The sequence below is a fragment of the Oryx dammah genome, unplaced genomic scaffold, assembly GCF_014754425.2.
Source record: "Oryx dammah isolate SB20612 unplaced genomic scaffold, SCBI_Odam_1.1 HiC_scaffold_13, whole genome shotgun sequence".
In the NCBI taxonomy this organism is placed as follows: domain Eukaryota; kingdom Metazoa; phylum Chordata; class Mammalia; order Artiodactyla; family Bovidae; genus Oryx; species Oryx dammah.
Genome location: NW_024070197.1, coordinates 30,355,647 through 30,466,361, shown reverse-complemented (window position 1 = coordinate 30,466,361; position 110,715 = coordinate 30,355,647). Strand labels below are relative to the sequence as shown.

The 110,715-nt window shown below is 45.2% G+C and overlaps 2 protein-coding genes across 2 annotated transcripts; one reads left to right on the top strand and one right to left on the bottom strand.

The window, feature by feature from the left end:
- The first annotated feature begins 14,811 nt into the window (after positions 1-14,811).
- On the top strand, positions 14,812-23,597 carry CMTM3 (CKLF like MARVEL transmembrane domain containing 3). The gene is made up of 5 exons (XM_040253435.1): positions 14,812-15,118; positions 18,761-18,916; positions 19,887-19,982; positions 20,375-20,495; positions 22,448-23,597. Exons 1-5 carry the CDS (start codon positions 14,972-14,974, stop codon positions 22,474-22,476), a joined length of 549 nt encoding a protein of 182 aa, XP_040109369.1. The 5' UTR covers positions 14,812-14,971; the 3' UTR covers positions 22,477-23,597.
- A 580-nt stretch (positions 23,598-24,177) lies between these two features.
- CMTM4 (CKLF like MARVEL transmembrane domain containing 4) lies at positions 24,178-105,286 on the bottom strand. The gene is made up of 4 exons (XM_040253433.1): positions 104,858-105,286; positions 40,687-40,863; positions 32,766-32,864; positions 24,178-31,722 (listed from the first exon to the last, which is right to left on the bottom strand). The coding sequence occupies exons 1-4, from the start codon at positions 105,041-105,043 to the stop codon at positions 31,558-31,560; spliced, it is 627 nt and encodes a 208-aa protein (XP_040109367.1). The 5' UTR covers positions 105,044-105,286; the 3' UTR covers positions 24,178-31,557.
- Positions 105,287-110,715: the final 5,429 nt, after the last annotated feature.

The window sequence follows — 110,715 nt, the reverse complement described above, 5'->3', positions numbered from 1 at the left end:
GTACACCAGAAACTAACACAACATTGTCAATCAACTATACTCCCATAAAATTAAAAAAAAAAAAAAACAATGACTCAGGGATAACTTACCACCTAAACAGTTCAATACATTTGTTTTTTCAAAGCATTTGTAATGAGTGCTATCTGAATCAGGAAAAAGAATATATGAACGCAGAACTGTTAACAAGCAACTAGAAAATATAAAGAACCAGTTAGAGCTGAAGAGTAAAATAACTGAAATGGAAAACACACTAGAAGGAATTAACAGCATATAGGTGATACAGAAAAAAACACATAAGTGGCCTGGAAGGTAGAAAAATGGAAATCACCCAATAGAATAACAAAAATAAAATTTTTTTAAAGATGAGAATAAGGGACCTCTGGGATAAGATCAAGCACACTAATATTCACAGGAGGAGAAGATAAAAAAGGGTTAAAAAAAAAAAGATGAAATTATGGCTAAAAACTTCCCAAACCTGAAGAAACAGATATCCAGATTCAGGAATCACAGAGTTCCAACAAGATGAATTCCAAAGATACCCACAACCAAGATATGTCACAATTAAAATGGGAAAAGTTAAAGACAATTCTAAAGACGGCAAGAGAAAAATAAAGACTCACACACAAAGAAACCCACTCAAAAGGCTACCAGCTAATTTTTCTATAGAAACTTTGCAGGTCAAAAGGGAAGTGGCATGACATAGCTAAAGAGCTGAAAAGGAAAAAAACCTATAATCTAGGACTCTCTATCGAGCAAGATAACATTCAGAATTGAAATTAGAGCATCTTCTTACACCATATACAAAAATAAACTCAAAGAGGACTTACCTGGTATCCCAGTGGTTAAGAATTTGCCTTGCAATGCAGAGGACATGGGTTTGGTTCCTGGTCGGAGAACTAAGGTCCCACATGCCACAAAGAAACTAAGCCCAGACACTGCAACCACTGAGACTGCCTGCCTGCCTGCAAGGAAAGATCCTGAGTGATACAGTGAAGATGCTGCTTGCCACAGCTAAGACCTGATGCAGCCAAGTAAATATTTTAAACAATAGATAAACTCAAAATAGATTAAAGCCCTAAATGTAAGACTGGGAACCATAAAAGCAGAAGAAAACATGTGCAGAACACTCTGACATAAATCAGAGCAGTAATTTTTGTTTTTTGGATCTGCCGCCTAAAGCAAAGAAAACAAAAGCAAAACCAAGTAACTGGAACCTAAAGCTTTTGCACAACAAAGGAAACCATCAACAAAGTGAATAAACAACCTACTGAATGGGAGAAAATATTTGCAAATGATATGATCAATAAGAGGTTAATATTTAAAGATATAGAAACAGCTCATACAACTATCAAAAAAAAACCTGATTTAAAAATGGGAAAGACTAGAGATCTCTTTAAGAAAATTAGAGATGCCAAGAGAACATTTCATGCAAAGATGAGCACAATAAAGGGCAGAAATGCTATGAACCTAACAGAAGCAGAAGAGATTAAGAAGAGGTAGCAAGACTACACAGAAGAACTGTACCAAAAAAGATCTTAATGACCCAGATAACCACGATGGTGTGATCACTCACCTAGACTAGACATCCTGAAGTGCAAAATCAAGTGGGTCTTAGGAAGCATCACTACTTTGTTAGCATCACTACTAACAAAGCTAACCGAGGTGATGGAATTCCAACTGAGCTATTCCAAATCTTAAAAGATGATGCCGTGAAAGTGCTGTACTCAGTGTGCCAGTAAATATGGAAAACTCAGCAGTGGCTACAGGACTGGAAAAGGTCAGTTTTCATTTCAATCTCAAAGAAAGGCAATGCCAAAGAATGCTCAAACTACCGCACAATTGCACTCATCTCACATGCTAGCAAAGTAATGCTTGAAATTCTCCAAGCTAGGTTTCAACAAACAGTACCTGAACAGAGAACTTCCAGATGTTCAAGCTGGACTTAGAAAAGGCAGAGGAACCAGAGATCAAATTGCCAACGTCTGCTGGATCATAGAAAAAGCAAGAGAATTCCAGAAAAACATCTGCTTCATTGACTACACTAAAGCTTTTGACTGTGTGGATCACAACAAACTGTGGAAAATTCTTCAAGAGATGGTAATATCAGACCACCTGACCTGCCTCCTGAGAAATCTGTATTCAGGTCAGGAAGCAATAGTTAGAACCGGACATGTAACAATGAACTGGTTCCAAATTGGGAAAGGAGCATGTCAAGGCTGTATATTGTCACCCTGTTTATTTAACTTCTATGCAGAGTACTTCATGTGAAATGCCAGACTGGATGAAGCACAAGCTGGACTCAAGATTGCTGGGAGAAATATTGATAACTTCAAATATGCAGATACCACCACCCTTATGGCAGAAAGCGAAGAGGAACTAAAGAACCTCTTGATGAAAACGAAAGAAAGTGAAAAAGCTGGCTTAAAGCTCAACATTCAGAAAACTAAAATCATGGCATCTTGTCCCATCATTTCATGGCAAATAGATGAGGAAACAATGTAAATAGTGACAGACTTTATTTTGGGGGCTCCAAAATCACTGCAGATGATTACTGCAGCCATGCAATTAAAAGACGCTTGCTCCTTGGAAGAAAAGCTATGACCAACTAGACGGTATATTAAAAAGCAAAGACATTACTTTGCCAACAAAGGTCCATCTAGTCAAAGCTATGGTTTTTCCAGTAGTCATGTACAGATGTGAAAGCTGGATCATAAAAAAAAACAAAACTGAGTGCTGAAGAATTGATGGTTTTGAACTATGGTGTTGGAGAAGACTCTTGAGAATCCCTTGGACAGCAAGGAGATCAAACCAGTCAATCCTAAAGGAAATCAGTCATGAATATTCATTGGAAGGACTGATGCTGAAGCTGAAGCTCCAATACTTTGGAGCCTGATGGAAAGAATTGACTCATTGGAAAAGACCCTGATGCTGGGAAAGATTGAAAGCAGGAGGAGAAGGGGACAAGAGAGGATGAGATGATTGGATGGTACCACTGACTCAATGGACATGAGTTTGAGCAAGCTCTGAGAGTTGGTGATGGACAGGGAAGCCTGGCATGCTGCAGTCAATGGGGTCACATAGAGTTGGACACAACTGTGTGACTGAACTGAAAAGATCTAAGTAGACATTTATGTATACACACACACTCACAGACATACACACACACTCACATATGTATACACAATGGAATATTACTCAGCTATAAAAAGAATGAAATTTTGCTATTTGCAACAACATAGTGGATATCAGGGCTTCCTGGGTGGCTCAGACAGTAAAGAATCTGCCTGCAGTGCAGGAGACCTGCGTTTGATCCCTGGGGTGGGAAGATTCCCTGGAGGAGGGCATGGCAATCCACTCCAGTATTCTTGCCTGGAGAATCCCATGGACAGAAGAACCTGGCAGGCTACAGTGAATGGGGTTGCAAAGAGTCAGACAGCTATCCTTCAATAACAAAATTTAAAGAAAAACAAGCATCAGACAGGACTGAGTGACTAAGCTCACAGCACAGTGGATATTGTGCTTAGTAAAAGAAGTCAGAGAAAGACACTGTATGTTATCACTTATCAGTGTAATTGAAAAAGTAAACAGGACTTCCCTGGTGGTACAGTGGATAAGAATCCACCTGCCAACTCAGGGGACACAGGTTTGATCCCTAGTCCAGGAAGAGCCCCCATGCCGAGGAGCAACTAAGCATGTGTGCCACAACTGCTGAAGCCTGCACATTCCAAGGCCTTCAAGCCACAACTAGCCAGCCCGCGCGCCCTAGAGCCAGCAAGCGGCTGCTACCAGGTTCATGCACCTGGAGCCTGTGCTCCGAAACAGGAAAAGCCACCACCACGAGAAGCTCGTGTACCTCAACTAGAGAGTACCTCCTGCTGTCTGCAACTAGGGAAAGCCTGCAAAGCAGCGAAGACCGAGCACAGCTGAAGTACAACAATTAATTAATTTAAAAAGTTTAACAATAAATTTCAAAATGAATGAATGTAATAAAACAGACTCCCAATAGAGAAAACAAATTAATGGTTACCACTGGGGTAGAGGTAGGGGATTTGAGTTTATAAAATAAATAAGCTACAAGGATATACTTTACAACAAAAGGGATATAGCCAATATTTTATAATAATTTTAAATAGAGTATAATCTATAAAAATATTAATACATACACCTGAAACTAATATAATATTGTAAGTCAACTAGACTTCAATAAAAAAAAGAACAAGGAAAAATATAGTGAAAGAAATGGAACCCATAGTTTCCTCAGGAGGTGGAGAATGGAGATAGATTACGAAGGGGCAGAAAGGAGCTTTTGGGAGAATGAGAAAGCTTTATAGCTTAACTGGAGGAAGTGGATACACAGGTGTATACATCTGTCAAAGCATCCAACTATATACTGAAGATCTGTGTGTTTCATCACAGGTAAATTTTATCAAAAAGCATGAGCTAGGGACTTCCCTAGTGGTCCTGAGGCCAAGATTCCACACTCCCAATGCAAAGGGTCTGCATTTGATCCCTGGTCAGGGAGCTAGAGCCCATATGCCACAACCAAGACCCAGCTCAGCTAAATAAGTAAATATTATTTTAAAAGCATAAGGTAAATATGAATGTGCTCATAATCCAATGGAAAAGGTGGACCTTCCTAAACTTCTCTGTGTAGCCACTCCTCTCAACCCCTGGCAGTGGCTCTCGGAGCAAAGTTTTTCCACACCCAATCAGAGAAGGCGCAATACACTAGCAGCCCCTCGTCATGCTGAAAAGAGGACCCCAAGTCAGGGATGTGGTCACCAGAGATTGCAGGAAGATACCCCTTCAGAGCAAAACCACACCAGGTATCTGCTAGGAACAGCCTGGGAGTGCACATATCACCTATGGAACTAGTAGCAATGAAGATTCTGAAAAATCCTAAAACGAGTACATTCAGAATAAAAATGGGGACTTCCCTGGGAGTCCAGTGGCTAAGACTTGGAGCTCCCAATGCAGAGAGCCGGGGTTCGATCCCTAGTCAGGGAACTAGACTCCATATTCTGCAACTAAGATTTCGCATGCTGAAACTAAAGATCTTGCATGTTGCAACTAAGACCCAGCACTGCCAAATAAATATTAAAAAAAAAAAAAGAATAAAGATGGATGCTGTGTCCATAAAACAAAAACTGTAATGGGTATGAAAATCTGTTTTTTCCACCAAATATCTCAGCTGATAGAGTATTAATTTTTTGTACATTTTCCAAAGCATGTTAATGAATGTTTATTTAGTATTTATATACACAGAGAAGGGAATGGGTACCCCCTCCTGTATTCCTCCCTGGAGAATTCCATGGACAGAGGAGCCTGGTGGGCTACAGTCCATGGGAATGCAAAGCAGCAGACACAACTGAGTGACTAACACTTTCACTTTTCATACTCCCCCAAAAAACTTCAGCAATTCTCCTCCTAAGCATATGTTCAACAGAAAATATTTATTTACCAAAAAGGCATTGACTGGCCTAATAACACAATTCATAATAGCCCCAAACAAGAGACTAGCCGAAACACTAGTAACCTTAGAATGAGTAAGCTGTGGTCTAGTCACACGACGATTGCCGTAAAGCATCAACAGCTGCATGCAATAAGGATGAATCTCATGAAATGCTGGACAAAAGTTGCCAGATACAAAAAAGCACACACTGCATAATTCTATCAACATAAAATTCAATAACTGATGGAACTAATTTTTAATAAAAAGAGTGTAAAAAGGGCAACAAGCTAATAGTTTTCTGGGGGGTGGGAGAAACATTTTTAAATTAAATAGAAGGGTTGGATACAATAGAAAATCAGTGCTCTGAAAAAATTAAGCCCAGGAAATTTCCCAGAAAGTAAAGCAAAAAAGCCAAAGAGATTATTTTTGAAGAACTTAAGAGAGACAGGGAGGATAAATTCAAGAGGTTGAACAATCATCTAAAAGAGATACCAGAAGGTGTGAACAGGAAAAAAAAAAAGTGGGGGTGGGGGGGAGAACACAAAGAAACAATAGGAAACGTTGTATTAATAAAAAAGCTAGTCTTCCGATGTAAAGGGGCCACCTGGTGGTGAGCAAGTTTACTGGAGAAGGATCCTCACATCACATTTCTTGGTGAAATATGGGAACTCTAAAGCTAAAGATGCTGGCCACCTGATGTAAAGAATTAACTCATTGGAAAAAACCCTGATGCTGGGAAAGATTGAAGGCAGGATGAGAAGGGGATGACAGAGGATGAGATGGTTGGATGGCATCATTGATTCAATGGACATGAGTTTGAACAAGCTCTGGGAGTTGGTGCTGGACAGGGAAGCCTGGTATGCTACAGTCCATGGGGTTGCAAAGAGCTGGACACGACTGAGTGACTGAACTGAACTGACTGAAAGATAAAGAAAATCCTTCAAGTTTTGAATGAGAGAAACCGTAAGTCTCTTGTTACTGACAAGAGGAAAATAGGAAATATCAAAGTTCATCCTGAATATTAGAAAACAATGAAGCAGTAGCTTCAAAACTGGAGGGAATTAGCAATTCAGAAAGCAAATAAAAATCTCCATCCCCTTCAGCCCAGGTAATGACTTTAACATTACCACTGACAAACATTGGCTAAAAAAATTAATTAATTAATTAAAACATAGGACTTCCCTGGTGGTCCAGTGGTTGGGAATCCAACTGATGCAGGGGACACAGATTCCATCCCTGGTCCAGAAAGATTCCACATGCTGTGCACATGCTAAGCCCGTGCGCCACAACTACCGAGCCCATGAGCCTTGAAGCCCGTGCTCTGCGACAAGAGAAGCCACCTAATGAGAGGCTTGTGCAGCAACTGAAGTGTGGCCCCCACTCGCTGCAACTAGAGAAAGCCCATGCACAGCGATGAGCAACCACAAATAAATAAATTTTTAAAAAATAAAAGGATAATACAACAAAAATGTTTTTTTTTAATTCTAAGAGAAGTCTTTTGTCTAATCCTTTATTTGCTTATTAAAAAAAGCAAAAGAAGAAAATGAAAAAAGAACTGCACCTCAGCCTTAGACATATCAACTTGAAATCTATGGTAAAATACCCATAAAATTTACCATTAGTGACATCTAGTATGTTCACAGTGTTCTGTAACCATCAACACAGATCTAGTTGCAGAATGATTTCATCACTCTAAAAAGAAGCCCTGTACCCATTAAGGCATCATTCCCCATTCTTTCCTCTTCCCAACCCCTGGCAACCAGTAACTTCCTTTCTGTTTTTATGGATTTGACTACTTTGGGTATTTCGTGTAAATGGAGTCATACAATATGTGACCTTTTGGGTCTGGCTTCTCTCAGCCTGTTTTCAACTTTTGTCAATGCATAGTATGTATCAGTACTTTCTCCTTTTTAAAAAGGAATGTTTAAAATTTTTATTGAGGTAAAGTTTATGTAATATAAAATTAACCACTCCAAAGTGAACAATTCAGTGGCATTTGTTACATTCACATACTTGATGTATGAAGAACCATACAATGTCTCATGAAGCAAAAGGCAATCAACAGATAATAATTCTAAGAATAACACAAATGTTAGGAGGATTAGAGGGAGATTTAGAGAGAACATTATAACCATGCTATAATAATACATGAAATAAATGGAAAGTCTTAGAGAAGAAATAGAAGATTATTTTTTAAAAGAAGCAAGAGGAAATTTTAAAACTTATAACAATAATCAAACTATGTAACTCACTGAATGGGCTTAATAGAAGATTGGAGGAGATGACAGAAGAGTCAGTGAACTTGAAAAATGTTCAGTAGAAATAATTGTGTTTCACAAAAGGGAGTAAAAAGATAAAAAGAAGAGTGTCTCAGGGACTTTAGAGATAATTCCAAAAGGTCTAACATTTGTATAAATAGGAGAAGAGAAAGTGAAGAGCCTCTTGATGAAAGTGAAAGAGGAGAGTGAAAAGACTGGCTTAAAACCCAGCATTCAAAAAACTAAGATCATGGCATCCGGTCCCATCATTGCATGACAAACAGATGGAAAAACAATGGAAACAGTGACGGACTTTATTTTCTTAGGCTCCAAAATCATTGCAGATGGTGATTGCAGCCATGAAATTAAAAGACGCTTTACTCCTCGGAAGAAAAGCTATGACCAACTCAACTCAGTTCAGTTCAGTTCAGTTCAGTCACTTAGTCGTGTCTGACTCTTTGCGACCCCATGAATTGCAGCATGCCAGGCCTCCCTGTCTATCACCAACTCCTGGAGTTCACCCAAACTCTTGTCCATCGAGTCGGTGATGCCATCTACATCTAGACATCTCATCCTCTGTCGTCCCCTTCTCCTCCTGCCCCCAATCCCTCCCAGCATCAGGGTCTTTTCCAATGATTCAACTCTTTGCATTAGGTGGCCAAAGTATTGGAGTTTCATCTTCAAGATCAGTCCTTCCAACTAGACAGCATTTTAAAAAGTAGAGACATCACTTTGCCAACAAAGGTCCGTGCAGTCAAAGCTATGGTTTTTCCAGTAGTCATGTATGGATGTGAAAGTTGCATCATAAAAAAAGCTGAGCACCAAAGAATTGATGGTTTTGAACTATGGTGTTGGAGAAGACTCTTGAGAGTCCCTTGGACAGCAAGGAGATCAAACTAGTCAATCCTAAAGGAAATCAGTCCTGAATATTCATTGGAAGGACTGATTTGGAAGCTGAAGCTCCAATATTTTGGCCACCTGATGTGAAGAACTGACTCATTGGAAAAGACCCTGATGCTGGGAAAGATTGAAAGCAGGAGAAGGGGATGACAGAGGATGAGCTGGTTGGACGGTGTCACTGACTCGATGAACATGAGATTGAGCAAGTTCTGAGAGTTGGTGATAGACAGGGAGGCCTGGTGTGCTGCAGTCCATGGGGTCACAAAGAGTCAGTCATGACTGAGTGACCGAATTTAACTGAACTAAAGAGAAAGTGTGGTGGAAAAAAAATTGAAAAAGTGATGCCTGACAACTTCCCCAGATTGGCAAAAGATATAAATTTACAATTTCATGTTCAGTAAATTCCAAATAGAATAAAATTTTAAAATCCATGCCCAGATACATCATAACTTTTTTAAAACTAAAAATTAAGAAAAAAAATCTGGAAAGCAGCCAGAGGGAAATGATGCATTACTTTTAGGAAAAGAAGAATTTGAATGATTAAGGATTTCTCAACAGAGACCACGGAACTCAGAAGGAAGTGGCACATTTTTCAAGTGCTGAAAGAAATTAGCTGTCAGTCTAGAATACTATCCAGTGAAATCATCTTTCATCAAGGAAGGCAAAATAAAGACATTCTCAAAAAGAGTAAAACTGGACTTTCCCATTGGTGCAGTGGATAAGAATCTGCCTGCCAGTGCAGGGGACACAGGTTCCATCCTTGGTCTGGGAAGACTCCATCTGCTGCAGAGCAGCTAAGCCTGTGCATCACAACCACGGAGCCCTCACTTTCAAGGCCGCTGAGCTTCCACTATGTATATTATGTATACATATATCCCCTCCCTCTTGAGCTTCCCTCCCACCCTCACTGCCATCCCATCTTGTCTCATTATCCTAGCTCATCCAGCTCATCACAGAGCATCGAGCTGAGCTCCTTGTGCTATATAGCAGCTTCCCACGCAGTTCAGTTCAGATCAGTCGCTCAGTCGTGTCCGACTCTTTGCAACCCCATGAATCGCAGCACGCCAGGCCTCCTTGTCCATCACCAACTCCCGGAGTTCACTCAGAGTCGCGTCCATCGAGTCCGTGATGCCATCCAGCCATCTCATCCTCTGTTGTCCCCTTCTCCTCCTGCCCTCAATCCCTCCCAGCATCAGAGTCTTTTCCAATGAGTCAACCCCTCTCATGAGGTGGCCAAAGTACTGGAGTTTCAGCTTTAGCATCATTCCCTCCAAAGAAATCCCAGGACTGATCTCCTTCAGAATGGACTGGTTGGATCTCCTTGCAGTCCAAGGGACTCTCAAGAGTCTGCTCCAACACCACAGTTCAAAAGCATCAATTCTTCGGCTCTCAGCTTTCTTCACAGTCCAACTCTCACATCCATGCATGACCACAGGAAAAACCATAGCCTTGATTAGATGGACCATTGTTGGCAAAGTAATGTCTCTGCTTTTCAATATGCTGTCTAGGTTGGTCATAACTATCTGTTTTACACATGGTAGTGTATACACATCAACGCTACTCTCTCAAGACATCCCATCTTCTCCTCCCTCCCTGTCACTGGTCATGTCCACAAGTCCATTCTCTGCGTCTGTGTCTGTATTCAATATTCAGTCTTTTTAAAAACTCATGGAACATTTACAAAAATTGACTATTAGGACACAAATACTAACAAATTAAAAAAACCAGAACATATGGAACTATTCTCTGAATAAAATAAATAAAATTAGAAACTAACCGCAAAGTACAGTCCAAAATGTATCTAATTAAAAATACCTCTTAAAAGTTATTCTTGGATTAAAGAAAAACTTGAAATTGAAACAACCAGCTAGCTGGAAATGGATTGAAAACTAGAGCAATATTTTGGGGATGTATCTGAAGTTATTCTCAGAGAAAAAAAAATATGGCTTTAAATCTCTTCATCAAGCAAAATAAAGGATAACACAAAAAACAAAATGAAACAAAAATTAGAGGTCAATTCTATTTATGAAAAATAGGCCAAAATCCCAAGTAAAGTACTAATAAAGTGAATCCAGCAGCTTACCAAAAGAGCAAAAACACCATGACTAAGAAACGCACAGATGTAAAGATGGTGAGCACTAGGGAGCCTACTACTGCCATTCACTAAATTTATAGAGTCAGGGAGAAAAACAGCAGGTTCTAAAGGAAAAAAAAATCTGTGTGACAAAAAAGCCAAGTCAAAGACAATTGACAAACCAGGAAAAATACTCATAACTAACACTCAAGATTAATTTTCTGAATAGATACACTCTTAGATATCAATTTTTTAAACCAGTAATTAATAGAAAAATATGCAAAGAATGTGAAAAGTTGGTTCTCAGAAAAGGAAATGCAAGTGGCTCTTACACATGTAAAAAGCTCAAGTTTGATCCACTCATAACTAGAGGAATGCAAATGAAGACTGTCCCCAGAGACCTCGGTGGCTAAACACCATTCTCCACTAAAAAGCACTTTTAGCTTCTTAGAAGAACAGCTGATCCTAGGGCTGGGATGGGGGGAATATAAAATGAACCTGAGAGCGCCTTATAGTGTCAGGAAATAAGAACATGGATGGGACTTCCCTGGCAGTCCAGCGCTTAGGACTTCACACTTTCACTGCAGGGGGCACAAGTTAGATCCCTGGTGGGGGAACTAAGATCCACATGCTTCTCAACATGGCCAAAAGAAAAAGAGGAAGTAGGGGGGGAAATGGATGCAGCATGTTAGATACAGAGGCTCCCACCCGAAGGAGGTAGGTCCTAACGGCCGAAGATGGAACTATGTAACCAACAAAATTAAGCAGCATAGTATTCAATTATAACGAAGAATAAGTTAAGATAAATAAGGGAATGAGGAAATATTCCTTACACAAAGAATATAAAAGGAAAAGGGCCACCCCACTTCATTCCAAGGCTGACATTTCTTAGTGCATCCTGTGTGACGGGTTCTGGGAGGGGGCGGGCCATGCGGACAGGCCCCCCGGGGAGCTCAGAGCCTGCCGCGGGTGCACAGTGGTCACAGGTCACCTCACGCAAGGGCACCCACCTGTCTCTGCTCACCCTCTCCTGGGCCGTCTCAGGCACTCTACTCAGTCCCCCTATTTTCTTTTTCCTCAGAACCCCTTCAGTATGACAGATATAAATTACATGAAATCCTATGCGCCCATTTTAAGTGTACAGTTTGGTGTGTTTTGACAAATGTAAGTTCCTGTAAAACCATCACCCCCATCAAAATAAAGAACATTTCCAGCACCCCAGAAAGCTTCCTCATGCCCCCAGGTAACCACAGATCTGACTTTTGTCACCATAGGTTCATTTCACCTGTACTAAAATTTCACCAAAATGGATTCAAAAGTATCATCCCTTGGAGTCTGACTTTCTTAATTCAACACAATATTTGCAAAATGCATCCATGTTGCTGCATGTGTCAATCATTTATTTCTTTTTATTGCTGAGAAGTATGCCATTGCATAAACATCCCATGGTTAGTTTATCCCTTTACCTGCTGATGGACCATGGGTGATTTCCAGTGGGAGCTATTAAAAATAGGCCTACTATAAACATCCATCTATAAGCCTTTGTAGAGACGTAAGCTTTCACTTCTCTTGGGTAAATACCTAGGAGTAAAATGGCTGGGTCATATGGTAGATCTCTGTTTAACTTTTTTTTTTAAGTTTTTTATTTAATCGAAAAAAGTTAATTTACAATGTTTTTCTGCTGTACAGGAAAGTGATTCAGTTATACACACATATATATATTTTCCATGTTGGTTTCCATTATACTTTATTAAAGGATATTGAATATAGTTCTCTGTGCTATGCAGTTGGACCTTCTTGTTTATTTATTCTATATATAATAGTTTGCATCTACTAATCCCAACCTCCGAATCCATCTCTCCTCCACCACCTTGGCAACTACCAGCTTGTTCTCTATGTCTGAGTCTTTTGTGTTTCATAAATAAGTTCATTTCTTCTATATTTTAGACTCCACATATAAGTGATATCATAAGATATTTGTCCTTCTCTTTCTTACTTTGTTCAGTATGATAATTTGTGGGTCCATCCATGTTGCTACAAATGGCATTATTTCCTCCTTTTTATGGCTGAGTAGTATTCCACTGTATATACGTACCACATCTTCTATATCCATTCCTCTGTTTAACTTTTTAAGAAAACTGTCAAGCTGTCTTTCAAAGTGGGGGTAACAATTTCCACCCTTACCTGTGTCTGAGAGTTCCAGTTGGTTCCCATCCTCACCAGCACTTAAATAGCAGCATCCCCCTTTACAAAACCATTTTGATAGGAGTATAATACAATGTGATCTCATTGTGGCTTTAATTCACATTCTAAGATGTCTAATGATATCGAACATCTTTTCATGTGCTTCTTGGATGTTCATATACCTTTGTTGAATTGTCTGTTCCAATCTTTGGCCCATTCTTTAAACTGGATTGTCTTCTTCTTACTGAGTTAGTGTTGAATAGTGTTTAATTAACATAGATCAGAACCAGGTCATCCTTTTTTCTGATCTTCACCTGACCACCTCCCAGAGAATTTGGGGTAAAATCTAAACCCCAAGGCCTGGTCTTCTACAGTCTGGCTCCTCCTCTTGTCTGATTAGCTCTTAGCTCAGTCCTTTCTTCCACACAGGCTGCTTGGCTGCTCTTTGAACCAGCCACTCATTTATTACCAGGAATCATCTTACTCAGGATTCTCTGGACACCTTAAGTGTTTACCCACCCACCCTGCCCCCTCAAACAATATCTGGGGTTTCCCTGCCTCTTGGGCTTCTAGCACTGGTGTGGAATGAATAAATAAATGACCCAATGACTCTTAGCTAGCTGGGAAGGTCCGGAAGTCTCCTTTGAGACAGTGACAATGTGGTTATGATCACAGAAGAATAAAGAGGAGTTAATCAGATAACATTTCTCTTCCTCATTATCTGATTCCAGGCAGAGGGGTCAACATTTACAAAGATCCCCTTGCAAGAAGCAGCGTGGAAGAGATAATCAGCTCTACAGGTGGGAGAGACAGAGCAAAGGGCAGCAAGGGGCTGTTTTTACTCTATACCAAGACCCTAAGCAAGATGGGAAGCTATCAAGGTCTTTGCAGGTGAGGAGAATGGAAGCAACTGTGATGGATGACTTAAGCATCCCTCTGTGGGCCAAGAGAGGAAGCAGAGAGGCCCCCTAAAGGCACCCTCACAGGACTTCCCTGGTGGTCCAGCCGATAAGACTGCTTTCCAGTGCAGGGGGTGTGGGTTTAATCCCTGGGTGTGGAACTAAGATCCCACATGCCAAAAAAGTAAAAAAGAAAAGAAAAAGACACCCTCACAACAGTCCAGGAAGGAGAGAGAAGTTGTCTGAAGTCTAGTGGAGGCTGTGGTGGTTAAGACGTGGACATAGAAGAAAGCTTAAGGAGGTGAAGACAGGGGTGGGAGGGGGGGATCTGGCTCTTAGGGGTAGAAGGGCAACTGGCACTGCCCATTGCAGAGGCTCAGGCGTATTAAAAATGTCTTGGGCGGGATCTTGGTCACACTGAACTCCATGGAGACATGTGTGTGTGCTGTGTAGGGGCTGGGGCTCCGAGGTCTAAGTATGGGAGTCCTCCCAGGATGAAGATGCGTGTGTGGCGTGGGGGGCAGGGGGCGCTGCCGAATCCAGGGCTGGGGCAGCCAAAGAAGAAACTCCAGGAGGCTGGGCAGGCCAAAGAGGAGTGCGGTGGCCAGTGGAGAGAGAGAAGGAGTGGGGCAGGGAGCTGACCGTGGGGGTCAAAGCCGCAGGAAGACAGAGTTTTCTCGCTCTTTGAAGGCCTAAGTTCCTGGGTCCCCAGCACGCATGGGCAGGAAGTTAGACGGGAGACAGCGAAAGCCGACAATCTTCTGGGCAAGGAGGGCTGGTTTGAGAGCTCCGACGGAGTGTTGGGTGGCGGCAATAAGAAGGTCTCCGGCTGCCAGGACAGGGGTGAGGGGAGAAGGCGGGGGTCTGAGAAAGCCCCGGGCCAGCGCGGGCTGCAGGAGTGCAGGCAGCCGAGGTTCGAGGGGTAGGAGGAGCGGAGGAGGAGGAAGGCGGGCGGAAGAGGGGAGAGGGGAGAGGAGGGGGCAGGAGTCAGGGAGGAAGGCTGCAGGCGAGGAGGCGAGAAGAGCCCAGCAAGGGAGGAGGGGAGGGGCGGGGCGGGAGTGGGGGCGGAGCGGCGGGGATGCGCCCCCGCGCCCTGCGACTCTAGCCCCGCTCTCCTTCCGCACAGTCGGGGTTTCCGCTTCCCTCCCGGGCGCCGGGTGAGAGGGAGCGAGGCCGAGCCTCAGCATCGGCCGCCGCCGCCGCCATGTGGCCCCCAGACCCGGAGCCCGACCCGGACCCCGAGCCCGCCGGCCGGTCCCAGCCCAGCGCGGCCCTTCCCGGGCTCCGTGCCCTCCTGCCGGCGCGCGCCTTCCTCTGCTCGCTCAAAGGCCGCCTCCTGCTGGCGGAGACGGTGAGTGCGGCGCCCACGGCCCCCTCCAGGCGGAGCCCGGCCCCCAGCGGCCGCCCCCGCCTGCAGCCCCCGGGCGTGGGGCTGGGGGCGCCGCCGTCTGCACGCCCGGGGTCCCGCCCGCCGGCCTCGCTCGCAGCCCCCCGAGTTGGGCTGAGTTGGGCAAACTTCCCCTGTTTGGGGTGGGCTCGTTGAAGCTGAGCCGCGCGCTGGTCGCAGGCGACGCGGGGGCCGCAGGGGAGCCCGGGGAGGGGGCTCACCGACGCGGCGGCCGGACCCCGGGGAGCCCAGCCCGGCGCTGTGTGACCTCCGGCGCCTCCGCCCTCTCTGGGCTCCTGGGACGGGCTGCGTCCCCGCATCTTCAGGCCTCCCTCACGGGCACCCCGCTCCGCAAAACCTCCCGCCACGCCCCGGCCGGGCCCGGGAGGCATCGGCCCTTCGCGACCCAGGGTGGGCCCACGGCTCCTTGGCTCGCTTCCTCGGGCGCAGGGAGGACCGACCCGGCCTCGAGCTGCTGGGCGGAAGCCAGAGTCGAGTCCCGACAGCCGGGAGGGGCGACCCCCCGGGATTGGGTGAGGCCCGGGCCACAAGGTTGGGGGGCGCGCAGAAACCTACCCCCACCCAGACTGCGGAGGGGCGGCCGTGGGGATGACTTCATCCCCCTCTTCCCCGCCCTCGCTGGGATCCAGCCCCAGCCGTCCCACCCTCGCTGAGCTCCTTCCTTCTTCCCGCACCCCCCACCCACGCCCGTCAGCCCTTTGTCTTCGGGACACTCTGAAAATCCCTCGCACTGTCGGCCTGTGGGGTTGGGGGTTGGAGCTGGCCTCCGTGGAGGGGAGGGAAGGGAAGGAAGACGCCTAGCGGGGAGGCGGGATGAGACAGAAGCACTTGTTACTTGGATCTCCAGCAATTTGATAACCCCTGTCATTATTCCCACTTTGCAGACGGGAAAGCTGAGGCCCCAGCGTCTAGGGGATTTGACCCGGATGAGTTGCGGGTCAGGTGACAGCATGGTTGAGAACAGCAGGGATCAGAGGAAGGACTCTGTCCCCACCTCTCTTTTGGGCTCCCAGGGGACAGATGGCAGGCGTCGGTCCTACCACCTCCTCCTGCCTCTGGGGTCAGCTCAGAGGTCACAAAGCCAGCACTTGTCCAACTCCCCACATGAGGCACCCGGATCCTAGACTCAGCCTACACTGCTGGGAGTCATCCCTTGGTTGGCCACTTTGCAGACTGATAGGAGCCACATTTGTGGAGAGAAGCCTTGAGTCCAAGGCCCACTGAGGGGACCCCAAACACACCCGACTCAGGCCCTCCTCCTGGGTGGAAGATGGGTGGCCAGAGCGTAGAGGAGGCCCTTGGCAAAACTGGGCACCAAGATCTTAGGTCCAGGTGGATGAAGAGGGGAGGAAGGACGGATGAGGGATGGGCACTGAAGAAGCAAGTGGAGCCAGTTGAGGTCACTCTGCCTCCTCAGGTCACCTCTGGCTGCCCCCAGGCCCAAGCAAGTGGGAGGCTGACATGGGCAGGAAGGGGGAGGAAGCTGCCACCAGGGATCCGGGGAATGAGGAACAGAATCAAAAGGGGGATCCCCAGAATCAGGCTCTGAGGGTAGGGGAAAGGAAAATGAGGGCCACAGATAACAGCCTTTGGCACAGGAAGTAGAGGATAGGGTTGGGCCAGAGTCCCGTGGCCTTGTCTTCTTGGGAGGCTCCAGCAGCCTCTCAGCACATCTCTGTGCCTCAGTTTCTCATCTGTTCAAGCTGGGCTCAGCTACCTCCGTTGTCGTGTTCAGAGCAGACTCCCGTGCTCTGCAACTCATTTGTCTGAAGTCACCATGGTGCCCCCTGTGGGGCATCTGGGTGTCATCCCTCCCGACCCCCACCCCCCCACCGCCTGCTCTGAGCTACTCAGCTATGGACGTGCTCAAACCCAGCCAGAGTTCCGAAACCAGAACGGAAAAGGGCCAGCAACCACGGAGCAGGATTGCTTAAGAATTCCACATGTGGAGTCAGCCAGACCAGAGTTCAAATTCTGATGCCCTTTTATTAGCTGTATGACACTGAGCAAGCTACTTCATCTGTCTTAACCTCACTCTTCTCATCTGCAAAGTGGGCTGTGAACGGCACTGGGTGCACGGGTGGTGGTGAGGAGCTCTCACAAGCCTCGTCAGACCCTGGGCCCTGTGAACAGCCCCATCAAACCTGTCTGCCCTTCCCAGTGCACGGTCTGCGGAACTAACCGGGCCTTGGCATCTTCCCGCATCAGTTGCCAGTGCTGCATAAAACATCTCATTCTCAATCAGTTCCTCATGACACCTTGCCCCTCCTTCCACAAAGGCGGGACCTGTGATGCAGCAGGGCATGCAGTGGCAATGTCACCACTCCCTCTCCCTCTGGATGTTTCTTCCTTATTATGAAAATTTGAAAATATACAGCAAAAACATATGCCTACCAGTTATCCATTTGGTAACACTTTGCCTTATTTGCTATTTACTTTCTCTCAAATCTCTTTGCGACCTGGCTGACTCTTTGCAACCCATAGTCCATGGCATTCTCCAGGCCAGAATACTGGAGTGGGTAGCCGTTACCTTCTCCAGGGGATCTTCCCAACGTAGGTATCAAACCCCGATCTCCCACATTGTAGGCAAATTCTTTACCAGCTGAACCACAACGGAAGCCCAAGAATACTCTAGTGGGTAGCCTGTCCATCCCTTCTCCAGCAGATCTTCCTGACCCAGGAATCGAACTGGAGTCTCCTGCATTTCAGGTGGATTCTTGACCAACTGAGCTTTCAGGGAAGCCCCTCTCACGTATCTCTCTGTCCATCAATCCATTTTCTTAACTTTTTTATACTTTATTTTTGGTTGCACTGGGCTGGCTTTCTCTAGTTGTGGTGGGCGAGCAGAGGCTACTCTTCATTGTGGTGCCTGGGCTTCTTGCTGTGGTTTTGCTTGTTGCTGGAGCACAGGCTCTTGGTGAATGGGCTTCAGTAGTTGCAGCACACACAGGCTCAGTTGCTCCTTGACATGTGGAGTCTTCCTGGACCAGGGATCAAACCAGTGTGCCCTGCATTGGCAGGCAGATTCTTATCCACTGTACCACCAGGGGAGTCCAATCCGTTTTATTCTTGGTGCATCCAAAGTAAATTGCAGACATTGGTACATTTCAACTCTTGAATACTTCAGCAGGCATATTAACTAAAGTGCCAGATTTGTATCCTGTTTTTTCATGTAAATTCTTCACTCATTGAAAAGCACAGATACTGGGTTTGGGGTGTAATTTTCTGAAGCTGGCTCTTGCTTAGTTGACTGCCTGAGAGAGTGTAGGTTTGATTGTCCCCTGTGGAGCACCATCTGGGTTGGGTGGATTCTGCTACAGAGCCGCAGGGGTGGGTGGCAGGGAGGTAGCCTTCTGGGGTACTGGACGCTGTGAGAGGCTGGGGCTTCCTCATTGGGTCCTGGCAGGGAGCTAGCCTGAGTCTGGGTGCAGGGCCATGCCCAGAGGCACTGGGGGCAGCATCCTGTGAGTTCTAATCCTGCGGCTGCAGAACTGGGCAGGTCACTCCCTGCTGGAGCCACCTCTCTTCCTGCCTGCAGGGTGGGGCTGTGCACAGGCCCTGACCTCTCCCTCCTTCGCCTCCCAGGGTCTCTCGTTCATCATCTTCGTCTGCTATGTGGCGTCCTCAGCATCTGCCTTCCTTACGGCGCCCCTGCTGGAGTTCCTGCTGGCCCTCTGCTTCCTCTTTGCTGATGCCATGCAGCTGAATGACAAGTGGCAGGGCTTGTGCTGGCCCATGATGGTGAGGGCTGGGGCCCCAGGAGGAAGGGGTTGGCTGGCCCTCAGTCTCCCTTTCAAGTCACTGGAGGCTGTTTGTAGCTAGTTGGAACCTGTTGGGTGGGCCCGGCCTCAGATGATCCAGGCCTCACAATGCAGCAGCCAGGGGACCCAGAGCAGGTGGCCTGCCTCCTGGGCCTCCAGGGTCCGTCTATGAGGCTGTGAACCCAGATAGCATTCTCACCCTTGGCCATCAGGTGGCGCTGGTGCTCCCAGCTGGGCCTTTCGGAATGAGCCTCAAGCCGCAGGAATTCTAGCCATTTCCATATGGGGCAGGGCGGGTTAACTGAGGACTCGCAGGGCTCCCCCAGATCTCAGCCATCTGGCAACTCATTTTATCACCTGGGAGGGCCCAGAAACCCACCCTGGACTTTGCTGTATGAAATGAGTCAGAAGGAACAGCAAAGGTACACTTGAGACACTTGAACCCTGGTCTCCAGCTTTCTCCCCTGCCCCCATTTTAGGGATCAGCAGGTGCAAACTGTGCTACCTAAATGGACCTGCCACAAGCATGTGGCAGAGCAAGACCGGTGACCAGATCTCACTATTGGAGAGCCAGAGGGAGCGGGTGATAAGGGTTCCAACTTCTCCCTCCCCACCAGAGGGGCCAGGCCACAGGGTGGGCTGCAGCCTGGTCCATACCGTTGTCCACCTGTCAGAGAATGGCAGGCAGGAGGCACCTGGATGGGGCAGGGGTAGAGACTGGAGGAGGACCAGGGCGTGCAGGTGGGGCCTGGAAGGGGGAGTGCGTGGAGGCTGGTCTGGGGGCCCCGTCTATGTCCCGGATCTGACAGTGGGATTCCAGCCCTGTCCTTGGCACACACTGCCCTTCTGAGCCCCTCTCTCCTGCCTCAGCTCCCCATGGCCACCTTCCCATGCTGTGTGCCCCACAGCAGGGAGCTCACAGCCGTGTGACCGCACCCCTGTCTCCCCAGGACTTCCTCCGCTGTGTCACAGCGGCCCTCATCTACTTTGCCATCTCCATCACAGCCGTGGCCAAATACCCAGATGGGGCTTCCAAAGCAGCCGGGGTGAGTTGCTCCCCAACTTCTGGGAAGGGGGGGTGCCCCACTCATGTTTACCCCACTCCTAAGTGGGTACCCCTCCTAACTCCTTGGGCACAGTCTGCTTCTGCTGAGGTATCTTGGCCTTTCATCATGGTTCTCAGCAATGCCACAGTCCTCTGGTTGAAGACTGACTCTGCCCAGAATTTAGAAAGGCTGTTGGCCAAACCAAATGAACAGCTCGATTGCCTATCTGTCATTAACGGGAGGGGGGTCTGTGCCCGCCATTCTGAGCTGCTTATCCAAGCAGATGAAGACAAGCTATGGGCACAGGGCGGCAGCTGCCCGGGGCAGCCTTCCCCTTCCCAGGCTCCCTGCTCCTGCTGACACATGCCATCCACCCCACCTGCCTCCCACAGGTATTTGGCTTCTTTGCCACCATCGTGTTTGCCATTGACTTCTACCTGATCTTTAACGACGTGGCCAAATTCCTCAAACAAGAGGACTCCACACACGAGACCACAGCTAATAAGGCAGAAGGTGGGTGGCCACCCTGTGGGTTCCACCAAAGAACTGGGCTTGTCACCTGGGATGGTTGCTTCGGGGCCCCTGCCCTCCCTTGGGGGCTCTTGGCTAGTTTAAGGCTGGAGAAAGAGCATTTCCTCTCTCCCCGTGGGCAGGAAGTGTGTCCACAGCATGGTTCTAGTATCTCTTCATGTGGCACTGATGATAAAACTGCTCCCCTCCGGGAAACACACGGTTCTCTGGGGCTTTGGCCTCTCCAGGAAGGGCACGCTGAGGGCACGCCTGGCACCTCCTCGCCTCACGAGACCACTCCTAGGCGCTGTCCACTGGGCTGCAGAGCGGTCACCGGTCCCAGAGTAGCACCCCCGTCTCCAGTCGTGCCTGCCCCCCAGCTTAAAGACCAGCAAGCCAAGCTCTTATCCACAGCACCCAGGCAGATACAGGGCAGCTTGGGCTTGTTTTATCCAAGGATGGATATTTTTTATATCCAGGGAAAAGTGCCACAGACTTTCTGGCCTCCTCTAGCCATCCTTCGGCTCAGCATGGCTGTTGTGCCATTACCTGACCTAAAAAGAAAGGAAAAACCTGCAAGCTGGATGGCTGGTTTTTCCATCCGTGACAGCACCCATACCAACACGTCACATCCTTGGCGTGCATGTGTGCAGCACAGGGGGGGCCTTGAGGGACATGCCCAGAGGGACCAAGCCAGTCTGAAGCTTGTGATCTCTCAGGGCTTCCTCAGCCGCAGCCTGGGGCTTTCCTGCCCGGGGCGGCCATCAGAGGAGATAGAGGTCCCTGCCCAAAGGGGCGGGACCTGGAGGGGCAGTGGAGGCTCCCACACAGAAAGGCAGGGACGCCCAGGAGCTGACCTGGGATGGAGGGCCCAAGCTGTTTACCTGCCTGTTCCACTCCAGAACCCCAGGCAGGCTTTAAATGGACAGACAGATGTCAGCTCCCTGCAAGTGAGTAAATCGGATGTTTGGCTCAGCACAACTCTTCCCCCAAGCCTGCTGTCCCCGATCCCTCCCAGCCCTTCTGTCAGCATCTGTTGACCTAAACACCTGCTGAGGCTGCCGTGTGCTGGGCCCTAGGGATGTGCAGATGGGCAGGCTAACTACCTGCCCTCAGGGAGTGGAGAGGGCAGGAATCACACCCAGAGAGAGAGTGGTGGTGTACACGCAGGGCATGAACAGGGAGCAGGAGGAACCCGAGTTGACATCAACTATAACAGCAAAACGAGGGCTCACAGAGGTGGAGATGAAGCAGCCAAGGGAGCACGCATCCTACGGGCCAGCTCGGAGGCTGTGGAGGCGACCCGAGCTGGGTTTTGACAGATTTGTAGGAGTGTGCAGGCAAAGTAAATGGGGCAGGGGGAGTGAGGACAACAGACTGTAAAGGGCAGGTGCCCCTGTCCGGGTGAGGTGTTTCTGGAACAGGTGGCCATGCCCTGTGAGGATCAGCAGTGACCCAGGGCGGGACAGAGACAAGGCGGGCTTTTGCGGGGCTTCTTTCCACTAAGGGCCTGCTGTCCCCAGGCAGGTGACATTGAAATTCCTGGGGCAGGGGAGACTGAAATGGCTAAAAACAAGCTTCCTGCTTTTCCAGTATGTTTTAGTTTCTCAAACAGCCAGCCCCACTGCAGGCTGGGGGGCGGCGGGGGAGCGGTGGGCGGGGTGGGGGGGCTGTGGTGGGGTGCAGATACACAAGCCTGCCGCCTGCAGTGAGAACAGCCAGGCAGATTGGGAGGGCCTGGGGCCCCAGAGGAAGGGGCATCTGGGTTCCCTGCCTCCCTTCTGCTGCAGCCTAGAGGGTCCCAGGCACTCACAGTCCCCACACCAAGAAGACACCACCATCAGCTGTTGTGGCCTGAGCCCAGGGTTCCAGCTGACAGCGCCTCCTTGGAGTCGGCTCTCAGGTACCACTGGCCCCAGAACTCCTGCCAAGCGTCCTCTCTGCTTTCCTTTCAGAAGAGAATTCCGACTCTGACTCTGACTGAAGACCTGCCCTGCCCTGGCACCTGAGCCACGCGGGCCTCCGCTCCTGCAATTTTTGACCAGGCTGGCCAGAGTGTGGCCAGGGAAGCCTGTGGGGAGGGAGGCTGTGATTTCTCAAGCAGCAGTGGGAGCTGCTGACGGAACAGGCCTCCTTACAGCCCCAAGCAACATTCCTGAGCACTGCCCCCCACCCCATACACAATGGCAACCCTTGGCTTAGCACTGTCCAGCCTCTCTGCTGTGAGGGCATTGTGAATATTCCGCCCCTTCTCATTTCTACCCTAGGACCTTAAGCCCTTTAACCTCTCTGCCAAAAATAAGCACAGGGGACAGAGCAGATGGAGCCTTGTTTACCCCATCACAGGGGACCCTTCATGCTGTGGTGGGTGTGGGGGAGAGAAGCAAGACTGCCACAAGGCCAAGCCCTGGGCCCCAGTGGTTTCTGTCTGCGGCTGGGGCCCCTGCTCATGCCAGGCACTTTGTCAATAATGATCCTCCCAAAAATTCTTTTGTTCAAGGAGCACCAGTTCCCTCTTCATTCTTGAAGTAGGGAGAAAACTAGCCTCTACCCTGCGACCTAGGAGAGAGTAGGTCCCATTGCCCACCTCACACTTTTGGAGACCAGGACCATGACTTCAGGTGATGTGCCTATTCTGGGTGTACGACTGTTTCAAAGCAAAGCTCATAGACTAGCTTACCAGGTCCAAAAGATTGAGGGCTCCAAATAACAAGTGGCAGCAACAGCGCCCGGGGCAGCTGGGCAGGCCCAGCCCAACCCTCTCTTTCCTGGGGCCGTCAGCAGGTGAGCGGCTCCCAGGCCCTCAGGACAATGTACTTCTGGACACCTGACCCACATGAGGGGTGAGACGTGCCTTCTGTGTTCACCTAAGGACCTTATGCTGTGCATATATCTTCAATAGGATTTTGTTACTTTATGATTTTTTTTTTTTTAAACACAAAAGCAGCTTCTTCAATGGCATTTCCTGTGACCCAAGAGACCTTGTGAATGAGCCAGAGTTCTGGACCCATGTTTTGGGCATTTGTAGTCTTTTCTTCTTCTCTTGCATGTGAATCTCCTGTCCTGAAAAAAGCCATCATGGATTAAACCAGACTCACTTCCTGCTTGGAGTGTGTGTGTTTGATAATAACCTTATACACCAGAGCAACGCTGTCAGGTGAGATGCATCAGCACGGAGTGGTCCCACGCACCACATGGATCCTGCGTCTGCAGGCTACAGCAGCAATGCCCGCGCACTTGCTCCCGCCAGGCATCTTCGTGTGGGCTCTTTACTCCTCACATGGTCCTCTCGTAGTCCAGGAATCTGACGGAAGGTTCTGTGACTTGCTCAGGTCTCCACAAGAGGCCTGGGGTCTCAGCTTCTCACATCAAGGTAACAATCCCACAGTGAGTCAGTGTCTTGGCCCAGGTGATGGGAAAGATCAGGGCACTCTGCCCCAGCTTTTCGCATAATATGTAACGTGTTCTGAAAACACGTATGAAAGTAGAACCTGGAAAAGCCGATGGGCTGCTGGGAGTGGCTCCACCTTGCCACCCCTGGCCAAGCCACTGGTCAACAGCAATACCGAAGTGTCCTCACCCCCCACGGTGGCTGTTTGGCCCCCACCTCACAAGGCTGTTTCAGGATCCAGGCCACAGCCTTTGGAGGGGCGGGAGCAAGGCAGAGTGAAGAAAGAGACGATACTGTTTTTACACGTCCGTTTATTAAACAAGAACTCCTTCATGACAATTCAATATTTATTAGCGATTAGTGTTGAGAAAATTATTTCCCTCTACATACAAAAATACAGATTTGAACACTATGAAAACAATCAGGACAAGTACCGTGAAAAAATTGGTCCTTCAAAAGAAAGAAAGGGGGAAAACTGAGGGCAGTGTGAGGCCTTGTAGGCTGTCAGGAATAAACCAACAGGAGCGAAGGCTCTGGGGCTCCCAAACCACTCTGAATGGATAGTCAAATCTGGGGCTGGTGGGAGCTGAGTGGTGCCCACACCAGCCTCAGAAGCCAGGATGGGAGCTCAGACTGACCAATAGCATAAACTGAAGTTCACTGAACACACATCACCTCAGCTCACCCCACAGCTGCATCTACACTGTTAAAGGGAATAGACTTTTAAGAAGCAAAATGTAGTAGTTATTAAATTAACATTGCCGCTCCCCCAAGTACCACTGGGCCAAGTACCAGAGTAGTCACATGGGAATTATCAGCCATCTGACTCGTCTTCCTTTGTTAGAAAATAATGACACATTCTGTCTGACCCTTCAAAGCGGAAAAAAAAAAATTTCTTTTATGTTTCAATAAATCCATTCCTTCATTTTAAATGGACTCAGCTAGTTTCCTCAAGATTTCTCTTGACCAGACATAACTCAGTCCTGCAGGGGCGGGAAAGCAAAAGGTCATCTGTGTCTTCATCAAGCTCATCACAGCACAGAATCTAGTATGTTTGGGCCGGAAACCAGAAAGGGCCATCGAACCTATCCAGGGCCTCCACGAACCAGAGATCCCAGTGGAAGATGAACCGGAGACCAGCAGAGTCCCCACTCCCACTCCTGCCCCAGGACGTCTCACATGGGCAGAGGCAAGCTGGTGGCCAAGGAGGAGGATGGCCTGAGCGGATCTGGAAGACAGGCAGCAACCAGGAAAGGGCTTGTCACCATTTCAGACCCAAAGAAGGGGAAGTCAGAGCACCGAGAATGTTCTGTTCTGTTCTTATGGAACCAGTTTCCTCTTACCATTTGAGGTGAGCAGTGGCTGTTCAGAAGTAGCAAGTGGGTAAAAAAATGCCAAATGCAGTTATACTGATTAATAACTATTTCACAGAAATATACTCTTACTCTCAGACTGTTTAAGTAAGCGGGAACGAGATGTTGGGGAGAAAGCAGCAGAGAAGAGACAAGGGAAAGCTGAGGGGTTGGATTTCTTTTTTTTCTTTTTAAAAATACATAATGAAGTTTTACAGGGAAAATGACCGAACCTCAAAACTAGCGTTGCTGAAAGCAATATTAAAAGGACACAATCTAAAATCATGCTACAAAAATAGTGTTATCTTGTTGAACCAAATGTGCATCTTTTTCAATTCCATGATTGATGGGAGTGTTTATGTGACTGACACGGAAGGCACCAAGGTGAAGTGATTATTATTTGTCTTAGAATATCCAAAGACACAACTACCTACTTTGGGAAAAGGAAAAAGTACAGTCATACTTGTAATAAATAGCTAAGTGTTTTTGCCATGGGTTCCTGAACCCTTACAAATGTCAACATATACAAATAGTTTCGCCCCCTAGCATTCTCTTATTGCTTAAGAAAAGCATTGGTTTTATCCATATACGTCAGTTTCATCATGAGGCAGGGTTTGAAAACTCGTTTTTAAACAGGTTACAGAGTGACAGAGCTGGGAGTGGGTGAGGCCTTGGGCCTGGGCCAGTCCTATGGGGATGTGGGCGGTGCACAGGCGTCCCACCCTTGAGCTCCCCCAGGAGGCCTTGGACCAGTCAGTTTTCCCTCCAAGCCCCGAGTATCTGCCTTCCTCACATCTGCAGAGAGGAGAGCAAAGTCCTGAATCTTGGGAAGTCAATTCTAGAAAAGGCAGGAAAGCAAAATGGGCCACCGAGGGAAGCAGCCAGACGCAGCCCTGCCTGCCTAGGCACCAGGACCCATGCTGTCCTCGCTTCCTGACCGCTCCTTCAAATGGCTGTCCTGATAAAAGGGGCGCTTCCTACCAAGTTTCAGCAGCATCCTCCCAAGATGACTCAAATTGGATAGTTTCAGATTATTACTGAATCCCGTACAAACCCTTGTCAAATCAATTGTGTCACGCGTTCTCTCTTCTGAGGCGCAATGGTGAAAAACTCGGGCCTCACCCTAATCCTGCCAGCAAAGCTGATTAAGGTCATTTGAGACAAGGTCCTACTCTAAATGAAAGTTCTGATGTAGCTCAGTAGAGTCCAGGCTATTAACCCCTTCTTGAAGGCTCTCAGCCCTGTGTAGAATGCATCCCCAAAGAGACATGACACGCCAGGGTGTCCAGATAGCAAGTCACCCAGACTGAAGTCTTGGAATAAAAGCTAGACAACAAACTAACCCTGTGAAAAGGACACATGATTCAAGGATCCATAAACTAAACTTTAGGCAAATTGCCACTGATTTAGACTCAGTGGGCTGGTGGGTAATTTTTTTTAATGTTTATAGAATAATAAAAACAAGAAAGGAAAAAGTAAATCCCCAAGGCTGAGAAATTACATCCAAATGAAATGAGAATATAATCTAAACCAAAGAAGGGAGTTTCAAGCCTGTAAGTATATAAATGCCATTTACTGGTATGAAAAAAAAGCTAAACAAACATTAAACTTCGAGAAAAAAAATTCTTTAGATGTAACAGATATTGAGAGCAGAAACGGTTTCTAAATAAAAGAAATGTAAAGAGCCACAAAGATTTCCAATTACCTTCTCAACCAGACAGTTATGATTTCAGCTATATCTGCTGAGGGGAGAAGGAATGAAGATTTTACAAAAGAGCCAGGAAGGTTTACACAGCTCGAGGCAGGTGGTGTCGGGTCTGCGTCCTCTCTGAGGGGGCCCCAGATCAGAATCTGAGTCACCTGTCCACACCTGTGAGTTCCCAAACTCACACAAAGAGCCCAGCAGCACCCAGGCACGCTGGTCCCCACATTCAGCTCCCGCTCTCAAGTGGGTTCCAGAATACAAGACCTCGCTTTCCAAAGAAGGCAGGATGTAGTTAACCAAGCACAGCCGGGGTGGGTAACCATGTCCAGTGCTCTCGACAGGCCCTCCGCAGATGATTTGGGCCTCCTCCCCACTCTTCTCACCTCCCAGACCCGCCCCTACTCGCTCCCTCATCAGCTGTCACTGAGCTGGTCCTGGGAGTGGGTGCTGATGAAATAAGAGAGCCCCTAGGTTCTGCACACTTCCCCAGGAGCTGGAAATGCGTCTGGAGACCTCACTCGCTAATGGCAGTCACTAGAGCAGGAAGCCATTTTTTATGTGGTTGGGACAGTCAATTTAGAAGCAGCCCTCAGCTGAGTTGGTTTCGCCTTTTGCTATCTTCTTAGTGTCATGTTTTCCGGTAAACCACATGTGGAGAAAATGACTATCGGGCCTTGGCACAAAGACTTCGTGGTTGCTTTGTTTGGAACATGGGTGGCACACCGGGACCCACTTACATCGTCATTGCCTCCCAGAATCCCTGAAGTGGCCACGTGTTGTCTCCACACTCTGTTAGGGCATATTCTAAGAACAGCCCACAGAAAATCCTGCAGAGCCCGAGATTAGGGACTTGGTCCACCTCTTAAACACATGGAGAGGCGAGGGGTTCCTTCCCAAACAGCACAGGTGAGTCTATGAGAAAAGGTGAGCTTGGGCCACACACACATTCAAGGGTCATTTGCTGCAAGCAGGAATTCACATACATGTGCAGACCAGAGTTAGTGCTTCATCTCCTCAGAGGCTGCCTGTGGCTCAACCCAAGACTGAGTCACTCAGAAAGCCTCAAAGAAAGGCGAATGAAACTGCAAACTTTAAAAGACTAGGAATGTTTTCAACTGAGTCACAAAGCTCTCTCAAGAAGCCTCTGACATGGGGTGGGGTCAGAGGCACTCCATGCCTGCCCACAGGAAGGGAGCCTTTAGCTAAGGGACAGTGATGGTGCCCAAAGGGTAGGGGGTGACATCCACTTCCCAGAGCCAAGCCCCCAGAACCAGACTGGGTCCCAGCTTCCCTGCAGCCAGCCTGGGCTCTGTCCACGTTGGCACTTTGGTTCAAGCTGCCAAGGAAGACATGGATATTGGGACTGGGCAGGCGTCAGTATTCTTGCCTTTCTGTGGGCAAAGGTAGTCTCTCTTGAATGACTTGCTGCAGAGTGAAAATCTGTTTCTTTTACCTCAAATAGAACTTCTGCTATGAGGTTTTAATCTGTAACTGCTTGTGCCTTCCCCGGCTTTATATAGAGCTGACAAGTATCTTTAGGCTCTCGTGACTGGAATCTCTCTGTATGAAAGGGGTAAGGCACCCCACCCCCCTGCCGTGCCTTCAGCAATGTGAAGGGAGGGTAGAGGAGAATCAGAGAAAAGAAAAAATACCACATCAACCAGATCGATGCCAGGATAAACTTTCTCTGAAGACGTCAGTGTTTGCATCCATCTAAAACCACCAGAGGTTCCACCAAATGCTTGAGGGTTTCAACCATCCAGTCTCCAGGAACAAATTCAAACGTATACAAGTTGGGCATCAACTGTGAATGCCAATATCATCCCACCAGAAAATTAAAAAACACTAAGATTGCCTCAGTCTTAAAAATTCCCCAAACCAAACTGACACTGGTCCATATTACAACTCTTAAATGCAAAAATAAGCTTATTTCAATTTGCAAAAAAGAAAAAAAAAAAGCCCTTTTAAGCCTCCCCAAATCTAGATTGTCTTGTTCGTACACAGAAACAACATAAAGAAAATGCGAGTATCTTTCCATTCACACTAGACAACCATATTCCTTCCTTCCTTCTCACCACGTGACAAGACTTATGACTCTACAGTACGCCAATAAGTACATCTGGTCACTTTTGGCTATACTGGGAGCTAATTAAATATAAAGAAATATATTTACAAAAACCATGGGAGAGCCTCATGGCACAAGGGACTTTAAATAGTTACAGGGACATAAATAATTCCAAGATTCCAACACTAACATGTAAATTAATTCTTAAGTGGCCTATGGCACAAGGTGTCATCGCTTTTTATCATCTGTCAGCGTGTACAACTTCAGTGGGCTTCAGAACTGTTCCTTGCAGCTGACAATACATCCTCAGGATACCAACAGACTCCTTTCAGCCAGATGATAAACCGGTTTTATTGAAGTGACTTGGAAAAATTTGGGCAACAACCCACGCCTGAAGAGTCTTCTTTTTTCCAATCTCACTTCAAAGGCAGCTTTTTATTGAGGCTAAGTAACATGAATCCCAGAAGGAGATTCCTGATAAAGTTCAGGGTGGTCCTTCCAAGTGGGCCCCATCTGATGCAAGGCTGAGTCTTTGTAACCCTGTTTTTAAATGGAACTCTCAGAGGGCAATAAGCCCCATTTTGATGAAGCATATACACTCTACAAATGCAAAATAAATATATAAAATGAACTGATAAAATCCAGATGTCATAATCTCCTCAAAAGTCACTACACATAATAGGTATGAGGTTTGTGAAGCCTGGTTTGTACTGCCTCACAACATCCATGGGAAGAGGGCTCAGTCAGACCCGCCGTGACCAGGCCTGGCTGCCCTAGGTGGGGACAGTGGGAGGTCAGTTACCCCCAGACAAGCTGGGTCTCCGACCAGACCAGGGGCTTGAACAGGTGGCCTGGGTCACAGCCCCAGAAGGGAACTTCAGCAGAACTTGAGTTGTACAGGATGTTCAGTTCAGGGAGCCCTAACCCCAACCCTTCAGAGTTGGCACAGTACCGTCTCCTGCGGGGTCCCTAGCCAAGCAGTGCTACCTGACGAAGACACCCATGCAGGAAATCGTACGCTGCTCCACTCTGCAGAAGGCAATGCCAGCCTGTGCAGGGCTGGACATTTCTCACACGGGCTCTGCTCCCCGAGACCCCCTGTCTCATGACACTGCCCGCTGCTGAAGCTGCAAGCGCTCACTAGCACAAGATCCTGGGGACTCTCCTAGTTAATGCAAAACGTTCCCACCAGCAGTGAGCGTTCTTTTCCTTAGTGAGGGTGAAATACAAAATATTAGAGCTAGAGTGAAGTTTGTAAACATTAAGGACAGTTCAAAGAGTGAAAACCCGACATGTAAAAACAAATTTTCCGTAAGAGAAACAATTAGTCTCCAACAGAAAAGAACCTACAGCATTGCAGGGGCCTGTGTAACTTAGTCACCACAATAATCTTCACTTTATCGAGAACTCATACAAAACCTTACGTAACTAGAACGTTCCCCGACAGCCTCCAAGTCGACGTTCATAGTTAAGACCCTGAGGTACAGGGTCGTCGCCCTCCGAAACATCAGTGAAAAGGGCAGTCATGGTGCAGATTCAAGTAGTTTTCAAATCCTAGACGGAGCCACTCAGAATTCACTCTCGAACTCTTCTCAGGTGTTTGAAAATCAGTGCATACCCTTGAAACAGAGGTGTGTCCCCACCTCTGGTCCGTGAGGCCAGCAAATGGGCAAGGGTCCGGGCCGGTGAGACAACCTGTATTTCTCCTGTGGCTTTTATCTGGGAAGGTAAGATGACAGAAAATCTGCAGTCTGGCCTTGGCGTATTCAGGGAAGCTAGGAAACTGGAAAACAAGATGGTCCTCGTATTCTTGGAGGAGCCTCTGGATTCAGGAAGATGATTCCAGGGATGTCTCAGCAGGGTAGGAGACAGATGGTGACCTCCTGATGGGCAGCAGTGCCCTGGAGTCCAGCCAAGAGGGTGCCAGCCTCCCCCAGAGCCAGCAAAGCACCCAGCGGGCACACCCACCGCCGAGATCCTTGGTGTCACAGCTGGCTGTCCATGCTCCTGCTGGGGTCCCGGTGCCCCCAGGCATGGAAACAATGGGGAGAGGGGCATCCTGGCAGCGAGACTAAAGCGCATCCAGGGCTTCTATGCGGGTTGCCCAGAAAGCAGTGCTGACCCACCGCTCCAACCATAAAGTTTCACTCCCTGTATTTGTTTTTTCCCCTCCAACAGCCCCCATTTAATCCAAAGTCCTGACTCATCATGAATACATATGAGGGGGTGGCTCAGAGTCAGCTTTGAAGCCTGTGCTCAGGGACAGTGAAGGGGACACGGTGGCCCGCACGGACAGTGGCTCCCACGGTCACCAAACCGGGGGTGGGAGGGAGCGCCAGGACCTTCCCACTGCCTCTGTGAAAGGCTGGGCATGGGGTCCCCTGCCTCCTGCACCCATCAGGGCTGCCGTGAAAACCCTTGCCCAGAATGAACTGTTACCAAGGAGGACAAAATTCAACTTAGTCACATGATAATCTGATGTGATGAGGGAAAGAAAAACTTGATTGAAAATACGGGCATGAGGACCAGAGGGAAGAAGACTCAGTGCGCCCTCACGTGTCCAGGCGCTGGATCTCGGGCCGGCTGTCCACGTCTCTGGACTCAGTACGGGCGCGGATGTAGTCGTTGGCACTCTGCTGCCGGAGGCTGACCCTCCACTTCTGCACGGCCAGGAAAGTGTTCACTGCATAGGCCGCTGTTGCCAAGAAGCCGAATATCTACAAGACACAAGCCGGGTTAGTCCGCAGGGCCCCTGGGCAGCTTACAGTGAGCGAGGTGCATTAGCCTCTCCTGGCTACAACCCCGACACCCAGACCCCACTAAATGTCCAGCTGTCAGACCCTGGCCAAGTTCATAGTCATGTAACCCACAAAAAGGCAGCCTCAGGACCCTTCCAAGTATTCTGGATCTACAAGGGAAAAAGATCACAGAAGGGTCTCTTTCACAGACCTTCATGACACTGGTCCCTGGGAGAAATACCATGTAGACAAAACACCATGTAGATGAAAAATCAGGGTCTCAAGTGTGGCCCCAAATCGAGCCACAAGGCCCAGCATTCCATATCTTAGTCCCCCAGCCCCACTGCCTTTCCTGTGGGCAGCTCTGGGTGGGCAGCTTGAGAGTCGGAAGTGGTGGTGTTTTAACGATTAGATAATGACTAATGAACCTACTGAGTGATACCTTGGAGAGCTCATAGTTTAGTATTCTCAATAAACCTTTTAACCATCCTCTCAGTTATAAAAGTGCTGCATATTCTTTGTAAATACCGAACAATAAAGAAAGGCAGAGCACAGAGAGAGACAGTCTTACCTTACCTGGTCCCATCCTCTGCCCCACCCCTCACTGTGCTGACTGCCATGTGGTGTCCAGACTGCATCTTCATGAACACCCCACACTGGCAGGGAAGGCCCTTAAAAGCAACAGCCCTTTTAGACATCCAGGCCTCTGCTGGACAGAGACTGAAGCAGAGGTGCTTAAGCCAGAGCGTGCATCTGAGAGCTTGCTAAAACACACTGCCAATTCGGCAGCCCCGGGGAAGGCTGAGAACGCCATCTCCAACAAACTCCCGGGTGATGCTGCCGTTCCAGGGACCACACTTTAAGAACCACAGCACTGAAGGGACCGGGGCCTCCGCTGGCCCAGTGACATCATTAGCAGAGAGGCTAAAGGAGAAGCAGTAAGACACAGGCCCAGGGGACAGAGCAGCAAGGCACAGAAAGTGCATGAACCAGCCTTGTTTTGACCATTTGCGTTCACTTACCACGGCAGCAATTTCTGCTCCGGTTTTATGGTTTAAAGCAGCCAGTACGATCGAAGCAATAAAGAAAAAGAAAGTGCTGAGTCCAGTGTTGACCAAATCCTAAAGAATAAGATAGAGTCACTTGAAAAGGATCATTGCGGGTTTTGTCTGAAAAAATCACTGAAGAACTTGACATAAAAAGCACAATGCCCAGCCTCTCTGATGGCTCCTTATTTTTATTTTGGTGCCCCAGGGGTATTGATTGCATAGAGGAAGGCAAAGCAGATGCTATTAATCCTATTTAATTAAATAGTTAATGATGCTGCTTGATAAACCACCACAGAAAAATCCACATTTTAACCAAACACATCCTGTTACCATTTCTTTCTTTCTTCTTTTTTGACCTTGCCTCAAGGGATGTGGGATCATTTTCCCTGACCAGGTATTGAACCCACGCCCCCTAGAGGAAGCTCAGAGCCTTAACCACTGGACCACCAAGGAAGGCACCATGTTAAATGACCGTTTCTTAATGACCTATTATAGAAACCAAACTGCTAACCCACAAGGACACACTCACTAATTACCAGGTAGAGTTCTACTGTCTTCTTTTCAAAACACGTTCAAATCCTCTTATGGACAAGAATAGACTTAAACTGGTGAAGCCCCTTCATGCGTTTGTGACATATGAAGAGTGCTGCTTCCAGAGCTGGAGCACACACTTAGCCAGGCCGCACACTCCTCTTCCTCGTGCATGGTCTTCCAAGTCTCCATGATGCTAAAGCCTAGAGGATTTTCCCCTAAGCTCCTTGCAAAGCAAATCAGGTTACAAATCCAATGCTTCAAAGATTTAGCTCCTGTCTTAGTTGGCTAGGGGAATACAGCACAGTGATTCATATAAACACCCAGACGAGGGGCCTAACCACCCACAACTGTGGACCGGTCACTTTCCCTCTCGTGTCATATGTGGACACAGTCCCCCACCCCTCCAGAGTTGTTTCAAGGACTGGGTGGAACAGCGTACATGAAAAACCAAGCATGTGCCTAGCCCACACTTAGGGTTCCCTGCATGTTTATTGTTACTTCTGATATTTCCACTTGTGCATTAAGCCCCCACAGCCTGGGTCATACCAAAGCGCCTCTATGCTCTCTACAGGGAAAGAGAAACCAGGCAAAACCCTACAATGCTTAGGTGCCAGCTTGACTGTATCATCATCACCAGGTGGGTCCTGCCGGCTGGCCTGGCTTTGGGGGCCATCTCCTCCTTAAAGATGGCAAAATTCACCTCCTAACAGTCCTGAGCCCTGCAGCGTCTCCTGCCACACTCCTGGCCAGCGCCTCTGCTTCTGCCCCCGCTCATGGACAGCAGTGAAGTACAACTACAAACTCTACCCAGAGAGGTCTATCAGCAGGGCAGTTTTCAGTGGTGACCAGCGTGAAGCCAGGACAAATGTTTCACAAAGTTAAACCTGGATGTGTTTAGTTACACACAACTCTGGGTAAGGAGCTTCAGGGATAAAGACAACTATAGTTTCTAAACCAAAGGCTACTCAGAAACAGGAGGAAATGTTTTATGATAAAATGCTGAGATTTTGAAGAGGTTCATGTGTCTACAGCTACACCACCTGGAACATGCCCAATCTCCTCTGAAGACGTGCATGCTATTTGTCTATGAATTCCACATTTGGAAATCTTCTTAAACAGCATACTTCTTAAATCATCTTAAATAGCATACTAGTTGCAAAAAGGCCTAAGCATAAGGATGTTCATCATGTTATTCAAAATAGCAAAAAACTGAAGATAAAATACTTAAGAATCAAAGACTTGTTAAGTAAAATGGTATTTCCAATTGGAACAATATGCAGTCATTAAAACTAATGATATAGTTATATTTAACATGGAAGATACCCAAGATAGTTCAAATGGGAAAGCTTGACTTTAATGGTTCCATTTTTTGGCATTCACGTATCACAACATACATCTACTTGTGAAAGACAGTCTAGGGAATTCTAGAGTATTACACCCCTGTATTAAGTGGTTACCACTGCACGGCTGCTATCACATATGATTTTAATAACAGCTTTATTGAGATATAATTCACCACAATTTACTTTTTGAACATTTTTAGCACTTCCAAAACAAACCTCATACTCATTAGCAGTTAACTCTTCATCCTTTCCCTTAATCCTAGGAAACTACCAATTAGTTTTCTGTCTTTAAGGATTTGCCTATCCTGGACATTTCATATAAATAAGAAACTTCTTTAAAAGAAAAAAAGTCCAGGGACTTCCCTGGTGGTCCAGTGGTTAACAACCCACCTCCCAATGCAGGGGATTCGGGTTCAATCCTTGGTGTAGGACCTCACATCCATATGCTGTGGGGCAACTCAGCCCATGCACCACAACTGCTGAGCCTGCGCCACAACTAGAGAACGTCCTCACACTGCCACGGAGACCCAGTGCAACCAAAAATTTAAAAAAAATCCAACTTTCAGCTGTTCTTGAAAGATCGTTCTTAAAAGTCCCGTGAAGTAACACACTGGCTGGGACTTAGTAGGAGAGTGTCTGGGTCTCATGGACCGCTGGCCCACCTCTTCACTTGCCCATTTCCATCACATACCCAACCCCACAGGGCCCTGAGCCCACGATCCTGCTCCAGTCCCAGAGAGTGGACCACCCTACAGTGCGCCCCACCCCTCCATACTCTGTGCCCAGCAAGCGCCTATTCATCCCTGAGGCTCAACTGGAATCTGGCATTTCCTCTGAACTTCCCCAACTGACCTGCTCCAGGCCTCCTCCGCTGAGGAATCCACTGTGTTCTCCCAGACCTCACACAAGACCGCATCACACACAGCACACAGAAGAGCAGCTAGCGTCTACCCTGTGCTTGCTTTCAGCTCCCAAAGCCTGGCCCCAGACAGGTGCTCACCACCACTGCTTAATAACCAGGCTCTGCGCCTGGCTGAAGTCAGTTCTACACATGAGTAAGAGAGGAGGTTTACAACCATTCAGCCCACACTGTGCCCTGAGAGCCCCGGTACCATGAGACTGGCCATAGTACTGATGCCAGAGTGATAAAGACAGAGGAGAGGGACAAGGTAGGTCACTGAACAGCTGATCCCACTAAGGGATTGTAAGTAAAAAAAATATGGGAGACCCCTGTAAGTTAACAGTCACTTAAGAAAACAGGTTTGCTTAACTACAAAACCAAACAGGCTTCCTGAGCACCAAAACCGTGCAGCACAAGCATGAGACGCGCCCCAAGATAGTCAAACAATGGCACATGAGACCCACATCCTGCCTGGGAGCTCAGCAGGTTATGACCCCTAGGACATGCTCTCTGCACACCTAAAAGGGCAGTAATTTATGGAAAGGCGACATTTCAAAGTAAAGACCCTCATTGTGCTGAGACCTGAAATAACATTTCCACAGTCCCATGACCATCTTGGCTTAATTAGGTAGGGACAAAAAAACTCCCCCTCTCAACCTGGAGGAGGAGCTGATGATGGAGGCATGACATCTACTAAAAAAAAAAAAAATGAGGAAAAAGAAGTGGTCTTTTTCCCCTCCCCACTTTTCCTTTGATTATAAACCTGTAGCCCTCTCACCCAGCTGTTTTTCACCCTCACAAGCATCGTGTTCTAATAAATCACTTCTTATCTATCACTTTGCCTCTCGCTAAATTCTTTTTGCACTGAGACATAAAGGACGGGAACTCTTCTGTGGAATGGTTTAGTCACTAAGTCGTGTCCAACTCCTGCAATCCCATGGACTGTAGCCCACCAGGCTCCTCTGTCCACGGGATTCTCCAGCCAAGAATACTGGAGCAGGTTGCCATTTCCTTCTCCAGGGGATCTTCTCGACCCAGGGATCGAACCCAGGTCTCCTGCACTACAGGCAGATTCTTTACTTTCTGAGCTACCAGTGAAGCCCCTTTGGAGCCCCCTGAATTATGGGGCAGCTACCATCTATAGAGAGCCTACTGTGCCAGTCATACAACTCCCAGTGTGTCACTGAGTCCTAACCTAATTAGGATCCAAGACACCTCTAATAAAGGGCCTTGAGGAAGCTGAGTTCTAGAAAAGATGAGTTTGGCATAATGAAAAATATATATTTGGTCTTTGTCCCAGATTCCTTAACATTTCCTGAGTGCCCTTAGTTGCCCTTTAACCTGTGGAGTCTGCATTAACTCCAGGAATTAGTGTCAGAACTAAATTGAATTGCTGAATACCCAAGAGAATCCCATGGACAGAAGAGCTTGGTGGGCTACTATCCATGGGGTTGAAAGTCAGACACGACTGAGCGACTAAGCACAGCACAGTTGGTCTTGGAGAATTACTCAGTGCGGAAAAACTACACAGATTTGGTGTAGGGGAAAAAAAAAAAAACCTATATATTTGGTGTCAAAAGTGGTGTCAGAAAACCCCACACAATGAGTCACAGCAGAGCCTCAGGACTCTGCAGGTGGCCCCTCTGGGTGACTCCAGACTGCTCTCAACTCACCACAGCACCCAGCCTGGGTTCTCAGGGCAGGAAACACCTGTCCTGACCTGAGGACAGCAGACACCACAAAGGCCATCGAAGAAGGAACACAAAGAGGAAGAAGAAAAACAGACTGTAGTGTCATCAGAGGCAAGAGGAGAGAGCAGGGCAGGAGAGAGACAGGGCGTACTCCAGGGCTGAAACAATTGGTGGGGGGGCAGCGGGACTGGGAAGTAAGCAGAGGATCCAGGAGCACAGCGATCCCCCAGTGATCCTGATCAGAGGATTTTCATGGACGGAGTGTCGGAGGAGTGGATGGTAGAGGGGAAAAGGTAGTCCCCATGTTTGCAAGAGACACAGGGGAGGCTTATAGGGTGTTGACACTGTCCTAACTCTTGACCCAGGGGTCTGGCTACCTAGTCTTTATCATTCTTCACTAAACTGTACTTTGACTTCTACAGATTTCTCTGAATATGCTGTATTTGACAATAAAAGCTGAGAAGAGAGATCAGGAAGTAGGGAAGTAGAGCAGACATGTGCAGCCCTCCTCTACAAGTCTGACTGAGCTTCCAGGGCTGGAGGGCTCTGACTGCCAGCTATGGGGAGTGGGAGACCCTGGTCGTCAGTGGTAGGAAAAGGATGGAAGGACGGAGGGACAGGGTGGGAGAGGAGGCCAGGGGCACCACCCAGTCATCTGCCCCAGCCAACACCATCCTAAAGAAAAGGAGGGATGTTAACTTTCCAGTGAAAAAGATGCATTTTGATACAACCCCCAACATATGGTTGCCAACCAGCGGAAAGACTTTCACAGTTAAAACAGAAAAACTAGGTATTTAAGAAAGCTCACCAGGGACTTCCCTGGTGGTCCAGAGGCTAAGACTCCATGCTCTCAATGCAAGGGGTCCAGGTTCAATCCTTGGTCAGGGAACTAAATCCCACATGCAGCAACTAAGACCTGGAGCAGCCAAATAAATAAATACATGAAAATAAATTAAAAAAAAAAAAAAAGAAAGAAAGCTCACCAAATAGGTATTTCTGGAGATAAAGTCCTGAACAAATTAATTAGAACCTATAGTCTTTTTTGTTGTTATGGTGATCTGGGATCAGGGGTCCTTTTAAAATTAACTGTTTATTTATTTATTTATTTATTATTTTGGCCACACCACACTGCTTGTGGGATCTTAGTTTCTCAACCAGGGATTGAACCCGGGCCCACAGCAGTGAAAGTGCAGAGTCCTAACCAGTGGACTGCCAGGGAATTCCTGGCAATTCTTTCTTTCAAAAAAAAAAAAAGGAAGGTATACAGCAGAGTGATTCAGTATTTTTGCAGATTCTACTCCCTTAGAAGTTATTATAAGAAAATGGCTATAATTCCCTATGTTATACAACTGAGTGAGGTATGAAGTCTTCTAACAAATTTATGGCTGTCAAATAAGTAGATGAGGCAGAATTCAGGGTGTGAAGTCAAAGCTGGTGAAGTCTACAGGAGAATGACGTGGCTGACAGACACCAGTGGCCTCTGACTCACAGTTAAGTTACTATTTCTCATACTGGCAGCAGTGCCCACTGGTTTGGAGCCTTTGTACACACTTGTCTCATTTCATTCTTAAAACAACTCTGCAAGAAAAATGCTACTATCTCCACTTGGGGGCTCTAAGTGACTTGCCCAGGGTCAAATACAGCTCTTAAGAGCCACCTTGGACTTGAATACAGACAAGGTGGCCTAACTCAAAGCCCCTGGGTCTTAACCATCTTAGTAGCTGCTTCTTTGTCAAACAGGATCTCTGGTGTGGTTTTATTCACAGCCCAGCCCAGCGCCTCCCTCAGAGGTATTTATTTTGGCCTTAGACACTCTAGCAGAGTGTCTAAGAAGGCAATGGCACCCCACTCCAATACTCTTGCCTGGAAAATCCCATGGGTGGAGAAGCCTGGTAGGCTGTAGTCCATGAGGTCGATAAGAGTCGCGCACGACTGAGCGACTTCACTTTCATTTTTACTTTCATGCGTTGGAGAAGGAAATGGCAACCAACTCCAGTGTTCCTGCCTGGAGAATCCCAGGGATGGGGGAGCCTCGTGGGCTGCCATCTATGGGGTTGCGCAGAGTTGGACACGACTGAAGTGACTTAGCAGCAGCTGCAGAGGTAGACACTCTAGGGGTCTGGGTTTCCAATGTACCTTACCCCATGACGATGACCTTGCCCCCATGGAGCCTGCATGCTGGTTGGGGGAGGTTTGCGAGGTACTCTTGCATTGCCTGTTCGTTACAGTCAATTTAGATCACAACACTGGAAGCATTTTCTTTAACATAGACTTTATCTTAAAAAGAGCTGAGACACTAAAACCTGTCACCAGAAACTGTGATGAAATGCCTCCAGTAAATCTTGAGGTTTTAGAGCTTATTTCTTCCTTTTCAACGTCAGGATGAAACCAACTTTTCAATGGACAACTTTTCTAGCCCAGTTCTCCTTTTATTTTTCTTCCTAAAAGGGTCTGAATGATGCAGACTGCACTCTGTCAGGAAGATGGTCACCTCTTGGTTCCCCCACTGGAACACCAGGGAGTGGCCCCGCCAGGCAAGGCGACCAGCCAGGCTGCTTCCTCCCGGGCTCCAGCACTCCAGGCCATGCTTTTCAGTGCTGCGTGCGCCTGGCCAGCAGGAGAGGAGCCCATGTGAGCGCAAACAGGCTCAGAGCCCCTCCCCGACAACCCAAGGCAGCTGATAGGGCCTTCCTGTGTCTCCCTGACTGGCTCTCTTTGAAATACTACACGTGCTTATTTGCAAAGAAATATCAAGACAACAAAGTGCTGTTAAGTTCACTCTTCTGCTTGGCACAGCAGGGACAAGTCACACAAGTCCAGGAAAGGGGGCCTGGGAGTGACCAGCCTTGAGCTTCCCGTGCCGATCAGAGAGTAAGGGCCATCAGAGTTAAGAGCCCCAAACCATGGAGAGCAAAGGACACATTTCCTCAAGACTCACTGATCAACCCAGCAAACCCTCTGGGACCTCTGCTCTGAATTTAATAGTAATAATATTTCCTAGGTTTCACAAGTTAATGGCAATTTCATTCATATTTTCAGCTCTTCCCGAATCAGTACTTTTGTAAACGGCTTTCAGGTCCAGTGTGAAAATATGCAAATGTATTCATTCCATGCTCTCTTTCCCATATTCTATAAATATCAACATTACCAATTGTCTCAAAGGATCCCCAAATTGAAATGACATCTTTAAAGAAGTCAGAATAATCGTTATGTTTCTGTCATTAGTGAAGGTCCCATTAATTCTGCAGTCATGCTATTCAACCCAGGATGGAAATTTAAAATTTCACAGTTGTATTACAAGGAAATACTTATGTATCAAAATGAACCAGTCCCAAACATGCCATGGAATGGTTCCTCATTTTCCTGGGAGCCGTGGAGCACTCGACTCGATCCTTTCCTAGTCAGAGAACATGACATTTACTCACTGTCAGATTCCAGTTGATCTGGGGAATTCTCACGTGAAGGTTGAGACTGAACAGAATCAGCAAGACTCCGGTCACCACAAACGCACTGCAGCTCACAAACTCAAAAAAGTAGAGGCCTTCACACGGGGAGCATTCCATGATGGTCTCTATGCAGATGAATGCGATCAGGGCCAAGATCTGGGAAGAAAATTGCAAACACACATGTACGTGTATGGTTAGCACACATCTGTGGACACACATGCCTGTCGCCTTTAAATAAAACTCAAACGCCACCACCACACAACAACCACGGAGTTTTCCCCTGGGGACGGCAGTATCACAGACAGGAAGGTGACCTGATCCAATTCTTATGTAAGAATAGGTACAGGGGCCTTAATGAAAGGATCAAATTCCACATGTGAACAACCATGCCACCACAGGACGCCGGCACCAGGCTGGCGCGTGCAGCCCCCGTGAGGAAGCAGAGAGGAGTAGGCTCACAGCGCTTTCAGTTCTGCCTCTGCCACCGGTAAGCGGAAACCGCCTCCGCGCGTTTCTCACTTACAGTCTCGATCAGGGTGATGTCAAACATTAACAGGGCCGGGTCCTGGTGGTGTCCACGTTAAGATATTTGCAACTACCCTTCTGGTTCAGCTGATATCACACAGGCTGACTGAGACTTATATGAGGTCTGACTATGAGGCTGACTGAGACAGCTTTAGAAGGACTTGTATAACCCCTCCATTTAGAAGTCCTACCCAAAAATAAGGCCCACCTAATTAAATCATTAGGTGTGAAAGGAGAAATCGGCAGCAGAGGATGAGATGGTTGTATAGCATCACCAACTCAATGGACATGAGTTTCAGCAAACTCTGGGAGACAGTGAGGGAGGGAGGCCTGGCATGCTGTAGTCCATGGGGTCACAAAGAGTTGGACATGACCTGGTGCCTGAACAACAACTACAATTAATTTATGAGCCGTGCTTTTTAAAATGTTTATCATTGGAGGGACTTCCCTGGCGGTCCAGCAGTTAAGAATCCACCTTGCAATGCTGGGGACGAGGGTTCAATCCTTGGTTGGGGAACTAAGATCCCATTTGCTGCAGAGCAGTTAAGCCTGAGCAGCACAACTAGAGTCGAGGTGCCCGAATGAGAATCCATGTGATGCAACTAAGACCGTCTGTGCCACAACTAAGACTCAGCACCACTAAATGATGAATGATTCTACCTTGCAATGTGGGGGATGCAAGCTCATCCCCTGGTTGGGGAACTAAGATCCCACGTGCCTTGGGGCAACTAAGCCCAAGCGCCACAACTTGAGAGCCCAAATGCTGCAACGAAAGATCTTGTATGTTGCCACAGAGATCCTGCAGCCCCCAGCTAAGACCTGATGCGGCCAAATATTTTCAAGTTTATCATTGGATTTGATCATGAAGAGACAGCCTGGAAAGTTTATAAAAATATTTAAAATCTACCAACATTAGAAACACTTTCTTTCTGAAAGATCAAAGTAACACTCTCTAGCAATATGTCCTAAGAGATCAGAGATCATGAAGGCAAATAGATGTCAATGAAAATCACAGGTGAACTTTTACAGTGAGATTTCAGGAACAGGAGGAGGCCCAGAGACTGAGTTTAATGGCCCTGTGATCATGGAAAAGTCAGGTGGTCTTACACCTAAAACCAGATCAGTCTTGGGCTCCTGGCCTGTACCCTACTTCTGTAACCCAGATCCTCACCACCTACCACCTGTCAAGCCTATGCCAGAGCTTCCAGGCTGACCTCCACCTCCAAGGTGGAGGAAGAACGGGCAGGCACTCTGTGGTCCCAGGTCTGTCCTCAAGACCAGCAACATCAGCATCACCAGAGAGCTTGTTATAGATGAAAACGCAGACTCTCTGCCTCCCCTCCTTGACCCCCAGAGTCAGAATCTGCTTTTTGACAAGATCCCTAGATGACTGAAACATGGGGAAAACAGAAGGCCCAGGCTATTCTGGGGCCCTTCTTTTCCTCCAAGGGTCCCACTTGTGCCTTGATCAGCTCACCTCCTCCCCCTGCGCTCCCTGATGTCGCTTCTCCCGGCCACACATGACTGATCCCCCCCTCCCCCAGGAAAGCTTGGTCTGCGGTTGCATCCCATCTTTTATACTTGCCACTACGCATCTCTCTGCCTCCTGAGCTCTTGGATGGCAGGGGCCAGTCCACCTCCCTTCACTCCCAAGGCACCAAGCACACGAACCTGCACAAAGCAAGTAAATGGGGGCTCAGGGAACCTCTACAAACCCACTCCAACAATTCCTGACAGACTTGTCAGTCTCCACATGAAAGGAAGGGAGACTCTCCTTTTTCCATGCCTTTTTTAACAATATGTAGTCTTTCCATATTTTCACGTCAGTTCAGTTCATTTCAGTTCAATCGCGTCCGACTCTTTGCAACCCCATGAATTGCAGCACGCCAGCCTCCCTGTCCATCACCAACTCCCAGAGTTCACTCAGACTCATGTCCATTGAGTCAGTGATGCCATCCAGCCATCTTATCCTCTGTCATCCCCTTCTCCTCCTGCCCCCAATCCCTCCCAGCATCAGAGTCTTTTCCAATGAGTCAACTCGTCGCATGAGGTGGCCAAAGTATTGGAGTTTCAGCTTTAGCATCATTCCTTCCAAAGAAATCCCAGGGCTGATCTCCTTTAGGATGGACTGGTTGGATCTCCTTGCAGTCCAAGGGACTCTCAAGAGTCTTCTCCAACACCATAGTTCAAAAGCATCAATTCTTCGGCACTCAGCTTTCTTCACAGTCAACACGTTACAATTACAGGCCTTTTAAGCACACACCTTCTGCTCCCAATGGCTCTCCTAACTCTCTACAGAACCAGACACTTTAATTCTCCATCTAAATTACATGCCTGACTTGCAATCAATTCACAAAGAAATAGTTTATATAAGGGAAACTCCAGAAAAAAAAAAATTTTTTTAACCCCTGTAATTGGATCTAGTAATCTTAGGCAAGAAATAATACACTCTTGATGAGTTACAAATGTTTCTGGTATGCTAACTTCAACCATATTTGTGTGGGAAGGTAACACCTACATTCTTACATTTTAAAATAAAAATGGTTTCAAGAATATGCAAATCAGATAGGCCATTCAACACAGGAGTGCACAGAACAGACAAAATTCCCTGTTCTTTAGCTCATATGCTAATGAAGAGGTTTTTTAAATTAAATTTTAAAATGTATCATATTAGACAGTGATAAGTACAAAGGAGAAAAATCAAAGCAGGGAAGGAAGATGAAATGTAACTAGGACAAGGGTGTTGGAAATTTTAGGCAGAGTGACCATGGAAGGCCTCTATGAGAAGGTTCTAGATTTACTACAAAGTTCACTTTAGTTTATTATAAAGTTATTAAAGGATACAATTGAAGAGTCAGATAAAGAGATACACAAGGCAAACTCCAGAAGGGTCTCAATTACAGGAACCTCTGTCTGTCTGGAATTTGAAGTGCACCCACCCCCAGCACTTGGATGTGCTCTGGCTCACCAACGTGGAAGATCAATCCTGTTCAAGAGTTTTTATAGAGTTTAATCTGGAGTCCCCTTCCCTTTCCAGAAGTTGGAGGGTAAGGTTAAAAGTTCCAAATCTCTTATCACCTGGTTGCTTCCCTTGGCAATCAGCCCCCATCCTTAGGAGCTTTCCAAAAATCATCTCATTTAACACAAACTCAGGTGTGGCTGAAAGAGATTTGTTGTAAATATAAAAAATATAGATATCAAACACCTCTTATCACTTAGGAAGTTCCATGAGTTTTAAGAGCTCTGTGCCAGAAATGGAATGAAGACCAAATACATATTTCATTATTCCAAATCACAGTCTCACAAGAGTTAGTGAAGAGGAGCTAAAAAGCCTCTTGATGAAAGTGAAAGAGGAGAGTGAAAAAGTTGGCCTAAAGCTCAACATTCAGAAAATGAAGATCATGGCATCCGGTCCCATCGCTTCATGGGAAATAGATGGGGAAACAGTGGAAACAGTGTCAGACTTTATTTTGGGGGGCTCCAGAATCACTGCAGATGGTGACTGCAGCCATGAAATTAAAAGATGCTTACTCCTTGGAAGAAAAGTTATGACCAACCTAGATAGCATATTCAAAAGCAGAGACATTACTTTGCTGACAAAGGTCCATCTAGTCAAGGTTATGGTTTTTCCTGTGGTCATGTATGGATGTGAGAGTTGGACTGTGAAGAAAGCTGAGCGCCGAAGAATTGATGCTTTTGAACTGTGGTGTTGGAGAAGACTCTTTAGAGTCCCTTGGAGTGCAAGGAGATCCACCCAGTCCATTCTGAAGGAGATCAACCCTGGGATATTTTTGGAAGGAATGATGCTAAAGCTGAAACTCCAGTACTTTGGTCACCTCATGAGAAGAGTTGACTCATTGGCAGACTCTGATGATGGGAGGGATTGGGGACAGGAGGAGAAGGGGACGACCGAGGATGAGATGGCTGGATGGCATCACGGACTCGATGGACGTGAGTCTGAGTGAACTCCGGGAGATGCTGATGAACAGGGAAGTCTGGCGTGCTGCAATTCATGGAGTTGCAGAGTCGGACAGGACTGAGCGACTGAACTCAACTCAACACAACTATAGACATACAGTAATACCCACTGATAGGTGTTTAGGTGGTCTGTAACACTCTAACATAAACTGTACACTGTTTTAAAAAATTTGGCTGTGTTGGGTCTCAGTTGTGACTTGTCCACCTTCTCTTGTGGTGCTGGGGCTTCGCTGCTGGCTCAGACGGTAAAGAATCCACCTGTAACGCAGAAGACCGGGCTTTGATCCCTGAGTTGGGAAGACGCCCTGGAGGAGGGCATGGCAACCCATTCGAGTACTCTTGCCTGCAGAGTCCCCACGGACAAAGGAGCCTGGCGGGCTACAGTCCGCAGGGTCGACAGAGCCGAACTGAAGGGACTAAGCAGCAGCAGCAGGCACGTGGGGTCTCAGTTCCCCGAGCAGGGACCTCATCGTTTATCCATTCTATATATAACAGTTTGTATCTGCTAATCCCACACTCCCAATCCGTACCTCTCCCATCCCCTCTCCCCCTTGTCTGTTTCTGTTTTATACGTTGATAAGTTCATTTGTGCTATATTTTAGATGCCACGTGTGTCAAAGAGTGTTCTGCCTATGTTTTCTTCTGGGAGTTTTATGGTCTTACATTCAGGTCTTCAATCCAATTTTTAAATTTTTGTATATGGTGTTAGAGAATGTTCTATTTTCATTCTTTTACACAGAGCCATCCAGTTTTCCCAGCACCACTTACTGAAAAGACTATCTTTTCTCTATTGTATATTCTTGCCCCCTTTCTCATAAACGAACTGACCATAAATTCTAGTAAGGAGAATACTTTTTTTTTTTGCCTGTCTTTTGATACAGCAAATGTCAAATTTCCTCCAGCACAGTCAAATCTAACAATCATTCTTGAAGTAAAACCTATCTAATAGCCAATAAGAAAACAGAGACTCAGGTAGTCCAGTGGTTAGGACTCCACACTTCCACTGCAAGAGACATGGGTTTGATTCCTGGTTGGGGAACTAAGATCCTGTATGCTGTGTGGCAGGGCCAAAAAGAAAGAAAACAGGGACTCAAAGTTACACTGGAAGCCAACAACTTCGAAGCACCTACAGAATCAAAAGTAATTCAACTTATAACAATTCCGCAGTAAACAAAGATGCAGGTAAGACTGTACAGAGATGTTAAAAAAGATGTAAATAAGGAAGAGCCATTGCATTTGCTCACCAGGAGATCACAGGTGCACCCTTGAAGAGAGTCCGTTCTGTGTAGCACCTACAAACTACGCAGGAGTAAATATTTGCTTGAAAGGTATTGATATTAAAAGGTTGTCAGTGCTCTGTAACAACCTGAAGGGTTGGGATGGGGAGGGGGTTCTGGAGGGAGGGGCACATATTACGGCAATGGCCAATTCATGTTGATGTATGGCAAAAAACCATCACAATATTGTAAAGTAATTGGCCTCCAATTAAAATAAATTAAAAAGCAAAAAAGGTTGTCAAATTTCCACAACTATGGCTAATTATGACTGGCAACATCAAAAAGCATGGATGGGGGCAAACAGCTGGCTGATTAAGATGACATAAAACTTTTAAAAAATTCATAACCCCCTGTTACTACTGGTGGGAGTGAAAACCATCAGGACCCTTCTGGAGCACTGCGCTAACAACAGTATGGTTCACAGTACAGCCTGTTCTCTGACTTCCGGGCTCACAGAAGGGTTGGAGATCAGGGCTGAGTTTTTCCCAGGGCGAATTTATTTTGAGGATGATGAAGCTTGTGCCTCAACTTCCCATCCATTACAATGCCTTTTGCCAGTGGTGATGGAGTAACACTGGGCGTTTTGGGGAGTCGGTTAATTGGAAGCTGAGTGAAAGAGACAGAATTTGGGTCTAGCGGTCGCTTCCACGTACAGCCACTGTAGTCTTCCCTCTGTAGCAATGGCCTCCAGATATGCGCTGATCTGACATCATGATGAAGAAACAGGCCTTAAAATTCACAAGATCAACATGCCCTTCCATGCCAAACTAGAAGTGTCTGAGTGGTGAACGAAGAAAGGGTTTGAAATCACAAGGGGCCAGAAGCTACAATTTTTTAGCAGGAGAACTCTTCAGATCATCAAATGTGTGAAACAGTCATCAGTGGACAATTCTCTTTTCATCGGTGCCTAAATGGAAGTTATTTCCCAACAGGGATATTCCCCATAAGGCACAGTATCCAATTATAAACACACTGTACCTTTCCTCCCATTTTGGTGGGAATCACATGAAATAGAACTTATGAGAATTCTGGGATTCATAGGGCAGAAACCTGCAGCAGTACTATAAAGGGAAAATACCTATGTGTGGGAGATTAATATAATTTATGTAGCCAGTGTATCAGATCACATCATAAAGTATCTGACAAAGTCTGACAGTCCCAAATAAAATGGCACACAAAGTTGCCTCCAACGCATAGCAACAGCCTGAAGAGACAAATGTTCCAATGACAGCCTCCTACACACACCCATCAATAAGCTGATGTATGCAGTATAAGAGCATATTGATTGTGTAATGACACCACCTGACACAAGGGACTGGGCAAACTAAAACTGAATTGGCCGGTGTGTACTATGTCCCTCAGTCATGTCCAACTCTTTGCCACCCCATGGACTACAACACACCAGGCTCTCTGTCCATGGGATCCTCCAGGCAAGAATACTGGAGTGGGTTCTCCAGGGGATCTTCCCAACCCAGGGATCGAACCTGCGTCTCTTGCATCTCCTGCCTTGGCAGGTGAATTCTTTACCACTAGTGCCACCTGGGAAGCCCCAGATTGCTCTGATGCCCTCCTAAACTTCAGATCAATTTTTGTGCACTTTTTCAAAATTAATTGATCATACTAACATTCAAATACCATCTATCTTAACGGCTGCTAAGTCACTTCGGTCGTGTCTGACTCTGTGCAACCCCATAGACGGCAGCCCACCAGGCTCCGCTGTCCCTGGGAATCTCCAGGCAAGAACACTGGAATGGGTTGCCATTTCCTTCTCCAATGCATGAAAGTGAAAAGTGAAAGTGAAGTCGCTCAGTCATGTCCGACTCTTAGTGACCCCATGGACTACAGCCCACCAGGCTCCTCTGTCCATGGGATTTTCCAGGCAAGAGTACTGGAGTGAGGTACCATTGCCTTCTCCGTATCTTAGTGGAGGCCAAAAAAAAAAAAAAACAAGGAAAATACTTCTAAAATTTGTCATTTTGTGTGCTTCTCATTCTTAAATACTATTGTACCTAGTTTTATATTGTTAATTCTAAACCTTTTTCCTTAAGAGTGGGTCTCCAAAATTATATGAGTCTCAAGCCTCTCAAAACCTGGCTCTGCTCCTGAGTTTGGACAAAGAAAGGTGAGGGGACGAGACACCTGTTACCTCTGGCTTCCTTCAGGAACTGTGAGCCACTTCATGATGCTCCTCCTCCAGCTGGCCAGTAGTGTTTCTGGTGGGGGTGGCCTCTGAGTGAGGCTGATGGGCAGCCAGCTTCCCACTGACCTGAGATGAGCACATGACATGGGGGAGAAGGAAACCTCCCTGGGCCTAAGCCATGGAGATTTTAGGTCTGTTTGTTACTATGGCATACTCAAGCTCATACTGACTAAAAAGGGCACCTTGGCGTAGAGTTAAACCTGCACAACAGGTCTTGGGTATTTACTACAATGAAAATTTTTACAGGATAGATACATTACTACACCACTCACTGTTGAAGATACCAGATTCAAATGGTTTTACAATTCAATTCTTTTTTTTTTTTTTGGCTGTACAGCTTGTAGGATCTTAGTTCCCTGACCAGGGATGGAACCCAGGCCCCTGCATTGGAAGCTCAGAGTCCTAATCGCTGAACCACCAAGGAATTTCCTACAAATCAATTCATAACAGACTGTTAAGGTAAAGATATTGACTATATTATTTAAATTTTTTCAAAACAAAGAAAAGTATAAAACATTTGGAATTTCAGGGATCCATCTATGTGGCATATTGAGTGCAGCACTTTCACAGCATCATCTTTCAGGATTTGAAACAGCTCAACTGGAATTCCATCACCTCCACTAGCTTTGTTCGTAGTGATGCTTTCTAAGGCCCACTTGACTTCACATTCCAAGATGTCTGGCTCTAGATTAGTGATCACATCATCGTGATTATCTGGGTCGTGAAGATCCTTTTTGTACAGTTCTTCCATGTATTCTTGCCACCTCTTCTTAATATCTTCTGCTTCTATTAGGCCCCTACCATTTCTGTCCTTTATCAAGCCCATCTTTGCATGAAATGTTCCCTTGGTATCTCTAATTTTCTTGAAGAGATCTCTAGTCTTTCCCATTCTGTTGTTTTCCTCTATTTCTTTGCAATGGTCGCTGAAGAAGGCTTTCTTATCTCTCCTTGCTATTCTTTGGAACTCTGCATTCAGATGCTTATATCTTTCCTTTCTCCTTTGCTTTTTGCCTCTCTTCTTTTCACAGCTATTTGTAAGGCCTCCCCAGACAGCCATTTTGCTTTTTTGCATTTCTTTTCCATGGAGATGGTCTTGATCCCTGTCTCCTGTACAATGTCATGAACCTCCGTCCATAGTTCATCAGGCACTCTATCTATCAGATCTAGACCCTTAAATATATTTCTCACTTCCACTTAATAATCATAAGGGATTTGATTTAGGTCATACCTGAATGGTCTAGTGGTTTTCCCTACTTTCTTCAATTTAAGTCTGAATTTGGCAATAAGGAGTTCATGATCTGAGCCAGAGTCAGCTCCTGGTCTTGTTTTTGTTGACTGTATAGAGCTTCTCCATCTTTGGCTGCAAAGAATAGAATCAATCTGATTTCAGTGTTGACCATCTGGTGATGTCCATGTGTAGAGTCTTCTCTTGTGTTGTTGGAAGAGGGTGTAAAACTCAGCAGTGGCCACAGGACTGGAAAAGGTCAGTTTTCATTCCAATTCCAAAGAAAGGCAATGCCAAAGATGCTCAAACTACCGCACAATTGCACTCATCTCACATGCTAGTAAAGTAATGCTCAAAATTCTCCAAGCCAGGCTTCAGCAGTACGTGAACCGTGAACTCCCTGATGTTCAAGCTGGTTTTAGAAAAGGCAGAGGAACCAGAGATCAAATTGCCAACATCCTCTGGATCATGGAAAAAGCAAGAGAGTTCCAGAAAAACATCTATTTCTGCTTTATTGACTATGCCAAAGCCTTTGACTGTGTGGATCACAATCAACTGTGGAAAATTCTCGAAGAGTTGGGAATACCAGACCACCTAACCTGCTTCTTGAGAAATCTGTATGCAGGTCAGGAAGCAACAGTTAGAACTGGACATGGAACAACAGACTGGTTCCAAATAGGAAAAGGAGTACGTCAAGGCTGTATATTGTCACCCCGCTTATTTAACTTTTATGCAGAGTACATCATGAGAAATGCTGGACTGGAAGAAACACAAGCTGGAATCAAGATTGCCGGGAGAAATATCAATAACCTCAGATATGCAGATGACACCACCCTTATGGCAGAAAGTGAAGAGGAGCTAAAAAGCCTCTTGATGAAAGTGAAAGAGGAGAGCGAAAAACTTGGCTTAAAGCTCAACATTCAGAAAACGAAGATCATGGCATCTGGTCCCATCACTTCGTGGGAAATAGATGGGAAAACAGTAGAAACAGCATCAGACTTTATTTTGGGGGGCTCCAAAATCACTGCAGATGGTGACTGCAGCCATTAAACTAAAAGACGCTTACTCCTTGGAAGAAAAGTTATGACCAACCTAGATAGCATATTCAAAAGCAAAGACATTACTTTGCCGACTAAGGTCCATCTAGTCAAGGCTATGGTTTTTCCTGTGGTCATGTACGGATGTGAGAGTTGGACTGTGAAGAAGGCTGAGCGCCAAAGAATTGTTGCTTTTGAACTGTGGTGTTGGAGAAGACTCTTGAGAGTCCCTTGAACTGCAAGGAGATCCAAGCAGTCCATTCTGAAGGAGATCAGCCCTGGGTGTTCTTTGGAAGGAACGATGCTAAAGCTGAAGCTCCAGTACTTTGGCCACCTCATGTGAAGAGTTGACTCATTGGAAAAGACTCTGATGCTGGGAGGGATTGGGGGCAGGAGGAGAAGGGGACGGCCCAGGACGAGATGGCTGGATGGCATCACGGACTCGATGGACGTGAGTCTGAGTGAGCTCCAGGAGATGGTGATGGACAGGGAGGCCTGGCATGCTGCGATTCATGGGGCCGCAAAGAGTCGGACACGACTGAGCGACTGAACTAAACTTATCTTTGTGGCAGGATTGTGGATTTTTTTTTAAATTTAGGCTTCTTTTACTTTCCAAAATTTCTACAATAAGTATGTGTGGTTTTATTTTTAAAATTAAATAATTTTATGTGTAAACACTTTGGGGAAACATCCATATTTATTATGAGCTACGTTTTATTGACTTATAAGAATCATTTATTTGTTTTGAAACTAGTCATGAATATTTTAAAATGATATTATACACTTGAAGGGAAAATGAAAGTCACCCTCCAAAATCCACATCAGTCCCATTTCTTTATCAGAAAAGTTCATCCTCTGCAAGGCCTAACATATGATATGCTTATGTATATATATGTGTACATGCATGTATATATATGTGTGTGTGTATATATATATATATATATACACACACACATCTGAATCTTATACTTTGTCGTACACCTGAAACCAACATAATATTGCTTGTTTCATTAAAAAAATAAAGGAAAAAGGAAGCCTGGGCTACCCAGGTGGCGCTAGTGGTAAAGAACCCGCCTGCCAATGCTGGAGACAAAAGAGATGCAGGTTTGATCCTTGGGTCAGGAAGATCCCCTGGAGGAGGGCATAGCAACCCACTCCAGTTTTCTTGCCTGGAGAATCTTCATGACAGAGGAGCCTGACAGGCCACAGTCCACAGGGTCGCAAAGAGTGGGACACGACGGAAGCAACTTAGCATGTACACACACACACACACACACACACACACACACATACACACACACGCTCTCACCAATGGGATGGCAAGGACCCCCCACACACCTAAGAGAACAGTACCTGTGCATCTATGAAAGTATCTTGCAAGATTAGACAAAATCCTAACCTTCCATGATCACCAGTTTATCAAAGGATTTCATGAAGCTTATTTAAAAATATACCTACAAGCAAAAGTCACAGCTTTTAAAAACAATTTTCAGGAGTCTTAAAAACCACCAGGTGTAAAAATGACTCTCCAGATGCGAAGATGTCTGGAATAACGTTAATCTGCATGGCTCCTATGTAGTCACACACTTCTTCCCCGATCCTGACAGCTCAGTGGCACCTAGGGGCTTGCTGTGCTGAGAGTCTCTGTTCCAACCCAGCCACCACACCCCAAAATACACAGACAGGTAACTAACCAGGTACCAGGGGCTTGGTGCAGGGTTGGGGGTGTGGGTTGAGGATCACTGAGAGTTTGGGGACCAGCAGGAGGCTCTAGAAGGTTTTCTGGAGAGCAGCAGAGTCAGTGAATGCTTGTGTCTGGTGGTGCCTCGCTTCCACACTGAATTCCTTAGCTGGGGGTGAGGTGGCGTGTAGGCACAGAACCTAGCCCCTCACCCAGGTACTTTTATTTTAGTGCTTCCTAAACTCTTCTGTTCAAGGAACAGAACACCTCTTTTTATTTTTATTTTTTGGCCACACTGTGTAGCTTGTGGGATCTTAGTTCCCAGGTATCTTAGTTCTTCGACCAGGAATGGAACCTGTGCCCTCAACAGTGAAAATGTGGAGTCCTAACCAGACCACCAGAGAATTCCCCAGAACACCTGTTAATAGTCTCCTGGTCCAACACTCCAGGAAGCATAGTTTGCAAATCATCAGTCTGGTTTATGCATTGGGAAAATATTTCTGTTGGGCTTTTTTTAAAAAAAATTATTTTAAGTTTGAAAACAACTACTGCAGGCTGACTCTTCCAGTTACAGAGCAGCAGTCCTGAATTCACAGAGTGCTTGGCTGTGGCTCCCACGGCCGCCCAGCCTTGGGTTTTCTCACGCTAAGCTCCATGCTGTTTCCATCATAATGACATCCCTCCTGGTCTTGGGGTCCTCGGAACACATGAGCATGTTAACCTTTCTGAAAAGCCTCACAGTCAAAAACCTGTTTGCCTTCATCTGACACATGGACTACATGACCTGAACAAAAAATGGTTTTATTTCTCAGGATGCCTATTAACACTACATAGCAGTGTGTGGAGGGAAATGAGTTTGGGAAACACAAAAAGGGTGTGCTGGTCAGTATGCAGCTTTGTTAGGTCACACACAATTTAAATGCACAGAGTAAAACAGTGTCAGACTTTATTTCTGGGGGCTCCAAAATCACTGCAGATGGTGACTGCAGCCATGAAACTAAAAGACGCTTACTCCTTGGAAGAAAAGTTATGACCAACCTAGATAGCATATTCAGAAGCAGAGACGTTACTTTGCCAACAAAGGCCCGTCTAGTCAAGGCTATGATTTTTCCAGTGGTCATGTATGGATGTGAGAGTTGGACTGTGAAGAAACCTGAGCGCTGAAGAATTGATGCTTTTGAACTGTGGTGTTGGAGAAGACTCTTGAAAGTCCCTTGGACTGCAAGGAGATCCAACTAGTCCATTCTAAAGGAGATCAGCCCTGGGTGTTCTTTGGAAGGAATGATGCTAAAGCTGAAGCTCCAGTACTTTGGCCACCTCATGCGAAGAGTTGAATGGAAAAGACTCTGATGCTGGGAGGGATTGGGGGCAGGAGGAGAAGGGGATGACAGAGGATGAGATGGCTGGATGGCATCACCGACTTGAAGCACATGAGTTTGAGTGAACTCCGGGAGTTGGTGATGGACAAGGAGGCCTGGCGTGCCTCCCTAGGATTGCAAAGACCCGGACACGACTGAGCGACTGAACTGAACTGAATCTACCTAGAGGGACAGGGTGGTGAGGGTGGTGGGAGGGGGGTTCAGAATGAAGGGGACACATGCATGCCTGTCACTGAATCACGTTGATGTATGGTAAAAATCATCACAATATTGTAAAGTAATGATCCTCCAATTAAATAAATGCACAGAGTAAAACACAGAAGCTCATTTACTCATCAGGGTAGCAACAACCAAGGACATGTTAACTGATACACACACACACACACACACACACACACACACACACACACGAGCAGGGTTCAAAGTACCTTCAGAATCAGACCAAGCTCTAATCAACTCTGGCACATTCAAAATTAAAATATCTCTCTTCCCACCCGTGGGGCTACCCAGGTGGTTCAGTGGTAAAGAATCAGCCTGCAGTGCAGATGTGGGTTCATTCCCTGGATTGGGAAGATCCCCTGGAGAAGGGAATGGCAACCCACTTCAGTGTTCTTGCCTGGGAAATCCCATGGACAGAGGAGCCTGATGGGTTACAGTCCATGGGGTGGCCAAAGGGTCAGACATGACTTAATGACTAAATAACAACAACAACTTCCCACCAGTACTGAAAACAATATCTGAAAGATGAGCACGTTTGGCATTTAGTCACAGAGATCCAACAGGTGAGTTGTTAAAATGTCACCGCACTTCAAGAAGTAGTTCCATTCTAACCACTCTCAGCGGATGCTCAGTTGGGGTCCCTGAGACTAGAACTGCAGAAAAGGCATAGCAGGTCTTTCCCTTCCATCCTTCTGAGTCTGGAGACCAGGGAATTTAAGCTGTTCTATAGCGGGCCAAACGAGAGATCACCCTAAAGCATAAGCAAGCTCTCAGGTCAGCAGCCATGCGGCATAGTATGCAAAGGGTCTCAACAAGCTAGCTGTGCAGTAGCAGTGCTTCAGAAAGACAATGGCTTGCATTTAGGCAGCATCAATAATGTAATGAGGATGTTCTCAGGCCTCATGCTGGGCACAGTCCATTTGTCATCTCTCTTTTTTTAAAAATATTTATTTGGCTGTGCCAGTCTTTAGTTTCGGCATAGGCAGTAGTTGTTCCCTGCCCAGGGATTGAACCTGGGCCCCCTGCATGGGAGTTCGAAGTCTTAGCCACTGGACCACTAGGGAAGCCCCGTTTGTCATCTCTGATACTCATGCCTCCCCATGAAGCCAGCGAGTACCCAGAAGCTCTGTCCCAGGGCCCAGAGCTGGTCTCTCCACATACCTCACTCTTCTACCCCAGATGCCTAATGGTGGACTTATCCAGGGTCCAGAACCTCCCTACACCCTAGGCCATGGGAAAAGGCATCCATGCATAATTCTTTTTCAAGGAACACAGTAGGAGACACTATGAGCCAGAGTCAAGAGAGTCTCTGACAAAACACACAGCTTGATTACTCAAAGGGATCTAACGACAGCAACATCTCCATTTTTCTAAGAAAAATAATCCCTGAGTTGCTCCACTCAAGGGAGGTCATCCATCCCATGAGTTAAAATATAACCCTCCTTCCCCTGAGACAATAGAGCCACAAGCAAACACATTTTGGTTCTGAAAGAAAGGAGCTAATTACAGGTGTAAATTATTTAACCTGCAATCAGTACTTTTCCCCCATGATCTCTGGTTCCATTATTTTTCTCCAGCTAAACAATGTCCAAGCTACAGACCTGAGAGATGCAGAAATTAAAAGGAAACTACCTGCTTGGGAAAGGCAGGGACGCCCCCAGGAGCTAAAGGCACCCAGCCTGGCAGGGAACACGAATTGGGCAGTAGTTAAGCAAGGGAGCCAAGGGGGCCAAGGCACGTAAGTTTCTGACTGTTGAGCAGAAAGGGAGAGATGAAGACAAAGCAGGGAGGCTGCTGAGGACTCAAGGCAGTCAGGAGAAAAGCAGGGGCTGGGAGGCCAGCTCTACCAGGCACGCTCCAGGCTGTGCTTGCTTCGAACCTCTGAGGGCTTTGTTTTCAGAGGACAGAAGGGTTCAGGCTGCTGCTGCTCCAGAAAGCTGTCTGTTGGTTGGCCTGAGGCTGGCCCATGTCACAAGGCCGACTCCAGCCAGTACTCTGACCTGTTGTTCAAACTGGGTTCTACTGTGTAAGTAAGTTTGCTATTTTGGAATCCTAAATCCATATATAAGTTAAGAGCCAAACTCAGCAGACTGCATTTCCATTTCTTTTTCTGGCAAGACTCTTACCTTTACCATAAATTATTATACTTGAAACAGCGTGAGCTCTAGGGCACACATACTAAATCCACACATTATTTGTTGGCAATGGCTGGCCACAGTCTGTCAGTCTCAGACCAATTAAAACAGTCTTCTTTGGGGACATTCAGTGACTGAGAGCACACAAACAATATTATCCAATGAAGTGCAAAAACATTTCCTTGTTTTTTTTTTTTTTTTTAAAAGTCTAGAAAACCTTATGTGGTTGATGATATAATTGCACATGATTTCAGAAAACCACAGGATGGTCAGCATCTTTCCTGCCAAAAGAATGCCCAAAACATTTTACTGCAAAAGCCACCCTGCCCCCAAAGCTGCGTTTTCAGACCATGTGAATCAGTAATGGAGCGAAAACGATGCGCGTGTACAGGACACAGGAAACAAGCCCTTCAAACCATACACATCTGAAGATGTTCAGAGGCTACTGGCGTCTGGGCTTTCTCTGTCCCCTTCCCTTCTAGTGTCCTAGCTTCATGAGCGGAGCTGAAATCCCGGAAAGCAGTGTCACATCACCAACGTGAATCAAAAAAGCAAAACCTCCCGCCACCCCCAACTTTTCCTTCCTCTCCCTGCTTTAATTCCTGAGCACCTCCTGCCCCAACATCTCTGACAAACTACCTCAACAGACGTGAAGAACAGGACAGCTTTTCTCAGTGAATGAGAAAGCAGGAGGCCATGAGCAATTTTTTGCTAAAGATTAATTGAGGCCAAAATAGAGATGTAAATGGTGTGCCTGAAGAAGTATGGACAGAGGTCCATAATATTGTACATGAGATTTTGAACAAAACCATCCCCCCAAAACAGAAAAGCAAGAAGGCAAAGTGGCTATCTTAGGAGGTTTTACAAACAGCTGAAGAAAGAAGAGAAGCAAAAGGCGAGGGAAAAAGGGAAAGGTCCACCCAACTAAGCTCTGAGTTCCAAAGAACAGCAAAGAGAGACAAGAAGGCCTTCAATGAACAATGCATAAAAACAGAGGAAAACCACAAAAGGGGAAAGACTAGAGATCTCTTCAGGAAAACTGGAAATGTCAAGGAAACGCTTCACCCAAAGATGAGCACAATAAAAGACAGAAATGAAAGAGACCTAGTAGATTGAAGAGATCAAGAAAAGATGGAAAGAATACATGAAAGAACTGTACAAAAAAAGATCTTAATGAACCAGATAACCATGATGGTGTGGTCAGTCACCCAGAACCAGACATTCTGGAGGATGAAGTCAATGGGCCTTAGAAAGCACTGCTGTCAATAAAGCCAGGGGATGCAATGAAACTCCAGTAGAGCTATTCAAATCCCTAAAAGATGATGCTATCAAAGTGTTGCACTCAATATGTCAGCAAATCTGGAAGACCCAGCAGTGGCCACAGGACTGGAAAAGGCCAACCCTCAACCCAGTTCCCAAGAAGGGTAGTAGTAAAGAATGCGCTAACCATTGGACAATTTCACTCATTTCCCATGCTAGTAAGGTCAGGCTTAAAATCTTGCATGCTAGGCTTCAGCATGGGCTTCCCTGGTGGCTCAGACAATAAAGAATCTGCCTCCAATGTGGGAGACCTGCTGGGTTCAATCCCTGGGTTGGGAAGATCCCCTGGAGGAAGACATGGCAACCCACTCCAGTATTCTTGTATGGAGAATCCCCATAGACAGAGGAGCCTGGCAGGCTGCAGTTCATGGGGATCACAGAGAGTCGGACATGACTGAGCAACTGAACGACAATAGAGAACTGCATATTCTAAGAGGCCAGGAAGAAGTCCCCCTGGAAAAGCCCAGCACAGCCCTAACAGCCCCCAGCACTGCAGCAGCAGCATCCAGCTGAGGAAGGGTCCCAAAGGAGAGAAACCTCCTTAAGTGGCCACACCCCAGGGCCTTGTGCATATATTCAGGGACTTAGACATTCAGGTACCTCCCCTTGCACCTTAGCACACAGATCCAGGCACTGGATTACAAATTCAGCACAGTCTTGGTATACTGGTGTCCTCAACACTGAAGGCAATAAGGACAGTGCCCTCCAGAATGTGTGACCCTGTGGCCCTCCTCAAAAATCCAACATTTGCTGGGTCTTCCCTGATGGTCCAGTGGTTAAGAATCTGCCTGCCAGAAACCCACACAAAAGTGTAAAGCAATTTTCCACCAAATAAAAAATAAATAAAAATTTAAAAATAAATAAAAGATTTAAAAAATGAAGAAGAAGAATCCGCCAGCCAATGCAGGAGACACCACTAGTTCGATCACTGTCCGGGAAGATCCCACATGCCGCAGGGCGACTGAGCCTGTGCGCCACCACTGCTGAAGCCCACAAACTCCAGAGCCCTCAGTCTCAACTGCTGAGCCCATGTGCTTGTAGCCTGCGCTCTGCAACAAGAGAAACCACTGCAAAAAAAAGAAAAAGAGAGGAAGAAGTAACCGCAGTGAGAAGACCAAGCCTGCGTGCAGCAACAGAGACCAGCGCAGACAAAAATAAATAGATAATAAATACATACAATTTTTTAAAAATTCAAGATTTGCTGAGTCCTTCTACCACAGGTCACATGCTATGCTGGGCAGTGTCACAAGATTCTCTCCTTTTACTTAACCTGCACCTGTTCCTGGGAGGAACGTGGTTGGTTTGTTTGTTTTTAATTGAGACGTAATTCACTCACATCATAAAAATCATCCACTTCCAGTGTACACAGAATTCAGTGGTTTTTAGCACATTCAGTGTCTTGTACCCATCATCATTATGTAATTGCAGGATGTCTTCATCACGTCAAGAGGAACATCACTTCCAAGCCCCACCCTATTGATGAGGAAAATGAGAGCAATGGTAAGCAACCCAACCAGGATCAGCAAGTCTCTGGCAGAGCTATGGCGAAACCTGGTCCCTGAACGCCTCACAGCACTTGCCGCCGCTGATCACCCTCCCATCCACCCTTGGCTTCCGGTCCTTCCTTCCCATCCTACGGCCCTGCAAACAGTGGGTGCTCCCTAGGGCAGTTCCCTCTGCTGCTTTCTCACCAGACATGTGTACCCAACAGATTTCCCTGACCCTGACTCCCACTCCCAAATCTGCTTCTCTAGTCCGAGCTCCCATCTAAGCCCCAGATGCAGGCTGCACCTAAATGTCCCCAGTCACCCACAAATGTGAACACAAAACTCCCTCCCTGATGCAACTAATGGCATCGCCAGCCGTAAGCAACAGTCACTCGGCATAGTAATTACAGAGTTGGGGCTCTAGGGTCTCATGAACCTGAGTTCTAACTTCAGCTCTGCCACTTACTAAAAATAGCTCGGTGCCCTGGGCACACTGCTTCTCTTCTCTGGGCCTCTGTGGCTGCTGAGGATTAAACACTGTAAGACACTTAGCCGCACACCCAGCACACAGTAGTGTAAAGTACAATAAACAGTAGCCCTTGTCCTGACTATGCGGAAGGTCCAGCAGAACTCACACACAATCCAGTCTTCATCAAGCTGACTCCAGTGGGGAAACGTGTCCAGGTTGCAACATTTGTCAGAATTTCCTTGTGAAGGACAAATGATAGTCCATCATACGTGTATACCACACTCTGTTTATCCATTCCTCTTTGATGGACATTTGAGTTGCTTTTATCTTTTGGCTATTGTGAATAACACTGCTATGAATGCGGCTGTAGAAACATCCCGTTTGAATCCCTGCTTTCAATTCTTTTGCGTTCTACTCAGGAGTAGAACTGCCAGCTGTTGTTCAGTTGCTCAGTCGTGCCCGACTCTGCGACCCCATGGACTGCAGCACACCAGGCTTCCCTGTCCTTCGCTACCTCCAGGAGTTTGCTCAAACTCATGTCCACTGAGTCAGTGATGCCATCCAACCATCTCATCCTCGGTTGCCTCCTTCTCCTCCTGCCCTCAAGGCAAGAATACTGAAGTGGTTTGCCATTCTCTTTTCTAGGGGAAATGCTGGATCATATGGTAATTCTACTTGTAATTTTTGGGAGTTAAAAACTTAAGCATAAGAGAAAAAGAAACGAAAGTATAAAAATCAAAGTAGTTAAGTAAAACCCCTTAAATCGCAATAGAAAATATTACTATGAAATTGTTTCTTTTTAAAAATAGCTGTATCCATTGAAAAGGGCTAGAAACAATAACTCAATAATGATAAGCACCTCAAGTGTCCAGAACAAGGTTCTGAATATTATTTCCCACTAACAGGAATGGAAACTTCTTGGAGAAATGACTGATTCCAGGCCTGAAGCAGGACATACACAAGATGAGCATGTCAGAAAGCAAGGATGCTCTAAAGACTACTGGGACTAAGGATACAAGTCACCTTGAAGGGGCTCCCAGTGGCCAAGAGGACGATATAAGCATCAAAATATTGATTCATTAGTTTATGTATTTCATTAAAACAACACCCAAATCTTGGTTTCTAAATACCATTCTTTTTCACTGAAAGGAACCAGGGTTTCTTGGAGCTGAGGTAGAAGAGTTTGAGATGAGTCTTTAAACCTTGTGTTAGAGAGTGAAGTGAACGTGTCTAAAGGGCACTAGAGCCAGTTCAAAGGGGCTTTCATTGGCCAAACCCAGGACAATCTGATCAAAATAAATAATGACAGCTAAGTATTAAAACCCACTGATAACATATGAACTCATGAGTCTACACTGATGTAAACAAACAGGGAAGAAGGGAAAACTCTTCCTTAAGATTGAAAATCCTGCTAATAAACACAGAAGGAATGATGGATTCATAAAATTTCCATTACTGGCAACTGTCATAAATAATACTTGGTTCAAGCAAGAATCATCAGTGGATATTAAAAATACTGAGTGAAAGCTGGAGAAGTTATAGCATATTTACAGTCTAAAAGTATCTGCCCCACAAAAACAGTTACTAATGACATAGAAAAAAAAACAACTTCACAGCAGAGAAGTGTGGCACACATCACTTTAACAAAGCTAACATCATCGGGAATGGAACAAATCAGTATCCCTTGCCTCTGAGGTGATGCGCTGGAAAGAATGCATCATCATTTCTGGGGCATTTCTGACGATACCACACAACAACCAGAATCGAGACAGCAGACATCAGACAAACCCAAACTGAGGGACTTTCTACAAAACAACTAGCCTGTATCCTTGCAAAACATCAATGTCATGAAACACAAAGGCTGATACTCCACACTCAAGGAGACTGAAGAGACATGACGAGTGAATGCGACATCAATCCAGGACATTCTTGTACCATAAAGATCAGTTTTGAGACAATCAGGGAATACAGCTCCAGTGTACAGGTTAGCAAGTATATCAGCGTTAACTCTCAGACTTCCATCGTTGTACTGAGGTTACATAAAAAGTGATCTTGTCTTTGAGGATTCTGAAGTATTTCAGGACAAAGAGGCATCAAGTCTGCAACATATCCTCAAAAGATTTAAAATATTATAAAAATACACAGATACACATGTGTACATATATACATATAAACAGAGGGAAATAGAAAGGATAAAGCAAAAATGTAAAAATTTAACATTTGGAGAATCTAGGTGAGAGTATGTATGATTTTATACTCTTGCAATCCTTATGTAATACTGAAATTATTTCAAAATAAAGTCTTTTTAGATGACCACAAAATATTGAAATATATTAAATACATAAAAATTCACAAGTTCCCTGGTGGCTTAGACAGTAGAGAATCTGCCTGCAATGCGGGAGACCCAGGAAGATCCCCTGGAAGAGGGAACGGCAACTCACTCCAGTATTCTTGCCTGGAGAATACCAAGGACAGAGGAGCCTGGCAGGCTACAGTCCATCAGGCTGCAAAGAGTCAGACATGACTAAAAAACTAACACCATATCACAAGTTTGTATGGACATTACAAGGAGGAAGAACCCATTGTTCAACTGTGGAAGTTGCTAAAGCATCAGCTTGTTATTAGAATACCAATAAGTAAAGGAAAAAAATCAAGCATGTACCCTGCCTTTCCTATATAAACTGTATTTCAGGGTAATCAAATGGATGATGAGGGCAAGTTCCTTACAGAATCCCAGCTAACAAAGGCAGAAGGACTGATAGATTTAGAGAATCACCATTGTGTAATGGACCGAGGCCAGAGTTTCTCAATCCACCTAAAAACTAGATGGTTTTAACTTTGCTGGACTCAACCAAAAACCTTCTTTTTCTGAACGTTCACTTATGAAAGTCATTCTTCTAACTCCAATTTGAGTCAGTCTCCACTAAAGCTTTCTCTGGCTCTTTCTTCTGCCAAACCAGTCTTCTCTCTCTCTCTGATTTCCTGTAGCATTTGGTCTATGCTAGTGGTTCACATCCTTGGTTCATCGTTTCAAAATTCTGATGCCCACACTATACCTCCCCTGCACTCCAGGTTTTCATGAACTCAGCAGTGCTGACACTGTGGGCCAGGTCGCCTGCTGCAGGGATGCTCCTGTGCACTGCAGATGTCTAGCAGCATTGCTGCCCTCTACCCTCTAGATGCCAATACTTACTCCAGTTGTTGCAGGAAGGGGGACCCCAGTGGTGACAACCAAAAGCTGTCTCCAGATACTGTCAAATGTTCAAATGGTTCTCATGGACTGGTTCAAAATTGGGAAAGGAGTATGTCAAGGCTGTATACTGTCGCCCTGCTTATTTAACATATGCAGAGTACATCATGTGAAATGCTGGTGTGGATGAAGTACAAAACTGGAATCAAGATTGCAGGGAGAAATAGCAATAACCTCAGATATGCAGGTGACACCGCCCTAATGGCAGAAAAGGAAGAGGAACTAAATAGCCTCTTGATGATGGTGAAAGAGGAGAGTGAAAAAGCTGGCTTAAAACTCAACATTCAAAAACCTAAGATCATGGCATCTGGTCCCATCACTTCATGGCAAATAGATATGGAAACATTGGAAACAGTGACAGACTATTTTCTTGGGCTCCAAAATCATTGTGGGCAGTGACTGCAGCCATGAATTAAAAGATGCTTGCTCCTTGAAAGAAAAGCTGTGACCAACCTAGACAGTGTATTAAAAAGCATAGACATCACTTTGAAGACATAGGTCCGTATAGTCAAAGCTATGGTTTCTCCAGTACTCATGTATGGATATGAGAGGTGGACCATAAAGAAAGCTGAGAGCCAAAGAATTGATGCTTTGAAATGTGGTGCTAGAGAAAACTCTTGAAAGTCCCTTGGACAGCAAGGAGATCAAGCCAGTCAATCTTAAGGGGAATCAACCCTGAATATTCATTGGACGGACAGATGCTGAAGCTGAAGCTCCAATACTTCAGCCACCTGATGGGAAGAGCCAACTCACTGGAAAAGACCCTGATGCTGGGAAAGACTGAAGGCAGGAGGAGAAGGGAACAACAGAGGATGAGATGGTTGGATGGCATCAAAGATTCAATGGGCATGAGTCTGAGCAAACTCCAGGCAACAGTGAAGGACAGGGAATCCTAGCTGCAGTCCATGGGTTTGCAAAGAGTTGGACACGACTGAGCGAACTACAACAACAAATTGTCAAATGTCCGCTGGGGGATGGGGGCAAAACCTTTTCCCACCTCCAGTGGGAACCAGTGATATAGTTCGTGATTATTAAAGGCTGTTAAGCCACTAGGTAAAAGGTTGATGAGGAATTTTAAACAGATAGATCAAATTCAGAACACCTGTATCTGAAACTGAGTCCTCCTAAAACTGAGTTTCCCTGCAGAGTTTATGATTAACTTCTGTATCCAAAACTTTATTCCCTTTCTTGTCTCCCTCATGTTCCCCCCAAGCACTGAGGAGTATCAGAAAAAGAGAGGGACTGAAACCGAGAAGAATCATGAAGGACCCTGCTGGGTACAAAAACCCCTCTCTGCCCCTGGTCCTTGTTTGTAGAAAAGCTTTAGTCTCCCAAGGCTTCTAAGCAGCAGACTCAGTAGTTACTAATTAGAGAAGAGAAGGGACACGGGAACAAAGGAAGTTAAGCAAGAAAAGTAATGATGGCTTAAACAATAGTTCAGCGATAAAGCAGAGCCCTGGTCCTCCACAAAGGACATACAAAATGATCTCACCCCCATTTTTGAGTCGAGCTGCAGAAACTGTGACCCATACCCAGGGGGAGGATGGCGACTATCTGCTACCCACAAGCATGAGGCCCCTATGCCGGTTAAAACCGGAAGGCTGACGAGGGAGGAGCTACCCCATGCCCGAGGTCAGGGACGGCGGCCCAGAGGAGCAACCCCACGTCCAAGGAGCGGTGGCTGCGGAGACGCAGCAGGGCCGAGAGGAGCCACTCCACGTTCAAGGGCAGGAGGGGCGACGGTGAGGAGATACGCCTCGTCCAAGGTAAGGAGCAGCAGCTGCGCTTTGCTGGAGCAGCTGTGAAGAGATACCCCACGTCCAAGGTAAGAGAAACCCAAGACGGTAAGTGTTGCGAGGGGGCATCAGAGGGCAGACACACTGAAACCATAATCACAGAAAACTAGTCAATCTAATCACATGGACCACAGCCTGGTCTAACTCAATGAAACTAAGCCATGCCCTGTGGGGCCACCCAAAATGGGCGGGTCATAGTGGAGAGGTCTGACAGAATGTGGTCCACTGGAGAAGGGAATGGCAAACCACTTTAGTATTCTTGCCTTGAGAACCGCATGAACAGTATGAAAAGGCAAAATGATAGGATACCGAAAGAGGAACCCCCAGGTCGGTAGGTGCCCAATATGCCGCTGGAGATCAGTGGAGAAATAACTTCAGAAAGAATGAAGGGATGGAGCCAAAGCAAAAACAATACCCAGTTGTGGATGTGACTGGTGATAGAAGCAACATCTGATGCTGTAAAGAGCAATATTGCATAGGAACCTGGAACGTTAGGTCCATGAATCAAGGCAAATTGGAAGTGGTCAAATAGGAGATGGCAAGAGTGAATGTCGACATTCTAGGAATCAGAGAACTAAAATGGACTGGAATGGGTGACTTTAACTCAGATGACCATTATATCTACTACTGCAGGCAGGAATCCCTTAGAAAAAAATGGAGTAGCCATCATGGTCAACAAAAGAGTCCGAAATGCAGTACTTGGATGCAATCTCAAAAACGACAGAATGATCTCTGTTCGTTTCCAAGGCAAACCATTCAATATCACAGTTATCCAAGTCTATGCCCCAACCAGTAACTCTGAAGAAGCTGAAGTTGAATGGTTCTATGAAGACCTACAAGACCTTTTAGAACTAACACCCCCAAAAGATGTCCTTTTCAATATAGGGGACTGGAATGCAAAAGTTGGAAGTCAAGAAACACCTGGAGTAACAGGCAAATTTGGCCTTGGAATACAAAATGAAGCAGGGCAAAGGCTAATAGAGTTTTGCCAAGAGAATGCACTGGTCATAGCAAACGCCTCCTTCCAACAACACAAGAGAAGACTCTACACATGGACATCACCAGATGGTCAACACCGAAATCAGATTGATTCTATTCTTTGCAGCCAAAGATGGAGAAGTTCTATACAGTCAACAAAAACAAGACCGGGACCTGACTGTGGCTCAGATCATGAACTCCTTATTACCAAATTCAGACTTAAATTGAAGAAAGTAGGGAAAACCACTAGACCATTCAGGTATAACCTAAATCAAATCCCTTATGATTACACAATGGAAGTGAGAAATAGATTTAAGGGACTAGATCTGATAGATAGTGCCTGATGAACTATGGACGGAGGTTCTTGACATTGTACAGGACACAAGGGATCAAGACCATCCCCATGGAAAAGAAATGCAAAAAAGCTGTCTGGAGAGGCCTTACAAATAGCTGTGAAAAGAAGAGAAGCAAAAAGCAAAGGAGAAAGGAAAGATATAAGCATCTGAATGCAGAGTTCCAAAGAATAGCAAGGAGAGATAAGAAAGCCTTCCTCAGCGATCAATGCAAAGAAATAGAGGAAAACAACAGAATGGGAAAGACTAGAGATCTCTTCAAGAAAATTAGAGATACCAAGGGAACAATTCATGCAAAGATGGGCTCAATAAAGGACAGAAATGGTAGGGGCCTAACAGAAGCAGAAGATATTAAGAAGAGGTGGCAAGAATACACAGAAGAACTGTACAAAAAAGAGCTTCACGACCAAGATAATCACGATGGTGTGATCACTCACCTAGAGCCAGACATCCTGGAATGTGAAGTCAAGTGGGCCTTAAGAAGCATCACTATGAACAGAGCTAGTGGAGGTGATGAAATGAATTCCAGTTGAGCTATTTCAAATCCAGGAAGATGATGCTCTGAAAGTGCTGCACTCAATATGCCGGCAAATTTGGAAAACTCAGCAGTGGCCTCAGGACTGGAAAAGGTCAATTTTCATTCCAATTCCAAAGAAAGGCAATGCAAAAGAATGCTCAAACTACCACACAATTGCACTCATCTCACATGCTAGTAAAGTAATGCTCAAAATTCTCCAAGCCAGGCTTCAGCAATATGTGAACTGTGAACTTCCTGATGTTCAAGCTGGTTTTAGAAAAGGCAGAGGAACCAGAGATTAAATTGCCAACATCTGCTGGATCATGGAAAAAGCAAGAGAGTTCCAGAAAAACATCTATTTCTGCTTTATTGACTATGCCAAAGCCTTTGACTGTGTGGATCACAATAAACTGTGGAAAATTCTCAAAGAGTTGGGAATACCAGACCACCTAATCTGCCTCTTAAACCTATATGCAGGTCAGGAAGCAACAGTTAGAACTGGACATGGAACAACAGACTGGTTCCAAACAGGAAAAGGAGTATGTCAAGGCTGTATATTGTCACCCCGCTTATTTAACTTTTATGCAGAGTACATCATGAGAAATGCTGGGCTGGAAGAAGCACAAGCTGGAATCAAGATTGCTAGGAGAAATATCAATAAGCTCAGATATGCAGATGACACCACCCTTATGGCAGAAAGTGAAGAGGAACTAAAAAGCTTCTTGATGAAAGGGAAAGAGGAGAGTGAAAAAGTTGGCTTAAAGCTCAACATTCAGAAAACGCAGATCATGGCATCCGGTCCCAACACTTCATGGGAAATAGATGGGGAAACAGTGGAAACAGTGTCAGACTTTATTTTGGGGGGCTCCAAAATCACTGCAGATGGTGACTGCAGCCACGAAAATGAAAGACGCCTACTCCTTGGAAGGAAAGTTATAACCAGCCTAGATAGCATATTCAAAAGCAGAGACATTACTTTGCCAACAAAGGTCCGTCTAGTCAAGGCTATGGTTTTTCCAGTGGTCATGTATGGATGTGAAAGTTGGACTGTGAAGAAAGCTGAGCGCCAAAGAATTGATGCTTTTGAACTGTGGTGTTGGAGAAGACTCCTGAGAGTTCCTTGGATTACAAGGAGATCCAACCAGTCCATTCTAAAGGAGATCAGTCCTGGGTATTCTTTGGAAGGACTGATGCTAAAGCTGAAACTCCAATACTTTGGCCACCTCATGCGAAGAGTTGACTCATTGGAAAAGACTCTGATGCTGGGAGGGATTGGTGGCTGGAGGAGAAGGGGACAACAGAGGATGAGATGGCTGGATGGCATCACCAACTCGATGGACAAGAGTTTGGAAGGCCTGGTGTGCTGCAGTTCATGGGGTTGTAAAGAGCTAGACATGACTGAGCGACTGAACCGAACTGAACTGAAGGGAAGATGAGGAAATCAAACCAGTCAATTCTTAAGGAAATCAGTCCTGAATATTCATTGGAAGGACTGATGCTGAAGCCAAAGCTCCAACTGACCACCTGAAGCAAAGAACTGACTCACTGGAAAAGACCCTAATGCTGGGAAAGATTGAAGGCAGGAGAAGAAGGGGATGACAGAGGATGAGATGGTTGGATGGCATCACTGACTGATGGACATGAGTTTGAGGAAGCTCCAGGAGTTGGTGATAGACAGGGAAGCCTGGCGTGCTGCAGTCCATGGTGTCGCAAAGAGTCAGACATGACTGAGCAACTGGACTGAACTGAAGGGGAAGATGGTGTTGACCTTTTCTGACACTTGAGATTTCAATCAACTAATGCTTGGACTCTGCCCACCATCCAAACCCCTTCATGAATTTGCATGAACTCTTAGCTTAAAACTTCCCCAATTATGCTATTCAAGAGAAACACTGTTTTGGAAAGGATCCCCAGTGTTCTCCTTATTTGCTGCATATAACAATAAACCCTTTCTTCCTCTGATCTTTGGCTTGGTTGTGTCTTTTGGCTTGACACCCAGCAAGAGGTGAACCCAAGTTTCCAGGTAACACTAATGTTGCCTTTTAAAACGCTTCCCTGAAAGCCACTGGGGAGTTCAGATCTTTTGAGCACAAGCTGCCTGTTCTCCTTGCTTGGCATCCTACAACAAACTCTGTGTGTTCCTTCACCACAACCTAGTGTCAGTAGACTGGCTTTGCTTGGTATTGGTTCTGGCTGTAAAGCTTGTGGGATCTTAGCTCCCTGACCAGGGATTGAGCCCCCTAAATTGGAAGGGTGGAGTCTTAGCCACTGGACCACCAGGGAAGTCCCTTGGTGTTGGTTCAGATGCCAAGCAGGACCCTGTGAGGCTCCTGGGCATGGAGGCCTTACTGTCCCCCATTTCTACTCCAGCCTCCATGACCTTTCCCCAAAGGGCAGCTGCTAATCAAGGGAGGAACAGCCAAGAAACCACCTGAAGCAAGATTAAAGAGACCAGAGAAGCTCATCAAGATGAGGGGACTTGACCACCTGAGACCCTGCACACACCCTAATCTTGTCAGCACCTCCACCCTTTTGAAGCTGTGCTGAAGAAAGAAGAATGCAAGACTATTAACTGCCTTGATCCTTATCACATACCTGCCTGACTATATAACCTCTCAGCTATTCTCCAGGGAAGGGAACATAGTTCCTGAGGCACTAGCCTACTGTGTTTCCTCTTTGCCTGGCAAAGAAATAAAGCCACTCCTTCCTTCTCCCTAGCTCTGTCTCCATATTTCTGTTCGGCATTGGTGCACAGAGAGCCAAGATTTTTGGCAGCAGTTCTGTAACACACTCACCAATCCATGTCTTGTCTCTACAAAGTAAGGCAATGAGACTACTACTGCCTTCTGATGTGGATGCAATAAGATGCAACAGCAGCATCTATAAAGCTTCTTTCAGGACCCCTCTCCCAAAAGTCAAACCTGTAAATTTAACCAGCTTCCAGGAAACAGAAGAGTTAGAGGAACTTGTTAAAATTACACTACGAGGCGGCCATCAGCCAACTCTAAAGTGTGGGAAATTCTGCACAACAAATTAGCATATCACATCAACAAATACATGGCATAAAAGGAGAGGGGAGCTGGTACAGAAGAACAGAGACTTAAAAACCACAGCAAACCGAAGCAATGTGTGGATCTTGTTTAGATCCTAATTCATTCAAACCAAAAAGGCATTTTTGAGATCACGGGAGAAAAATGAACACATACTGGATATTAAATAATTGAGGAATTATTTAGATGTGATCACTGTGAATGTATCATTTGGGGGAAAATGTCTTTAATTGCTGTTGTTCAGTTGCTAAGCCATGTCTGACTCTTTGTGACCCCAAGGACTGCAGCACACCAGGCTTCCCTGTCCTTCACTATCTCCTGGAGTTTGCTCAAACTTCTGTTCATTGAATTGGTTATGCCATCCAACCATCTCATCCTCTATTTGCCCTCTTCTTTTGCCTTCGATTTTTTCCAGCATCAGGGTGTTTTCCAATGAGTTGGCTCTTCACATCAGTTGGCCAAAGTATTAAAGCTTCAGCATCAGTTCTTCCAATGAATATTCAGGGTTGACTTCCTTTAGGATTGACTGGTTTGGTCTCGTTTAACTGTTAGGGTTGAATACTAATAAGCATTTACAGCAGAAATGCTACGGTACCTGAGACTTGTTTTGAAATAATGCTAATGTGCTGTGCTCAGTTGTGTCTGACTCTCTGTGACCCCACAGACTGTAGCCCACCAGCTCCTCTGTCCATGAGATTTTCTCCCTGCAAGAATACTGGAATGTGTTACTATTTCCTCCTCTAGGGAATCTTCACAACCCAGGGATAAAACCCAAGTCTCCTGCATTGGCAGGCGAATTCTTTACCACTGAGCCACCAGGGAAGCCCTGAAAGGTATATTAGCTAATGGTTAGTTTTATGTGTCAACTTGAGTGAGTCACAGGTGCCCGGATTAAACACTGTTCCTAGGCATGTCTGTGAGGATGATTCCAGGTGAGATTAGCATTTCAATTGTAAACTCAGTAAAGCAGACTGCTTCCCCTCAAGTGGCTGAGCTTTGCCCAATCTCTTGAGGGTCTATATAGAATAAAAGGCAAAGGGGAGATCTGTCTCTTTTTCCAGGCTCTCTGTTGAGCTGGCATGTCTCATCACATCTTTTCCTGTCCTTGAATTAGTTATCAGCTCCCCTGGTTCTCAGGCCTTCAGCTTCAGAGTAAATTACACCACTGACTTTCTTAGGTCTTAAGCTTCAGTTGATTAAGGGACTTTCTCAGCCTCCATAATCTCATGAACCAACTCCTCAATAATAAATCTTTCATATCCTATTGTTCTGTTTCTCTGGAGAACCCTGATTAACACAATTAGTAAACATTTGAAAGTTTCCATAATAAAAAGCTAAATTTAAAAAGAATATTGAAGGACTATATCCAGAATATACAGATGACTATCAAATCTTTGTAAGAAAACAATCCATGAGAGTTCCCTGGTGGTCTAGTGGTTAGCATTTGGTGCTTTCATTTCATGGCCTGGGTTCAATCCCTGGTTGAAGAACTGAGATCTCACAAGTCACACAGCATGGCCAAAAAATAAATAAAATTAAAACGGAAGGAAGAAAGGAAGAAAAAAACCAAACCCAATTAAAAAGTAGGAAGAAGATATGAACAGACACTTCATGAAAGAAGATGACATTATGGCAAATAAGCACAAGAAAAGATCCTTAACTTCACCAGCCATTAAGGAAATACAAATTAAAATCACAGTGATATGCCACTTCACACTCACTACCATGGCTATAATTTTTAAAAGTTTTAAGACACTAAAAAGAGTGATGGCAAGGATGCAAAGCAACTGGAACTCTCATACACTACTGGTGAGAATGCAAAATGGTACGGCCACTCTGAAAACAGCTTGGCAGTTTTTTATAAAGTTAAACATACACTTGTCATATGGTGCAGTAATCCCACCCCTAGGTATCTGCCCTAGAGAAATGGAAATTATAATCCTATACCTCAATGTAAATGTTGATGTGCTTAGTTGCTCAGTTGGGCCCAACTCTTTGTCACCCCATGGACTGTAGCCTGCCAGGCTCCACCATCCATGGGAATTCTCCAGGCAAGAATACTGGAGTAAGTTGCCATCCCACCCTCTAGAGGATCTTCCCAACCCAGGGCTCAAACCCAGGGTTTCTGCATTGCAGGCAGTCTTTACTGTCTGAGCCACCAGGGATAGCACCTCCATTTATAATTACCCACAAATCGGATACAATCCAAAATGTCCTCCAATGAGCAAATGGATAAGCAAACAGTGTATGTCCATAAAATGGAATACTACTCAGCAGTAAAAAGCATCAAACCATAGATACACGTAGCAACATGGAAGAATATCTCAAATATATGGTGCTAAGTGAAAAAAGCCAGGCTCAAAAAGCTATACCCTGGAAAAGGCAAAACTTACATGGATGCAAACACGATCACTGGTTGCCAAGGGCTGGATCGAAGAAGGGAGGGACTGACAACAAAATTGCAGCATGTGACAATTTGAGGGGTGATAAAAGCATTCTGAACTACGCGGTGATGGACACATGACCATATGTTTGTCTAACTCACAGAACTGTACACTATGAAAAGTGAGTTCATTGTATGTAAACTAAAATAAAGAAAAACAGAAAAAAGAAAATGCTGTTAAGGCTGTTGGTAAACAGAGGCATATATAAAATAGTAGTGTTATAAAGCCATTTATAGTTAGTGTGGGTGTGTTTATGCATGTGTATGTACACACCCATATTTACACGTTAGCAAATACACAGGCAAAAGTATCACATGTGCAACATAAATAATGCTCATCTCTGATTAGCAAAATTCTAAGAAACTTGCTTTTTTCTTTTAACTTACTGCTGTTTCCTGATTTTTTTCCCCTAAAATAAATTAGTACTATTTGTATGCTTTCTTTTAAAAGTAATTTTAAAATCAACAGATAAAAAGAAAAATGCAAGCTCCTCTGGGAAGCTTTCCCCAGATCCCTTCACAAATTAACCTTTCACCTTTCAGGCTTCCCCTCCACCTCCTCTGAACGCTTGATCGCAGGCTGCCCTGCAGCCTCCATCTCTCTGAGAATGAGGAGCCTTAGTCTCCTCTGCTGAGCCAAGTGAGGAAGTGCCTCCTCACCCTCCTTACTACTCCTGTGTTTACCCCAGTTTACCCCAGAGGGCACCTGCCTCAGGACTCATGTGTATCTAGTTTCCTGCTTTAATCCACAAGCGGCCCCCAACAGGCACTCACTAAAGTGACTCACCAAGCAACTGGGAGTGAATAGGCATCTAATAAATGACCAGTAAAGCACATCTACAGGTAACTGGATACTATCCAAAGGGTGATAATTAATGTTTGACATCAACTCACAATATGGGCTCAGGTGAAGGGCCTCTGAAATGACCCATGCCCACTTCAGTTTCTAGAAATTTTTTGGGCGAGAACATACAAAGCTGGCTTATCACTTACCATATTTGTGGATAAGACGGGCTTGTTAATACTTAAAATCAAGTTTCAAAATCATTGCAACAGTGGATGAGACCTGGAATACACTGAAAGATCAAAGAGCCAACTGAGAGAGACCTGATAAAACAAGTCTTGATAAAACAGAACAGCAGAGAGCAAACTTGATAGAAGCAGCCAGGTAAAAACAGACCTGGTGACCTGAGGTGACGTCAGTCATGCTGAAGCTAAATGTCTGTCGGTAAAAGATGAAGTTACAAGACAAAATTCTGGTGGCAGGGTTGAGCTGAGTGATCATAAATCTTTCTCATCTAGGACCCTCCATTTTCACAGCCACAGGCTGAAGTCTGTGTGTTAGTTTGAAAAGACATTAAGTCCAAATCTTATTAAAATGGTCGTGTTAATGATTCCATTCACATCAGGAATATTCAGAGTGATGTTTTAAATATTTCCTTACTTAAAAAACAAATAACAATATAAACAAACCAGAATATGACAGCATTCTAACTTCTCCCTAGCCTAAGCAGACCAAGGTCCCAGCAGCCTGCAAACCAATAATCTCTCTGCTGAATAAAAACATAACAGAAAGCATCCAAATGTCACAACTTCAGAATTTCAGTTCCAGTTAAGGGAGCAGGTACACTCTCCCCTGAATGCTGCTATCATGTCTGCAAACAATGCATAGAGCAGCTATTTCAGGACTCTGAAAAATAAACAGTAGCAGGTAAATAGGAGGAGGAAGACCAGAACCCAAAAGTTCCACTGAGCGAGCAGGCAGTTTCCTATTTTTCCTCCAAGATTCCCCAGCTAAGACTCAAAGTAGCCTCAAATTCAGGAAAGGGAGCCAGGTGTGGACGAAGAGAGCTCTAGGACAATCCTTCCTATTCTGGTTGGGGACATGGGCAAGGGGATTCTTAATACTATAAACACTGGGAGAAATCCTGGTTTTGTTTCATTTTGTTTTTTATTGAAGGATAATTGCTTTGCAATATTGCGTTGGTTTCTGCTGTACATCGCCACGAATCAGCCACAGGTACACATCTGCTCTCTCCTTCCTGACCCCCCATTATCTCCCTCCCCATCTCAGCCCTCTCTGGTTTCACAGAACACGGGGCTCAGCTCCCTGTGCCACACAGCAAATCCCCTCCTGGTGTCCATTTCCGCATGGTAATGTACATGTCTCCATGCCACTCTCTCAATGCGTCCCAGCCTCTCCTTCCCCCACTGTGTCCACGGTCTCTTCTCTACGTCTGCGTCTCCATTGCTGCCCTGCAAATAGGTTCATCAGTACCATCTTTCTAGATTCCATATGCAGGTGTTAAGATAAAATATTTTGGGTTTGCTTTAATTTTTTCCCCTTCATTCTCTCCTATTCCAGATTCTAGGCAGTCCTGAAGTGGCAGAAGCAGCTGCAGCAGCAGGAGCCTGCAGATGCCCGAACCTCTGAGGGAGGGCACTCTTCCTGCATGATCAGAGGAATGAGAATTCCAAGAGAGTGGGTCAACCCCACTGCTTTTTCCTATCCCCGTCCTCTCAGACAAACAGTTTGGCCCCAGTCAAACAGTTGTGAAGGCAGTTACTTTAGTAACTAAAGGGCCAGCTTTCTGGACACAGACCTGAAAGGGGAGTTACAGAGAAATGGACAGAGACCGCAGAAAGGGAAACAAATCCATAAAACTGCTGCTGCTTATACATGCAGGGCTCACTCCAAGCTGTACATGCATATCCTACTTGAAACAGCTCTGCTACTGCTACTGCTAAGTCGCTTCAGTCGTGTCCGACCCTGTGCGACCCCAGAGACGGCAGCCCGCCAGCTCCCCCATCCCTGGGATTCTCCAGGTAAGAACACTGGAGTGGGTTGCCATTTCCTTCTCCAATGCATGAAGGTGAAAAGTGAAAGAGAAGTCACTCAGTCGTGTCCGACTCCTAGCGACCCCAGGGACTGCAGCCCACCAGGCTCCTCTGTCCATGGGATTTGCCAGGCAAGAGTACTGGAGTGGTAAAGACTAAAATCTATGGGACAGGTCACCACACAGGTAAAAGACTGGCCACTGGGTGGTACACACAAAGGAGAGATCCAAAGAGTACTGCAAAGGCTTTGAAATAATTGCCACGAAATCCTTAATCCACAGAAGACTGGCCACAACTTGCCACCTGAACCCAATCAGATTGACTGCCTAATAAAATAAAACAAAATTCAGCATTCTTCATAGGGTTTAAATAAGACCAGAATTTCAAAACGCAATAATCAAATGTTCATGATATGATCCAAAATTACTTGAAATACAGAAACTAGGAAAATCCCACCTCACAGAAAAAAACAACCGACAGATGCCAATGGTCAGATGACAGAGTTGTTGCAATTATCAGATTATAAAGCAGCTATAATAAGAATAATCCAAGAAGAAAGGATGGACACTCTTCAAAAGAATGGAAAGACAGAAAGTCTCAGCAAACAAACTGAGATATGAAGAACAAAGTGAAAATTTCAAAACTATAAAATCACAATATCCAAAATATACTCAATGTATAGGCAAAAAAAAACAGGTGATAAAGGAAAATAATCAGTGAACCTGAAGATAAATCTATATAAATCACCAGATCTAAACAACAAAGAGAGAAGAAAATGAACACAGCTCAACAGGGCCTTGAGATAATACCAAAATGTCTACTATTGGTGTCACTGAAGTCCCCAAAGTAAAAGAGATGTGGAACGGAAAAAAAGTATTTGAGGAAATAATGGCAGACAACTTCCCATATTTGGCAAAAAGAGCACACATAAATTTAAAGATTCAAGAAGTTCAGCAAACTCTAAACAGGAAAAAAAAAAAAAAAAAAAGCAAAACCTCAAAGAAATGTATGCCCAGATGGATCATAATTAAACTGTCTAAAACTGAGAAAGACAAAGTCCTAAAAATAGCCAGAGAAAAATGGTGTACTATACACAGCAGCACAATGATTCAGACGATACAGATTCATCATCAGAAACCACAGAGGCCAGAAATGAGTGGAGTAACATTTTTAAAGTGCTAAGAAACAAACTGACAACCCAGAATTCTACAGCAAGCAAAACTGTCCTACAGGAATAATGGTGAAGAGACTTCCCTGATGGTCCAGTGGTTAAGACTGTGCACCAATGCAGGGGCCATGGGTTCGACCCCTGGTTGGGGAGCTAAGATCCCACATGCCTTGTGGCCAAAAAATTAAAAAAAAAAAAAAGTTAAATAATAAAGGTGAAATAAAGACAATCTTAGACAAAAGAAAATTGAAAGAATTCATAGCCAGCAGAGAGGCTCTGAATGAGATGACAAAATTTCATATATTCAGATAGAATGAAAATGATACCAGAAAGAAACTTGGAACATCTGAAAGGAACAACAGAAATGGTAAAAATCTGGGTAAATAAATCGACACTATTTCTCCTTTTGAGTTTTTAAAAATATATATGATGGTTGAGGGCATCAAATAGATAAACAACAAGGATTTACTGTATAGTATGGGGAACTATATTCATTACAAGATATTCAATATCTTGTAATAAACTGTAATGGAAAATAATCTGAAAAAGAATATATGTATTAATATAAGTGAATCACTTTGTTGTACACCCAAAACTAATATTGTAAATCAACTTCAAATGGATAAAAAAAAATATGTAGAGAGAAAATATGTTTTTCATATTTTGCATAGTTTATCACAATTTCAAAAATATAAACATATTTAACAATATCATCTACCACCTGAATCTCATGTTTATAAAACACTTCACCTATCTAGAGAAGAGAACACATTCTTCATAAATACATATGGAACATCACCGAAATAGACAGTTTCTTTTATTAGAAAACATACTTGAATAAATTTTAAAGACTCAAAATCACATAAAGTATGTTATCTGACCATAATGAAACTAAACTAGAATAATAAAAAATTGGAAAAATCACCAATCACATGGCAATTAAACAACATATTCTTAAATAATTGATGTATGAAACAGAAAGTTTCAAGAGAAATTAGAAAATATTTTGAACTGAATGAAACTGAAAACATACAACTTATGAAAAGCTTGTGGTATAGTTAAACTAGTGCTAAGGGAAATTTATCACACTGAATGCTCACATCAGAAAAGAGCAAAGATCTCAAATCAACAATCTAACTTTCTACCTTAAGAAACTAGAAAGTAATCTTAAAATAAGAGCTAAAATCAATAAAGTGGAACAAAAGAGACAAATGTCAGTGCAACAAAAAATGTTCATAGAAAAAAAAATTTACTGGTTATCAGAAGTTAAGAAAACACATTCCAACAAATCCCCAAACATTAAAAGGATAATACAGAAATACTACAAACAACTCTAAACACATAAATTAATAAGGACTGGGACCAATTTCTTGAAAGCCATGAACCATCAAAACCCACCCAAGAAGTAAAAGATGACTATACTCCTCATGAACACAGACACAAAAATCTTCAGCAAAGTACAAGGAAATCAAATCCAACAATATTAGGTAAAAAGAGTAGTACCCCCAATCATTGTGACTTATTCTAGGAACTTAAAAAATCGGTTCAGTTTTCCAAATCAACAGAGGTAATCCAGCATAGAACACTTGATTATTTCAATGGATGGAGACAAAAAACCCCCAAAAACTCACATTTGAGAAAATTCAACATTCATTCACAATGAATGTTGCCAGCAAACTAGGAAGATAAGCGAACTTCCTCAACCCAAGAGGCATCTACCAAAAATCTACAGCTAACATCATACTCTGTCAAGAAAATGGATGTTTTCCCCTTAAGATGGGGAGCAAGGCAGTGCAGTCTGTTCTCACCACCGCTATTCGACATCCTACTGGAAGTGCTAGCCAGTGCAAGGAAAACACATAGAAGGCATACAGGCTGGAAAGAAAGAACAACTGCCCCTATTCACTGACAGCATGATTGTCTACACAGACAATTCCATAGGGATCTATGTTAAAAACTCCGAGGACTAATGTGTGAGTTAGCAAGGTTACAAGATACCAGGTTCACACACATAAATCTATTGTATTTCTATATCCTAGCAGTAAATCATCAAAAACTGAAATCTTAAAAATATATATTAATTACAATAGATCTGAAAAGAATAAAACACTTTCATATAAATCTAACAAAACATGTACAGGATCTGCACAATGAAAACTACGAAAAATTGAAAGAAGAAATTAAAACAACCTAAATAGGCAGATAGACATACAGTGTTCCTGAATTGGAAAGTTCAATATGGTTGTAATATCAGTTCTCCACAAACTGATCTGTAGGTTTAACACAATCCCAAAATCCTAGCAAGATTTTTTTGTAGATAGAAACAAGGTGATTATAAAATTTATAAGGAAAATCAAAGGAATGGTCAAAATAATTCTGAAAAAGAACTAAGTTGAAGGATTCACACTACCTGATTTAAGAATTACTATAAAGCTATAGTAGTCAAGACAGTATAATAGTAATAAAGGGATGGACACATAGATCAATGAAACAGAGAGTCCAGAAACAGACATACACAGTGTGGCCAGTCGATTTTTGACAAAGGCAGAAAGGCAACAATAAAGAAAGGATGGCTTTTTCGACAGTGTTGGAACGACATCAGCAAGTATATGAACCTTAAGCTAAATTTTTCACCTTGTATAAAAACTTACCAAATCTAGAGCTACATAAATGTAAAACATGAAACTATAATTCTTAGAAGAAAACATGGGAAAACTTTTTGTGACCTGAGATTAGTTCTTATATGACATAAACAGCAGAATCCATGAGAAAAAAAAAATCTGAGAAACTGATTTTCATCAAAACTAAAAACTCATTCTGCAAGACAGGGTTAAGAGAATGCAAATAAAAGACACAGAATGAGTTTAAAATATTTTCAAGTCATGTATTTGACAAAGTTCTTATATCCAAAGTATATAAGAATTCTTTTTTTAACATTAAATTAAATTAATTAATTTGCTGGGTCTTCATGCTGTGCATGGGCTTTCTCTACTTATAGCAAGCAGGGGCTACTCTTCATTGCCGAGTGCGCAGCTCCGTAGTTGCGGTCCACAAGCTTAGTTGTTCCGCAGCATGTGGAATCTTCCCGGACCAGGGGTCAAATCCACGTCTCCTGCACTGGCAGGTGGCTTTTCCAACCACTGGACCACCAGGGAAGCCCTACAAAGAATTCTTAAAATTGTTGGGATTTTCCTGGTGGTCCAATGGTTAAAAATCAACCTTGCAATGCAGGGGACACAGATTCAATCCCTGATCGGGGAACTAAGATCCCACATGCCACAGGGCAACTAAGCCCGAGCAATGTAACTAGAGAAAGCCCAGGCACTGCAGTGACAAGCCCATGTGCCACAGTGAAGACCCAGCTCAGCCAAAATAAAAAAAAGACTCAAATTCTTCTCCAAAGAGAATATACAGATAGCGAATAACTGCAAGATGTTTAAATCATTAGCTATTTCAGTTCAGTTCAGTTCAGTCGCGTCCGACTCTTTGCGACCCTATGAATCACAGCACGCCAGGCCTCCCTGTCCATCACCAACTCCCGGAGTTCACTCAAACTCAAGTCCATCGAGTCGGTGATGCCATCTAGCCATTTCATCCTCTGTTGTCTCCTTCTCCTCCTGCCCTCAATCCCTCCCAGCATCAGAGTCTTTTCCAATGAGTCAACTCCTCACATGACGGGGCCAAAGTATTGGAGTTTCAGCTTTAGCATCAGTCCTTCCAATGAACACCCAGGGCTGATCTCCTTTAGAATGGACTGGTTGGATCTCCTTGCAGTCCAAGGGACTCTCAAGAGTCTTCTCCAACACCACAGTTCAAAAGCATCAATTCTTCGGTGCTCAGCTTTCTTCACAGTCCAACTCTCACATCCATACATGAATACTGGAAAAACCATAGCCTTGACTAGATGGACCTTTGTTGGCAAAGTAATGTCTCTGCTTTTGAATATGCTATCTAGGTTGGTCATAACTTTCCTTCCAAGGAGTAAGCATCTTTTAATTTCATGGCTGCAGTCACCATCTGCAGTGATTTTGGAGCCCCCAAAAATAAAGTCTGACACCGTTTCCACTGTTTCCCCATCTATTTCCCATGAAGTGATGGGACCAGATGCCATGATCTTAGTTTTTTAGCTGTTTAGGGAAATACAATACATGATCTTAGTTTTTTAGCTATTTAGGGAAATGCAAATTAAAACTGCTGTGAGATACCACCTATTACATTGAAAAAAGATGGTAACACCAAGCATTAGCCAGGATGCAGAAGAACTGGAACTCTCATATACTGATGATAAAATGCAACGTGGTACAGACACTCTGGAAAACTATTCAGCAGTTTCTTATACATGTAAGGCTTCCCTGGTGGCTCAGATGGTAAAGATTCTGTCTGCAGTGTAGGAGACCTGGGTTCAATCCTTGGGTTAGGAGGATTCCCCTAGAGAAAGGAACGGCTACTCACTTCAGTATTTCTTGCCTCAAGAATTCCAGGGACAAGAGGAGCCTGGTGGGCTACAGTCTATGGGTAACAGAGTCCGACACAACTGAGTGACTAACACTTTTACTACACGTGTAAACATACACATACCATATGATCCAGCAATTTCACTTCTAGATATTAACCCCAGTGAAATAAAACCTATGTTCACACAAAAACTGTATATGAATATTTATAGCAGCTCTATTCATAATCACCAAAAACTGGAACGCAAATGTCCTCCAACAATAAATGATTATAAACAAACTGTAGTACATACCTACAGTGTGAAACTACTTAGCAATAAAAAGGAATAAACTACTGATAAAACACAACATAAATGAATCGCAAATGCAGCACACTGAAACACAAAATCGAAAGGCTGTATACTCTATGATGCTCTGGAAAAGACACAGCTATAATGATGGGGAAGAGATGAGTGGTTGTCAAGTGGGAGGGCGTGACCACAAAGGAAAAGAATGAGGAAGTTTTGTGGGTTGATGTAACTGTTCTGTATCTTGATTGTGGTAGTGGTTACATGAATGTACATATATCTTTGTTATAACTCACAGACCTGAACATCAAAAAAGAGTCAATTTTATTGTATTTGAATTTTAAAAAAGGAACATGTGGAGACCACCAACATCCTTAGCATGTTTCCAAACCTCTAGAGCTCAAACTTCCATCAGTTTTCTTACACTCTCAGCAAGAAAATAGTGTGAATTCCCTTATTAAATTTTTTTCTTGTTGGTTTATTTCTCAAAACCATGATGTGACAAATTTCAAATTAGCTTTTAAATGCTGTTTTTCCAGAATTCAAGATACAGAATAAAAGCCTTCAATTTTGCCACTCAGTCATGAAACAAAAATAATCTAAAGAAACAGATCCATTTCCAGAATGGTAACCAAAACAAAGCAAGACTGAGTTGACTGGATGGGGCTGACCAACTAAAGTCTGAAGTATAATGAAGCATAACGTTCAGACATTAGCTGTGTATTTAAGATCTGTGCACTTTGGGGGCTTCCCTTGTGGTTCAGTGGTAAAGAATGCGCCTGTCAGTGCAGGAGACACAGGTTTGATTCCTAGTCTGGGAAGACCCCACGTGCCATGGAGCAACTAAGCCTGTGTGCCACAATTATTGAGCCATTGCTCTAGAGTCTGGGAGCTACAACTATGGAGCCCATGTGCCACAGCTATGGAGCCTACATGCCCCAGAGTCTCTGCTCCACAACAAGAAGCCACCGCCATGAGAAGCCCAAGCACCGTAGCAAAGAGTAGCCCCTGCTCGTGCAACTGGAGAAGAGCCTGCACAGCAAGGAAGACCCAGCACAGTCAAAAATAATCTAAAAAAAAAAAAAGATTTGTGCGGTTTTCTGAATATATACAATTCCATAGAAAGTCCTTAAAAGCAATCACATACATCTATAGTTGTAACTCAAAAAAAAAAAAAAGAAAGAAAGAAAACACCACTCTCTGCCATACCTGAAAGCAAGTTACTGGATGATATCCCATTTTTACAAATATGCACACAAAGGAATAACAATAGGTACCTGATCATGGAAGTGGGCTTCCCAGGTAGCTCAGTGGTAAAGAATCTGCCTTCCAATGCAGGAGAAATAGGTTCAATCCCTGGGTTGGAAAGATCCCCTGGAGAAGTAAATGACAACCCACTCCAGTACTTTTCCCTGAAGAATCTCATGGACAGAGGAGCCTGGAGGGCCACAGTCGATACTGTTGCAGAGTTGGACACAACTGAGCAACTAAACAACAATGGAAGTTCTCTCCAGCTAATGAAAATACTACTGATTTTTACTCTTTTCTTCATTGTTCTATACTGTTGTTTTTTTTTAATAACCACAGACACAAATACTTTTATAATCAGAAAAAATGTGGGCGCTTTTTTTTTCCCCCATCTTGGAAAACAGCATTCAAGTTGAAAATGTGATATTTATACTACGGTTCCATCTATGTATGACTTAGGCTGTGGACTCCTTGACATAATGGAGCCTTGTAAGCCTCACACAATACCAGATTCCCAAAAGACACTTAACCAGATGCATGCAGGGAGAACAGAAATATGGAAAGTTTGTCATGAGAAGTGGTAACTTCTCTAGCGCCTCTAAATAAACAGAGGGGAAGAAATCAGGCAAGTGGCAAAAGTATTCAGATGGGGGAAGGCCTGAAAGTGATAGCAAAGAGGCAGAATAGCTACTGACATGGAAGAAAGGCAGGGGAGCAGACCAAGGTAGGGGACCAGGAAATCTAGAATAGGTGAGAAGGAAGAGACCACTGTGCCCACTAAAGATCAGAGAGCTAACTAGTCCACCCCTCTTCCCTCCCCTGCCTCCCCACCCTTAAGAGAAAGGACCTCAGGCTGTTCCTTGCACAGGGGTGTCATGCTCAGGACCCCAGTGCACAAGAGGCATGGGCCCTTGACCCTAGGACAGCCAACCCACAGGCCGGCGAGGCTGTCTCATCTGGCCTGGCTGGGAAGGCTCCACACAAACAGAGGCAGCGGTAAGCAGGCCAATCCGACGCTTTCTGGAATTCAACTGCAGTGAGCAAGTGAGCATCGGAAAGGGCAGACAGACCTGGGAGGGGCATTTTAAATAATCTATCAGAATCTGTTTATAATATGTACATCAGAAACCATAAAACCCGCAACTTTACCTAACTGTTCTTTTACAATTCCTCTGAATTGCTTTTTGTGTTATGCCATCATTTACAGAAAATACCCAAGGGCACGCACTGCAGAGCCTGAAGGCTGTCCTGCACGTTGGTGCCGCTACTCAACAGTGAGACATGCTTGTTCCACAGGCGACTCCTAACGGCAGGAGACGGTGTTCCCCGCAGCTAACGAGTCAGGCAGCCATGTTTTTAATCTGCTCCTCCTTGCAGTCTTTCCCTCAGCCAGTTTTCTCTTCTCGGAAGCAAGCAAGCGGAGGGTTCACGTTTTATTAAGAAAACTCCCTGTGCATAGTTTTCAGCCTCCACTCGGATCCCTGAACAGACTCACTGCTAGGATTCTTCCGGGTTGACAGCATCCAGCCCTTGGTGACCTAAGACAGACCCCCGACCACAGGCTGCACTCCACAGTGGGGCAGGACCCTGGAGCCCCACCAGCCAGTTCGTGCCCCCAGCTTCTCAGACCGAGGCAGTCAGTGCTCAGAAGGCCCTGCTGCCAGCCCAGCCCAGCGGACAGATGCCCACCCTAAGCAAGCCCAGCTGTCAGAGCAGGAGGTGCCTGGCTGGCCTCGGGCTAGAATGGGACCAGCTCGGAGCTGGGCAGAGCCCAGTCCATTTCAGATGTGATGAGGTCACGGGCCAGGACATGGGCCCTTTGTGGGCCAGGAGCCATAGGCTGCCCTCAATCCGGGAGCTAGAAAGAGAAACCAGTCCTGCGGAATGAGGCAGTGACTCGAGTAAAACCCCCAAGATTCATGAGGGCCCATTGCTTGGCCCTGCCAGGGCTCCCTCCAAGGTTTATCTGGTCTTGCAGTCCACCCAAAGGAACCCATGTGTCCCTCTGTTCTGGGCAACTCAGAGCGGACCCACACTGCACGGATGGGCTCAGCCATGTGGGCAGCCCACCCGGTCAGTCCTGGAGGCCCACACCCAGAGCTCCTGGGGTAGAAGGCGTGTCAGGGGATTGGTACAGCCTTGATGACCCAGCACACACCATCAATTGTTGGACAGATGTTCCAACAATAATTTAGGTTCAGAGCGGGATTGTAAGTTTAATTACAACAACATGGGAGCTCTCGCTGAAATGAGTCAGAAGGTTACCTTTTTATCTGTATTCACCTATTTAGCACTGGATACATCATCATCTACACACCTCACAGAGGACCACACAAAAGGCTAGAAGGCCCTGCATACACTTACTAATCTAAATAAATTTATTTACTGAATCTGGAAAATTAAACTTCAAGTTCACACTTTGGTTTTATCCAGTCAGTCTTATTTAAAAATGCACTCGCACGACTTCCCTGGTGGTCCAGTTAAGAATCCACCTGCCAGTGCAGGGGACAAGGTGCGGGAAGACTCCACATGCCGCGGGGCACCTAAGCCCACGCACCACAACTACTGAAACCCGTGCACCTTAAAGCCTGTACTCCACAACAAGAGAAACCACAGTGAGAAGCCCAGGCACTGCAACTAGAGAGTAGCCTCTGCACAGCAACACAGACCAGCGTGGCCACAAATAAAAATAAATTTAAAAATTTTAAATAAAAATGCACTCTCATATCTAACTTAATATCACAGCTAAGCCATACCTCTAAATAAGTTTCCCAGTTAAATAATCAAGACATAAGCTGCTTCACATAGCACCTCTGTGCCAGTCAGAGATATTCCAGTCTGGGTGGCAACTTGGCTTGGCAAGAGGATAGCAAATTAAAAACGGCACCTGCTCTGGGCTGAAGAATTGGGATGCTGCCCAGTACCAGGGCATGTGCCTTGGCAACAGAGCATGCAGGCTGGATCTCAGCCTCCTTCACCCTCTTGGCTAGACCCACTGTGCAGTACACAACCTGCCCAACTGTACAAAGTAGCCACGGACAATACAGATTCAGAGCAGGATCACGGGGACTTTCTTTGTTCCTCTATGACAATAATAATAATACTGAACCAGCAACCCACTCCAGTCCTCTTGCCTGGAAAATCCCATAGAAGGAGGAGCCTGGTAGGCTACAGTCCATGGGGTCGCAAAGAGTAGGACACGACTGAGCGACTTCACTTCACTAATCTTGCTAAATCCTGTATTTGCAGGTCTTGATGATCTGTTTGTTAAGTATTAAGAAGCTTACTAATAGGTAGAATTTTAAAATATTGTTTTGTTTTCATTTATATGGATCTGGTCTGAGACTCAATGATAGAGGTCACTGTCCATTAAAAAAAAATAGACAAAACAAAGGGGCTTTCCTGGTGGCTCAGTGGTAAAGAAACTGCCTGTCAATGCAGGAGACACAGGTTCGAGTCCTGATCTGGGAAGATCCCCCATGCTTCAGAGCCCGTGCATGCAGCTGAGCCCACATGCCATAACTACTGAGGCTGAGCTCTAGAGCCTGGGAGCTGAAACCGCTGAAGCCCACGTGCCCTGGAGCCAGGGCTCTGCAAAAGAGAAGCCACTGCGATGACGAGCTTGTGCACCAGGACGCCCCCATTCATTGCTAGAAAAATGCCCAAGCAGCAACAAAGACTCAGCATAGCCAAAAACAAATAAATAAATTAAATTAAAATAAGAATGGCAGGTCTCCTACAGAACTCCATGGAGCTAAACACAGAGGAGAGACCTCATAAACTATTGCCCCCAATGAGTTCCCCCAGGTTTCCCTCAACCTAGTAATTTATCATTCTCTGTGGGCTTCCCTTATCTAATAAGCTTGGCAGTCCCAGGTCCAAAAAATCCCAAACTAAGAGCTAAAATTTTTCCAAAGCATCTAGTGAAGGTGAGACACATGCAGCATCGCCCCAGCTGCCTCACCAAAACCACCTCTGAGCACCCACAGCACCAGTAACACCCTCATCACCAGCTCCACACCATCGCACATTTTGGGACCATGCACAGAGCTGTGTGGATGAGCCCACCTGTGACAAGTGGGGGTCTGTCTCCCTAGTTTCAGCTCTAAAACCAAACTCCAAAGGAACATCCATCAATTTTTCAGCAGAAAAAATTATCTGAATCTCAACTTTTTAAATAACTGCATTTATCATTTTTGGCTGGGGAATAACTATTTATTACTTTTGGCTGTGGTGGGTCTTCGTTGCTGCATGGAGTTTTCTCTAGTCTCGGAGAGCGGGCTCTACTCTATGCCTTGGTGCGCAGGTTTCTCATTGTGGTGGCTTCTCTTGTTTCAGAGCACAGACTCCAGGGCACTTGGGCTCAGTAGTTGTGGCTCACGGGCTTAGATCTTCCATGGCATATGGGATCTTCTTGGACCAGGGGTTGAATCCATGTCTCCTGCATTGGCAGAATTCTTTACCACTGAGCCACCAGAGAAGCCCCCTGATCTCAATTTTTAAAAAATTATTTTTTGACCTCTCTGTGCAGCTTGCAGGATCTTAATTCCCTGACCAGGGATCAAACCCAGGTCCCTGGAATGAAAGCACCAAGTCTTAACCACTGGACAGCCAGCAAATTCCCCTTGATGTCAATTTATTAACAAATTAAGGAACTAAAAGGCAAATTCTATCTACCAACATCAGGGCTTTACTACACTCCAAGCTTGGGGGTTCCCAAGTTCACTGCCCACCCTAGTACATTCACTTGAGCCATGTGCCTGGGCTGGGTAAATGCCTGCACTTCAAACTGAATATCACAGGCAAAGACTTGATTTGTCATATACAGCTGTTCCTAAAACTGTTCCTAATATCCTAGAATGTGCCTGAGGCTATTAGCCATTCATCTGTCTTCCCCATAATCCCATAAATGATAAGAAAGATGATTAGAATTCAGAGCTATCCCACATCTGGCTTCACAGAAAGGAACCAAACTGTCACCAAGAGCAGCAGCTAGTTACAGGGGCAAGCACACCCGTCTGAGACCCAGGTTCCAGCACCATCAACAAACTGGGTAGCCATAGATTAAGTTACAGCTTTTCTAGGGTTAGATTCCTCACCTAGGAAACAAAGGAGGGGCACATGTGGATGGCTTCTAGATTTCTTCTGGTCTAAAATTGTAAGTTGAAGTAGGAAACAGCAACCCACTCCAGTATTCTCACCTGGAGAATCCCATGAACAGAGGAACCTGGCAGGCTACAGTCCACAGGGTCGCAAAGAGTCAGACACACCTGAGCAGGCATACAAAATTATATTCTAAGTTGGAGTTTAAAGATGTTTTGAGCCATCTTAAACCTCTATTACTGATTCACACCATGCTCTCACCTTGCTATGGACTGAACTGTATCCCCCTAGCCCCTAAATTCACACTTCTCACGGCCAGGCTCTATGCTTGGTACTTTCAGTTCAACTTCACATCAGCTCTTACAGTGGCAGGTAATCTTAGCTGTGCGTGTGTGCTAAGTCACTTCAGTAGTGTCTGACTCTTTGTGATCCCATGGACTATAGCTTGCCAGGCTTCTCTGTCCATGGGATTCTCTAGGCAATAATACTGGAGTGAGTTCCCATGCCCTCCTCCAGGGGATCTTCCTGACCCAGGGATCGAACCTGCATCTCTTATGTCTCCTGCATTGACGGGCAGGTCCTCTATCACTAGTGTCATCTGGGAAGTCCCGGAAGGGCCAGGATGAGGCCTAAAATGTATAGTTCTACGGATGGGTGATCAAGATCTATTTTTGTGAAGAACAGTAACCAGGGAGAAATAAGAAAAACAAAAGAGAACTCTACAGTAAGGTGCAGGAGGCCATAAAGAATGTTCCTCCAGCCACCTGACAATGTGGAAATCAACCGTCAGGATGGAGGAACACAGGAAAGAGAGTCAGGAATGAATAAAATCAGGAGGTTCTAACATATACAGGCTGGATTAAAAACCCTGCCCACCCAGACCCCTCCCCATTTATTTCCCTTCTCAGGATAAACTGTGGACGATTTTGAAAATAGACCAAAAAGACATATTCAATGGATGAATAGGCCTTATTAGGACGTAACTTTGCAAGTTATCTTATCCTATGGTTTTTATACTTTTCACAGTCTTTTGAGATATTTTGCAACTCTGAAGTTATACAAAAGTGATAGCAGTGCAAATAATTCTTGCCTGAAGACAGGTACATGGATTGTTTGGCAGAGAGACAACACACTCCCCCCTTCAAAGTCAAAGTTGCATCTACTGAAATTCATTTCATGGTATGTGTATGTGTGCCTACTCTGAATTTTCCTTTGAACAGGCTATGACATCTTACTGGCTCCTTCATTATTTACTCTTTCGTATTTGTATGTGAGTCATGATTTTATCTTTTAAAAATTATCCTCTAATACCCATAAACATGGTTTCCCAGGTGGCGCTAGTGGTAAAGAACTGGCCTGCCAATTCAGGAAATATTAAGAGACGTGGGTTCAATCCCTGGGTCAGGAAGATCCCTGGAGGAGGGCATGGCAACCCACTCCAGTTTTCTTGCCTGAAGAATCCCATGGAGAGAGGAGCCTGGCAGGCTACAGTCCAGCAGGTGGCAGAATTGGACATGACTGAAGTGACTTAGCATGCATGTACCCATAAACAAACTAAGTCCAAAAAGGTGCCCAAGGGTGTATTAGCTGCTCTAAGAAGGGAAAAAAAAGGTTTCAGAAATCGATAATCCTTCCAACCCCACATACTTTGAAGGCCACTGGCACAAGCAAACAGGACAATCAAGCTTCAGTCTTTATCCCTCTACCCTTCCTCTACCAGCAATTCTTAAATTTCACTGATAATCCAAGGAGTTAGAAGAGAAGGACTAAGGGGCCTCACTCTGTAATACCACCCACCCCTCCCAACTATGACAGACGTGATTCATGGATTGGGCAAGAACTGAGAGCCAGAAGGTCTCTTAAAGCTGCCTGGCCCACCAGGAGCAATACTGGCAGAAGAGGGAAAACAGAAATGGGCTAAGTCCCTGTACAACAGGAAAGACGAGTGATGTTGGAACAAATCTCATAATCTGTCTAATGGTTGTATTACAGAATCACACACATGTAGGAGGTCCAGGTGTGGTCTCCAAAGGCAGACTAGTGAGCTCCCCACTCACTAGCTGTGGGGACTCTGAGTGAGTGACTGAACTCAGTAAGCCTCTGTTTCCTCAGCAGTAAAGTATCTGCCTAGTAGGACTGCTATGAGCATTAAATGAGATAACACATGCAGAACACTAGCAGTCTGGACGTGGTAGAAGTGCAATAAATGTTAGCTTCAATATTTCTTTGTTTGAGAAACAAACAATGAAAAGTAACAACAAGGGATATAATAAAATATCATTACCACCTCTTCTCTCCCACTTGTCACATCCTTTCCGCCTCTGATCCTCACCTGAGTTGCTCAAAGTCTCTTAGCAGGCCTTGGATCATCTCATCCTTCTCAAAGCCATTCCTCACACTCTCTAACCCAGCGAGGGCCAACAGAAACACACGAGCCACATGAGTAATTTCAAATTTTCCAACAGTCATACTTTAAAAAGTAAAAAGAAATAGGTGGAGTGGACTTCCACGGTGGTACAGTGGATAGGAATCCACCTGCCAATGCAGGGGACATGGGTTCGATCCCTTGTCTGGGAAGATTTCACACGCTGCAGAGCAACCAAGCCTGAGTGCCACAACCACTGAGCCTGCTCTCTATAGCCCACAAGCTGCAACTGCTAAGCCCTGCGCCTAGAGCCTGTGCTCTGCAACAAGAGAAGCCGCAGCAGTGAGAAGCCAGCACACCGCAACAGAGTAGCCCCCTTATCCACAACTAGAGAAAGCCCTCGCACAGCAATGAAGACCCACCACCACAAAAAAATAAAGGTTTAAAAATAAGACTTCAAAATGGAGACCTTTCCTTGATCCATGGTTTCACATTTTAAAAAAAGAAACAGGTGGAGCAAATTTTAATAGTAAATTTAATTTATCCCAATGTAGCCAAAATATCACCATTTTGACACATAATTTTACATTCTGGTTTTTTCCTATTACATCTTTAAACTCTAGCATGCATTTTACAGTTATACACACTTCAAATTCAATATGTCAGCAAATCTGGAAGACTCAGCAGTGGCCACAGGACTGGAAAAGGTCAATCCTCATCCCAATTCCCAAGAAGGGTAGTACTAAAGAATGTGCTAGCCATCAGACAATTGCACTCGTCTCCTATGCTACTAACGTCATGCTTAAAATCTTGCATGCCAGGCTTCAGCATTATGCAAACCAAGAACTTCCAGATGTCCAAGCTGGTTTTAGAAAAGGAAAAGAAACAAGAGATCAAATTGCCAACATTTGCTGGATCATAGAGAAACCAAGGGAATTTCAGAAAAATATCTACCTCTGTTTCATCAGTTACACCAAAACCTTTGACTGTGTTCAGTTCAGTTCAGGTGCTCAGTCGTGTCCGACTCTTTGCAACCCCATGCACTGCAGCATGCTAGACTTCCTTGTCCATCACCAACTCCCGGAGCTTGCTCAAACTCATGTCCATGGCACCGGTGATGCCATCCAACCATCTCATTCTGTCATCCCCTTCTCCTCCTGCCTTCAATCTTTCCCAGCACCAGGGTCTTTTCCAATGAGCCAGTTCTTTGCATCAGGTGGCCAAAATATTGGAGCTTCAGCATCAGTCCTTTGGATGAATATTTGACTGTGTGGATCATAATGAACTGTGGAAAGCTCTTAAAGAGATGGGAATACCAGACCATCTTACCTGTCTCCCAAGAAACCTGTATGCAGGTCAAGAAGCAACAGTTAGAACCCTGTATGGAACAACTGATTGGTTCAGGATTGAAAAAGGAATACGACAGGACTGTCTGCTGTAATCCTGTTTGTTTAACCTATACGCTGAGCACATCATGAGAAATGCCAGGCTGGACGAGTTACAAGCTGGAATCAAGACAGGCAGGGGAAACATCAACAATCTCAGATATGCAGATGATACCACTCTAATGGCAGAAGTTGAAGAGGAACTAAAGAGCCTCATGATGAGGGTGAAGGAGTAGAGTGAAAGAATTGGCTTAAAACGAAATATTAAAAAAACTAAGATCATGGCATCTGGCCCCATTGCTGCATGGCAAATAGAAGGGGAAAATGTGGAAGTAGTGACAGAATTCCTCTTCTTGGATTCCAAACTCACTGCAGACAGTGACTGCAGCCATGAAATCAGAAGACTACTGCTTCTTGGCAGGAAAGCTATGACAAACCTAGTGTGTTGAAAAGCAGAGACATTAGTCTGCTGACAAAGGTCCATATAGTCAAGGCTATGGTTCTCCCAGGGGTCACGTATGGTTGTGAGAGTCGAACCGTAATTACAGAAGGCCAAGAGCTGAAGAAATGATGCCTTCAAACTGCAGTGCTGGAGAAGACTCCTGAGACTCCCTCAGACAGCAAGGAGATCAAACCAGTCAAATCTTGAGGGAAATCAACCCTGAATACTTGTTGGAAGGCCTGAAACCAGTATTTTGGTTATCTGATGCGAACAGTCAACTCATTGGAAAAGTCCCTGATGCTAGGAAAGATTGAGGGCAGAAGGAGAAGAGGGCATCAGAGGAGATAGCTGGATGGCATCACCAATTCAATGGACATGAGCTTGGGCAAACCTTGGGAAACTATGAGGGACAGAGAGGCCGCCTGCTGCAGTCCATGGCATCGCAAAGAGTAGACCCCACTGGGAGACTGAACCACAGCAACAGCACCTCAAATTCATACCGGCCACACTGCAAGTGCTCAACAGCCACCGCTCTGCCCGCTCATCTCTTTCAGAAGATTCAAGGTCATTAGCCTAACAAGTTGGGCCTCATTTCGGTGCTCCCCTACCCTCCCCCATCCCTGCCCTTCCATACCTTTGCCTGGTGGACCATACCTCTACCTCCTTCTCACCCCTTTCCTGGGCTCATGCGTGACTCCCAGGAGCTGGTATACTCCTTCTCCACAGGACACACCATACCTGGTTCCAGGCTCTAGCCATTCAATGTACAAATATGTCCATTTCCCACAAGGGCTTCCTAGCAGGCCCACTGTCCTGGGCCACCAGTAGAGCACTTGGCTCCAGTGGTCAGGACAGATGGTGTACCTTTTCTGCCTCACATCAAACCCTCCAAGCCCGTCAGAGGCAGGGCTTTGTGTCCTATTGATGGAAGTACATTAGCACCTGGCCCAGCCTAGGTGTTCAACACATATATAACACACAGAGTCTTTTTTTCAAATGGAAAGAATTTGTTAGAATTTTTACCAGAATCTAGTTACTGACCTTGATCTAACTCTAAAGTTATTTAGCCAACTCTTAATATGAAATTATACACAATGTGTAGGGCTTGGACCAAAAATGGTTGAAAGTAGACCAGCTATAAAGAAGCAACTACTGCTGGAAGAGCCATTGTTCCTGAGGTTTGTTTTTTTTTCCACTGGCACAAAAAACTTTTAGCCTTAAACTGTTTTTCATAGCTGTGCTGGAATAAACGGGAAACCACAAAAATGAAGGCTTCCCCTGCACCAGTCATCAAATCGTAGTGGCAAGAAAGAAAGCATCCAAAATGATGCACGTTTGATTAAACCCAACATTTTAAGTGTTTATTAACCCACTGAATTCCCAAATTGAACCAACTGTTTGAAATGCTCAGAGACATCGTTCTGGATGCCAGCATTTCCTACGGGCCTCTGCGGTCTTCAGTGAAGATCAAGGCCTCCCCTTCTCAGGCCTCACAGAACTGCTATTCTTCTGGTTTCACCAGAGAACGCCATAAAAACAAGCACAAGGACTCTCAGTTGTGACTTCTTTGCACGTGTTAAGTGTCTGCTCTAAGGATTTTCAAAACACTGACTTGGCAGATCCTGAGTGACCCTCTCGCCCAGCAAGTCAATCAGAAAGCAGACAACTTTAATAATAATTACAGAACCCCTGGTTTTCATTTTATACTTTCCTAAGCAAAAAGTTTGGCAAAGCCTCTTATGGTTTCCTCTTCTTTTACAAAAATCTGTCTCCTAAGCAAAAGCTTCTGTTTCCTAGTAGCACTCTACACACTTTTAAAACTCACAGTTTAAAAAAGAAAAAAGAATTACAAAGGCATTTTGTTTCTATACTTTCTCCTCAATATTTTCTGTTTACAACAGAGTCCAGTTTATCTGCTTAGAAATACATGTTATTGTTCTCTGATAGATTCCATGTTTTCAAACAATTGGACCTTTTATGAACTATGTTAAATACTACATAAACTGTGACTTTCTTTTCTTTCTTCTATGAAACTAATATGTATATTCACCTGTTTATTCAGGGTCTCCCTATGGGCAGGCACTGTTTTAGACACTGGGGATATAGCAGGGAACTCAAAACGCAAAGCTTCAGCTCTGGTGGAGTTGAAATTCTAGTTGGGTAGTAAATGCTGCAAAGCAAAGTAAAGCAGGGTGAAGGGGATAAAAAGCGGGACTGGGGGAACATCCTACTTTTGACAAGGTGGTCAGGGAAGGTCTCCTGGACAGAACAGGAGAACAGCAGTTCTGAAGAACAGAGCCAAGTGGGCATTTTGGGTAAGGGAGGATGGCGGAGAGGGGGTGGGGGTGGGGGATGTCTATGGAAGACTGAACTTCAAATGCAAAGACTCTGAGACAGGAATATGTTAATCAAAGAGTTAATCAAAGTTTCTGGTCAAGTGAAATAATCAGGACCTTAAAACCCTAGTCAAAAAAGAAACTGGGGAGGAGTGAGAGGGAGGGAGGCTCATGAAGGAGAAGAGATATACATATATATATATACACACACACATACATACTTATGGCTGATTCACACTGTTGAATAGCAGAATTATCCTCCAATTTAAAATAAGAAGAAATTTTAAAAAAAGAAATTGATGCTGGGCTTTATATGAGATTTTCTGAAATACAATTGGTACACAGTCCCTCAGTCTGACTCTCAATCTCCCACTTCTATATTAATAACCTTAGGGCTCCCAGGGGACACCCCCACTCTGAAAACGAGTGACAGACTCCACCATCTAATGTGAGCAAACAAGGCCACACCCGGGAGGAGCTGAGATGAGGGCTGGGCCTCCTTTTAAGTGAGAATTTTTCACACAAAAATCTTCCCCCCCAAGAAGTTAAACTGCGCCGTTCTTACATTTTGAGATAGACTACACTGTCTGTGACGTGTGTTTCTCTCTCTAAATAATCCACTTCTTACCTATCACTTTATCTCTCACTGAATTCTTTCTATGATGAGCTTCATTAAGTTCTGAAACCAGGTGTGTGATCTCAATTGGAAGACTGTGGGGTTTGGCCAGGTTCCAGTCCCCGTGTATGGGTTCAAGTTCTAGTTCTGAGGTGAACAGTTTCAAAGGTTACCCAGTGTGTGACTGGCAGAGCCTGAGGTTGAATCTTGGCTATCCCACTTTAGTGTGATCGCCTGTAACCTCCACGCTGTAATGTTCCTGGGCTAACGTGCCCATAGCAATCTGTACATACATCACCCCTGCGGTATACTGCAACTATCTGTTTACATCTCTCTCCCAGCCTCGAGGGCTCTTGTGCTCTTAAGAAAGAGCCATTCACGGAGAAGGAAACGGCAACCCACTTCAGTATTCTTGCCTGGGAAATCCCATGGACAGAGGAGCCTGGTGGGCTACAGTCCTTGGGGTCGCAAAAGAGTTGGACATGAGTTAGCAACTAAACAAGACTATGCTAAAAATGTTTTCAATAGTAAAGGATATTTTCTTACCTCCATTATAGCTTTAAAAATAGCATTAAAAAAAAAGAAATTAAAACTGTTTCACAATAAGATGGTTTCCAAATGCTAAAAAGGCAAGCTCTTCTCCCAAAAGAGGAGTCACTTTCTGACTTCGGTACTACTCATCTGTCCCCTCTTCAGTCAGCTAGAGGCCTGCTCCCAGCTCTGGACCACTTTAAACTGAGCCTCTGAAAGTGTAACATGGCTCCTGGCCACCACATGAGATGCTGAGGCCATGCCCTCAGCCAGAGGTGTCTTGCTCTCTCATTCTCTGCCTTTCCTGGTCTATTCTTCTCCTTCTAGACTTGCTGAAGGCTCACTCTGCTAACAAATCCAAATCCCAACTTGTCTCACCCGCTTTTATCTCTTCTGCAAATACAGCCTGTCCCCCATATTCTTACTTTCCAAAGAAAAACCTCAGAACACACTGTCAATATATGAGCCCTTGCAGCTCTTATTTCAATGACTGGACTATTTCATAAATGAGCCCTTGCAGCTCTGATTTCAATGACTGGACTATTTCATAATTTAAAGTACAATAATTTTTTTTAAACTTAGGATGTACTTACATAGAGTCTGAGATAGCACAGGAAATCAGGGCTGTCTGGGAAAATGTAGGATCTGTGATCAGGCCTTTGACTGTTGCTCTATTCTCTAATAAACAACTTTATTTTCTAAAGACACATGACATCATTCTACAAAAGGATTTGGAGCTACTTCTAGGAGTAAGGATAGTCAGCGAGTGATAGCTGTGGGTTGAAGGCCAGAATGCTGGTATTTTCAGTCATTTCAACAGCTCAGGAAGCTAAATGGACCATCATGGAAAATAAACAGCTCTGGCCGCCACACAGACCTCAGCCCTTAATGGGGTGAATCACACACCCCATTACTTGTGCTGGAACTCAGGTAAACGCAGCACTAATTCCAGAGGCTGGAATATGCCTCTCCCCAGCAGGTAGGAAAGCACCCATTTATTCTACCAGGAGAAGCCTCACGGATCTGACAGGGAATGTACACCTGACCTCTTGACCCCTCTAAGCATCCTCTGAGGTGCCATGACCTGGGAAAGGTTCTTAGAGCTTTCTAATTAAGAAAAAAATTCATCATAGTGATAATTTTGAAATGTATAGAAATATCAAACTCTATCTTGTATATAACAGGAACTAACAGTGTGTACGTGCTAAGTCACTTCAGTCGTGTCCAGCTTTTTGCGATCCCATGGACAGTAGCCCGCCAGACTCCTCTGTCCATGGGACTCTTCAGACAAGAATACTAGAGTGGGTTGCCATGCCCTCCTCCAGGGGGTTTTCCCGACCCAGGGATTAAACCCGCGTCTCTTATGTCTCCTGCACTGGCAGGCTGATTCTTTACCAGTAGCGCCACCTGGGAAGCCCCAACACAGTGTTGTAGGTCAATTATACTTCAAAATCAAACTCATAGAAGAAGAGATCAGAACTGTGGCTACCAGAGATGGAAGAAGGGGAGGAATGAAGGCAATCAAAAGGTACAAACTTCTAGTTATAAGATAAATAAGTACTAGGAATGTTATGTACAATAGAGTAAGTATAATTAACATTGCTATTGTTATATATGAACGTTGTTAAGAGAGTAAATTCTAAGAGTTTTTCTAGTCACAAGGCAAAAATGTTTTTTTCTATTTTTTCTTTTTTTTTTTTTTGGCTGTGCCACCTGGCGTGTGGGGTCTTAGTTCCCAGATCAGGGATTGAACCGACACTCACTGCAGTGGAAGCACAGAGTCTTAACTACTGGACCACTAGGCAAGTCCTCTATTTCTTTAATTTTTATCTATATTAGATGGCTGTTTATTAAAGTTAACTGTGGTAATCATTTCATGATGTATGTAAATTAAATCATTATGCTGTATACCTTAAACTTACAGTGCTTATGTTATGTATATCTCAATAAACCGCCTGAAAAGTCATATGGACAGAGGAGACTGGCAGGCTACAGTCCATAGGGTCACAAAGAGTCGGGACACGACTGAGTGACAGAGCACTCACACACATATGGCAATAAAATTGAAAGGAAATTTAAAAAAAAAAAAGAAAAGAACAAAGGTCTTCCAGAGCTGTCAACTGAGAATTAATTTGGTCCTGGGACCCAGGAGGAGTCCTGAAGTTCTTACCGAGCTCACCATTTCCCACTGGAGGTTCTTGTGGGTAGGGACATTGGCAACTTGGAATAAACTGAGACCTTTAGGTATGTTGTAGGACCAAGTTCATAATTTTAAAAAAAAATGTTCAGAAATGTAATGATATTGCCCTTTGATCTAGTAGAAGTACTCCTTGAAATTTAACAACAACAACAACAACAAAATAGTAACAATTCAAAAGAAGAAGGCAGGACATTTACTGAAGGATCCTTCCTTTCAGCAAAAAATTGGAAATCATGATCAAGGAAAACCATGATCAGGGGATCTAATGCAGTCTTTGGGAGGGAAAAATTCCAAAATTCTTTTCATTGCCGAAGATTTTTTTCCCTAATTTCCTTCTAAGTTACAATGTTTTCTTTTTCCATTGAGATTTACCTGGCATATAACATTATAACAGGGTGTACAACAAAATGATTCAATATCTCTATATACAAATATCTGTATCAATAATGATGTAGACATTATCACCACATGATCAGCACAGTAGGTCTTATTTAACATGCATCATTATACATAGTTAAAAAAATTTTTCCTGTGAGAGTCTATCAGATCTATTATCTTAGCAACTTTCTATTGCAATACAGTATTATTAACTACAGTCACCATGCTATAGGGTAAATTCCTTTCAGATGCAAGAAGTTTTCCCATTAGCATCAACAAATTTATTAAGGACCTGCTATTACGCAGAAGGCTTTTTTTTTTTTTTAAGGAAGATAGACTGAAAAACTTCTTAAACTTCAAGTTTCTTCAAGATGTCTGTATTATTGAAATCATTCTCCCCAAGGGCCTCCAAATTACAAAGTAAGGAAAGTAATAAGAGGTTAACTAAACATTATGATTGGTATAACAGCTTTAAGGCTAATCTATCCTGAGGTAGAGCTAGTGACAGCTGACACCCTGGGAATATTTGAAGAGAAGATATTTGCATGTGATATACAAAAGGATGAAGAGTCATACAGTGAAAAATAAGTCTCCCTTCCATCCTGACCCTTGGTCGCCCAGTTTCCCAACTAGGACATTTCAGAGATATGTGACAGTGCCAACAGGTTCACGTGACTTCTGTGTGAGAGACACTCTGCTAAGGACTTTGTACAGAAGACTCACAGGTGCCGTGCCAGTAGCGCTCTGATCAGCTTCGATTTACAAACAAGGAGACCTGCTTGTGGCCTGAAGTGAACAAGCAACGGCCCAAAGTCTTGCAGTGATAAGAGACATAAAGTCCGTACTCTCAGAACCCCTCCTCATCCCCCTTCCCCCTACACAAACCCCTGAACTCCACATTCTCTCTTCACGTTGCTATTTCCTCTGCCCTGGAAACCCATCCTTCAGCACTCCTCTATCTGATTAACTTGACTTTGCATATCAATTTTAGAATCATCTTGTCTCTTAAAAAAAGAAAAAAAAAAAAAAACACCTTGCTGGAATTTTGGGATTATGTTAAACCTACAGGTCTAATATATCTTTTGTGGAGAAAAGATATTTTAATAACTATATTGAGTCTTCCAATTCATGAATATGTCTGCCCACTTATATCGGTAGTCTTTGATTTCCTCCTTTAGTGTTTCATAGCTTTCAGATCCCGTACATGTTTTATTAGATTTAGACCTATTTCATTTGTTTCAGAGCCATCGTAACTGACATGCGTTGCTCCCCCACCCCCAATTTCAGCTTCCAGTGATTTATTACTAGGATATAAAAATATGATTGATTTTTGTGTGTTGACCTTGGTAACTCACACATTAGTCCTTGGAGCTTTTCTTTTTATTGATTTCCATGGGACTGTCTACATAGACAATCATGCCATCTGCAAATAGGACAGCTGTTCTTTCTTTCCAATCTGAATGCCTTCTATTTACTTTTCCTGCACTGGCTAGCACTTCCATTAGGATGTGGAATAGCAGTGGTGAGAACAGACTTCACTGCCTTGCTCCCCATCTTAAGGGGAAAGTATTCTCTCACCACCAAGTATGTTAGCTGTAGATTTCTGGCAGGTGCCCTTTTCCAGGTTTGCTTGGCAACATTTATCATGAATGAATGCTGAATTTTCTCAAAAGTTTTTTTTTTTTTTTTCCCTGCATGCACTGACATAATCAAGTGTTTTTTGCCCTTTAAACTGTTAGCATGGTGGATTTTATCTCCTGATTTTGGAAAACTGAACCAGCCTTTTGTTCCTGGGACAAACCACAATGATTGTGATGTATTCTTTCTACATAACATTGCTGGATTCGATTTCCTCATATTTTGTTGAGGATTTTTGTGCCTGTGTTCATGAGGATGAACATGGTCTGGAGTGTTCTTTTCTTGAACTGTCTTTGTCTGGTTTTATAAAACAGACGTGTACTAGACATTTTTCTGAGGCCTTGAATGATAATTTTACTATTTTAAGCATCATAAAAACTTATGAATGGTTTTAATCTTCGATTTTCTGCTAGAATTTCTTTGACTCCAAGTTTTTGAGCAGGAACACAACTTTCAAAGATAACAAAATTCCCAAGGGAAAATAAAACTATTCTAACTATTCTCACCTTAAGGTACAGGTGAGAATCTCACGCAATGAAACTATTTCACCTGTCATTCTCTGCACATCCCCACCCTGCTTCAGTATAGTCAAGGAAGCAGGAACTGTGCTCCCCAGCCTGGGATGAAAAACTGACACAGTTTCCATCAAATAAAAGATACATTATTACCCAACCCTGAAATGCAAATACTCACAGTGGTCACTGCCTTACCTAAGAAAGCACCTGCCAAACATTAACCCCTTTAGTTCTTATAATTCCCCAAACGTTCACAAACATTCAATCATTACCACTCACATTTTACTATGCTGCTAAGCTGCTGCTAAGTCACTTCAGTAGTGTCCGACTCTGTATAACTCCATAGACGGCAGCCCACCAGGCTCCCCCATCCCTGGGATTCTCCAGGCAAGAACACTGGAGTGGGCTGCCATTTCCTTCTCCAATGCATGAAAGTGAAAAGTGAGAGTGAAGTCGCTCAGTGTGTCCGACTCTTCATGACCCCATGGACTGCAGCCTACCAGGCTCCTCCGCCCATGGGATTTCCCAGGCAAGAGTACTGGAGTGGGGTGCCATTGCCTTCTCCGACATTTTACTATGGGAGAAGCCAAAACACAGTGGGATTAAGAGATTTCAAGGCGATCAGCAGAGCTAAAGTCTGAATTTAAACATCACCTACTACCCAACTTTGTTTTAAAAAATAGTCCTAGACAAATGCAATGCAAGGTCAGAAGGTCAATCAGGCATGGGAGGAACTTCAGAAAGGGATTCAGGAACTTCCCAGATGGTCCAGTGGTTAAGACTTCCACTGCAGATGGCATGGGTTCCAACCCTGGTTGGGGAAGTAATATCCCTCAAGCTGGGCAGCACAGCCCAAAAACATTAATACAAGTGATGAAAGGAAGGAAGGAAGAGAGAAGAAGAGAGAAAAGAGAGAGAGAAGGAAAGGAAAGAAAGAAAGAAAGGAATCTGATGCAAAAGAGCTCACTGAGGGGTGTTTTAGGAACTTAAATGCTGATTCTGGTCTTGGCTCTTTTGACAAGGCCCATCCCCTCACTGCAGAAAGTGAGCAAGACTAATGGCTGAGGAACAGGACACTAAACAGGAACTGCTCTCCCAGGGACAGCACAATGGCCACAGAGAAATCAAAGCGCTTGTAGAGCGTATCATTTCAGCATGTAAAAGTCAGCCAAAAGATTACCCGAAAGGATGGACCAAAGACCAGAGAAATGTCCCTGGACTCAAGGTCTGTCCTGTTCAATGGAACAACTCAAAGGGATGTGTTCAGGAGGCAGTAAAGGGTACATGTGCATGCGTGCTAAGACACTTCAGTCGTGTTTGACTCTGTGCAACACTATGGACTATATATAGCCTGCCAGACTCCTCTGTCCACGGGATTCTCCAGGCAAGAATACTGGACTGGGTTGCCATGCCCTCCTCCAGGGGATCGTCCCAACCCAGGGATCGAACCCACATCTCTTATATCTCCTGCATTGGCAGGCAGGTTCTTTACCACTAGCACCACCTGGAAAGCCTAAAGAGCATACTGCCTGGGTTCAAATCCCAGTTCCACCAACCACGAGGCCTTAAAGGAGTCACAACCTCTGTGCCTCTAATTTTCTCATCCATAAAAGTGACGAGAGTAACCATTCATTAATGATGTCCGCTGTTATTATTACTCAGAAAGTTGTCCCACCGAGGGCCTGTGCTTTTCTGACACTGTCCTAACATCAAGGTATAATTGATAGTGTGCCCCTCCCCATCACAAGAGCAAAATTCTGCTTTCAACCAAGTGTGCTTGAGAAAAAAACAAAATCAAAATAGAATAATAAACAATAAATAAACATTAACTATTTCATTAAATGATGTCTGGGAGCTAAAAACCAATAAGCACTCACAGAATCCACATTCAAAAGGAAGAAGAAGGTATTTAAATCTATAGCTTAAACCAACTGTTTTCCTACAAAAAGTACGTTCACATTGTTTGAGATATTCTCCCCAACGAAGAAACAGGTATGAGTTTCATTTTTAAAAGATATAAACTATGAAAATGCACTGATTAATCTCCATGCTACTTCAGATTAGTTTTATGATCAAATAAGGTTCCACTTAAAAGATCAATTTAACTTTTAAATCACTAGGAAGTAAGCCATCTTTAGTTCAAATATGTAATTTTAGGACTTCCCCGGCGGTGCAGTGGATAAGAATCTGCCTGCCAATTTGGGGATCACAAGCTGGATCTCTGGTCTGTGAAATTTCACGTGCTACGGAGCAACTAAGCCCATGTGCTCTAGAGCCCATGTTCCCCAACCAATGAAGAGTAGCCCTCTCTCTGGCAACCAGAGAAAGATCTTGCATAGCAATGAAGACCCAGAGCAACCAAAAACAAATAAATAAAACTTTTTTAAAAAGAAGGACCAGAGAGGTGGTGAAAGTTTATTTTTAAAAATTTAGTTATAATTTTGGGGTGGCATTTTCATCACGTTTCTTTAATTAATTAGCAACAGTGACAGCTAACATTTTATTACACACTAACTAAGCACCTAATAAGCTAGGTGCTAATTTCCACCTATTACCTCATCCTCTTAATCCTGAGGGAGGTATAGGCTCATTCTACAGAAGAACTCCAGCCTTGATGCTATTTACGGTTCTGACAGAGAACTGATCGCCAGTACCTGTATATAAAGTTTTAACGCTAAAATGATACAGAGCTTCCCTGGTAGCTCAGCTGATAAAGAACCCGCCTGCCAATGTAGCAGATACAAGAAACGTCTGATCCCCGGGTCAGGAAGATCCCCTGGACAAGGAAATGGCAACTCGCTCCAGTACTCTTGCCTGGAAAATTCCACAGACAGAGGAGCCTGACGGGCTACAGCCCATGGGGTCATGAAGAGTCAGACACAACTGAGCATGCATATACAGGTATACAGTTTTAACCCTAAAAACAATTACAGAAAGGTAAGTCTCAACCTCTAACGCGCAGAACTCCTGGCAAATCTTGCTAAACTGTAGATTATGATTCATAAGGTCTGAGGTGAAGCCTATGATTCTGCAATTCCAACAAGCTCTTAGATGCTAGGACTACTGCCGACCACACTTGGAGCAAGGACCTACAGGTGGCAATAGGCCACAGACCACCAAAAAATGTCTCTAAAGACTAAAACAAAATTTTAAAAAATCGAACTTTTCACAAAAGCCACAGAATTAAAACTTATATTAAACATATTTCTTGATGGGATGTTGCAACATCTTAGAAAGATCTTCAGGGATTTCTCTGGTGGTCCAGTGAATAGGACTCCAGTGCTTCCAGGGCAGGAGAGATGGGTTCGATTCCTGGTCAGGGAACTAAGATCCCACACGCTATGTGGGGCAGCCAAAAAAAAAAAAAAATCTTCATAACGACTCTTGTTTTCTTTTCCAGTTTAAGTCAAGAGTCCAATTTCTTGGAGTTTTGTGGAGGGGTTTTCCCCCTAAAAACCCTGAGTTTTTAATCACGGCTGAAAAGCTAAATGCATGGGAGACTATTTCATGTTGCCATACCCTTCAAGCAGATCCCTGTCCTTCACTCACCCACATATAAGACAACCTCTCACTGTTTAAATTCTAGAGGCAAGAGTTAGGGGACATTTTAGGAGCTGGACACCAAAGTTCTTCCAGATGAAAAGTAAAGTTCTACCAAAAATAGCAACTTACAAAAAGGCAATGATAAATACCATTTATCATTGGTTTCCATTTATGGCCTTAGGTGACAAAATTCCAGCAATGAGGTGATAGCTAACATGTTATACAAACTACTGGATTTCACTCTTTTACCAGATCCCTTAAGTGGCAGGTCTGTTTACGTTCAAAAGTCCAGAGTGAACAAAGCAAGGTACTTAACAAGATCCCTAAATTCCACCTGGGTCCAAGTTCCCTTTCTCCCAACTCTTTTATTCACTTGTGATTATCTGTGCTGTACTCAAACATCAGCTAGCTGCTTCTTCTAAATGGCACCTCCCCCACCTTCTCCATTCTCTTTACTAACAGCAATGCCTAAGTCCAGAACCAATATATCTCTGAGAACATTCCAGTTTAACAGATAAGGTCAGTTTAAAATTCTAGAGAGGAATAACCTGCTCCGTTTGTCTTTCCTGAGAGCCCTTCAAAAACTACCATCCCACAATCAGCAGAACAAGCCTTTCACCCAAAAGAAAGATAAAACAGGCCATGATTCTGCAATTTACAAACACTGAGACCTTTACTGAAAGGATATTCAAGTTAAATGATTCCCAAGGAACCTTTACCAACGTACTCAAGTAAGCACAAGGAGACCAATGCTTGGAAGAAACAAAATGCATATACAGTGCAGGTCCGTGCAAATGGCTTCTCTGGCTGAGAAGTCAATGAAGTTTTGTAAGGGGCCTCAGCGGAAGGCCTACCTGTGTCAGGGAATACCGAGACAGTTTTGTCTCAACAAGAGCATGCTCTATCCACAACAGAGCTAAGCAACTAACCATATTTGCTCGTTAGAAACCCACAAAAGAGGGGCAGAGGGGACACTGTCCTGAACGCCCTGGAAGCTAAAAATAAGTATTCTGAGGAACGAGCTCTACTATAGACAAGCCCAACAGAAAGTTCTCTGTTTCTATTACCTCCAAAACTGGCTGCCCTCCCGCAGTGATTTAATTCTGGGTACCAACTGGGCAATGCCAGCCACCGTGCTGGGGTGGAAGATTCAGAGATGCCGGTTCTATCTTCTGGGCTAATTAGAAGGAATCAAAACCTCTGCAATATAAACTGGAGACTCTGCGGGCAGAGTTGGGCTCCCTCAATGCATCTAGACTACGTGCCTCCATTCAACCAACATTTATTTGAGCGTCTACCATATGCTCAGCACTCTGCTGGGCACCGGGGAAGAAACCTTTCCCAGTAGTGGAACCAGAGACAAACGAGGACGGTCCTGAGCAGTGGAGGATGTGCGGCCCCTGAAAATCTAACACAAGTTGTTGCTATGACCAGCAGCACCCAGGGGAAGGCGTGACCCCCGCCGGGTTCCGCGGACCACCTAGTCCAACAGTGAAAGAGGGCTCGCGATAGCGAAGGCTGGCGTGGACAGGTAGGCCCGGGGGCAGGTGTTCAGGTAGAAGGCGCACAACTGAGGCAGCAGGGCTGGGGAAGGCGGGGTCCCCAGGGGAGGCGGGAGGGAAGTCCGGGGACCCGACTAGAAGAGGGGGCGCAAGAAGCTGGGCGATGGGAAGCCCGGGGCGCGGTGGAGGCCGGCCGGGCCTGCGCCCCCTGAAGCGGGAGCAGCGAGGGAAGGCGCGCGGCTAGGCCGCCCGCCCGCACCTGGGGCCCCGCCCGGCACCTACCACTTGGGCGACCTTGAGGCAGCCGAGCGCGCCGCGCAGGTAGTCGGGGTCGCAGCGCAGGCCGGCCAGCCCGCGGCGCTGGCTCACCGGCTCGGTGGTGGGCTGGTACGGGCTGCTGGCGCCCGAGATCATGGAGGTGCTCGAGGCCTCGCCCTCGAAGCCGTCCAGCTCCTCGCCGCTCCGCATGTTGCCGCCCGGCCCGAGCCGCCTCGCGCGGCTGGCTCCCGGCGCCCGAAGCTGGCGGGCTCAGCAGGGCCGCCGCATTGCCGCCGCCGCCGCCGACGGAGACGACGACAGACTGACTTCCCGCACCAGCGCCGCCGCCGCCTCTGCACCCGCCGCCCCGCTGCGGCCGCGGTTCGGTCCGCTCGGGCTCGGCTCCCGCCGCCTCAGCAGCGGAAAGAGAGGGAGGCGGGAGCGAGTGGAGAGAGAAGGAGGCGGGAGCCGGCGCGGCGGGCCGGGAGGGGGCGGAGCGAACACCGCCCGCTGGCCGCTCGGCGGCGCTCTGCTCGGCTGCTCCCGCGAAGGGAGGTGGCGGCCCACGCCGCGGGGCCTCGGAGAGGCGGGGCCTCTAGCCAGGCGGGGCTGGGGGCGGGGCGCCGGGAACTCCGGCCCCGCCCTCACCTGCCCGCGTAGGGGGCCCGGCCGCGGCTGCGCGTCAGGCCGTCACGGCGTGGGAGGGCAGGGGTCCAGGAGACGGGGGATTGTGGGGATCCGAGAGTGGGGGCTGACGGAGGGTTGAGGTGGACCTGGGCGGGCACGGTGTTGCCTTCCCAGGGCGCTGCCTCAGTTTCTCCCCTGGAGGAAGTAGGCCGGAGGACTTTCTGGTGAAGGCCAACATACGCGACCTCAGTGCTGAGAACACTAAGCCCGGGGTGGACCTGACTTGGGCTGTTTGACTGACAAGAGGGGGCGAAGTATCTGGGCTCCCTCACCGGGCAACAAACCGGTTCTGAGGTCAGGGACGTAAGTGAGGAGAAGTCAGGGTGAGTGAGTGAGTGGGGTCGTTTAGTACCGGGTCTGCAAGACAGACACACAGTTACGATTTGTGAATAACTCCCAGTGTACGTTCTGGGTCCACCTGCCTGACGGAGGAGTGGCCGGTTGCCCATAGGAGACCCTTGGTGACGAACATTAGTTTCCTCTCTTAGATGCAAAGGTTTTTGCTATCTCTGTCTAATCATCAAGGCAAGTAACACAGATTTTTTACACTGAAGGGCATTAATTAGGGGCCAATTTGCAATTCAAGTGTGAAGGCTAATTTTAAGCTTAAGTAAAACACTGACTTTCTAAGAATTGTCACTTTGGTATTGAACCCTTCCATTCCTCAAATAGCTAAAGCTTATCATGCTCTGGGCACTGAGGAAGACACTTGAAAGTGTTATTCCCATTTTACAGAAGACTCGACTAAGGTTTCAGGCTGGTAGTCCCAGGCCACACGGTTGGTGGACAGAGCCAGCTCACGTCCAATTTTTTTTCACTACACGTTGTTCAGTTCAGTTCAGTTGCTCAGTCGTGTCTGACTCTTTGCGACCGCAAGAACCGCAGCACACCAGGCCTCCCCGTCCATCACTAACCCCCAGAGCCTACCCAAATTCATGTCCATTGCCTAGTATATATTTCAGATGAGGTTGTGAAGTGAGAAGCAGTAAATGCCATAACTAAGGTGATCTCAATTTAAATGGCACTCACCTTTTGGTTACCAAAGATGGGAAAGACAAGAATATTCAACCAACAGATATTTACTGGGCACTTCTATGCTAAAGGATATGTTAAGACCTGGAGATTGCCAGTGAAAGACAAGTTGAATGACTGGATCCAGGCTCTGACCTCTGCTTTCTTCCCAAATCCCAGTGAAATGACAGTTACACGGATTTATGTTTTAAAGGCATAAAACCACAGGGACAAAGAATGAGAGAGGAGACAATGGCAACAAAATGTTGGAAGTAGAAGAGCAAAGGGGCAAGTGGTAACTGACTTAGCAGATCCAAGAAAGCTAAACCCTAAGCTGGTACAGGGGAAGGCTGAAATGCATCCTAGGTCATACCACAGGAAAAAAGGCTTGGGAATCATGACATCACCAAACACATCTAAAAGTGGGGGTGAAAGCAGAAATCTAAAAAACAAACTAAAAAAAAAAACCAAGTGAAAGTCTTTTAAGAAGCAAATGGATTCCTGGATCCCCTCCCTTGCCCATCACCCACAACTAAAACTTTTTTCTCTAGAGACGGTAAGACAGAGTCCCTTAGCTAGGGAACACTAGGCACAGTTGAGGGTAGGGGGTACCATATTAAAAATTATATGTATTTGTGTCCTTGGATATTAAATAATATGAAAGCAAAACAAATTTTAATTCATTATGAGTTAAAATCTCACAGGAAAAAGAATCAAAAGAGGTGGAAAATGAGAGAAAAGAAAATTAGAGGAATAGTCCAAGAGACTAATAGAATAATAAGACTCTCATAAAGTTAGAACAGAGAATATGGAGTGAAGAAAACAAAAAATAATAATTCAGGAACATGTTTACAGAACCAAAGGATATGAGTTTTGGATTTAAAGGACCCATCAGTGCCCAGCACAATGAATCAACATGGACCAGCATCAGATACATCAGATCCCTGGGGCAAAGAGAAGAGCCTCAAGATTTCAGAGAACTGAGCAGGTTTCATTATAAAGATCAGGAATCAGAAAGGCATCAAGAAAGAAAGAAAGAAAGAAAGGCATCAGACCTTTCAAAAGCAACTTAGGGGGAGGTTCAAGGGAATGGAGTAAATCATTCCATATCCTGAGGAAAAATGATGCCCACTTAGAAGTCTGATTCCAGCTGGAGTATCAACTGGGTGTGATGACTTATGAAAGACTCTTTTGGACATGAAAGGCTCCTGTCTCTTCTCAGGAGGCTGCTAGAGAAGAATACCATGAGTACAAGGATTTAAACCAAAGAAGCAGAGGACATGGGATCCAGGAAAGGGTGGATGCAGCCTAGAGAAAGGTGATAAGGGTCCTTATGGTGAGGGGGACATAGGCCCCTGTGCAGCAGGGCTGGGGGTTGACCAGACCAGATTAGAACAGCTAGAGGGTTCAGGAGACATCTTCAAGATGAAATTATTTGATTCACCAAAAAGTTCATTCAGGTTTTTCACTGTCTTACCCAAAGAACTTTTTGGCTAGTGCAGTAACAATGTGTCTGAATATACAGAAAAGAAAGATTCATAGTTTCAGTGAAGTTTTCAGATAAATTAATGATAAATGTGGGCTTCCCAGGTGGTTCAATGGTAAAGAATCTGCCTGCCAATGCAGGAGACACAGATGACGTGGGTTTGATCCCTGGGTTGGGAAGACCCCCTGGAAGAGAAAATGGCGACCCACTCCAGTATCCTTGTTGGGAAAATCCTATGGACAGAGGAGCTTGATGGGCTCTAGTCCATGGGGTCACAAAGAGTCAGGCACGACTGAGTAACTGAGCACGCACGCACATATAGGGATAACTGCACAGAAAATTAAGGAAATATTCATAGATGAACTGTGGGGAAATAAAATGGTACATAGAAAAGAAGTATGGTAAATCACAGGTGAATAATACCTGCATAATTATAACAATGTAAACAATTAGTGCTGATCTCACCACAGTACCTGGTCATATTAGGAAGAAAGGACATTTTAGGAGAGATACAATGTGTCTATGTGTGATAGGGAGAAGGGGACGGTGGGCAAGAGACCTAAATACTCATCAGACATGCTTAAAACTCAAGAGGTAGCAGTATATGCATGTCAATTAAAAAGATAATGGTAAAGGGACTTCCCATATAATGATGAATATGATTGGTTAAAAGTTTTAAAATGTCGGTTCTGGGAAGGTGGAAATGTAATGGGGGTTATAGGCCTTGTAGAACTATTTGATTCTCTCAATGATATGTTCATGTAATTTTTATGTGTTCATATAATTTTAATGGCAACCCACTCCAGTACTCTTGCCTGGAAAATCCCATGGATGGAGAAGCCTAGTAGGCTGCAGTCCATGGGGTCTCTGAGAGTCGGACATGACTGAGTGACTTCACATTCATGCATTGGAGAAGGAAACGGCAACCCACTCCAGTGTTCTTGCCTGGAGAATCCCAGGGACAGCGGAGCCTCGTGGGCTGCCGTCTATGGGGTCGCACAGAGTCGGACACGACTGAAGCGACTTAGCAGCAGCAGATTTTAAATGATTTTTTAAAAAGAAACGTTGAGTGTTTGATATCATCCCTGCCAGCACAGACATGGGGAGCAAGCATTGAAACCAGTAAAATGTGCTGTGTATTGTTCATGGTGGTAAGGGAATTTCCCGGAAGGATTTCACTGAGTCTGTGGGTCAGAATTTCAGCTGAAGTCTGAAATACAAAGAGCAGCTAGCAAGGCAAAGAGATGATAAGGATTGGTGGAAAAGTGTTTCAGCAAGAGGGAACAACACGCACAAAGACCCAGAGGTAAGTGAGAAAGCAAAGCACAATGAACAGGGTGAAAGGTGGCTTTGGGCGTTCCCTGCGGGACCTCAGGGGCCATGTGAGAGGACAGATTAAGCAGTGTTAAACAGAAGAGTGACACCTCCCTCTAGAATGTTCTCTTGGCTTCATCAAAGGAGATAGATTAAGCGGAAGCAAGACTGGAGGCTCCTCTCCAGTCCTCATTAACTGTTCCCTGTTCCTGGACATTAGCCTACATTTATTTTTAGTTCCAAGGACAGATTCGAAATTTTTCCTTCTGGTTTTTAGCAAAAGTTCACAGACTTTCAATGGGCGTTATTGGGAATCCCACATAGTAGATAAAACTTGGCACCATTGCCTTCCTCAAGTGGTCAACTGTAATCAAGCATGAGCTTGTGGCTAGAGCTGTGCCTCCAGGTGTCTGCAAATGCTGAAGACAAAATGAAGAGAAGAAATGACAGAGGTGGGCAGCCCTCAGGTGCCTGGGTTCCAGCATCTGGTCCACCTATCCAGGGCTTACTCAAGGAAACCAGACTCAGAAGAGATTGATGAAGGAACCAGATGCTACTTCACTCACTGCTGCCAGTGGATAGCCTCACCAGCAAATATAATGCTGATTCTTAGCTCAGTCCATAAACTCACTGTGAAAGAGCTGCTCAAAATCCAGCATCCTTTTGTTCAGTTGCTCAGTTGTGTCTGACTCTTTCCGACCCCGTGGACTGCAGCACACCAGGCTTCCCTGTCCTTCACTATCTCTTAGAGTTTGACTGAACTCATATCCATTGAGTCGTTGATGCCATCAAACCCTCTCGTCCTCTGATGTCCCCTTCTCCCCCTGCCCTCAATCTTTCCCAGCATCAGGGGCTTTTCCAAAGAAAAAGTACTGGAATAAACTCTTTAACGTCTGAAGGTGCATGCTATGCCCCAGTATCCATTGCTTTACCTGCATCAGGCCTGACCTCTTGCCAAATCTCTCAGCTTCTCATTCAGCCCAAAGGCAACCACCTCCAATTCTGGGGGACTCCTTACTCTAGCCCTCCTCCCCAGGCATATGGATTCCTTGGAGAGTACTAACCTCATAAGCCTTGGTACTACAAGGGCTTTAGATTCTAAATTCCATGAAAGGCTGGGAGCAAAACACCTTCCCCAACTGGGGTCCCTGTCCCTGAAGGCATTGCTTGATGATGGTGAGGAGAGAAGGGCTTCCAATTTCACTTTGTTTCTTACTGAGGCCCCTCCCCAGGGCAAACCCCTGAGTTTTGGGGGCTGGGGTAGCTTTTCCTGTGACTTCAATTAAGCAGTAGATCTAATCTACCACTTTTAATAAGCTCAGTAATTAGCAGGATCCCTAGAGACTTCTACCTCAAACAGAAAAACATAGACAATGGTAGTTAA

What these genes read in the sequence shown, in the direction of transcription:
- CMTM3 (XM_040253435.1), top strand. Translation starts at nt 14,972, where the DNA reads ATGTGGCCCCCAGACCCGGAGCCCGACCCGGACCCCGAGCCCGCCGGC. An exon ending in GCTTGTGCTGGCCCATGATG is followed by an intron (nt 18,917 to 19,886) that starts GTGAGGGCTGGG and finishes CTGTCTCCCCAG; the next exon opens with GACTTCCTCCGCTGTGTCAC. An exon ending in GGGCTTCCAAAGCAGCCGGG is followed by an intron (nt 19,983 to 20,374) that starts GTGAGTTGCTCC and finishes TGCCTCCCACAG; the next exon opens with GTATTTGGCTTCTTTGCCAC.
- CMTM4 (XM_040253433.1), bottom strand. Translation starts at nt 105,043, where the DNA reads ATGCGGAGCGGCGAGGAGCTGGACGGCTTCGAGGGCGAGGCCTCGAGC. An exon ending in GCCTCAAGGTCGCCCAAGTG is followed by an intron (nt 40,864 to 104,857) that starts GTAGGTGCCGGG and finishes TTTTCTTCCCAG; the next exon opens with ATCTTGGCCCTGATCGCATT. An exon ending in AGATCAACTGGAATCTGACA is followed by an intron (nt 32,865 to 40,686) that starts GTGAGTAAATGT and finishes CTTATTCTTTAG; the next exon opens with GATTTGGTCAACACTGGACT.